This window comes from Odontesthes bonariensis, chromosome 8 (assembly GCF_027942865.1).
Source record: "Odontesthes bonariensis isolate fOdoBon6 chromosome 8, fOdoBon6.hap1, whole genome shotgun sequence".
Lineage (NCBI taxonomy): Eukaryota > Metazoa > Chordata > Actinopteri > Atheriniformes > Atherinopsidae > Odontesthes > Odontesthes bonariensis.
In genome coordinates, this window is record NC_134513.1 from 8311175 (window position 1) to 8434794 (window position 123620).

At 41.5% G+C, this 123620-nt stretch overlaps 2 protein-coding genes across 10 annotated transcripts; both read right to left on the reverse strand.

Moving 5' to 3' along the window:
• Positions 1 to 3883: 3883 nt before the first annotated feature.
• pawr (PRKC, apoptosis, WT1, regulator) lies at positions 3884 to 64758 on the reverse strand. The gene is made up of 7 exons (XM_075471535.1): positions 64649 to 64758; positions 63718 to 64379; positions 27339 to 27467; positions 19811 to 19845; positions 13390 to 13516; positions 10054 to 10158; positions 3884 to 5114 (listed from the first exon to the last, which is right to left on the reverse strand). The coding sequence occupies exons 2-7, from the start codon at positions 64255 to 64257 to the stop codon at positions 5028 to 5030; spliced, it is 1023 nt and encodes a 340-aa protein (XP_075327650.1). The 5' UTR covers positions 64258 to 64379; positions 64649 to 64758; the 3' UTR covers positions 3884 to 5027.
• A 10340-nt stretch (positions 64759 to 75098) lies between these two features.
• ppp1r12a (protein phosphatase 1, regulatory subunit 12A) lies at positions 75099 to 120751 on the reverse strand. 9 transcript variants are annotated; one of them, XM_075471537.1, is made up of 28 exons: positions 120406 to 120751; positions 100314 to 100444; positions 97896 to 98014; positions 94326 to 94485; positions 93598 to 93742; positions 93441 to 93515; positions 93223 to 93314; positions 92957 to 93114; positions 92771 to 92862; positions 91435 to 91542; positions 90245 to 90469; positions 89956 to 90047; positions 89590 to 89703; positions 88657 to 88809; positions 87670 to 87834; positions 86898 to 87077; positions 85920 to 86010; positions 85313 to 85492; positions 85020 to 85188; positions 84171 to 84292; positions 83973 to 84038; positions 82487 to 82503; positions 82261 to 82378; positions 82085 to 82189; positions 81954 to 82001; positions 80863 to 80913; positions 79121 to 79371; positions 76963 to 77051 (listed from the first exon to the last, which is right to left on the reverse strand). In XM_075471537.1, exons 1-27 carry the CDS (start codon positions 120640 to 120642, stop codon positions 79234 to 79236), a joined length of 3351 nt encoding a protein of 1116 aa, XP_075327652.1. In that variant the 5' UTR covers positions 120643 to 120751; the 3' UTR covers positions 76963 to 77051; positions 79121 to 79233. The 9 variants fall into 9 exon arrangements, with proteins under 9 accessions (XP_075327653.1, XP_075327658.1, XP_075327660.1 ...); XM_075471536.1 differs by having other exon boundaries at positions 92741 to 92862; XM_075471538.1 differs by lacking the exon at positions 79121 to 79371 and having other exon boundaries at positions 75099 to 77051; positions 92741 to 92862; positions 120406 to 120750.
• Positions 120752 to 123620: the final 2869 nt, after the last annotated feature.

Genomic DNA, 123620 nt, shown 5'->3' on the forward strand with positions numbered 1-123620 from the left:
GCTCGAGGATCGAACAGTCAATGGCACTGAAGTCAGAATGTAATGTCTCCAGCTTTTATGGGGGTACCACAATGTGGAGCAGCACTACATTTGTAGTACATTTATGTGAAAGTCAAAACGGTTGTATTTTCTTCTCAGTGTGATGGTTCTGTGTGGATGTGACTGGACAACCCAGACACTGTCACCCCCCCCCTTTTTTTTTTCTCTTTTTTTTTTTTTTTTAAAGAAAACCATTGATCGGGATACACATATCGTATCCCGTTGCTATGGCAACCCCTCTTGGCCAGGAAGACATCTCTTGAGCAGATGACTTAATTCCCAAAGGAGAAGCAGGGCTACTCGAGCCTGTCATCCTCAGCCTCTGCTGCAAGGCGGCTGACCGCTGAACCAACGACGAGTGTGTGCAGACAGCATCCACCAGAAGCCTAAATGCTCATCAGCCTAAAGTCTGTGCATGTATTACGCAGCATTAAATTCCACCACATGCAAATCATGCATCATCATCAGTGCTCTTTTGGAATGACCACTGTTTACCTCATCCAGAAGGTGGTTACTAAAACTAATAGTTTTTTTTTTTTTAGATTTTACTCATTCCAAGACGGAAAAACTTCTCCACTGAAACTTCACTGCAAGAGACTTTGGCTGTCCAAGTAAGCGCCAGGCAGGTGATGCATGTTAAAATGGAAAAATAAGAAGTCAGTCTGTTTTCTAAGAAGGATCCGCCACACTTGCCCAAGGACGGAAAAGACTTGCTGATATCAGAAGCAAAGCAGCCCCCCTCTGACGGCCATACGTGTGAAGAAAGGCATTAAGCATTAGGATTATGCACAACACTTGACTTGTTCTCATTGTTTTCAAGACACAATGAAATATTCTTTTCTCAAATATATAATGTATGAAACCCCATTAAAACTGGTTTTCTTTAATATTTCTATGTGCATCAGAGGATGAGAGAGAACACTTATCAAGTTTTTCTGATCCTGTTATTAAACTGCATGGGTTTTGGAAAGCTTTTCAGATGGCAACTTAAATCTTCCATCCATCCATTTTCTATACCCGCTTAATCCGTCGGTCGGGTCACGGGGGCGCTGGAGCCTATCCCAGCGGTCGCCAGTCCATCACATGGCCCCACTTAAATCTTAATCTTCTAATTTGATATTTATTACCTCATATTCACTATCTACATTTAATAAGATACTATTAGAAGTAGAAACTATTAGTGTACTATAAGAGTAGAACAACTATTCTTTTCTCAGTGCAAGTTAAAAAAAAGTTGGGAAGCATTATTAAATGTTAATAAGAACAAATCCCTTTGCTTGGTTGGAAACAGTATGAAGTACAAATCAGCAAAGACATCAAAAAAAAAAGATAAAAGACAAAAAAAAAAAATGTTTTGTCATCATTTTCAGGGTTTCAGGCAGCACAGCACCCAAAGCAAGTAGTCTGTGGGAGAAATATCTGTCAGGACTCAGGAACAGTTCTGAAAACCGTTGTCAGTGAACACATCTCAGTGCATCATCCACAAGTGAAAGTTAAAACTCTGCCAGACAAAGAAACCAGAAACCAGAAACATTGCCTCCTTCTCTGGGACTGGGCATGTTAAAAATGAAGTGAGCTGAAATGGAAATCCCTCATGTGGTCTGATGAATCAGGTCTTGGATAAAGATACTGTTGGCTGCCACCCAAATGACATCTTTTTCAGTGAAGGTTGTGCCTATTTCAGCAAGACCAACTGCATTCAGCAAATATTCCAGCAAACTAAAGCCACTGTAAAAGGTGCGCAGCATTTGTCCATTTCTTGGATCTCCAACAATTAAAAGAGCAAAATAAAAACATCAGGAGCAATATTCTGTTTCTGCCTCGCAAGCTGAATGAAGCCGTTTGGTAAATGCCACACATTTGGACCATCGTTAGTCGATTCCTTTCTGTTTGTGAATTCTAAATATCCCATTGACTTTTCACTGAGCATTTCGACAAAGGGAAGCTCCACATGCGGTCCAGCTATTCAGGAAAGTGCATGTGAGGCATCTGAATTGAATTATTTTAGTGTTCCTGCTCCAACATGCCATCTGCACAGAGCAGCCAGTCAGGTGGCGCGACAACTTGAAATGTTCCCGGAGTGTATGGAGAGACATTAGATTAGCAAAGAAGGTGATCATTTCACCAGGGACAGCTCAATCTAAATACTGGCTCTAAAGCGTCACCTTAGACATCACTTAGTTTGGAGATAGTGAGGTATAAAACGGTGCATGGGTGGCCATTAGTGGTTTTCAGGCAGCTGAATGAGAAAATGGGCTGCTGTGATAAAGCCGAGCGGTCGAAATAGGGGAGAGGAAATTACCAAAAATATATCCAGTATCTTTCTATCCATCTGTTCTCACTCTCTTTGGCATCCTAACCCGTTCCATCCTCAGAGCGAATGAGGAGCGCTTCCTTGCACCAGGGACCCGGTAGATTGGAGAGATTGGCCAAAGAACCAAGAGCATGAAACCAACTGATAATGAAATGTGGCCGGGTATCTTCAAGAACAAGATAAGCCTCGCTTCTCATCTCTGTGCCGACTATCAGCTTTTCAGGATCTAATGTGCTTTGAGGAAGAGGACACGTCTATTCAGAGCAATGCGTGCGCTACAAACACACCCTAATGCATGCAGAATCATCATTAGAAGCTATTACATGCCACATTATGATTTACAATACGTTTTTGAATACGCCAGAAGCTTTTTTTCCCCTTCCTTTAGAGCATTGCATGACAAAGAATGAGACAAGAATGCCAGGCAGAGCTATTAATGAAAAGATATATGGTTATCTACTTTTACCCCTCTGAGAAAAATGCTCAGTCAAAATTGTTTCATATCCTGTCCTCTTTACAATCACAAATACTGCCAACAAGCTATCTGAAAGTGTCCACTTGGAGTTTTGGACCGCTCCTCTTCTGTGACAGTGTCCAACGCCTCTGTTTGCTCCATCTGTTTGCCAAAAGCGCTCTTTATTGCCCAGGTGGGCTTCTGCAAATGGGTGGCAGAGCTTTCCTCTACATTCTTTGAAGAAGTGAAACCCTCCCTTGTTGGTGTCCAAGAAAAGAAAAAAAAAAGGCTTTGAGATGTTGGTATCAGGACAGCTGAAATTCATCCAGATGGCCATAGAAGTGATCCAAAGATGCTTTTTTGACTTAATGCAACAATATTCTTCCAGGCACAGGAGTCACTTTTGGCTTCTTATGATGTCCTTAAACCACATAACACCGTTCACTCCTTCTTGCCACTGTATACCTCAAAATGGTGCCGATGCAGACGCGTTTTCTCGTTGAGCTTCAAAACTCCACCATAAAATTTACTGACAAAACTATTTCACACGCAGCAAAACCTGGAATTACTGAGCAATGGTAAAACCGAAAGGATCGTGATGCCGTCTGAACTGTAGCGGAGGTTTGATGGGGCAGCAGAGAACAGAACGACAGCAACAAACATTAGGCTGATATGAATGGTCTGTGTCCTCTGCAACTTTCCATAAAAATGCTAATAGGGATTACGGAGGGAGCCTGAAGCCCTTTCTACCCGCTGAAAGAGGCCATTATCAGTAAATTTAGCGAACATTAGTCCGATATAAATTCGTCCCTCCTCACTCTGTCACTGGGTGAGAATTACAGTTGGATGATGGGTTGTGTGGTGTAGATGGAGGTTTCACGTCCCAGCTGCAGTGAGGTTAGTGATTGACATGTTGAATTCTCATCAGCGGTGTGTGTGTGTGTGTGTGAGAGAGCTACGAGGAGAAACTACCCCCCCCACCCCTCCATGCCTCCACCACCATCACATTGCATTACCGACTCAGTGGCATGGTATCGTCACATCAAATTAGTCTTAATGAACACAAGCGAGTCGACTGAGGAGAGAGATAATCAAACTTTTATTAAATGACTTGATCTTCTGTACATGCATAATGTAATGGAAAGAGAGATAGGTCAGTGTCTGCAAGGGGCTGATCTTTACCCCCCAAAATATGTGAAGGCACGACTGACCAACAAAAGATTATCTGCCACAGTGAAGGAGCTCAACGAGCAACTTCTCCCTGTGATAAAATGATATGAATACAGACGGAGAAACGCTGCAACCACCCAAGCCTGTTCCCTTCAGTAAACAAGAAACGCATTTATAATAGTATATTCCTTCAGTTCATTTGGTTATTATACAAGAAAATGCAGTTCTGTAGCCGTCTTCATGCATTTTAGTTGCTTTACAGAGGTGAACATCTATCAGATAACTTGTAAATATCCCTAAGCATTTCATCGATGACAGGAACTCACAATCTTGCTCTAGAAATGGATAAAGCATATAATTCATTTAAGCTTTCTTTGTTGCTTTATTGTAGTAGCTCCCGCTGGATTAAAATGTACCAAGAAGTTATCAGAAGAAAGTGATCATTAATAAAGCACCAGGCTTTAACCATCGCAAAAAAAAAAAAAAATACAAAAAAAAAAGTCTCACGTGCATCGCATGGCACTATATCCCCACTTTGGCTGCTGATGCTGTAGCAGTAGTGGTGTTGAATTTGGTCCTCGATGGCAGAGATGATTCAGACATCGCAACACTGGAGCTCTTTTAAAGTTTGTGTGTGACTAAGTGTTTCGTGAAGGTTGGGAATGTCTACATTTGAGCCTTTAAACAAGTTTTCGTGTGCTCGGTCTTAACAGCACTTACATTCATTGTATCTATCTTTTTTTTAAGACTGTATCAGAACTGGGGGGAAAAATGAACAATCTAATTGAGCTATATACAATACATTTACATTAAATATGTATAAGATGACAGGCAATCCCCACCGCTAAGCTCCACTCTCACAACAAATGGAATATATGGGTTTTTTTCATTAAGGCTGTGGGCCTCTGAGGACGACCAGTTTAGAGTCTCACCTCCAACAAAGACACAGAATCTAACAGATAAAAGGCCACGCTGCTGGACTCGACCCCGAGCTGGATGTCAGGGGGAGGCTGGTGCCGCCACGTTGCGTCTGGGCCCCGCAGAGCAGTTCTACCTCGTCAGCTGGCCCACCACTTTCAGCAGAGTCTTGTTCTCCTGTTTGAGTTGCTCATTCTCATCTTCAATGTCATCCAGGTCCTGTGAAGAGGGCACAGCACACTGTGAGTTTGTACCTTCTGCCGCACATGAATATTCAACAGCTTGTACCTTCAGGGGGCCTGATCAGGTTTTTACTGTGTTTGTCTGAGAGTTAAAACAAGCATTACTTGCTGTCAGGTTTCCCCTTTCGGTCAGCTGGCCTAGAGAGCAACAAATTAGACATTAACAACATCAATTAGATGCAAATGAGAGTGGCTTCAAGTTGTCATAGTGCTGTCTCATCAAACTGACACTCCTCCACCCCATTTTCTGTGTCCTCCATCAGCTGTCGTGACTGTTGGGAAAGAGGTGAATGACTCTTGAAAAGTCACGCTAAAGAAGTCATACATTTAGCATGCTGCATGTCGTCTTTACTTCACAAAACAGCAAAGAAAAAAAAAAGGCGGATGCTTGACTTTCATGGGTTAGTTTTAAAGTGTCTGTAGGTTTAATCTCTGTTATGATGATGTGAAAACATCGTGAAAAAGTGTGAAGGGGTTGCTTGTAAAGAGGAGGTCCAGGTCCGCCAGAATATGCAGTCCTTGGTCTTAAGGAGCTAATTGGGGACACAATGTCAATCCAAGAAGAGGTTACCAACATACATGAATCGAAATGAACGAAAAATCCCAAATATTAGAGCCATGTGCGAAGCAATTTTAAGAGTTCAAAAATACTTGTTATTTTTTCCACCCCAACCGTTAACAGTCTTTGTAAAATAAAAGATGTCCGGCATCAATTCACCATCATCGTGTGAGCTATACAGTGAGGAAGGTTCATGGTGATAAACCTCTTCATCTGTGGCTTTGCACCTGGAGATCATCTTTACATCAGTTGGTGTGACCGAATGGAAGAACTTTGATTAATAACTTTCCCTGCAGTGTACTTCACTGTGTTTTACTTTATGCTTTTATGTTCTATGTAAATCACTCTGCATCACCAAGTTGTTGAGTGTGATTTTAAGAAATTCCCTTTTCCTTGTTTAGTATCTCCCTCAGTAAATGTTTTTTCCCCATTCATATATCCCAAAACAACAACTTTTATACATTTGAAAGGGTAATTTTAATTATATGACTTATTTCAAACACAAAAATTAACATTTGTGTGGGCTTCATAATTGTATCAAATTGAACGCTTAGATGTATTATGTTCTTGCTTTGTTTTTTTTAAAGTTATTTATTCCACACTTGTTTTTCACTTGAGCCACTTTTACTGGACCGGTGGCCTCAACTGCTCAGATATGCATTAAAAAAAATGAGATAAGAGAAGGAGGAGTTAGAATTAGCTGCATATGCTTAACAGAGAACTTTTTTACTTTCAACGAGTTATTGTTGAGCTCCTCAAAACTTCTAACTGTTGTTTTTTTCACTGCGCATACAGTTTGGACCCAACAATGACCACAGGAGACTTTTTAATCCTCTTTTGAAGACCCCGACATTTCTTTGAGGAATACAGAACTAAAAGGAGCATTTGCTGGATAGAGATGTTGTTCTGTATCTCCTGAACAGACAGATAAAGTTTTTCCTTTGACGTGTATCCCTCTTTATCATTGGATAGATGTTCTGATCTGCATTCATAACAAAGCTCTGCCAGATCGAACTTCTTTCTTAAAAGCTTATCTAGAGAGAGATGCACATCCACCAGCTGAGTTTTATCATTTCTTTCTCTTCCAAGTAAACTTCCACGTTGACTGAGGGTTCAATCTTCCTCTGCAGAGATACCGACTGGATCAGCTGTTATCTCCTGTTTGACCCTGCAGCAGAGACATTTCCGATGCCTCTCGCTGCGTCTTTACATGAAGCACTTTTGTTATGACCAGCCGCCCGTCCTTCCGATGCTATCAGAGCGATGCCCCCTGCAATATTGCGCCCTTTGTGTTTGCAGATGGGTTGTGTAGTGTCCATCATAACAACAAAGGCATCCAGATAATTGCCCAGCAACATCCAGTCGACTTGTTTTCTAAAAACGCTGTATTTGTTGGGTTTGATCCGTTTGGATTTGATTGGCTCCACAGGGGACAGCGAGGACCTATTCTCTCTGAATATTTCAGCCATGCCAGTCTTTTTTTTTTTTTTTTTACATATTTTCCCCCCTCCTTCCATATTTGCATTTAAAAATGCCCCAAAAAAAGATATGTCCTTCCGCCACCCACGAGTGATCCAGGAAACTGTGGCAAAGGCTGAAAGTTGACGAGAGATTGTTGACAGTCTGGGGTGAAAATGAATGAAGGTTTCAGAGGGTTCGGGGGAAGTTTCCCTCAGATCAGCGAATAAAAACACACGTCAGCCAACACGCGTGTGGCTCTATCGCACCGTAAGGAGGAAACAGGCCTCCAAACCATGAAGTCAGATGTAAAAACACACATGACCTCTGCCAGTGGGTTCATGACCGCATAGCTTAAGACAGGGTTACAAAACCTGTCAAAAGCTAATTATTGCAAGAGCAACACTTGCTGAAGTGGTTTTTATGATTTCCCAAAGGGGCGCCATAGACTTCTTCAGAAAGAAAGGAGATTTTTTCTTTTTTCTTTATTACACTCAATTATATCACTTCAGCTCCAGTATACCTCAGCTGAACCAATTCAGATATGCTCAAACAACCAAGCTTAGGCTTATTTTCCCAAATGAAATCTGTCCAGCTTCTAAAGCAGCAGGAAGTTGAAAGGTTCAAAGACTTTCTTCGTCTTCTGTGGCACAAGAAGACGACGGTGGGAGAAAAGCCTTTGTTATCGCTCTGATCATTCTGAGGCAGAACTGGGTTTGCAAAAGTTTACGTTCAGCACGATCACGATAATGCAGCTTAAACAAAAAGTGCAGCGATTCGACTCTGATCAAAGAAACACAGATTGTAGTTTTCTTGGTCCAGTTCAGAATATCAAAGGGCTAACCTGCCAATTCAGCTTCTACAATTTTTATTTTAATGCTAAATGCAGCTGAGCATGTTTCATGATAAACATTTCCAATAAATAATCGCCAATAAATTTTCTTCAAAAACTGCTCCGGGTTACAGGCCCTTCGCTGTGCTGTTGTAAAAAGGATCGCAGCTTTGAGAGCAAAGAAATTTTTTTGTTTTACTTCCCTTTTTTTGAAAGTTTACATTAAATTTACATCACGCTGCCTGCTCTGCTAGTCCTGGACCTCTGAGCCACGCCCGCTCATCAGTTAGTGAAGAGACTGCGTATGTGCAGCAACCACTTTCCATCAGGGTTTTAATATGACGAGGGAAATATGAAAATCTTCTTTTTCCCCCCCCATTTGTTTTTTTCATTTAGCAGTAGCTAACGCTAACTGCTTGGCTAATGAAGATGACGCACACCAACGTCTAAGATGTTTTTGCCGTTACTTTTTGAAGGATTAAAATTATTGCTACACCCATACTTTGTTCACTGAAGCTTTCTAGTTGAACGGTTATGCTCTGTAATACAGACAACCCCCAGCTGTGAGGATCACACCTGTTCTCTCCTTACTCTTGTAGCTACATTGAACGTTGTGATCCGCTCTCAGTGTATTAACGCCGCTTTTTTGGGATGTTTCCGATAAAGTTGTAGGTCTCCAAGTACAAATTATTTCATGACATCTCGGGCATGATCCATTACTGTTGATGAGATTGAGCAAACACACATCTGGGGGTTTAATACAGTGGAAAAGATCATTCATTCATTCAATATTCCCTCTGTCTTAAAGTCCGGGGTTAATCAAGGGTGCAGCTGTATCTGTGCGCAAGATGCATTTACTTCAGAACTAATATTCCCTGAGCCTTACCTGCGAGCCACCAGTCAAGAGCTGCTCAAGCTGAAAATCAGTTGATCGACTGGAACACTCTACTCAAAAATCCCACTTTCCTAACAAAATAAACAGCCACGTCATGATGAATATTTTTATGTTCAGATTACATATATGTCCAAATGATGAAATGGAGAACTGAGGTCACACAGATGAATCGCATTTTGGCCGGGTGTCTTGTCATGCAAAGATATTTGTCCAGGTAATTTATTGTGACAAGCAAGAAGTCTTTATTATGAAGAAGGCAGTAAGAGATCAAGTCTGACCTTTAGCACTACTACCAGGCCTGTAATCAACACAGCATCAACAGTTTACATTGGAAAGAACCCCACCAATTGTGCAGATGTGGCAGAAGGCTTCAAAATCCAGTCATAATAACTCATTGTTTAATACCTACATGTAAAAAGGTGGAAACACTCGAGGGTGACCTTTCGAGTACCGCGTTGAAACATGTTCATTCGCTACAGATGAAAACATTTGCCTGATTGGGGATTCATTTAATAACAAAGATTCAAATGTGTCCTGCTGTGTACAGTGAACTTCTAAACCACCTTTTCCAGGGGAAGTCCAGCTGTGAAATGAAGTCTTTGTTCTAAACGGTGGCTGATTGTAATCTCTGCCTTCCACCACATTTAACCTAACAATACCACACTGATTGGGTGAAGCTGGCAAGCTTGTAATTTGGTGATCATTTAGTTTGGCCCCTGGCTGTACTTTACTGAATATGAAATGGCACAGTAAGGTTTGAAAGTTGGAATTTTTTGGGCTGTGTGTTTCTAAAGGCCAAACTATTGGACTATTGTTTGACTTGCACCTCAGTCTCCATACTGCTTTCATAGTCACAGGTCATTTTTCTAACTGCTGAAGGACTGCAGATCTTTACAGTTTCCTGACGACAAGAAGCCCGGAATAGTTCATTTTCTTGTGCATTCTTTTATATATGAATTCTAATATCACAATTAATGTGGCTGCACTGTTTTAATCTCAAATTACAAAACAACAAATCCTCATGCACTGCAAGAAAATGTAAACCTATTATACACCCCAGTAAAATGCCAGATGAGGATTTACAACCCCCACAAGCCACCCACGCACGCAAACACAAAGAAACGCTCAAAATATCCGACATCGGAGCAGAAAATAATGGATGCTTCACTCACTCTGTTCAACAAGTCGATTTCCTCTTTCAGCTTCCCGATGAGATCGTCTTTGTCCTGGTGAGCCTTCAGCAACCGGGCGTTCTCCTGACGCTCCCTGGCCAGCTCCTAAAACACATGGAAGGAAAGCTCACGTCACCGGGAAACAGAAGCAGTGCTCGACTGCGTTTAGTTTTACAAACACAAAACACCAAAGGAGTCTTCTGTACTTAGCACAGGTATACAACTAAGAAACTGGAGAACTGCTGCCTGAAAGGAAAAACTCAGCCTTTATACACATTAATAAATGAGCATTTAGGTCTTGTAATTTGCAGTGACATTGGGTATTAGTTTAACCACCTGATTAAGATGCCTCTTAAATGATTGAGTGACGGAAAAGCCTAAATCAATATTTAATGTGACTGCTATCTGAGGTACAGATTATCAAGTTACTTGGCAGGTAACTGAAAGACTGAAATCAGTCAAGTTTGATCTGGAATTAATTTCTTTCCGATTCTCTTTTCGCATGATGCCGTTCACCTTTTATTAGTTTATGAAATATTTGAAGCCTAAAGAGTCCCAACCAATCACCATGCTGGACCTCAAGGATGTTGTTGGGATTGAATGCATCTATAATCTTTAAGCAAATGACAGCTGAGTCCCAAACAACTCAATACAGTCTCATCTGACCGCAGAATTGAAGACTGAAGGACTTCTTCTTTGCCCAGATGAGCTTTTGTGTGCCTGTCTTGTAATGAAATCATCCTTGGTTTACAGCAAGCTCTGTGCAGTGTCCAGCGGAGCGTCTGCTCTGATTCATCAGGATGGCCTTGGTGGGAATTTTCAGAGATGAAGACGACAAAAAGATTCTGGGGGGGGGCATTAGGCACTCAGCAGAAAAACCTGGCCTTTGATCTTCAAACAAAAAAGATCCCAAAAGCAAATTGACAAAAAAAAATTGAAAACGTGGCATGTGACTGAATAATTCTGGGCATAGCTGTATGTTGTTTCATACAAATTGCCACGCCGACTCTGGGATTTAAAGTTTAAAGAGGAGCTACAGGAAAGAGTATCAGCCTGCTGGAACCAGAACCCAGACCCAGATAAAACGGACAGTAGATGGAAGCAAGAAAAAGAATTCCTCTGCCTGTAACCATATCACCTCTAAATGTAACCGGTCCATCGGCTACCGGGCGCTTGCGGCTCTGCATCAGTTGGTCACAGGGGATAAATTTTTTGAAAACGAGGCAGTTTAGATAAAGTTTGTCATTTCCATTTTCAAACCCACAATATTAAATCTACCCAGAATGCTAGCAAACCAAAAGTTAATGTCCCCTTCATGCAGCACTTTTGTGCATCTTTCAGACTGTACTTAAAAGCTAGTGTGTTACTGTCTGCTCCTCCCACGGCCTGAGGGAGATAAATGGATATTGTTCCTCACTGAGGGACCGAACCACACTGTGCATGTTACACACACATTAGATTAATATGCACACATCTTCAAATTGCTGTTTTTATGATGGAAATGAAGATCAGACCGGGATTTTCATTCCCAAGCTCAATTTTCTTTCCGTTGCAGGTAAGCCTGAAATTGTTTACATAGTAACCGATTGTGCAGGTACAAAGCGAGATATAATGATTTGGTATATAAATCTGCTTTACAGAAAAACCTTATAAATCCCAGCTTTTAATGGGAGATAACTGCAGCTTTGAATTATTACTGAATCTCTCTCTGGAGGACACCTGAACAGACATCTTGCTCCTCTTAAACCAACACAGAACTGACAGCAAAGCCTTTATTCTAAATGGATAAACATGTCTCTTCTCTTCTGACCTGGCTCCAACTCAAGATTACTTGAGTTTTGAAAGCAGGCGTCTCTGTAAGACATGCGCAACTATAACAAACAACATGCACTTGTTGTGAGGGCTTTCAGCTATGTCTGAGGACTTAAAAGTGCATGTCTGACTGTGAGAGAAACAGCCTGCACAAAAGTAAGAGCGTGAAATATTGTTTCAAAAGCATTTCTGCTCATTTCACCTGGAGAAACACCTCACGCTGAAGTCAGGTAGGTCACAGAATTACTTACTTTAAAAACCCTTTCACGAAAGCCACCCCAAGTGACATTTGATTCTGAGTCGAGCTTCTGCAGTGGGAGCAGAGAGGAGTGGAGTGTCTGATAGGAGCGGTGTTGAAGGAAAAGACATATTTGCACTGTTAAAGGTCATCTCTTCAACATCATATAGGAGAATTTCTGTCAGGACAAAGCTGCAGTTTTCAGATGGAAAATCCGAACTTTGGCAGCTGCACAAAGGACTCAAATTGGAAATTCATCCGAACAAAGCTCTTTTTATTGTGGCTCTAAGTTGAAAATCTAGTGCGAGTCACAGTGCACTGAAACATTGATAGGATTTGATTGTTACAGGAGATGTCAACCGAACAGCTCTTCAATTTGAGATTTCGAACGATCTGTGGGAGAGATACAGGGAGGAAAACTTACGAAAGTCGTGCTTAGGATTTGCTCTCACATGCTGGTTTTCCCTGCCCAGTCTTCAAGATGTAAATGACACCCTGGAGATGAGTTACGGGCTCATTAGAAGAAGAAATCGTGCTCGTTTAGTCCTGATCAAGAAAGCAGAAACCACCGCAGGCACTGAGGTGAGATCCTAAATATTGTTACTGAATATCTTTATTTAGGATTTTGCATTTTTACACTAAAAATAAAAGGATACGTTTCTTTTAATTGCCAGTTACAAAAACTAAGCAGTTTGAGGTAAAGTTAAAATTCAGAAAAATTTTCAATTTCCCCAAAAAGCTTTGTCTTTTTTAATGAGACGGAAAACTAACAGACCTTTTGAGTTTAGAAGCACGGGGGCATCTGGACTCAATCTTTACTGTATACCTTAAGAGTCCTTGCTATGGGCTTGATTCAGGGATAGTCTCTAATGTCTGTTGTACAGCTTTTCCGTACCTCTCCAAGAAATATCTGTAGTATTCCTATTAAGGTCTGACGCCTACTTAAAAAAAACCAAAGAAGCATTGGTTAAAATTCACAAACTCCGTGGACCACAGTGATACAGTCACCAGATGTTCAGTAAATATCACGTCTGTTTGACAGGGAAAGATCGGAGATCTCTAAAGAACAACAGGCGCTGACCTTCTCTCAGCAGGAAGGAAATTAACCTGCCGACATGTGCGTGCTGCGGCTCATCTTTAGCATGAGCGCGCCCAGTCTCAAAGCAGATGCCTATGTTTACTCCCCTTTCTGTCGAAAAGCAGAACAGAAATCTGTCCGGGGTACCCGTGTTTTAAGGTCGACGTTTGCCTCGATGAGGTGATTGACAGCTGCTCGGTCTACCTACCCTCTCCAGCTCCTCCAGCCTCTTCTCCAGACTTCCAGGCCCTGCAGCTCCTCCATCTCTGCCGTGACGGTTGTGTCGCTGTCTGTTGTTCCCGCCAACTTCCTCCTCAGACCCCTGTCCTACAGAGCTGCAACAACAAAAAAAAACCCATACCTTTAAGTTTTAAACTTTGGTAACATGCCAGTAACTTGCTTTTTATGTGAACACAACCAGCCAATGATGCCATCGCTGAAGATTTCTGCTTTGAACCTATAGAGCTCCGCCTACGGTCTCAGAAAGGTTACACAGCTGGTATGTTCCATGTAGAACGTTGGGAGGAACAAACGTAATTAAATCAGGAGCTGGCAAGCTACGGGAGAAATGAGCGCAATCTTGGAGAAGCTATTTGGTGTATTTTGCTCTTGTTGCCGCAAAATAGATGGCAGACCTGAAATGTTCCGGTTATGGCTGCGATAATCAGAAATCAGATTCTGTAAGGCTGCACGTCTCACTTCAAGATGTTAAAATACAACAGACGTGGATTAAGTTCATGTGAAGACATTGTGTCCCATCAAAAGCACCAAAGAGGACACCTGTTTTGCAAATGAGACCCTAAAACACCTCGGGTTAGCCACTAAACTAATTCTAAAGCCAGGAGTACCAGAAGGCATGTTGGTTTATTTCTTCTCTTTTATGTGTTTTCTCTCTGTTCTGCTCTCAAGCAGCGAGTCTCTCGGTACACTTGGCTGTGTGTATGGACTGTTGACCTCCGGGACAGCGGTCACTAATAAAGAGACCCAAGAGAGACTGTATGGTGCATCGGCGTCTTGCCAAAAGTTAAGTGAGTACCAGCGGGCGCTCTATGAAAAGACTGTGAATCTTGCACTTTGAGAGTGAGTTGGCAACCCTGATCATTGGGTCTCGGTTGTTTTTCCAGAGTTGGAGGAGACTTCGGAGAACTGTTGGAGAGCTGAGATGTGGGTTGGACCAGATTCCCATTCCACTAAATGATGAAAAAGTCCTACCCCAAGGCCATTTCAATGTCATTTCGCAAAAACCTTCAAATAAACGGTGTTTAGGAGCATTAGATGAGTTTTTAGGAGATTAATACTGCTTTGAGGGACTATAAAACTCTTAATTACAACTTATTTATAAATTTTTATAAAGAGTGAAATTTGTGTTTCATTTTGTCTCCTCAAAATTGTCCAGTAGTGTATTCACGCCGAGGCTGTTTGAAGGTATGAATCACGGACACATTATTAAACTTCAATAGGATGACACATCCATCATCAAAAGAACAGGTGGGAATATCTTCTGCGCATTTGCCCTTTCAATTAGGCATGCATTATTAACACTCCTCTGCCTTTTCTTCCTCTAATGGAGAAGAGGCCGACAAGGATTTGCAACTTTGGTGCAAAAAGGATTCTGATTAAGAAACAATTTACATATTACAACTTCAAATAGGCCCCGGAATGGCAGTGGCAAGTGTGTGTCACTGTTCTTAAGAAACAGTTGCCGAGAGAAGAAAATGGATTCAAAGGTTTTGGAGCGCTGCTCGAGTAGAACATTAACCTTATCTCCTTTTCACTTTTCACTCACTGTGCATAGACTGTGGTGGCTGGAAAAGAATATTCATGTGCAATTTATTTTCTTACGGACCTTATTCTAACAATTATCAACGCTGAAACAGGGACAAATTGCTATCTCTGCACCCCACGACTGCAACAACTCCCCCCTCGCTGATAGGAGCAAACTGTGACAGGTTTATAAAATCTCCCCGCATGAGAATCAAATTACTGGGGAGTCTGCGGGCTTCACTGGGCTGTCTGAAGGGGCTGTTGGCATATTTCTTCAGCTGAAACAGACAGGAAAGCTGCTGGCAAGACAAAGAACAAATATAACTCCTTTATTCCATCTGCACTCTCCTCAAAATGTGCCAGATATGATGTCCCCATTATCAGAAGACTATACAAAGAACTTTTAACTGGGGGTGTGGAGGCAGCGGTGGGAGAGGTGTCGATGTAAACTGTCACAACAGAGAAAACTGGTTCTTTTTCTCTTCTTTTCTAATTTTAAACATTAATTAAACATACGAAAAATAATAACTCTAAAACTCACTGTCTGACTTAAGACGTCAGCATATAATGCCATCAACTACTGATGTGTTATTTTTCATTTAATTTAAGAATATAGAAACTTAATTAAAAATACAGCATATTTAGGAAATAAGAGTAAGTCATTTTCTTTCTTTCTTTCTTTTCCTGTGAAATTTTTTCAAAGGTTTGATGTGGAATGTGCCCAATGGGAAAAGCTACACAGAGAAGGATTTAGTTACATCTGCAAGTAGAAAATTCTTAGGAACTGAGTGAAACGAGTGTCAGCCATGTAAGAGCTCCTGAACCCTCCAAACACAAACATTGCTTATATGCTTCCTTTCTTATCTCCTTTAGCACAGGATACACTGAATACACTGTTGCCAATACTAGTTGGAGGGGGGGAAAGACACTATAAATTATACTAGCAAGACACGGGACAAGAATAAACACAATATTAACATTTACTGAAAAAAAAAACAGAATGATAGACAGCAGCAGAGTTAGCTTTATTGCTACCATCAGTGAGCAATAACTGATTAAGTGTCTTGTTCTGTCGTGTGATTTGTTTGGCCGACGTGTGTTCATCACATATCACATATCATAGTATACAAGAAAATATGCAGTCTTCTTCTTGTTATGCCCTGTAACATTAACCAATTTTCATATAAATTGGTGGCTTCTGAAGGTGTTTTTGTCAACCACTAAGTATGACAACATATTCACATGTATAGTTGTGCATGTGCGGGGCTCAGGCAGTGGCATTACAACTCACAACTGTAGAGGGAGCCAAAGAGCCAGAAAAATTGCCAATTTCTCCAGTGATGCTATGCATTAATTTGCAGTGTTTTTATCATTAATGTCCAGTAATTCCCATCCAGTAATCCAGTGATAGCCAAAGAGTTTCCTAATGTGTGAGTCTAATGTCAATGTGCTTAAATCTAGGAGAAATATTTTTAACAGCTAAACACATAAGCAGATTGTTTTTCAAATATGTCTAGCTGTCCATTTTCATATCGCCCAACTAAAAGCAGCATGGCTTTGTTTTTGTAAAGACCGACTAAAGCTACAAGTTTGTGGCAAAATCTAAATTTGTTACTCTTTTTTTTCCCAGTAAGGCTACTGTGCTTTGTCTCACACACACACACACACACACACACACACACACACACACACACGTAGAGGTTGCATTGTTCTGTACAATGACATTTACAGGGCCAACAGCTTATTTTGCTTTGTTCTTTTTAGCCAAACGTATCAGCAGCCATTTCTTTTGATCAAGAGGGAGTCCTTGGAATGCTCTCCTTGGTGCTCACCTAGACCAAGACAAAGTGCATTTCATCTTCTCTCTAGTTGTGACTTTTCAAGGCAGAGTTTCTTTTATCAGCATGAGCACAAAGTGCACTGGTCGTGCACACACACACACACACGTGTATACATTACAAAGTTTAAAGCAAATGCATTATTTGGAAATCCAAACACAAAAGCTCGTCTACATGCGTGCATGTCATCTTTTCAAGACGTCCCTGATCGCACCCAGAGACACAACCAACACACACAAGAGGACCAGGATGCACAGCGGGTGCTGAAGTCAAGCCCAAACATCCATGGCCTTGAGACTAAATATCACACTGTGGCCCATTAGCACCCCGCAGAGTGAGGTCTGGGGGAAGAGACGGGCTAAGCCAATCACACACTCGCAGGAGCCTCTGCAGGAGGGAGGGGGAAGCACAAACAGGAGAGCCAGTAACAGCAGCAGCCATAGGTAACAGCATCTCTCCGCAAACTCAAGCGCTGATGCAGGACTCAACTCCATGCCAAACCACAAAATACTAAACTATCTGATTTACAGCCTTTCTGGCCTTGAAACATAATATTACTCAAAACAGAAACATCTTTCCACTCAGAGCCGCTAGATTGAAGACGCAGTTGCTTCTCTGCCATCTCAAATGCTGCTGTGCTTTTAAGCCTTCTCAACAGGCAGGGGTGTGCTTTGGTTGTCAACACTACAATCTCTCCAGCCCCCTGAGCTGGCAAAGATGAGCTGCTTTTATAGTTTTCATTTTTCTTCTCGAAATGTAGAAGGAACTTTCAAAATAGAACATCCAGAATGAACAGCAGATGTGCCTCCGTTTATGAATAATGTTGACACTTGAAAGCTTTTTTTTTTTTTTTTTTTCCCCCTCGGAAAGTCCTCACATGCTGAGACGTCTCTTTTTGCAGTCTGCGAAGGTGTTGATAAGTCCCACATAAAAACATTAGTTAGTGGTAGATCAAGCATTTTTATGACCTGCAGCTGTTGTCACCTAATGATACATGTGATAAAAAACAAGTCAATAATATACAAAGTTGATCTATCAACTGATATATAAGAGAGCTGGGATCTGATTCAAAGAATTAAAGTTGTCAGAAATGCCATTGAAGCTACTTTTGTGTCATAATTGCAATTTATTCTGTTTTTTTTTCTCCAGACAAAATAAACAGCTGAATTAAAACCCTCCATATTCTTTTTTGCCAGAGGTTGTATTATGGCAGAGGGTAAGGTGGTATTACCTTGCAAGGCAGGGGGCTTTAGGAGAGATTCATGAGATCACAATCAGGAGAAAGTCCATTTTCCCAGGCTCAAAGCTATATAGGCGTGTGGTCCAAGCACACACATTTGGTTGAACTGCCATCCTATACTGGCAGTTGTGGGTGGATTTTAGGTGTGAAGACAGTCTGTAAATGGCTCCACTCATGGGACATCTTTAATCTGGACGGAGTTTAGACAGATGATGGTAGACAGATTCATCTAATTAACTGCTACTGTAAGTATTGCCTGTATTTCTGGATGTGAACCTCCCAATTGGTCTGTATAACATTAGTGTCAGGATGAGGGCAGCAGTGAGCAGAGGGAATTCAGTTGTTCATAAGCCAAGCAGGGAAGGAAAAAAGAAATTACATTTACTTGTGAGTTTTTATCAAAATGTCAAAACAGCTTCCTTTCATTTTAGTACTGTATGCTTACTTTGAGGTATTTTCATTTGCAGCCATTACAATTTTCACTTTCACATATAAAACCATTGTTTTATTTGTTAATGCCCAATCACCAAAAAAGGTGAACCGAAATTAAAAATGTGACAGACATGTTGCCCAGTCAACAACCGTAAAGTTTAAAAAAAAAATGTCACCATGTTGAAGAATATAGATCATTGTTTTAAACTCATTTTTTTTAATGGATGTTTGTTCATTTATTCTACCTTTACTTCAGAACAGTTTCACTCTTTACGCTGCTGAAGCTTCCAGACAATAATAAATCATCCCAACTGCTTAGTATTTGCTAAAATGTTAAATATTCAAGAGGAATTTGCTGAGATATTAATTCATAGGTTGGAATATAAGAGTTGCAGAACATATAGAAAATCAAGGTCACTAATTCCTGATAAAAAGTCAATTTTTTTTTCAGTTATTTTCATTGTTTTTTCACAGGTGGAGAAATAAAAGTTTCTCCAACATCTTAAGAAAATCCTCAGATTTTCAGGCAGACGCATTCCAACACTTTTTGCAACAATGCAAAAGCTTTGGCTCAGTTCTGAAAAGATCGTCAGTCAGACTGCGACGTGTACTGTTGCTCTTTCGGCCATCTTGTGCTGCTAAGCCCACCTGGCAGGCTATCTGTTGCAGAAGTGCAGAGTGTCCAAGTGTAGCAAGGCCAGCTGATGAGGGCAGCAGCCACAATTAGAAGGACAGATGAGTGTCAGCTGGTGAACCACGCTTGGGGTGGACCACAACTGCTCACTTTGGACGCAAAGTAAGTTAAACCAATACATGCTATACGTATATTAAGGTAAAAGCAATTCACTAATATGAAGTGTAAATGTTTTTTAGTTGTGTTTTAACCACAATGTTGTCTTTGATAAAAGCTAACACAGTCTGCTGAAAGACTAAATAAGCATCGACTTTTTATCAAATGCAAGAGCAAACCTGACCATGCTGACCCACTCATTTTCGACTCAAAATCTTTCAAAGCAAGTCATTCGCTTTCAACACTCCCTGCCAGCCCCAGCGGGGAAGAGATGGCCTCAGCAAAGTGTCAAAGGTCCAGATGGTGTCCTGTCAACTACTGCTGAAAACACCCATCATCCTCCTTGAACCATAACAGCCAAAAAAAACTGCTATACAGAAGGAAAAAAACAACAATGTGTCATCAAGGAAAAAAAAAGGGCTCTCAGATAATTTCAGAGGAAATCTGCCTTGTATCAAATAACTCAAGGTGCTGCTTCTATTCATTTCCCTGACACATTACTGGTGATGCAGAGGCAGACAAATGATGTCCACACAGCCTTAAAAAACAGAAAAGGCAGTCTCACCTTTTGTGGCGGCCACTTTCAGCTCTTGGGGTCTCCTAGAAAAAAAGGAAAGGAAAAAGTTATAGCTGAATTGCATCGACAATGCTTTAAGATACTGTTGTGATTTAATAAAAACAGTAGACGTGTTGTGTTCATCTCCCTTAGGTTATGCTGGTTCACCATAAGGGGAAAAAAAAAATCCATGTACGGCATATGAGAAATGTATCAGGAGCAGCATTCATAGAAAGCCTCTGGGTTGTGTATGAAAGTTCAGGAATCACAGCTGCTGAGCTGATACAGATGGGTTTTGTTGCCTTTAATAGTCCACCAGGAGCTCTGTAGCCCCAAGTTGTAAAAGGCAATCTTGTTTTGCAACATGGTGGTTGATGTTTTTCCTATTATTTTCATTTCTAATCTAAAAGTTGTTCAGATCTATACAGCGGTTGATGCTCCAGTATAAATCGCTATTGGTAAACAATCCCTGTCACAGGGTCTGTGAGACGAATATGCGTCTCTTCTTCCCTTAGGTCTTGTGCAGGGAGGGATCTCGGCTTTGATTGAAGAGCCATGACACTGCTTGAGTCTGTCAGTTCGCAGCCTCTCCGTCTCATTGACATGCCATCCGTTACCTGCAGGTGAAATCCTGATCTTCATCTCTTAGATTTACAAGAATGAAGGACAGTAGGAGGGCACTCTGGAGGAAAAGAAGGCCTTAAAGTAAATAATGCCACCTCAAAGGAACGGGCCTCATTCATGTGACAGCTGGAATTAAGAGTGATCTGATCATTTTCTGTGGCAGAACTCGCTGTTGATCTTCCCCGACAAACAGGAATCTGAGCTCAGGCAGGCAGATGGTGCTCCTTTACGGGGGTACTGTCCTCCAAGTGCAACCTGTGAAGTGTTGTGCACATTAAAAATCTGACTGTGGAGCTGGTTTACAGAGATTTTTAAGACTGTGGAATTCAAAAGGTCAGTTCCTCATATCCCTGCTGCAACTAGAAAGGACCTTTGTTTATAAGTATTCTCTCAATGGTTTTGTTGAACATAGTATTGCTTTTTTTTGTGTGTTCAAATCTGAGAACTTGATATCAGAATAACTCATTTTATAAATCTACAAAAACATCTAGTAGACCAACAGAAAAACATTCACTCAATCAAAAAGATGTAAGCACAAATAAAGAAAAAATGCTGTCTAAATGTAAATGAGTGTTGACTCCATTCCAGCCACATAGTGGTACATCTTCAGGAAACCAATAGATTCTTTGAACATACAACTGACTTAGAAACCCCCTCTGCTGGAGTGAACCTGAGTATGTCCACAGGCAGCATCCAGAATTCTGCTATACTATACTATAGTATAGCAGAATAACAATAATATAACAGTACAGTACTATACTGCTTATATATTCTTTCAAAACCTACCTGTGAGGCAATGAAATGGTAGTTTATCCTATAAAAATACATGCTTGTCTTTAAAATTACAGACGACAGTTGCACAAAGAAAGTTCTTTTTCCAAAGATTTCTATCAGATTTAGCTAAAATCACATTAACTAAACTAAACAGCCATTCCTTTCAGGTCTTTACTGAACTTACACAGTGGAGGGGGCTTTTAACAGGCTGGAGAAGGTGGATTTCAGTTTTTATGTCTTCACAAAAAACTACCAGAAGAAGCATGCTTCTCTCTATCAATACAGGAATTCAAATCTTACCAACTGAGTCTAGTTCTTTAAAAAAAAAAAACTGTTTGGTGTGAACCATGCTGATAAGAACTTTGACAGGATCTTGGAAGAAGCTCTGTAGAGATGCACAGAGCTGGATAAGGATCATGGGGCATTTGAAAAATTGCTTGACTGTTGCAGCTTCCCTGGATTTGGGTGTAAAGCAAAGATCGAGATAAAAATCAAAAGCACAACATGCAGTCCTGAGAGAGGTTAAAAAAAATTCCGAGGCTAACGGCAAAACACCCGCAGGGACATCTACATTTATAAGACACGTCTCAAGTTTGTAAAAACAAACTGGATGTTCCACAATAAATCTGGGACAATATTCTGCAGATAGGTGAGATAAGAGCTGAACGTTTTAGCAAAAATATTCACGCTACACTTAGAGGAAGACAGGCAATGAACAGCAACAGTAAATCCTCATCCTAGCTCTGTAAAATGATGGAGGGAGCCTCGTGGTTTGGGACTGCTTTGCTATCTCAGGGCTTGAACAAAAGGATGGACCACGCTACTGAGCCTGTCTGTGACAGTTTGTTCCAGGGTGTTGGTTTTATGGACTTTGAGCAGGCTTAAGATCATGTTCCCCGAGGGAATCTGTAGGGGGTGTACCAGTCACTGGGACATTAGGTCCCGGCATAACCCAAGCATGAGCTTTGTCCGCATCCTCGGTACAAAGACGATGAGAGTAGGATTCCACCAGACATGCCCCTCATCACCGATCCTGTTTGTGGTGTTAATGGACAGGATCGGAAGGTGTAGTTCGCAGCAGAGTGAGAAGTGGCCAGGATGAAATTCAGCCCCTTCAAATCCAAAGCTGCGGTTCTCAACCGAAAAAAAGAGTGGTGTCATCCCTTTGGGTCAGGGATGAATGTCTGCCCTCGGCGGAAGGGTTTCAGTATCTCGGGTTCACAAGGGACTGCAAGCTGGAGCAAGAGATGGACAGATGGATTGAGGAAGTTGGTCCATCTTCATTCAAACCCTCACCTATGATCAAGGATTTGGGTAGAGACCGAAAGAATGAGATTGTGGATACAAGCGGCTGAAATGGGTTTCTTACGGGGCGTGGCTGGGCTCAGCCTTAGAGACAAGGTGAGGAGCTTAAGCATCCAGGGGGAGCTCAAAGTAGAGCCGTTACTTCTCTGCATTGAAAGGAGTCAGCTGAGTGGTTTGGGCATATGATTAGGATGCCTCCTGGTGACCTACCTTTGTAGGTTTTTCAGGCATGTCTAACTGATAAGAGGCCCGGAAGCAGACCCAGAACACACTGGAGAACACCTAGGGATTCCCCAAGAGGAGCTGGAGAGTGTTGGTGGGGAGAGGGATGTGTGGGTTTCCCCTCCAGGAATTTTTGCATCCATGACCCGATCTCTGATAAGCAGAAGGAAATGGATGGGTGGATGAAAATTGAATGATGGATAAAAGTTTCAATTTACAGCCTTAACCCCGTTTAGAAAGTTTGGTTTGACCTGAACATGGTGTTTCATTCAAAAAATATTAATCAACTGAAATATTTTTGAAAGGAGGAATGCTCCATTTCTCCTCCTCCTCCCCATGGGAGTCTCATAAGGAGCGACAACAAATGGCCGACTGGCTGTTATTATGCAAGAGAGGGTTCTCATGGCTACTTAATCAATGATTTTACTCACTTTTCCAGCCTGGATTGCGAATATTTACTCATTGTGTTCAGTAAAGTAATGGAAAATCAAAGTTTTGGTCTGTTAGTTTAGTCGCATTGTGGTGAGAAAGATCAGACACATTTTACGACTAGTGAATAAATCCTGGAAATTCCAAAGGTTTCACAAACTTTTTCTTGCAACTGTACATGTGCTGGTGATTATGTGTTCCAACCTATTTTGGTACTGAATATACACTAAGAATTAAATAACAGGCTTTGGACAAAAGCCCTTTATCTATATTACAAACTCCATTCAAATGTCTTCCTTGGACATTTATGGCCTGCTATGGTATATATTTTGTGCTTGACAGCTGATTAAATTAAAAAGTCCCTAAAGGTTTGCCATCTTTGCCTGTCGAGAGGCCATTCTTTGTCATTCCATCCAGTTGCCACACAGCAAAGCGCTCAGACTCGTGATAAAGATCACAATTTTACTGGAGGCATTCAATAACTTCATAAGGGAAATGCTCAAATAAGATGCACGCCTGGCATTTTAAATCCACAAAGCACAAAGGCTTCCAGGTGAGCAGATAATTCCAGGATCCTGAGAAGCAAAAGCCAGTAATGTGCATGTTGAAATAAAAACATTTGCTTTTTTTTTCTGCCATTTATTTATGGTATCTAAATGCTTGGCATGATCATTTTAGGCTGAAATTGTGCCCATAGTGCTTTACTGCTTCATTTTTTGACTATATGCTTTTAGTACATTTTATCAAGGTGCTAACCAGCCATAGCAGTCTGAGTGTTTGATGCTTGCTCAAGTAAAAGATGTCAAAATGCCAAGCTGAGACAAGCTGAAAGAAAAAAGAACACGGCAAAGTCATATAAATCTCTTGCCTTTATTCTTACTGGTGCAGATATCTTGGTGCTTTTGAAAATAAAAACATTAAGGATACTTGATCTGCACCAACATCCTTTTCTTATGTTTTTCTATACAAGTAGTCATGTTTCGTGTTTTGTCTCGTTTCTCATTAACAAGCTATCTTTTGTTCCTGTTAAATAGAACATTGGTGTGGTTTTATTGGCTCATATATCTGTAATCCTCAAAATCCTGAATCAACATAGGTGTGAATGTCGTCAAATATTGTTCCAGGAAGCAAAATGACCTGCTTGCACAACAGCTGCTGCTCCTGCAGGAAATGTCATGCGGCGGGTAGTGTGCCTCCCCTTGTTGTACAGACAAGATGCTCTGCATCAGCACCGCGTTTGGACTGAAAGGCGATAATTAAAAATGCAGATGAGGCTTGTTAAAAAGCGCTGGATTTAGATATCTAGCAGCTTATCGTATCCAGGTGAGAGTGAGACAGACAGGGAGCTGGCGCCACAATAAAAGCAGATGATCCCAAGGAATGTTCCATACGGTTCTGGCTGCTGGGTCCCTGAAACAGGTTTCCCTGTAGCACTTGCATACCAGAGGGAGGTAAGCCATAATAACCAGGACCACATGCCTGAGGAGGGCTATCACAGCGCCTGCCCTTCTAAGATACAAATAAAGAACAGTTTGTCCATGTTCTAATCATAGAAGACTAAACTGACAAATCTTGGAAGAGTTGGAAAAGAATAAGGTGTCACTTCTAAATTTGAAGCATTTGATAAAGTATTTCAAACTCTATTATCTTAGATGGAGTAGCCAGCATGTCTGCAGCAGCTAACGCTAAAAGAATAAAAGCTTGTTTTACTTGGAAAATGCTCTGAGATCTGAAGAGCTGGTTGAAAGCCTCACAACTCCAAAGGAGGCTGAACTGAGCTTCTTTAGGATATCTTTTTGTTCAAATATCTTCATACCAGCAAGGAAGACGAGGGTATAAATCAGGATGAACATGCCAGGGCAATTTCTCATCTCCAACGTGATAAATGGGGCAGGATAAGGATGGCTAATTTTTTCTACAAGCTCTGTCTCAACAGATGTCTGACTGACAGCTTTGTAGCAGATCCACAGCCAAATTGTATCTGTTGCTTATGAGCAGGGTGGCTGAAAACTCCACCAGAATAGAAAGAACAGTTTTGTGTGAGTGACAGTGAGATATCTAATGGCAAGACCCTGCATAGCCACATCTGCTCTGTGTTAAAGCTGATATTCAGGTGGTAAGATTAGATTCAGAGAACATATTCTGTTTCAGATGATGGACTGAAGATCTCTCCTCTACTAAACCAGATGTGTGGCAAAGCCGCATAAAGCCAATTCGACTGAACTGTTTGTTTACATGCACTCCATGTAAATAGTTGAATCTGGAGTTGAATTTAGATTTTTTTTTTTCCTCAATCAGAGCCACATCTCTGCAGGTGCTGTCACAATCTTCCCGTTAGTGTGGTGCTTGTGTACATATTTCATACACAAGTCTTCACTTGGTGTAAACAGCCTGAGACAGTTCCAGCCCAAAACAAAAATAAGCCTGCTGATGCATTACAGTCAATCCATCTGGAGCACAACTCCCAGCAACGACCACGAGAGTTGTCCCGCTGTGCCAGAGTCATTGGATTTTTTTATTTCTTTGAAATAAATACATTTTCGTGTCAGTCGATTTTTTTTCTTTTTCTTTTTTTTAAAGACAAAAATACAAACACACTGGGTTTTTCTGTCGGCGTTACACAGCTGGATGCTTTCCGAATCCTGTCTGTGCTCAATTAGAAGTCACCAAGTGTGCATTTGCAGCCCTCTGCTATCACATGCACTGCTTTGTGGAATATGAGGCACCGCTCCGGTCGAAAAAGAAAGACTCCAGTTCCAGGCATTTTATTTTTGTCGTGATTTGGCAGAGAAGCAGTGATTCACAGGCCAACTTCGTTGTGTTCACAAAACAGAAAAACTATTTTGACATTTGATGCAGCAACACAATCAACAGAAAGTTTAGAGAGGGGCCACGAAAGACAGAAAAGATTATAGAGTTTTCAAGTAACGGTTCTACAACCAGAAGATTAACTGTTGACAAGTGAGGGTGTCAGAATTGGGAATAAAAGGAGCACCCACGAAAGTCTTTCCAACCAGGGATGAGTCATGGCTCGCCGCAAAGAATGTTGATCTTTCACAACATTTACATAGCATTATATTGTGAAAATATTCAGGGAGTGTGGGGAAATTTCTCATGTATAAAGACTAGTCACCACTGCTGGACGTCCCTCGGGTTGCTCTGCATGACAGACCCTCACGCCACAGTGATCAGTAGAGCTATCTGGGCTCAGGACTACCTTGGAAAATCATTTTCCATGGGCATAATTAGCTACCGCATCCAGAAATGCAGAAGCATATACTGGAACTTTGGAGAGGCATTCGCTACCATCAAGACCACATCTCTTCCCAGGAGGTCGGTGGTTATTTCAGCAGGACAATGCCAGATCTCAGTCTGTTCGCGTTCCAACAGCGTGGCTTCACAGGAACAGTGTGTGCTAGACTGGCCTGCCCACAGTCCCGATCTATCGGCTGTTAAAATGTAAAAACGTATAGTGCATTTCAAGGGGGAGACTCAGAAATCACAGACTATTGAGCAGCTGAATCTGGTATTCATTGAAGAAAGGACACATATTTCTCTGAAAAGATAGTGTTAGTAAAATGTGTATCCTTTGCTCTCAAACAAATATTTTAATAAGAAAGCATTGTGATGTAATGCTAGATCGGACATGCCTCTATCCAAAACTTTCCCCGAGTCTTTTGCTTGTATCAAATTCTAGTTTTGTTTTGTTTTTTTAATACAATGAAGTTGGACGGTGAAAAATGTACTTCTGTTGACTTGTATCAAACAACGGTTCCAAACAAATGAACAAATTACAGACTGAAGTTTCTGCTCTTTAGTAGCTTTTTGTGGAAATGGGATTTGTATCTAAGAAGAAGTGGAAAGCACATTGCTGCTGTGGATAAACCTTTTGGTATGCGTGACGTTCTGTGAGCAAAGAAGGCAATAACTATTTCAGTTTCAGCACGATTTAGGGACTTTTTTTTTTTAGCTTTTGACTTGAGTCCTAAGTGATGATGAAATGCTGAGACACCTTTGTGTTTTGCATCACTGCGGCTTCTCACTCAAACTCAGCCTCTGGGTTCTCTTGGTGTCTCCCTGTGCAACAGTGCCTCTGTTTGGCAGCAATGATGCAGCTATCTGTGCAACGTTGTGCCCAAACAGACGGTGAAAAAACACATTCTTACTAAGAAAAACTTCTTACCATTACGTAGCCAGTGGCTGGGTCAGCTGTCATGGCCTCATTCTGGAAGGTATTGGCCTGAACCAGTTCCTCTTCCCCTTTTCTGTCATGCTTCTCTCCTGTGTCATCATCATCCAGCTCATCCAGGCTCTGACAGAAGATAGTGAGAAATAAATTAGGGAAAAGAGAAGCAAAGATAATTTGGTCTGCAGGGTGGAAAGACTGTGTTCAAACAACGTGATAACAAGGAACAAAGTTTCATGAGACACTATGTTTAGGCAGGAAATTAGAGTGCACTTCTTCCAAACTTATAACATCAGAGCAGTGGATTCCCACGACCTATAATCAGCAGTGTCTCTGTGCCCATGGAGTGATTTTTAACAGATATTGTGTCAATTTTTTAATGAAATGCTGCCTGAAGGCTTCAAGATGGCTACTGTTTAGTGCTGGTTTTAAACTGTGTCCCCTGCAAACAAAGACTTCAACAGAATCCTAAAAAATGGTCACATGGACTGTAGGTGATGAACTTAGAACTTTAAAATGAGAAACATAACTCTTGAGAGGTGTGGACATTTCTCAATTCTAAAATGGATCTGGATGCAGATGTGAACTCTTCAACATTAATGCAGCGATGGAACGTAATCAAGAATTTAAAGCCTAAGAAAGTTAGAGTACAGGATTAGTAAATGGTGATTTTCCAGCGTCAGCAGGCCATAAAAACTAGCTGCAGCAGAAGTGGAAACACAAAGCTCCAACATGGGTGAAATAGAGGCAAATATGAAATATGCAAAATCTTAAATTCAATACATTATTAATCCCAAAGGGAAATGATATTGTTGCAGTGGTAATTAAAAATCTACGGCAGATTATCTCCTGGCACAATCTTTATAAAAGGAAATCGAGATGCATCTTGTGTAGCGAGGGGAGCAGTGACAGGCAAGTTCATTTCCACAATTACAACAATTTTTGACCTTCAGCAGAACGCGACTAAGGCCGTCTCTTAATCCTCACAAGACATGATCACATTCACTTCCTGGTGTCCCTGAGGAGCTGTTTCTCCAACATTAACCCAACACCAGATGGACTCTGGTATGGCAACAGGAAAACAGTCTGTGCAAGGGCCTTTCACCTCCTGGGGACAGTCGGGGGGGAATTTTGACCAGTGGAATGTCCCTTGAAAACACAATAAAAGACACGAATAAACATGCAAAGAGCAAACATCCCTTTGACCGAGGAGAAGGGAGTTAGCTTTCATCATTCGGGAAGAGATCTTAGACATAGCCAGGAAAACCCTCACCCTCATTTATCTAGAAATGTGTGTGTGACCCAGGCTTCCTATTTGCATTACTTTACAAAGTTTCTGGGTTCATCTGTTAGAAGGATGGATGGTTGGATGGTGACGAGAGCCAGAGATCTGGCCAAACTCTCAGAGGGCCACAATGCAAACCGGGCTTTCCTGTTTCGCGCTGCAGGGCAACAAAAGATGCCCGCTCGACAGAGCCTTCGTTGGTAAAAATAGCCTTACAAGGGTAACAAGGAATGCAGTCATTTGCAAGGCCTTTCCTGCCAAACGGTTTATCAGTTGTCCTTGGGGGAATATGCCTTTTTTTTCTTTCCAACTCTCACTCAAAGATTAATGTTTCCACTCTCTCCGCCACTTCAGATCACTCTTCATCTCTCACATGTGAGGTGGGCAAGTCCTGCAATAAACACTCACTTGTTTATCACACAGCTTTTGATTTCCTTCAAGAGCGCTGTTCTTGAATTGGATTGCACTTACTAACTACTCTGGACTTTTATCCAAATCTTTGGGTTTTTTTTTTAGAGCGACTTAAATGCTTCTAACATCCAGACCTTACAATATGTGGGAAATAAGAGGTTTTGGGGTTCCCAAAAATAAACACATTAAACAGAAGTCTGCCTGTGTCAACACAGAGTGAATTGTGACTAACCGCTCTGCTATGTACGAACTTCCCTCAAATGTGGAATTGGGAATCTCAAAGTTTGTTTTGGAAAAAAACACGAAGCCCATTTTGTTCTCTAGTATTACAAACTGCATTGCGTTTCCATCTAATCCAAATAAAGGGAAGGGGATCTGTGTGCATCCATATAAGGAATGTTTCTGCTCCCAACTTCACCAAAACGTGTGGATTTTTCCAGCCAGCTTCTCCACGAGCAGCTCCAACAAGCTGTGAAGGTGCAGAGGGATGAAAGTGCAATAGTTTGACTTTCAAAGCCCTAAGCCCTGCGCTCACTTTTCAGCACTGCAAATGCTCACAAAATAAGAATAACTACACAAGTGAAAAATCTATATCAGCATAAACGGTGTCAGAACTCATTGCGTATAGCAGGTAATCTTGGCGCGATGTATTACTTACATATTCTAAATTGACTTCATGTACTTTTACTGAAACAAATGATGTCATCTGGTTTCTATTTATCTATATGAGTAGTGATTTTGCAACAGGGTGAAAGTTAAATCTTGGGAAAAGCTAAGACAAGATCCAGATGAAGAGTGCAGACATGTGTGGCCCCTTTCCCCAAAAATGGTCATTTTTAAGGTCTCTCTACTCTAAATCTTAATCATATTTGGAAAGCTGGGTGCGCAGCATGTTGCCCAGCTGTGACTAATTATGCATGAAGAAAGCACTTTTTATACAACCCTGGAGCACCAGATAAATTCCTGCATTGTCGAATTACGTAACCATCCTTGGAAATTATGTAACATAAATTTCTTGCTAGGATGATAAGGCCCGCCAAGTCAAAGACATTAAAACTTATTTCCTGTTTACAACGGGACAAACCATCGGGGCTTCACAAGAGAGTTTACTTCAGCAAAACACTGCGACGGCCCCAATCCCCACGTCTGTCACTCTGCACATGAAAAATTAAAGAAGCTCCATCTGGAGCAGAACTTCACGGTCTGCTGGAATGTCTGTTGTGGTTGGAAAGTCTCTTTGAGGAGGAAAAAATGATCAGTCATCAATTCTATTTCTGTGCAGTCCGGCAGGCTGTGCGCTGTACGTAGATGCTCTGGCATTGGACTTTAAAATGACGAAGAAATTAACGCTGGCAGATCAGGTGATAGCTGATGAGCTGCCAATTACTGAACACTTTCTCTTAAAATGATCTCCAAGTATTGAACAAAGACGTATAAAAAACTGAATAAAAAAATATATATATTTAATTACAAAATAGTACCATGAAGTGGTATATCGTATTGTTACTGCTTGTATGAAAACACTCACAGCCACAGCGGCATCCAAGGCAACCGCTGTTGCAGCTATGCAAACACAAAATACCAATGGACAAAGCGGATATCCTCTATTCATCTTTGGTACAGAAATTTCCATATGTTTCTACATTAAAATCCGGTAAAATGTGCTTCTTTACTTTGCTGTCTTGTGATTCGTGAAAAAAACATTACTCATTCAGCCAGTCAAACAAAAGTAAATGTCTTTAAAAATAGGGGTTAATATCTAAAGCCTGGGGGTAAATATGATCAAAATCAATATCATATCAACACACGTTTTAATCTATATATGTGTAATAATAATAATAATCCTTATCTATCTTAATTAAAGCTAATTTATAGCTGCTAAATTAGACATTAAACACCTGTAAATGACTCTCCATAGTGATAATTTATTCATGATATGATTTCTTTGACAGAAAATATCAAGTATTGCATTGCAGCGCTATAACGAACCCGACACTGACGGTTAAGTTGGTTGTAAAAGCGTTTAAATGTTGATTTAATAAAAAAAAACATCACCCTGTTCTAATATAAATCCAATTTTCCATACATGCTGTTTTGTCACCCTGCCAGTGCTCCATCCACTTGCTTCTCAGATTCATCCCTAAACAATCAAAAGGGCACCTCCGCTGGAGGTGCACTCATACAGAGGAATTAATGACTTGTTTGAATTAATCACCCGTCACTCGCCACAGCACAGAGACTTCATTAAGATGATCTATTACAGAAGAGAGAAGTGTTGTGCCCGCTCTTTTTTTAATCATGGCTGCCAGTCAACCAAGGTAACAGCAGAGACACGAACAGCCCTGTGCACAGGTATGGCAGAGATCAAAGAGAGGACATCCACCCCGGAGCTGCTGGCTGATTAATGTGACACTAACAACAGCTAAGGTCAGCGCCAGAGTTATGCCAACTCTGAGAAAGACTGACACATTATTTGACAATCTTAAAAAAAGGTGTGAAAGGTGTGAGTGGACACAAAATATAAGATTCAATTTTTTACCCAAAACACACATCATCCAGCCTCTAACCAAAAAAAATTGTATTCTTTGATCAAAAGAAACAAGTCTGAGATGAAAAGAGCTTTTAACTTCAGCATTCAAGGATGGTCTGAGAGTCTCTGAGCAGACCTGGAATTTGCTTGACCTTTATCCAACCAGCAGCGTCTTTAGAGATCAAAACTCTTTTTCAGGGCAAGGCAAAAACGGCAAGATAATTATGCCACACAGACCATCACGTTGCAAACATTCACAGACGACCACAGCATAAGAAAAAGATGAGAAGGCGATAAAGGTGAAAACCAAGGATGCAATTTTTAAAGATTGACCATCACATCAGTTAGGATTAATAAGAACTGGCATACCCAGAAGGCTTGCTTTTTCGTTTGATTCAAGTCATAAAAATCACACACCAGGATTTTTCGTGGGGGCGTTTTTGGGGACAGAGAAGAGTCAAAAAAGCGTATGAGACATTCTCAAGAATCAAAGCTTGAACTGACCTCAAAGACCGGGGTTGCTCTCTTTAAAATGGTCTGTTTATCAAGTGAAATCCTTGCACTTTTTGGCTTTGAACTTGAAGTTTCCGTGACCCTCACATCCACTCCAAGTCAGACTATAGTTTTTCTTAATCAAGAGTAAACCAGACCTCAAAGCAAATTCCCCTCACATGGGGGGTACAGCAAACAAAAAGGTTTCAGCAAACAAACAACAGGAGTCTCTGGCAGTGACTGTTGACCCAGAGAGCAGCATCAGCATTCCTCTGAATGTGTCAGACTGAACCAAAGGCCTGAGGGCAGGCCAGCTGGGCTCGCTCGGGCTCGGCAGAGATCTTTAACTGTCTGCAAGAGCTTTAAAGCATCTGTGGGAAACAGCTCTCTGTGTGCCTGTAGGTTTGCCAAACTTGTTCTGTGGTCTAATAATCTCAACCATAGGCCGGAGCGAAGCAGCGGCGGCTTCAACTGAACCTGGAAGGAGTCTGAGTGATTCTGTGCATGTTTGCAGGCGAGTATTTGCAGCTTCTCTTGTTACCCTGTATAAATGGGACTTAACACCCTAAAACCACAGACCTCCACTGACAACCACACAGCCTCTGCTAAGCTCTCTACTCTGTGACGTCAAACTCGACAAAAAGTCTCCCAATAGAGCTCAATCTAAAAAACTCGACTCCACGGCGAAGTCAGATGTCGTCACTCAAGCGGAAAGAAGCTATACAGATTAAATAAGTCTCTCTTGCTGAAATACAACATTATCAAAGGCCTGAAAAAGCTGCATCTATTTAAGGAGAGAAAGTACCCTGAATATCTACATAATGTGCTAGAGAGGCATTTTATGTAAACCATTGCTCATGCAGTCGCAGCATCTTCGAATAGGCAGCCGGATGAAAGAAAACTTGCTGCCATAACCACCGATAAGGCTGCCAACATTACTACTGCAATCTGATCCCTGCAGTGGTTGCAGTTTTCCTGGTTGAGACACAACTGAAACGTGTCAACAACACAGTGCAGCAGTAAAGCCAAAAACACTCTGCTGTGAAGGCAAAGCCTCCTTTTTTTTTTAACAACTAGCACATTCTGCCGCACTCTAAATAGTGAATAGGAGCCCTCTTGCATATACCAACTGTGTAGGTTTTACTTTCATCAATAAAACACGTGATGGAGGCATCACACATGATCAAGTTGTCCTTTAAAGCAGAACTTGGTAACCTTGAGGAAGAAGCAGGTCCTTCTCCATCACTCTCTGCTGTGCTTCAGCTCTGCCTCCAAAGTTCCGCCCCACTGAAGAGGCTGCCATGCACCAACAGGGAGGTAACCATGTGGACACGCCATTTTTACCCTCACGCACGGTGTCGTGTGCAAAAACTAACGTGACAAAAGGTGCGCTTTGGAGGCGTTTTGGCTGGTCACGCCAAAACAAACCGTTGCTGCTCAAAGTGTGGGTTTGTAAAAACAGAAGGAGCGACAGGGAAGAGTGTGCAAGCACGTCAGTCTCTGCAAGCATCTGCACGACTCATCAAAGCCTGAGAGAGTTCAGTCATTGTAAATGCAACAAAAACATACACCACAGCTTCGCAATGTTGACAGGAAAATGTTCACTGTGAGAAAGAGCCTTTCTTTAAATTACATCAGAAAAGCAAAGCAACAAAAACTGACCTGTTCTCAGGGTCTTCACATGCCCTCTATAGCCACCGTGGCACCGCACTTCCACTTGTATTACAACATAGAGAAGTGTATGAGGTTAGCTGATGATCTCAAATAAGCCTTCTCTGCTTTGAACAGGCTTACTGCAGCTCCACGCTGCAGCTCTGACCGTCAGCAGACCAGAACAGCCCTCTGACTGTGACCACTCTGCATGCACAAACTTACAGGATTTAAGAGCGGCAGTAGTTTACCAAGCTTTTATCAACACTGCTGCCACTGTAGGAACTCAGTCAATAAGTGTCAATCCAGCGCATCACTATAAATCTGAAAAACAGACATATTTAGCCTTTAAATGTCTGGCGCAAAACAATTACCAGAAAGCATTAATAAATACAGCATTTGTGTTGCTTTCTTGGTAAGCATTTAGCCGATGTCTGAATGTATGTGTAACAGATTTGCACGAACTGCATTATTGCCAGAATTAGTGGATTCAAAACAAGCCCTCAAGTCTTAGTTATGTAGCCAAAACTCCTCAGGAAAATATAACCAAAATGAAAGTCTGAATAGTGGGGAAGAAAAACTCACATGCACTCAGACAAAAGAAAAAAAGATTTGATGCAGGAGTGCATGTGAGTCAGATCTCTGTTGTTTCATAAACCTGACTTCTTTTGCTTGTGTGCTCCGTGTCCTCCAGGTATAAACATGATCATCCCAGGGAATAGAAAGCAGACATGCCCTGCTGTGTAGGAGGTTTTCTATCTTTTCCGTGGCTTACACAACCCTCTAACTCATTGACCTGCATCTGCATAGAAGAGAATACATTAAGACCAACAGGTTTGCAACACTTTGCTGTGTTTTAGTTTAGAAATTGTTTATGCTGTGGGTCCTGCCCTTCATTGCTTTCCAGTTTGGCATCGAAATCCATTAGCTGGGAGTAGAAGCTTGAGTTGTGCAATCCATCACAATGAACATGTGGTCCAAATTCACTCTACTTAAGTCATACTAATGTCAGATAGCCCACAGCTGACTTTTAAAATGATCAGCACTTACTTATTACCACAACTAGAAATAAATGAAGACAGATAATATTGATCGAGTAAGTCGAGCAGGAGTCTGCCAGTTAAAATATATAATCTATAGTATTGGATGGAATGATTCAGTCGAATGATATGGAATGATATCAGCACAGACACTCACCCTCTTAATACATGAGATTGGCAAAACAACTGCTTTCTCTTTCTTGAAAGAGTGGAGATTGTTTTACCATCTGTATGTTCCGACCACAGACCAGAGTGGCTGTGACTCGAGCCACAGCCACTGAGAGGCTGGCTGTGACGGCAGCTGGAGCGTTTATTCCTGCCATCCAGTTGCTGCAAACCAGCAGTAATAACGGGGTTACACGCCTTCCGTGTACCGTACTGGGGCCGCAGGAGGAAGTGGCCCCGTGTTTTGTTTAACCCCTAATCTTGTGTTTGCCCTGGTGCTGGCATGTGCAATTCTTCCTTCCTCTGCCAATGCTTTTTGAACAATCTGCACAAAGCATAAACATGTCCGTTTTACCAAAGCTGCAGCAAGACAGGGGTTGGTTGGTTGTTTTTAATCACAAATCTCACAAGATCCCCCAAAAATCTTACAAAGGAGGAACAGAGGAGGTAAAGGAGGACAGGACAACATGAGTCGACCACATCAAACATCCTGCCGTCTTTACTTAGCCGTCTTTACAAGATCCCACGTTTTTCTGCTTGTACACGCTTTAACTTTTTCTTGTAAAATCTTACAGGAAAATAACCTTAGGGTGACAACCAATCGTGTTTGGCTGGGGAGTTCTCTCCCCTCATTTTCAGCTGTCCAAAACAGAAACATTATGACAGATAATCTTTTAAACGTCTGGTATTTTGAAACACAGAATTGTTATCCTAGCTTAAAATGCAGTTATATATTTCAAAAAAAAATTTTTTTAAAGTAGAACAGCCACAAAATACTTATCAGAGTGTGTATACTATACATCTGAAAGCAAGCATATGTGCCATAGGAGGGATAAACAGGAAGAATATCTTGTACCTCTCTTAGACTTAGTAACAGGGCTATTTTAATCAGAGCAGTACAATGTGACCCCTGACCTCAAACTATGGTTGACAGCCTCTACTTCTCCTTGGAATGTCTCCTAGGTATCTCAAGGCATTGAGTGCCCATGCCTGTTCCACTATACAAATGGGTTGTATGACATCTGCTATCCAAAGCAATTGTTTTATTTTACCAACAAATCCACTTGAGTGCTCTACCTTGCAACCTGGCATGGGCTGAATTTGTCCATTTGGCAAAAGAGAAACTGAAGAATTGTGTTATCACAAAGAGATGAGACACTCTCTGCCACAGCGAAGCCCCGACACTCGAGGAGCAGAAATCTGCCTCTGCATTGAAACGGTTTATCTTATGAGAACAAGGTGGTCGGGGAGACAAATGCCATTCAGTCCTTGCTTTCTCTCTGCGAGGCCATCATGTTTCTTGGCTACTGATGCTGGGTTTTCTTGGCTCGGGGCTCGCGCTCATTCAGAGCTCTAACAACTCTGGGACTAATCGGGTTTCATAGACCTATCAAAAGAACCACAGACATGCTGGGCCGGAGTAAAGCCAGGTCTGATGCTTCCAGAAAGCCACAATTGTGACAGCAGGACCCACAGAGCAAATGGCTCTTCACATATTTTCGAACTGCAGGACGATCCCACTGCAAAGCTCCTTCCAGGACAAAGAGGGGAGACAAAAGGATTTTTTTTTTTAACAAAGCAAAACGATACAAAATGCAAACCATGTTCAGGGTTTATTTCTTTTTTTTAGTGGGTTGAGAAAATGTGTTTTTTGCCTTTAATGATGCCCTTTTCTTAATATTTAAATGCTTGGTCTGTCCATGTTTCACATAGAAAAGGATAATCAATATCATATCAATATTTGAACACCAGCCGCACTATATATATTATCTGTACTGTATTTATTATTACAGTTTCAGATGAACCAGACAAAGAATGAATCAAACCCTAAACCCCCGCAGATATTCAACTGTGTGAGACACTAAACTCTAAGAGAACTAATAAGACAACAAGACGCTGCGAGTCGGCCTGACCTTCAGCTGGTGTGTATACGTGTGTGTATCTGTGGGGGAGTTTGACTGCTGCTGGTCAGCAGGAGAGCAGTAGCAGCCTGACGGCACCTGATGGCAGTGCTAAACCGTCCTGTTTCCTGACCCACACCTGCACTAAACACCTGGCAATAAAAGGTTTTGTGGCTGTACTACATCTCCTGGCAAACACAGCTGCTGCCATCATGGAGCCTTGCTGTCTCTGGACTCTCAGAGAGGGTTTGACTTTAAACTAAAGTTACCTCAAATGATGTTTGGGATTTCTTAAGTTGCTGGTTTTTCTGTCCAACTTTAAGTTTTGTTGTTACTTTCTCCTCTTTTTACAGGATAGCATGTCTCTGCCACACAACATTAGACCAAAAGTAACCGTGTGGAGCAAAATGATGAGATATTGTGGGGTAAAAAGAGCAGGAATTAGGGTGTAACTTGGCAACTGTGTTCTTGTGTCTATTAAAGTAATCATTTCTAAGCTTGTGTTTAGTATTTTGGAGTCATTTGTCACATCAATCTTAACTCTTAGAGCAGACTTTCAAGTACAACATTTGGAAACCATTTGAAACTAATTTCAAGGCAAAATTCCTATAGTAATATACACTTGAACCAGAAGGGAATTTGGCCTCTTTCAAAACAGAAGCAGGGGAAATTTAGCATTCAATCAAATACAGCACAAACACATCGCTGCATGCTAAAGATGCCAGAGCACTGGGTATTGTTGTTTACTCACATTCTTGATCTAGTCATTAGTAAAGAATGGCCTGGAAAGCAAAGATTTCCTTCTGAGACTGTTTGCTTTCTGTCGTTTTAAAGGGTTCGGCCTGTTAGTGAGGCATTTCTGAGCCTAAATCACAGCCTAATTAAGTAGATAATGTCTTGAAAAAACAAAACAAGTACCTCTGGAAACCAGCATACCCTGGAGCTTCAGAACAGGTCACCATTCAATTATTTGAGACAGAGAGTCTTTTAAAAATCCAATGTAGCTGCAGTATTAGGCTGCTTTACAGGAGATAAAATGCCGTCTTTGTCTTGTTCGTTCTGGATCATTCTGGATTTCCCACTACGCGTGTTTCCTTCTTCAAGATAAAGAAGAAAGGCTCACTTTATAATTTGTGGTCAGTACATAGACAATTCATTTTTGACTGAAAGATAACACAAACATGAGGTGTCTTTCACTTATTTTCCTCAATTTTTTTAACTGCAGAGAAGATAAAGATGTTCCAATTTATTTGGATTTTGTTAATAAACCTTTTGACAAAAAAGGTCATCTTAATTTGTTTCGACCATGCAAGATATTTGCTGCTCTTATGTACGGTAAGAGTAAATATATATCCACATCTAACTATTTCAAATCCTCCATATTTGTGGATGTTTGCAAACCAAAAGCAGATTTTATGATACTCTCAACTGCAATGAATGTCTCTGTTCTGCCTGAATCTGTTCAGAATAGTAAAATGTATTAGTGTTCAGTCTTTTTAATTGGTTACCATCAGCTTTTAAATGGTTATGCACATGTTATTACCGGTGGCAGGAAAAAACGCCAAGTACAAAGTCCAGCTTAAGAACTCTTATCTGTGAGTTTGAGGGTTTATTATTAGACAATAAGATGCCAAATAAAGGGCAACAACAACTTTTTATTTTAACCAGACTCTAGAAAAAGATTCAAATATAATTAAATGTAGAGCTGCAATGGATGTTGCTGTATTAAGGCTGGCGTTGAGCAAGATTTAACTCATCTCTGGTAAGATATGCCCAAAGGAGAGAAGCTCCGAGCCTATGCCAAATCTAAAATCTGCTTGATATTAAATGGCAAGAAATACGTTCATTGTAACATGCCAAAAATAAAGTACCTAATAATATCAGGTCCTCTGCTCCCATTTGGGCCTCATATTGCATGACAACCTGCGTGGTTGAACCCATATGTGGAATTCACAGTGGAGCCCATAGAAGCAGCTCCTCCAAACAAACAGCAGACAGAGCAGCATCTACCTACCGCACAGCACAGCAGGAGAGGGGCCTCTGGGACTACTGTAGCTATGATTGACACGGCTTAGAAAGAACAACAATGAGCAGAACACACAGGGAACACTGCTATTTAAAGTCCACGTCTGCCAACCTATGCTCCATGCAATACTAGAGAGGGACCATTCCAGATGAACGAGGACTAAGCTGGATAGCTGGTACACAAAAAAAAAAATACTCATGATCAAAATAAAAAAAGGATGACATGGTGAGTGTTCTTAAGTATTTGAATCTGACAGCTCAAAGCTGTACATAAACCATGTTAAGAGCCCAAAGGACAGGCGAAAACAACACATTCCCAAACCATTTGGTACCATTTAAGACCAAAGGTATGCATTGTCTTTCTTGCCTTTGATAATTACAGACTGCTCAAAGGCTTGACACAATAAAATTGGGGTGTTAACATGAGCTAAGGGCAGATGCCCTGTGGATGAAGTCTGACTTGGAAAAAAGAGACAAAAAACCAGATGGGAGTCCACAGATGTGGTGTAATTAGATGGGATGTTGCTGATCCTGTAGGAAAACTATTGAAACCATAAAAAAACAAATACGTTTTCTTTTTTTTTATGTAGTGTTGGCATTAATGACAGAAAGTAGGAGGTAATAAAACTTTGCATGATAAACTATTCGAGGAAAATATGAATCCTTGTTGCAAACGTTCTCTTATTCGAATCTATGCAAGTGTTTGCAGGCAGCAAGTTATTTGACCACCTGCACTTTAAAAACTACACGTTGTATTTGTAGTTTCCAGGTTGCTGATCCTGGCGGCTAAAATGATCAGAAAGTGAAGTAAGAACCGTAAGGTGCGGTACATGTACTTGTGTTTTAGTTGGTAGTTGCTTGAAATAAAACATTTTCACTCAGCTTCAGCGCATCACAACCGAAATTCTTGCATTTATGTATTTCAGAGGAGGCATACGGCCTCAACGAAGAAAAGTCATTCTGAGACAATACAATAAATTGTAAAATCGGATTTTAAAGAATATTTGACAGCAGAAAAATGGACTTTATGTTGCATTGATTCAAGATGAGTTTGCGCCCATCCTTCCACCATTATCAACACCACTGTCATTGAAACAATTCTCCATGTGAGCCCTTGTTACATGCCAGGCATGTATGTGTGAGTGTGTGCGTTGTGTCTGTGTCTCTCCCCCCTCCCCTGTGTCTTTTAGGTGCTTACAGCAGAAATGCTGTTCACCTGTGCAAGCAGGCTCGGCTGCTCATTGGCTCTCTACCTCCCCAGCTGGCCTATGGTGACAAGGGAGAGGCCTTAAAATGGAGGACATCCCAGACCTTTGGTCCCTTTTTGGTCTTTGCTTGTGCTTGTTGCTGTCCTCATCTGGCTAAGTAGTGTCTCTGACTCTTAATTTGGACTGTGTGTGGTGGGAGGTTTTGGGTCTAGGTAAGTTGGGGTACCCTTTACATTTGTTCATGCACGTAGGTGAAAATTGTTATCTCACTAGGTTTATTGGTTGTGCCACTCCTGTAATGTTTTGAAATGTTCTTTTGCTAGAGAAGCCAGTTAGCCATTTTGTTTGCACTTTATTTTCTTCAGAGGTAGTTAAGGTAGGCCTCCTTTTGTTATATTAATTTAATTTGTTTTGGCACAATCTCTTTATCCCATCCTCCCCCACTTCAGTGTGTCTTTTTGTTTTAATAAACCACGTTGTTCACTTTCACTGAGACTTGTTTGATTTAATTGGTTGTGGTGTTATTGTCTGCTGACTGGGTCACCAAGTGGACGTAACAGCCCTGCAAATGCACAGCCATACCAATGAATAGTTGTAATGTTGTTGAGGCCACACAGACGCCATAAATAGCCCACAAAGCAAAACGGCGTAATAAAAATCATGAACTGCGGCCACTCAGCCCCGGATGCTCTGGGGCAGGTTCAGGCCCAGGAATGCGCATAGTCAAAACGAGTCATAAGCACATAGTTTTGAAGTTCAAAAACTTCTCTGATGTTGCTTTAAAGGTTAAATACACAATATTTTTAACCTTATTTCAGCGTCTGACAATTATTTAATATGTGAAGATATAGCGGTGTTGCTAATTTTACCAGATAACGCAGTCCCTCTACCTTGAGGGCCGTTGTTCTGTGCTGCGGCAGCCCGTCTGTCAGGGTTTGCATGTCAGTGCATTCAAGGCTAGAACTTTGTTCTCAATGGCGAGCTTATGAGCTCATATTAAAACCCTGTTGAGCTCAGTTATGTCTCTGCAGGGCCAAGTAATCAGGATTTGGCAACAACAGTTCCATAATGTCAACTGCCTTCTTCTTCCCCATTAAGAAAAAAAACCCAAAAACATTTTCTTTACACAACAAAGTCCAGTCCAGAAAATCGACCAAGTTACTTGAATTCAAGTCTAAGTGAAGCAGGTAAATACACTCTGACAGCTCAATAACCCACACTAAGAACCACAGGACTGTGACTAAATTCATTTGAGCTGGAAATAATGATCTGCATTGCAAAAAAAAAAAAAAAAAAAAAAAAAAAAAAGCTCCTCAATAGCAATGGTGCATCTGAGTTTTGGGAAGAAAAGGTGTGTGGAAAAGAGCCCAACAGTAAGCAGAGAGCCAGGTTCTAATATCAGAGGAATTTCAATGAACTGTGAGTTGATCCCCAAAGCCACGCCAGTGGGACATTCATCAAGTTTCTGTGAGTTTGCTTTGGCAGGTTACACCTCATTCTCTCCAGAGTCAGCTCTTCTCCAGCAGATAGATGAGTAGCAGACACTTAGGAAAACAACCTTTTTTCCTTTTCTGTGCCACTGCTGAACATGAAAATGACATCTGGCGGAATGATTAAATCTGTGTGGCCGCTGACCGCGCCGGCCAAACCAGATTTGCTATCCCATTGCACATGTCCGTGTAAGTACAGTAAAATATAAAGGGCTGCTTCCAGGCCAAGGCACAAATTCAAACCTCAGCGATAGTGTTGACTTTGCAATGTTCGCAGAGTACGAGATTAATTTGACAAGAAAGGCAGCTGGTTCCTGAACAGAACCCGTGTTCAGTAAGGGAGATGTTATCTAAGACCTCACAATAAACAAACTTGGGACACAGTCTCATTTCACTGGCAGGTACAGTCTTATCTGCCTTCTACAGGCACAAAAACAAGACAACAGAGATAAAAGCAGAAAAGATGAGAGTGAGTTACTAGTCTGGCGCAGTGGTGGGTTTGCACCGCATGCCTACCAGCAGGCAGAGGACAAACAGAGGTTGTTTCAGATATAAGCACAAGATGCAAATGCTGCCGCCTCTTCTTCCCTGGACTGCATTTAGAATGTTCTGATACATAAAAGGCTCAATAAAATGTTTTCTGAGATGACACAGATGGAGTTTTATTTGACAGAAAATCAACTCCCATAAAAGAAGTGTCTCTGTACCAAGCTAAGAATCAATGTTAATTATATAGTAACGCAATATTTTTGGGATTACGCTCCAGCTGGATTCATAGTGTTATTCAAACTTTTTCTTTTTTAGAATCATGTCGTATTTATTGTTATTTGCTTTAACCTCTCAGCAGCTCATGTCTCCTCCCCCTCCATGGACCTCTCATGGAAATGTGTAGTCTGTCCCCTTACTGTTTTCATTATAAATTCAATGTAGGGAATACCTGAAAGCTCGTAAATAATAAACAGGGGGATTTGATGAAGGCAGAAAAGTAATGCATGTGTGCGGGCTAAAGCAGCCTATGGCTGTGTAATTTCCACTGGAGGTAGCAATGTTCTGCCTCTGCTGCATGCCAGCAGCCCTCTCCCTTTCTCCACACCGATTACATCCTTCCCGGCACAAATGGGGTCAAAAAAAGGGCCCTTATCTTTTGGGGGCAGAGGCCTTGCTTTTCCATTCAGGGTAACTTTGCATATGCCCTCCTTCCTCATCCCCCAAGTGAAAAGAACAGAGTAAGGAAAACGCTTGCTACCATCTGGTCTCCTCAAGGCAAACTCTCTGGAGCAATCCTCACAATAATTTAAACTATAAAGCAGTGTTTAAGTGGAATTCCCTGTGGACAAACTACATATCTAGCATACGTACGATTAATATAAGAAAATAAAATCTGATATTATTTTAAATAATTTACTTTCCAATGAGGATTCCAACCCAACAGGTTTGAGGAGTTCTAAACAAAGTGATCTGATGGGTGTTCCCCCGCAGCAAAGCACATAATGAAAGTAAACACAAAGACTTTCCCAGAGTCATTCTGACATTATCTTTTGCACTGTTTACACAAGCAGAAATAGGTAGCTGCTCATTTCGGTTTTCTACTTCTAAGTATTGATGGTCACTTCCTGAGGGTTATTATAAGCTTTGTTGTCACAGATATTTTCTACATCAAACATCAACCCGTGAGCGAAACTACATTCTGTTGCAGTAATGCTCAGGATAAGGAAATAACGGAACCAAAATGGGATGTAAGATGACATTATATGACATTAATAAAGGTTAAAAGTTTGAAGACGGTCAACAATTACTGTTTTACATATTTTATTTTACTGTCGTCGTCTTTCTCATCATTTGGTGCTATATAAGCTTGGCAAGGCTTGGTGGGTTAAATATGGTTTTATGAGCTTTTCTAAACTGTACTTTGCCTGCCAATGCTGTATGTGCTTCCATGCTGTATTACATAATTACACATGTGGTTTTATATATTTATAAAGGCTGTAAAAAGACTGATTAAATTTGCCTTGCAAGAGGCAGTGATGGCAGGGTTTGCATGGAAGACAGAGGGCAGTTGTACTAACAGTGTTAAATAACTGTGAACCCTTCCCTGTCCACTTCTTGGCTGGACCCACCGTTGTAAACAGCTAATATTCCTTTGGTAAAACTGGTGTCAAACAGTTAACTCTTTGATAGTGTTTTTATTGGACTCTTTTTATAAATTTAGACAACATAAAATTCAACCCCCTTTGGGCCCATTTGATAAACCAACTCTAGCACTTTGAAATACATTCAGCCGTGTGTTCATGTTATGGAGTCGTAGTCGGAGAGTGTTTAAAGCTGCTGTATTCTTAATAAAGATTTACTTATCTTAAAACTTTTAAACGTGACATCAACTTCACATTCCCTTTTGTAAAGTCCATGGCTAAGATAAAAAGAGTTTTTTTACCGCTGTAGCAGAACGACTCGTGTTTTTTCTTGTCCTAGTCCTACCTATTTTTAATAGGTCTTATTTATCTTATTAAATATCTTTTTCTGTCTATAAAAGTGCTACTCAAATAGAAATACCAGCTCCTTATGTCAGAAATCTGTCACTGTGCAGGTGTGTGGTTTTTATTTGCATTACTCAATGTCTTGGATGGAGGACAGAGAACCATTTGACTTTTGAACAACTAATATAACAACTGTGTGTTTTTTTTTTTTTAGAAAGATCTTGTAACAGCGCTGTGGGAACTCCATGAAAATCATCTACTTTGGCTGCACCTGTTTCCACTGCACTCCTTAGCAATTCCATTAAAGGACAAGACCGTTTTTTTGACATTGGGCCCTTGATTTCACATTATAACATGATGTTCTACTCACCCCTGCTTGTTGTTGGTAATTTGGAGCTGTTCCGAAGATATTCGAGAGGCGTCTGGCTGCTCTCTTGAGATATTCGGCCATGAAACGGTTTCCTATGGGCAACGTTATACAGGCACAAACTATGCTGTTTATAATTTATTAATTACTGTACACTAGCACTGATAACGTGGAGGTGCGTCGCTTACTTAAAAAAAATCCGGGTTACTGTAATTTTTAATTTTTGTCGTAAAGTGGGTGTTACTGACGTCATCATCGTGCTACTACCACAGACAGCCCACAGACAAACACACACAGTATTTAAACCAGTACACTCATTGTTTGACCTCTCACAATATTGAAACAAGAGGTTTATATGCAAAAATTGTAAAAAGTGCTCCTTAAAAACTGACTGATGGAAATAACTAAAGACATGAAAAATCAGACGCCACTATGCACTTACATAAACAACAATGAAATCACGCTGATTGTCTTCACTACTTCTTTGTATAATTTGAAATGAAAACAAAACTGAAAAAAAGCAAATGTACGTGTTACTTGTCAACAACTACTGTATGTTTAGGCAGAAATTCATCTTAATTCGATGCCATGATGAGCATCTTGTTAGCATCCATGCTGTGCTAAAGAAGCCCTGACCACTTACCTTGCATCAACCCAAAATGGGATTTTATTTGAAGCCTGACCTAAAGATGCTAATATGGTCTGAAAGTTAAAGTAAAAGCTGGCAGCTTAAAGGCTCTGTGAACCATAAGAACAATCAAATTAAACTACTTTTGATCTGCATTTATTTGTATTTAATATTAGACGAGCTAATTGAGTGTATTGAGCCAGAGATTAAGTAAAAGTGAATATTCAGTTACCCAACACTGTCTACGCTGTAATCTAATACATCTTGTCCAACTGCTGAAAAGATAACAGCAAAGCGGACCCAGTGCAACATGACTTTGATTATAACGTGGGACGCTCAGTAGCTTTCAGTTTGCTTTAACTCTTAAAACAATCCAAGAACTGAAGGTTGTGAAGTGCTGCAGTTATAGACGACAACAGAAAGCAAATTAAGACATTAAGGCGGAAGTTAAGGAGGAAATGAGTGAAGCAGCTGTTTGAACAATCAACCTTGCTATATTAAATGAGATTCAGCTCAGAAGGCCACTGACTGAGTGATCAAACTGCATGAGTCCCTCATTTCACAATATCTGGAAAAAACAAAACTCTCAGAGTTTTGAGAAGTAGAGAAAAACAAAGACAAACAGCCCAATCTGGCCCAATCAGGTGCGAAAACACAGTGCAATTACTTCCCACACAATGCTGGTATCAAGTCTCTAAGAGTGTCAAAAACTGGAATGAATTTGCAACCTATTGTCAACAGCAACGTTGTTATCAGTAGTCTATAAATCAAGCTGGAAGTGACAGCCAGTGCCAAATCTTTGAGCTTCCAACTTTGCCAGTGGGGTGATACTTCACTTTGCATATAGAGCACAAATCATGACTTTCATGTCAAATTTAGCTAAACTTATCATGTAAATATTTACAACAAAAAAACTTGAGAATCAGAGAAGAAGGTAAATACATTTGCATTATTAATAGCAGTAATTCCTCCAGACATAAGAGGAAGTAAAAGTAAGGTAAAAAAAAAAAAAAAAAAACAATGTACAAGTTAAATGAATAAGCAAAGGGATCATGTCCTTATAGAAAAGTATGGAAAACAAAACCACCATCATAAACTTGTTGCAAGAACAGCAATAATTGAATTTAACTAATGCTCTTTTAGCCAGAAATTGTGAAATTTCACAGTGCCTCATTGATCTTCCACCTGCTTTCTGCTGTCAATTGTTCATTAGAAAATAATCAGCAAAAAACACAAGAGGGAAATAAGGTAGGCCTGATGAGCAATGCGCTCTGCTGCAGGCAAAACTATCAAACCATGCGGAGCCTGAAATCTACGTTTGCAAAGTTGGACTAAACCAGATCTGCAGCATAGTTTTACAGCAGGAAAGCAGAACACAGCATGTTCTGGGAAACAAAAGTTCAATGCTTCAGCTTAAAATAAATCTCTGTGCCGTGTCATCTATGCAGCTCCTGTGCAGATGGTTTTTGGCTAATCTAACTGGAGTTTATTGTCCCACAAATGTTGTAGGGAAACACACCAGGGATTTGCAAAATACATCCTTCTGTTTACATGTTGCAAGAGGGCAGATTTTAGGATGTTTTGCAAAATATAGGAACACGAGGTATCATTCTCTGTGGAACAGTTCATCCTGAATTACTGACTGTCTCAACATTCCCATCATAGCAAGCGCAGATGACAAGATAGAGAGGTTGTAAGGGGGGGGGGGGGGGTCAACTCTTCCTGGAAGACTAAACAGTTCTCCTTCCGCTTGCAACTTTCTAGCTTTACGTCACTTAGTGTTGGGAAAAACAGGAATGTCTGAAACCTTTGTGGTTCTCTGTCGCTAACTGAAGACAAAAGACGGTTGGTGAGGGCAGGGCAGCTGAGCTGCATGATTAGTGCATTCCTCACCAATCCACCCCACCCGGTGCAACAGTGCACACACAGAGAGTGGATGAGCTCAGAGCAGCACTGAAATTTCCCTTCTTCATTCCCTTCAAACTCTCTTTACTGATTCAATGCTTCACTGCATTCCTGTATTTACATATAAATAAGAGAGATTGTGGAAAGTTACCGCTGCCTGCCCTCCCTCTGCAAGCCTACATGTCTTCTTTTTCCTCACAAAGTTGACAGAATAGAAAAAACACTAAATTTGCCAAGAGCTATTAGAGCTCAGGAGCTTCCTTTAACCTGGATAAGGAAAGAGGAAAGATGGCTGTTCTTGAAGATTGTCAGTCATAAATGCTGCTTTGGGACATACAGGTGTGTCATAGCAGAGGGTGATAAGATGGTAGTTTTTTTTAAATACAGGTTTGTGTATCGACTTGTCACTTTCCATTGTTGAAAAGCATAAATTAGGACTGCCCCCTCAGCAAAAAGATATGTTCTATTTTCTGTGTTGTAGCAGGACTTCCTGCATGTTCATTCTGCTCCTCACTTTCCTTTAAAAATAGTCCTCAGAGAGGATCACCCCAGAAATTTGCAATAAACTCTGTGGGGTTTTCAGAAAGAGGCCTGAGGGTCTACGGTGAGAATCACAGTCCGTCCCCTGAGCAAAGCGCTGTTTGTTATTCATGAAAATGCTGGCTCTCCTCGTGAGAGTCTGGGAAAATTATGGGTTGGACAAATGATCTGGTTCTTTCTCTCGGACAGAAATTGCTGCCTCAATCCACAGTTCTTCCACGACCCGGCGCCCTGCTGCGGCTTATCTTGCCCAGCAGAGTTAAGCGACACAAGAAGAGGGATGGATTTGTGGGAGGAGGAGGGTAAAGCAAGAGACTCGGTGGGAGAAATAGTTCAGTATTTCAACAATGGACATCCTTGGAATAAGCCCAACTGCTCATCACGGAATGAGGCAGGGGGGTTTGCAAGGAGGAAGACAAAGAGTGCTAAGCAAATGAATGTCCATTCAGGCATGTCCTGGAGCCAAACACAACCTCACGAGCCTAAAATTAATTGCAAAACAGATCTGCAATCCCAAATGACAATATGTCACACTCCAGTTTAAAAAGCATAAGCCAATGCCACCTTAGTGACACAGAGTTATTCTGTCACAGAGCCTGCCACTGACTGGAACTTCTTAATTTCTCAAGACTAAAGCTCTTTATCTGTTCTTTGAAGTGTCACTTGAGGAGGGAAGGGCAGTTCTGACGTTTAAAGAGAAAGAGAGCGGCAGAGCTTTGCATACAAATGAGGAAACCAGCAGCAAAACACAGCAAGATTAATGGAAAGCACCTCAGTCTAGACAGCACACAGCAGGTCTGTGCATTAAGACATATCAGTGTTTGTGACTCCTGCTGGAAATAACAACCCAGATTCAAAATCTACAGATAGAAACCTGCAAATTCGTCCTGACCACGAAATCGAAAATTGCCTTTCTGATGAACAACTGCGGGAGTGCTTCTCCTGGCTCTTCTATAAGGACATCTTACATATCAGTATTTGCAATGTATTATTAAACAACAGTTATCCATCATAAATTATTCCTCACTGGGGCAGCCAAGATTTATAGGACAGTCCTCATGACATTCAGAGATTCACAACAGGGATACGTGCTGTGTAAGTTCCTGCTGTTTCATTCTCCTCCCTACTGCATGCAAGGACATGTTGATTTCCAACTTCAGTTTTTCTCTTCGACAATAGCCAGCCTCCTGTTAATCCTGATCGAGTGGAAAGAGAGAAAACTCCTGTGAGAGTTGACGAGGACACTGACAAAAATGTTACTCATCTTACTCAGCCGCACAATTCAAAGATAAGTCTGCGGCTTACCTGGGAACTGTTCATTACTTGAGGCTGTATCGCCCAAATAATCACTCTAAATGTTCACGACTGTGCCACAAGTCCCAGAGGAACTGGACTTCAGAAGCAGTACGCTCTCATGTTAACACTTCCTGTTTAAAGAATGTTTCCTGTCAACTCAGACACAATAAAAACTGATATATTAATTACTATTGGGGATTAGATTTGTGCAAATCCCTTCCTATTCAGTGTAGTTTATGTGCAAAGCACACAGAGCACTCCATCTTCATGGTAAGTGAACAGAAAAAGGGAGAGATACTAGTTTTAAAAACACACAGAGGTCAGTCTAATGGAGCATTCAGAATGGATAAACTTGAGTTTTAAGAGTTTGAAACCAAATTAAAAGCTTCTTGGTGAAGGGAGAACCCCAACACCAACAATGTTGGTGATGAGGTGTTTTTGTAGGTGAGGGCTGTGTTGTGGAGTCCACCTAGCTGTTCTTGCCATGTAACACAATCCTCAGATATACAGTATCGGAAACCGTTAAAGCATGTTTTGCATTCCAGCAGAGGAGAAGCAGGACCATTGTGTACAGAGACCATTGTGTTTGACCGCTGGCAGACACCAAACCAGACCATGAGTCATGCTATGCAGAGTCTGAACTCCCCATCAGCAGCTCACAGCACAGGCTGGGAAAGGTTATTGCCTGCTCACCAAGCAGCCTTTGAATCCGGTCAGCATTCGAGGCTGGTTTATCTTTACGATTGAACAGCATGACTGAGGAAATGCGTGAGCCTGGAGATGAAAACCTGGTTTACAGTTCCAAAGATTGCAGAGTGTAAATACTGTCCCTGTCAAGATCGTGCTACTGTGAAACAGAAAGGAATACTGCAGACTGGCAAATTCAATTTCACACAAGCTGCATCAGATAGGTGGTCTCTTCCAGAGATAGAAATGATTTAGCTGTGAGGTTGTAACCGTTTTCTGCTCGACAGCAACCAGAATAAAGATGGGGCACTTCGTTAAACGATAGTTACCTCCCGCACAAGGTTGTTTTATTCTGTACCCGCCCGGTAAGTTCTGAAAATGAAATTCTAAAAAAGGGAGAAAGTGGCGGTGAAAAATATTACCTTCAACAGCCAGAGAGAAACAAAAAAAACTCTGGTGATAGATGCTTTATACCAAATAATACGAGAAAAAGGAATATACACTGCATGCCCACACCCTTGTTACATGATGTAATCAAGATGTGCAATATCATTAAAAATTAAACAATTCTTCATTGACTAAATCTGTCAAAACTGCCCTAAACAAATCACCTCCAAGTTGTACAATTATGTCAATCACCTAATCCTGTTCTCTTATTTCTAAATAACCAAAATGGAGCCATTATATTATACCCCCTCAAACTAAATCCTTAATTAAAGGCTGTGGAGTGTGTTGGCAGCCTGACGTGGCACCATATGAAGAACTTCCTGCTGTCTGGATTCAATTAGAAAGAGGTTTCAAGAACTGCGCTGCCAAGCGCTACATTTGTCAAAAATGCATCTCCTAAAAGTGTGAAAACGTGTAACTGTGACACCCTTTTGCATCCAGGAATACCCTGAAAAGAAAACACCCAGGGGAACATGCAACACTCTGTCCTCTTGATAATATTGAAGCAACAACAGTTTGCACTTGATTGTGTGACCTTTCAGGCTGACACGAGGAAGATAAATCCAGCCCCGTGGTCAGATAGAGCTGGTGACACGCACCCATTCATCGTGCCCAGGACAGCTCCACATTTGGCTCCTGAACCGAAGGTGAAACAAACCAGAGGCCACACACACACAGCAGCTATACCTCATGCTTACTTATGCGTTTGAAGCCTGAAGTTGGTAGATGCAAACAATTGGCTGTGGATGCATGCAGGCTCAAGGACAGATTTACTAATGAGCTGCTTGAGGAGATGGCAGGGGCCAGCAGGGTTTTTTATTTGAATTGGATAAGGAGAGGAAAATGGAAAAAAAAGAAAATAAATCATTTGCAAGCGCAGGCCAAATACCAGAGAGAGATGAAATATGGAAGGAGAGGGAGCAGACAAAAATACAAACAAGGAGCTGGTGGAAGAAGAGAGGAATTCACAACATACTGTAGAAAGTCAACCGGGGCAGCTTGTGATGAAAATCCAATCAGTCACGCTGAGCCGAGCAGTTTCATTGGCTATGAATCTTTTAGAAGGCTGTCAGCGCCACAAGCAAAGGTTAATACCGACAGAGGAGAGAGGGCTACAAGACACCACCACCCTTAAAAATTACCACTCCGCTTTGCTTTCTTTGTACATTAAGGCATGACTGAAATGCATCTGTGCGTTCAACTTTCACTCAACGCTGTGATACGGCCACACAGCAACAGGTAGAAACCATTAGACACAGCATTATTTATGTGAACGCGCAAGAGAGAGACTGTTAAAAAAAGCACTTCTGAGGAACAAAAATGTAAAGAGCGTGACACAACATGTCACTTAGCTGTGATCAGCTCAGTGGGCAGTTTACAACGCAGAGCATGGAGGATACAAAATGAAAGGGTGAGGGAACAGACCCAGAGGAAACAAACAGAGGAAATGACACACTCTCTGCACACTTTACTGAGAACCCTGCAAGAAGTCGTTCTCCTCAAATGCAATGAAAGTCCTACTGCGTCACCTCGTTTTGCTCACTGTGAGCAAACCAGATACTCTTCAAAGTTGTTAAGATGCTGCACCTCAACAATGCAAGGGAAAGAGTTTTTTTCAAACATTTAAATATTCCCAAGTCTTCAAATAATCAAGACCAGGCTAATGTGAGATAGTCAGGTCAGGGGTAAACACAGGTCAAAGCTCCTGCCCTGCGTTGTGAGCATCCTTTCTGACCGTGACGGGCATCTTTAGGCCATCACAACAGATACAGCAGGTGTTTTTACAAACCACATGAAAACAGACACATCTATTATCTCTTATCAGTCTTGTCTGTTTGCATGCCTAAACGCCCGAGTTGGTTTATAAACAGGTTATGCACTGAATTCCTCCTGACGACGTGGTGACAATGAGACTCAGACAAAGGCTTTTTAAAGGCAAACCGAGGCTCTTGTGAGCCATGCTGTTTCCATGCTGCCATTTTGTAAAGAGGGCGGAAAGACCGCAAAGTGACACAAATATTATTTCTTTGTTGTTTCTTGTTCTTTGTTGACAGAAGGAAGGCAACTTCAGGTTCAACTTCAGGTTGTCAGTGTCATGAAGCTAGTTCACGTCTTACCAGGATGTATCACCATGGCAACCTACCTTGCTCAAGGGCAGATTAGCTTCAAGATGAGAGTCAATCGATTCAAATTTGAACAAAACTTTGAGGCATGGACTGTTTCTGTTTGTCTGGCGGTGTTGTCCTTCCACTTCAAAGGACGGACCACCAGTCCAATCAGCGACGATTCATGCCAAATCACACTCTCGCTTTTTTTCAGAAATTTATGGAGGTGTATCAAATCGTATCGAATCAATGGCTGAATATCGTGTATCGTATCATATCATGAAATTTGTGTATCACTACAGCCCTAGTCTATACAGAAACATCAACATGAAATGATTCATGAGAACAACAATTTAAAATAAAATAAGTTCTGAAACCGTCAACAAACCTTCAAGATCTGGATGCAAAGGGTCTCGGTCAGAGAGCTACCAAAAAAAGCCAATGAATTCATTTGTGGAGATGGAACATCACTCCACCTATCACGCCTTTATAGTAGAGTGACAAAACAGAAGCACTTTACTTTCAAGTTCATTCATGTCCTCTGATGGCAGCACACTCGTCTCCATTTCAAGCCCAGTGGCCTAGTTGTGTTAAACAAATTACTTTTGGAAAACCCTTAAAATTCTTACTAAAAAAGTAAGAAACTGGGATGAAAAAACAGTTCATTTCCAGGGTGGTACAGTATAAAATCACTACCCTGAAGAGGGCACTTGCTTGGTAAACAACTGTATACACAAGTGTTCAAACACAGACGAGCTCGGGCTTTAAGGCATGATAGCAGGTAGGCCCTTCTTTGTTGTGGAAAAAGGCTTAAAGATCAAGGCTTCGTGCGTTTGGCAGTTTAAACCCACATATTTATTCAGTTTCAAAGGTTCAACTGCATTCCTGGGCTGTTTGACTGAACTGTGTTTCCAATACTGTGTCCCTTTGAAGTGTGACTTTCTGTGGCCTTTAAGTGCAATTTCTAAAACAGCCATGGGAGAAAATCTCTCTCATATTCAGGGAGAAGAAAATTAAATCAATCCACTGATGTAGAAATATTTTCACTTCATCCTAAATTACCACATAAATCCTGTTTTATGCCAGCAAAATCTTATTTATTTTCACTCAAGGGCAACACGTGTGCCAAGAGGAACACGGTTCATTATTAAGAAGTGGGCTTTTAGCAGTCGTGTTTGTTAAAATTAAGTTTGTTCTCTCCGTGGTAAGAAATGAGAAGTGAACTTGCCAAAGAAAACACCGGCGAGACTGAAAAACAGCCAACATTCCTCCGTTTGAGACTTTAACTTTCCCCCTCTTAACTGAAACAGGAAGGCATTATGTTTGTTCATCAGTTGTCCGGGGATGCTGAAGTTCTATGTGTAGAACGAGCCTGCCCAGCAAGTCACAGCCATGTCGGTCACGAGAACAGTCTGAGCGAGTTTAATGGTGACATAACACAAAGGCAGAGCATTAAACCTGTTAGACTGCGGACAGAATCAGCCTGTCGATGTGCAGTCATTCATACGCGCATCACTGAGGCTCATTATCCCTCGTGCCATAAAACGGCAGAGTGAGCAGAGCTGTGAATGTGCCTGCGACAAACATAGAACCCTCTGGTTGAGTGGCAAACAGAACCAATCTAACTTTGATCAGATTGCAAAGTATTTTAGAAATAAAATGGCATCTTAGACGTAACTGGCCAGATTTGGACTTTTAAGAGGTTAATCTTTGGATTGCTGATACCTTTTGACAACAACGGCACTTAATTTGATAAAGCTGCTGTTGACAACTGCGCTTTGTTTTTAAGTCATAACGCCAATGACTGTTCTGTCAGGAAGCAGGTACAATCTTCTGGGGAAAGTGTGTTACAAAGGATGCACAAAGCGTAGTTTGGCAGATTAATATTGAGGACACAAGGCCCAGCGCCTGGGAAGGAGCTGTGACGAAGAGGAAGAGCAAGTCAGGCTACGAACTTAAGCTAAAGACGAGTACAACAAGTCCGCAATTACTTCCCCTTTTTCTGGGCACCCCCCCGCACAACAGATGAACCTGTTAAAAGTGAATTGAATAGCGGCTGTGTTTTCTTCTGAGCAAAAATTTTGCTCAATACCAGCTGCCAGTTGTGAAATTTTCAACTGCATTGGACTAAAGTAGACTCTGTGCATTTGGGTTTGTGACAGCCTACCAGTATTTTGTATTATTTTTTTTACCAGTATACTTTAACCTTCGATATTGGCCTAGATTTTGTAAATTTATTTGTTGAAGTGGCGTTTGGTGTGGGAAACAAATGTGTCTCTCATTGTATCGACATCCTTTTAAAGATGTCATCATATTGCACACCTTTCCATACCATTCCAACAACATCTGTATTGTTCTTAGTAAGGATTAGGCACTGACCTCATGACAAACGTCTACATTTCCTAGGATTGCTGAGTCTGTCTTTGACGTGCTTACAGGTGGTCAAGCAGTGGCACAATTCAAACTTTCTCCATAATAAGCACCACATTTGATCTTGTTATATGTTAGCAATGCTAGAACAAGCGAGGCTATACTATAAATTATTTCTAAGAAATGGAAGTAACCACTTTGACCATAGCCCATTAGGACCTGAAGCCCAATTTATGCTACAAGCTTTTAAGCCCAATTTTCAGACAAATTACACAGATCTGAAGCAAATCAGTGGCTCAGTCAACGGTCCTCAATTGCTACATGTGAACATTCTACAAACCTGATTTGAGAGGCTCGAGGAGAGGTGTCTTTGATGTTTCCAGAGTGCAATATGATGAAAGACTCAAGAGAGAAATCCCGTGGACAGAAACTGCTACGTTCTCTTAAATAAGGAGGTGAGCAAAACAGTAAGGAGCTAATGGTCTGCCTGACAACTGGAACTGCTTGATAAAGTAGGGGGTTAAGTCAGGTGAAATTTATTTTAGTTGAACATCAACCATATAGTTTGAACACAGTAGTGCTTCAAAAGATTAATGCAGATCTAATGCATTCAAATTGTAATTCTAATGCAGATTCTAAAAAAGTTGGAAACAAAGGAAACTGCTTTCATTGTAATATACTAACTTTGCCTTCGTAATTTTCAAATTTCTCGAAAAATAATACAAGATCTAATAGGTTGAGCTCACTCGTTGCCATGCTGGTCTTTTTGTGGCAAATGAACCATATTTGAACAAGAAGGCAAAATTGGAGAGTGATTCCTGAAACCTGATAGGACAAAAATGTATTTCTGTGAGGCCTAATATCTATCAAACGACATCCACGGGTTGGGAATGTAATCATTTGCATCATAATGACTTATGGGAAAAGTTTTTCTGAGCCTGATGTTTTGAAGCTAGCCCCTAGTTGTCAGAAGTAGTATTGCACAGTAGTAGTTCTCACCCAGATAAAAGGTGAGTTTTTAATGCCAATTAATTCTCCTCTTGCATAAAGTTAAGTGCAATATGCAAGACAGGGATTAAACTGTTTCTCATTTAAGAAAAAAAAAAAAAAAAAGGATTTTTCTTTGTAAAACAATTTGATTTCTTTCACCGATTAAGAGCACAATCATACAAAAACGGGGAAACACAGGCATACCAAATGTGAAGCAGACTCTAAAATACATGAGTGGGAAAAAGGAGACTGAGGTCTCCAAGTAATTCTACTTTAATGAAGATAAAAAGACAAGCTCCCAAATGCCTAATCATGCCGAGTGGCCTGATTAGGGCTGACTCACAGATTCCCCGCAGTCGCCAGCAAACACACAGGAATGTCCGACAAATAGGGTACACATTGCAGACGCACAAAAACCACTACACTAACCCACTCCTCCAATCCCGGACAACGGTAGACCGCCTGCGGTGTGAGTGTCTTGTGTGTCTGCGTACCCAGCAGCAAAGACCAGAATAATCCAAGACAACTACACAACAGGAGGAGACTTATTTCCAAAAGAAGGAAGCATGAAACCGATTATCGCTTATCTCTGCATGCCTCCCAAAAATCTACGGGGATTAAAATCCCACGCAGTTCATTTCTTTATGCTGCTCCCACAACACATGGCAAATCGTGTTTATGCTCTCAATGTAAATGCTGGTAATGACGGAGAAAAAAGGAGATATGGACAAAGTTCAAGTAAAAAGGCGCAAAATTACAGAGGCCGGCTGAACTGACTTGAACTTTCAAGGCAAACAATTCCCTGAACGGAGGGTGAGATGAGGACGAGGCAGTTCACTCTGACATTGTTTCACGCTCACAGAGAAAACAGTGGATTTAGTCAAATATTTACACGGCTTATGTTGAAAACTCGTTTTACAACATTTAGGGAACGCAAATTCCAAAGGATCAATCGTTTTTTTGCTCCATTTAGAGGCTCATTTTAGAATTTCTAGATGGAATGAATACAACAGTTCATTGTTGCCAGATGTTTTCATCTCGACATGAGCACACTCGTAGGTTAAATATTAACCATAAGGAGAGCAATCGTGTCAATCAGGCAGTAGCAGGGACGTGCGTATTGTCCCAAAGGCCAGCGGCTTCCCGGTCAGGAAACAGCCATTAAAAACAGCTGGGTGTCAGTGCCAAGGCCGACCGTATTACCCTGAGCTGGGGATTTTGTGATAAACTCTTTACTCCCGAGCCATATTAAGAAGTAGTCATGCAGGCTAAGTCTCACTTATTCACAAGATGTGCACATTCCTGCGCGATCCACGCAGGGGGGCATTTTGTTCCTCAGTAATAATCTACAGTCTGCCCCACAAAGTTCCCAAACACACATAACTACAGAGCAGTGACCTGGATGAGACACACTTTGAACTTTGTATGCAAAGAACACACACAAAAAGAGTAGGAATGTTCTGGGTGCAAAAAGCATCCCAGGGCACGTTAAAATGAAAGAAAACAAGTTAAATACAAGTCCAATTTATCAAATATAGTCTAATTTAAACCAAATATGATCCGATGGGATACAGTTTATTATCATTCAATCATCAGGCTCAAAATCATCTGATTCTGCAGCAGCTCTGTGAAGTCTCTGGAAGCCAAGGTTGAGTTTAGGATGAGAAAACTAAAATGTATTTGTATTTGCATGAGGCCACGTTACACAACGATAGATTAGAGAAAGCCAGTTTCCACATCAGCTTATATGTGAGGCTTTTTCAAGATGAATTCCAACATGTGCAGCAGTCAGTGAGAGTCCACATGCACTACAACTAGTGACCGCAGACTGAGTATACTGCAAGGCCACTAACGACAAATGAGCTTTGACCGACCTCCGATTCAACAGGTGGCGCAATAACAAACAAAGGCTCAGCAGACCGAGACTGTAAAGGGGATTTGCCACCATCAACCATCGCAGTGTTAAACCCTTGAGTAATTAATGCGCAGAGAAATCTCTATCCAAAGTATGTCACCAAAAAATAAGGCCAGAACTCGACGCGATTTTTCATTTCCTGGCAGTTTAATAAGAAACATCCAAAACCAAACTGTACAACAAAAGAGTACCGATGTACTCAGAAAACAACACCAATGTTAACAGCAGCTAGTTTCTGACATTTCCCACTCACAGCTTCTTCATCTCTGATCTGTTGATTGTATGGTATCTGACAGCGTAATGAGAGCTCACCTCGTCAGGGGTGATATTAAAGGGAACAAGCGTTTACTTTATGTAAACGTCCCACAGACTGAACCAAACCACGTGCCACAGTCCATTACAAGGCTGCTGTGTGTTTTATGAGGCGCTGAAAGACCCCCAGGTGCCTGTGTGGAAATGGGTCGAGAGGCAAAGACTTCATCTCAGGAGCAGAAGCGCTGGGCTTTCTCCTTTCCTTCAAAAATCCCCTGAAATTTCCCAAAGCATTCAGCATTCAGTTCTGAAGTATTTTTTCTTCCATGAAAGTGGATTTCATTCAAGCACGTGTTTCATTAAAGAGCTCCGTCATTCCTGTTGTTCAACAAAGTCAAACGGAGAAAACAAAACAGCCCCATCTCAATAGCTTCTTGCTTACCTAAGCCCATGACAAAATCCCTGAAGTATTTACTGTGATGATGACGTGACCTTGTTTGGAGAAGGTTTGAACGCTCCGCCCCATGTAAATTCACCTACTTACTTCCAGAAGTGCATTGTTTTTCCCCACAGAGTTGCAGGCATTCAGCACAATGCTGCAGGGAAAAACAAACACGTTTAAAGGCCGTAAGCGCGCGTCTACGTTCAGATCGGCCACTAAAAATATCCGTTCCAACTGGAAGAGGCCCCCGAAGAGGCAGAGGAGCAAATAAAAAAGCTACAGCCAATAAAACAGCAGCGAGGAATGAAATCATAAAAGTTTAATCACACCCAATGAGCTATAATAATCTAATGTGAATGTTTGTGTGTCGCCACATAATCTAATAATACAGTTCTTCCATCTTCTTTAAGCGCCAACATCTGGCCAGAACTCGAACGGTTTTATGTTCTCCAATGTGAATATTTTCATTTTATCCTCGTCGTACATTAAAGTAAAGCAGGTGTTTTTGGGACATCCTGTCCCTACTTATGAATTGGGAATACATTTTCAGAATATTTCCATTTGTAAAGTCAGATTATTCTTTCATTTAAATTTATAGTGGCAGATCTACGAGCGGAACAGGTCGTGCAGTCGTTAGTGGGACAAACTCATCCATTTGATCAAATCGTGCATTCACCGCTGCTGCTTTGAGCTTTGGAAACCAAGCTCTGCTCTCAGCGTGGCCCCTCTCCGAACATCCAGCTCCACCCTTCACTGAACGTCAGCGCAAAACAAAACGGACCTGAAACGTTTCGGACACCAACGAGGCCGAGGCGTTTGAATCGGTGTCAGCGCGGCGTGTCTTTATGAGAGCAGATCGGTGAAGAATATTCTGAACCGACTCTATTCTGGACTCTGGACTGATGCAGAGTTAATGTGGAATGTCATGAGTCATAGAGATTAATTCAGCCTGTAACTGTTCATAGTTTAATGGAACAAAAAGGCCAAATAAACTTTGAAACTCTGATCCATGTCACACTGTTTCAGCTTTCAGCTGTGGCTGATGTGTGTTCTATCACAACGTTTACTCATTTACACCAAAATGAGCTCATACAGCATGTGTGGGGTTTTCAGACAGAAGCACACTGTCATGGATTCAGCTGGAATCATGCTCAGTTAGCATGCAGTGGCATTATAATATCTCCAGTTGCGTTTGTGAACGCTATCAATAGAGCGAACTTCATCATCCCTGTTTTCAACGGAATTTATGGGCATCTTTGCAACTACATTCACAAACATGGCTGAGAGTTTTGATATGGCCAGCTGGTATTTATACTGGCGTGAATAAAGTCAACTGGTGATATGAAAGCATCCGTTTGCGTGGAACAAACACAGTGATGTGTCTACACAAACTGTCTCCCAATAACACAGGCCACACCAGAAATTCAGACTACACCATCAGTTCAATAGAGTTTATCTATATTGTGCCAACTATTGACCAAAGTTATCTAAAGGCTCTACACAGAGACACTGGAGGGAGGCTCAAATATTAATTAGAAGAGTTGTCAAAAGACAGGATTACTTTACAGATTCAAAAAAATGGAAACTGCATCCCATTTGCTTGTTTATAACGGTTAAGTGAAGCTGTGGAGGTTTATCTGTCCGTCTCCACCCTTCCTCCAAAATAAGAAATCTATTTAAGTGTTAACGTTTATGTTGTACATCTACACAGTTTGTCAGATTTTGTGTTTTTATTGACAAATCAGCAAGCGTTGGGGGTTTCTTTCACAAGAATGATACCAGTAAGACATGTTGATGTTTTTATTTTTCCAAGTACGCTGCAGAAATGTTGAGTGAGGTCGCAGCGCCCGACCCAACAGTGAGGCTGCGGAGCTGAAGTATGGAACACAGCCCGTCCAAACAACCCTCTGGTTTCACAAAGGCCTGGGTTAAACAAGCACTCCTCTTGTCCTCCATATCCTCCTATCACCAGAGTGCTAACTCCCCGAGCAGTCGGCTCAGTATTGCACGTTAAACCTATTGACCTCCTCGTCCGAGCTGCAGACAAATAGCTGCGAGGTGCTGGCAGGCTCCACGCTCCCCTGCAGCAGCAGCAGCCTCTGTGGGGCAGATTCCACAATCTACACCAGACAAAGTTCACACTCCTGGGTTGAGGCGTCGAACCACAACCTCATAACTCTCAGAGCTCATAAAAGGGAACACAACAAGTGACATGATTCACCGCATGTGGCCTGACCGACGGGAAACGTGCTCACATCACGACCCGAAGCATTACCAGAGGAGAGAATTCAGCTCTCCGCACACACGCTCTCTCCAGTTTGCACATTCCTGTGTTGCTTAAGCACGTTGCTGGCAGGTCAAAGGTCAGCCTCAGCTACAATGCCCTCCACTCTGAGGAGGTGAGCAGGGCGGGAGAAAGGAGACACCCTCCTGAATTGCAGGTTTTTTTGGTGATTGAAGCCGTGCAGAAGCGTCCTTTCTCCAGTAAAGTAGGCAGCTTTTATCGAGCCATTATGGCTTCAACGGGAAGAAGATTGGGTTCCCTGGATGCTACAAATCCCGCTCAACAGCTATTATACTGCACAGAACCAGCAGGGAGATAATCCCAGGCATCTCTATTCACACCTGTCCACTCATATTCACATCACAAAAGGGGTTTGTATGAGGGACTCTTCATTTGCATAGTTTTGGTTCTTCTTGCGAGCAGCAGTGGGAGAAAGGAAATGTTTAACTAAAGGAATATGGATCTGCTGCACCACCAGTTGTTTTGGGTTTTTTCTTGTTGATGTCTGATTTTTAAGTGGGTTTCGAAAACTTGGGCTGTCATTGTCATTCTGGTCTAAACTTTTTGAGCTGGGAGCTTTTTTCTTCTGTTTCTCCAGGCTTATATGGTTGTAAATTGAAGATGTTTGGTCATTTCTGAAGTGCCTCTGGGCAGCGTGTTGAGTGTTAAAAACGATCTTTTGGGAAAAAGTTGGAAGGTATTACAACATACAACTGAGGGTTAATCATAGGATGGGCCTTTCAGAATTCTTATGCCCAGGGGCCTCCTCATCTCGTTGCCGGTTCATAATTAAGGCTTTTGAGTGAAGAAGCAGCAGAATGAAGATATCGGTTTGGGCTGAGGGAAACAATTGAACTGTTATTAACTTCTTGATTTTTGATCAAGCGTGATGGAAATATTGTATATTCCTCCAACATAGCTTTTAGTGCCTTTATGTGACTGTCAACTATAAATTGTTGCTCTATAAACAGGGATTTTAATCAACTGCCGAAGTCCCCACTTGTGTAATTTATCCTCAATATCCCGTGTCGAATAGTTTTAAGTGTTATGGATCGTTCGAGAGAGAAAAGAGCAAAAAAGAGAGAGAGAAAGAATATACAAATGGTCAAATTAGCCGCTATGGATTTCATGAAAGGATGTTGATGCTTGAGATCGGTATCAGGGTCACCGAGTACAACTCAACTCCGATGCCACCCCGACACGTCTGCTATGCGGAAAAATTTCAAAGTGGGAAGTAAGAGTTAGTCAAAAAGCAACTTAAAAGGTCCCATTTGATACAATCAATTCGGTAAGATAGCTCAAGTGTGAAAACCTGGCTGAACAGCGACTTCACCCTGCTAATGCGGGCTCTGACGAAGCAACACACTCTGAAGGAAACTTTGAATAGAAAAGTGTCTGTGAGACAGTGATAAGGCAAATAACTACCTTCAGACAGACATATCCTTTCTTGAAGCGTTTAGTGTACTCAAGCAGCAATTTTCGGCCTTGTCTTAGTTGGTTAGAGAGATCAAATAACACAATTATGAGCACCATGTTAGCATCGAGGGATCAAGCTAAATTGAAGGGGGCATCTTATTCGTGGCTTTGTCTGAGTTAAGGTCCACTCTTTCACTAACATGACTAACAAATCAGTTTCCAGGGCAAAATGAATCAAGATGTCCCTCCTTTTATGACCAACACAGGCTTGTCACAGCATTAGAGATCAGTTGAAATGTCCAAAATAAGGAGATATCTCACGGGAAAAGTATTTTGTATGTGAAATAAATACTTTAATCTCAACCTAGTCGGGGTTTTTTTGTATGTTAAAGAATGTAAACATGTTCTAATTGACACCTAGAATGAAATCGTAAACCTTTTCATGTTTAGCTGGCAGCACACATAGCAGAAACAGATAGTGGCACCCAGGATACTCCTAAAATGTGCTCACATTCAGGATAGGATGGGAGAATTTACACATTAAAATCACACAGAAAGGGCACAAACTTAGAGGAACAAGTCATAAAACATAGCCAGACCACCAGCTCATCAGATTACCCCCGTCAATTGCAGTCCACTCCCCCACTTTACTACATAATCAGCTGCCTATGGGCTCCATCTGACATGTCTGGCACAGGCCAGAGTCCTGAAGCCCGGCATAACGGCCTGGCTTGTGACCAGTTTCCAAACAGCTTTGCTCGACACTGCTGAGCACCTAATAACAGGATGTGGAGCACCAACTGACAAGCTGGTCAAACTCCAAGTTGTGCTGCCCTGGGGGAACGCAGTCCTGGGTGGCTATCAAAATGGGGAATCAAGGGGAAATGGGAAACGGTGTGGTTATGAACCACTTCTGCAGGCATCCCACTCCCATCACCTTAATGAAAAAAACATGTATTCCCACCATTTCTGTGTAATTTGAGTGTTTGTGTGTATGAGAGTACACAGTCACAGAAGTGGCCCTCACCGGGCTGACTGGCACAGCTTCGTATCACAGTTCCTGCATATGTCTGAACCACAGGAATCAGGCAGGAGTGTGACACGATTTCAATCCAACAACAATGAATGTTCAGCACCGCCTTCAGACACACACCAGCCGACAACTCCCCTCCCCGAAAAGCTGCTTTCATTTCTCTTGCCACAGAGGGCCGATTAAACTAGACACACGTATGAGAGGAATTTGGAGACTTTTGGCAAAACAAGCTTCTTTTTTTTTTTTCCTTTCGCTTTAAATCATCTCTGGGAGAGCAGCACACACTGACCGCAGGCGATAGCCTTCGTGAGTCGGGACACTTTTTCAAAATCATCCCACAATGTTGAAGACAGACAAAGAATGTTAATCAAGAGAAATTAAGCCCAATTACAGCAGAGCAAACCCCAGTTTCCTCATATGACACCACAGCGATGTTTTAAGAGGCCAAACTTTTGGATATAATCTGTCACCAAAGATAACCTTTGACTTGGCCTGTCCAACTCCTCTTACGGACCTTTACTTATCTGTGCAACCTTAGATTTGATTAAAAGCCGGTTAGTGCAGCAACACCATAAAAAAGGGAGACTCTTTTTTAACTTTCCCGTCCCCTACATGATATGCAAATATGGCAGCTGTGTTATGGGATTAATGGACTGATACTTTGGGCAACAAATTAAATAATACAAGCAACTCAAATGTCATAATGGAATAGGAATTTGTGCTGAAGAACTGCCACTGCAAACCTCAGACAAATGTCTTAACTCTCTCCATTAAACCCATTCTAGGTATTTAGTCAAAAAATAACAAATGGCAGCTTCACTCAAGAACATAAATGTACATTTTGGCCTTAAAAGTTCTACATTATTAACATGTGGCAGAGGTTAAAGTTTTAAGCACAAACAATCACCTTACCTCCTGACATGGAACTCAAGAGGAAACTTTTATGGTTTTTCTTTTCTTTTTTTTTCTTTGCAGGGGATTCACTTGGTGTCCCAACATCACATGAAACACGAGCAGGACTCACTCACCTCATTGGACGGTATGCTGACAACACCTGTAGATCTCCTCTTTTCCCTTAACTTCCTCTTCTCAATCTGTCCTTTCCCCTTTCTGGCACTGGGGCCAGTGCTCTTCTTCTCCTTCCCCTTGCTGGGTGATGGACTCTCCTTGTCACTGTCATTGCAAGACATTTGAGTGGAGTCCGGAGAAGCGCACTGAGTCTTCTCTGACTGAGGCGGGGCCTTCTTCAGGTTGCTCGCCGGGGTGGTTGCGGGTGCGACAGGGTGGTGCGCTTCCTCCTCCGGTCTCTTTAGAGCACTACCGGAGGAGGACCGTGCCAACGAGTAGGAGGAGGGGTGGCAGTTGCCTGCAGAGGCGCTTCGGTCTGGGCTGTTGGTGAGGTCGATGCCCGGAGGAGCGGAGTGGCGGCTGTTGCTGCCGGCACTCAGTGGAGTGCCAGTCGCTGCGGCAATGTCCCCGAGCATTTTGGCTCTCATTTTCTCCCGTTTTGCCTTCCATTCCTCCAGAAAGTCTGTGGTGGCGTTTGGCTTAAATCCGCCTGTAGCCATGATCCTTTTCCTCGCGCGCCAAACTAGTGAAAGTTGACCTTAAAGTTGAAGTTGATACGAAGTTTTCAGCTCTCAGCTATCGTCCTAATGGCACCACATTCCTCAAGTGATTAACCGAGGAGCTGTTGACAGGTAGAGGGGAAATAAAAGTTAGCCTCACCACAAACAAAACTGTAAAGTGTCTTTTAAGACTCACTCTAGAAATCAACAAAGAGTATTTTGCCTCGCGCAGTGCAAATGTCCCCTAAATTTCTTGAAAATGTCATGTTTGCTGCCAGCTTAAAAGCGTTGCACGTCTTTGGGTTATCTCTAACCATTTCCCTACAAAAAAAAAGAAACTCAAAACGAGCCAAAGTTGACGAAAAAGTTGTGAATTGTGACGGTAACTCACCTGCGAGGAGCGTTTCAGACGCCAAACTGCTCTTCTCGGTCCGACCAGGTGTGACGGAGCTCCGCTCGGATGAATGACGCTGGTCTGGAGCGCTGGGTGCCGCTGTGCTCGCTCTGCCCTCTGGATACACGAGGAAGGCCGAGAACACACGAGCGCTCCCGATTGAAGCCGAAGTGAAGACTGAGCTCTCCGTGGACATAAACACTGCCATAGTCCTTTAAGTACTCCCTCTGGGACCCGAGGCAGATCGTTTATGGCTCTTTGTAAAGATATTTACGATGCTTTACGTTCCCTTTGAGTAATTCCCTTCGAGATAAGTATAAATAAATCATTCAATGCTGTTGCTCTTTTGAAGATCACATTTTCATCATTATAAATTTGGAATTTCATAGCTCTTTAATTGATTTACAACTCATACAACTCAACCTGTGAGGCGGTTCTCAAGCACAAGTGCAACCCAAAGCTCTTTACAGAGCATGGATTTTACTCCAAATTTAGTGTGTTTTCAAGGTTTCCTTTTTAACTTTCTCCCATGATTTCTTTTCATTTTTATTCCTATCATTTTGTTGTGTTGCGTAAATGACCTTTTACAATTTTAAAATGCAATTATAAGGACAAGTTATTGTCACTGACAATAACACTGAATGTGGAGGAACTTATTTCTAGCTTTTGAAGGAAACTCGTGATTAATTTAACATTTCGTGGGTCATAAATGATAAAAGCAACAGTGACAAGTTGTTCACAGCCCAGGTTGGGGTGGGATAGGTATGATGTCCTAAAATGAGCAGCACAGCAATAATCTTTCCATGTGAATCTCTTTGAAATGACTATTTCTGCCTTTACAATAAAAAAAACTTTTCTTTTGCTAGTTCAAGTTCAGAAGCTTCAGAGCTTAAAAACTGGATTTTAGCAGTAAGTTTAGAGGTTTAACTTTATCCATCATCCAGAAGTACATGGCGATAAAAGCCTCTGTACACCTCCACAGCTGTTACTTACATCAAAAGCACAATGTCACTGATTTCTTGACGTCAATGGCTCTTTGATAATAGCGCAGTTGGAGTTCAACATTTCTACAGAAAAGAGTTAGTCAGTCATTGTGTTCTCCCACACAGATCCAACAGACGCCCTCAGGCAGTGGAGAACTCATCCAACCAGCTCCAATCGGAGGAGTACTGCCTGCATCACCCTGTTGTTTGCATATGTTCCCAGAAAAAGAGTAGGGTGTGGATACAGAAAGGTGTATTTCATTTGAATTACCCTATGATTGATAAGAGGTGTTAACTAGGTGTTGAAATCACTTGCACAACAACAAAAAACCAGTCCTTTAAATGTTGACATGAGTCCAAAATGTTCATCGATGACACGCTTGCGAGGCACAAATGCATTTCCCAGCACTGTTTCAAACAGCAGCAGGAGGTTTATTTGTTAGTGCTGGAATAGATTTTCTATCCACGAATAAAGAGTTAAGATGGTCAGTGGTTCAAACTTATTGTCTCACCAAAGAATTCATCTGAAGGCAAGGGTAAAATGTAAAAAAAAAATCACAACAACCTGTTTAATTGATACATTGTTCAAATGCAGCATCTTATATGTTGCAACTGAGAAATACGAGTTTCAAAGAGCTTTCACAAGCTTGGACAGCAGCATGTTTATCGCTGCTTCTTAAAGACAACTACTTAAAGACACTGACGCCAAAAAAGTTGATAATTTTCTTCTGCTCTTTGGCTCCCCTTTCAGTTGTGGCATGTAACATAATTGTCATAAAAAACAAATCTCCATGTGAGCCCTACACATAAATTATTGTCATGTTGAAGAGGCGACAAAGACACCATCCAACCCCCCTGGACCATTGCAACACCTTGATTCTTTTCTTCTTCAGACATTCTGCTGTAGATCTGCTGCTGTGTTTGGGATCGTTGCCCTGTTGATGACCCAGTTACAGCCGAGCTTTAGCTGTCGGACAGATGGCCTCACATTTGATTCCAGAATACTTTGGTATCCAGAGGAGTTCATGGTGGACTCAATGACTGCAAGGTGCCCAAGTCCTGTGGCTGCAGAACCAGCCCACATCATCAGCCCTCGACCACCGTGTTTATCAGTTGGTATGAGGTGTTTGTGCTAATATGCTGTGTTTAGTTTCTCCAAACGTGCTGCTGTGCATTATGACCAAACATCTCCTCTTTGGTCTCATCTGTCCAAAGGACATTGTTCCAGAAGTCTTGAGGTTTGTCCAAATGAAGGTTTGCAAACCTAAGCTGAGCTGCCAGGCTGTTTTTACAGAGAAGAGGCTTTTGCCTGCAGCCCTGCCAGTGTTTTTGTAATTGTACTGTCACAAATTTGAACATCTATCATGCTAAGAGAGGCCTGTAGAGTCTGAGATTTTTTGCAGTTTTTCTGAGCATTGTCAGTCTGACTTTTGGTGAACATCCACGCCTTCAAAAATTGACAGCTGTCTTAAATGTTTTCCACTTGTGAATAATCTCTCTCACTGTAGAATGATGGACTGCCGACTGTTTGGAAATGACCATATAAACCCTTCCCAGATTGATGCGCAGCAACAATTGCTTCTCTAAGATCATTGCTGAAGTCTTTCCTCCTTGGCACTGTAACACACACCTGAATGTTCCAGACCAGCAAACTGCCAAAACATCTGCTTTTACACTTGCTGATGATCAATAATCAAGAGCATTCGATTAGCAGCACCTGGCAGATACTTACCCTCTTATTTATTTCCTATGGGAGTAGTAAAGGTGTACTTAGTTTTTCACACACTGACTCTACATTTTGGCTTTGTTTTCGTTGTTTTTTGTTGAATAAATAATGCCACGGTGTAATATCTCATGTGTTTTTGTTCATCTGAGGTTTTTTTTATGTCCTGACGAGTTAAACTTTAGAAATGACAGAAGGTGCGCTTTATTCAACGGCAGTCGTGTGCTGATGGGAAGATCTTTAGTGATAACTCAACATGGCATTCCAGGGATGTTCAGTCCCCCTCCATTCTGGCATAACCAGAGTACACACTGTCAGAAATCTAATTTCATGCTAGGATAGCAGTCCTATAACTAGCCGTGCTGAGGGGCATGAACCATTACGTGGGTAGATTTGTGTGTGTGCAGTTGATCACTGATACCCACATGTAGATTCATCTGAAAAGAAGCTTTTTTAAAAAAAAATGTTAATGGAGTAATGTTTCTTTTGTTTTTTTTAGTCATACACCCCTCCACATCCCACTCGTGAGTGGGAGGCCAGACCTTCACCTATCATCCTTGTGTGTGCCAACCCTGTTACAGATAATGAAAAAACCTGGGTGGAGCAAGGGAGTGAGGCGCCTTTCCTAAAAATAAACCCTGATCTATGGACTCAGGTCACACAGCTGCATATTTAGCATATTTCTGTCTGCCGTGAGGGAGACAAATGGACAAGAGTGCAAAGAGGTTGTTGTTGAGTGTTTCCTTCCATACGGCTTCTGTCCTTTTTTTTTTTTTACTAAGCCACAGCAATCCATTGCAGGGAAAAGCATGCTCAGACTCCGAATTGATTCAGTATTTCATTTTTTCTAAGTGCCTTACAAACAATTTGAAAGCTTTATATGTGCTTTTCAATAAACTGCCATATCACGTATTTAGTAACTCATAACATGCTGCCAGAAAAGAGGGAAAATTAAGCAAGTAAAATACAAGTAACCAGATATTTATATCAGATATAACACTGCTTAATGGCCACTCTTGCGTTTATGCATTTTCATTTATTTAGCAGTAATGTTTCAGTCAGAAGCTATTAGTTTGGTAACTTTTCAGCGAGGAGTCTACATTGAGTTCACTCCCCCATGACATTGTTTATCCTGTAAGGAGGCGTTCAAGAAATGAAAAACCTCCCAGATGTTGCTTTTGTACAGAAAGCCCGCACTGAATCGGGCTTCTGCACAGGAGATGAATGTTCTCATCCGATGTTGGCTCACATGTGTGCTGCTGTAATAAAGCCACCGCTAAAGATTCCTTCACCGACACAAAAACAGTACCACTAAAAGCTATGAAGCGTTTCATTCTTAGTAATTAGGATAAGAAATGTGAGCAGGTCAAATGCTTTGCTCAAGAGCATTTTGGAGAGATTAGTTCATATTCATCTTGCACAGCCTGTTTCCTCTCAGATGATCCTGGATTGGAAGTGTTGAACCACCTGTTACAGTCTTGCTGCGGTTTAATCCTCCAAGTGCAGGATTGAGTCAGCAGGGCTTCGTACCGAGCTCTGCGGTCAGCAGCAGGAAGGAAGTGGAACTCTGGGACAAACAGGGAGTTTTAGGAGACACACTCCCCACTAAATACTGGCAAAATACCGCAATGAGGCAATTAAGATACTTTTAATCAAGCCAACTTGCAATTCATTTGAGGAAACGTGGGCGAGTTTGGAGATAAGTTGGTCAAAATTTCTGTGTGAATAACTAAACAAGAAAAAAATGTCCTAATTTCCAAGAAGCCAAAAGCTGAAGATGAACGCTCGTCTCATATTTCAAATAAGACCATTTTTAGTCTTCAAAGGAAAGGAGACAAAACACATTTATTGACAGAAACATGTTATTTTCAAGTTTTATATTAGTACTGCAATAACATTGTGATCATTCTGAAAGCTTTTGGCCATGTAAGGATAACCAGAACAGTCCCAAAAAGCCTGTAATAAAACTGGCCCTGGTGACCCTCTGAGTAGCAGTTAGGCAGTTTTAGTTCCTACTTCGGGAGTGCAAAATGTTTCTGTGAGGCCAAGTTGAACTGACAGCTCTTTTAAGGTCCATTCACAGATTTTTGGATATGCTGTAAATCAGTGGATTACGACGGCCAAGGCAAAATCTTTAGCGAACACCTATGAAGGTCGCCTTTTGTGGATTTTGAGGCGTGTTAATGATTCTGTTGCAGAAGCCATCTTTTGGATATTTCAAGTTATTTGACTGAATCGATTCTTTTATCTGCAGGTAAAATGTTTTATTATCATCATCAACCCACTGCTGTGCTTAACAGATGAGGAAACTTATCAGGCAAACACAGACCTCAACAGTGCACCAGGTTCGTTTGCTTCTAAGACAGAATTTTATGGTGAGAACACAGAAGCATTTTCCTCCGATGACTCGTGGTTATCATTGTTTTTTTCTGATGTTGCTGCACAGCACATTACAAACGCCTCTCCCGAGTGTGCTAAATCTACTTCTTGTTGCTTCGTTACTTTAAAAACTGAGAAAACAGCTTCCTAAAAATGCTTTTCTGTTCTCTTTAGGCATCCACCGCAGGTGCTTTGAGGACTGGCCTTCCCCCATGATGACTGGTAACGAGCCATAGTCAAAACAAGCCGATCTGAGGCTTTGGCCACAATGATCTCAAAGCTCATTGTGCTCTTTTTTTACTTTTTTCATTCTAAAGTAAAAAGAGTTTTATCCTAAACAGTAACTGATATTTTAGTAGCAAATAGTTCTGCCAGCCAATGCGTCTTCAGAAACAGGAAAATATTCTCAAGCACAAAAGGAATACTTTTCAGTGTATCTGAAAAACGGTATTCATTGTATAAAAGTTGTATTTGTTACTTCAAAAGCAGACAGATACATGCAGCTGAGTTAAAAAGTAGAAGTAGAAGTGTCTCTAACTTGCACTCGGGTACATTCCACCGCAGCCAATATGCAAGTTAGCTGCTTTCTCCTTTCACTATCCATTATGGAATGAGTAGTTGCTGCACCAAAAGCCCATTCCAGTCCTCCTCTTTGTCCCGGAGTTCCTGTCCTCTGTTCCTTTGTCAAGTTCACAGCTCCCCCCCCGGTGCCATGTGAGGTAGGCACGTGCGGCGGTGGTGGTGGTGGTGGGGCGGGGGGGGTCGACATGCCAACCTTCCCTTCTCATTCTCTGTCGTTGAGACAGAACCATACACAGCAGAAGTGTCCTTAAATCTTCTCTGTGCTAAATGAAATCCTTTATTTGAATTAAATCTTATTTTTAAATTCAAACAGAAGAATCAGTTGTTCTTCATTTTGTGCCGACTGATGGTTATTTTCCAAGTTATCTTTTTTCTTTTTTATCATCACTTTGGTTAATTGTTTGACATCTAAGCTCATGCAAAAGGCCCCTCCATCTCTCTTTCCCACAACGTTGTAAATGATGCAGCATGTGGTTTAGAACTGGTCTGCACAAATACTAAAAAGGCCTTCCAAATCAAATCAAATCAAATTTATCTATATAGCACATTTCTTGTACAAAGGTTTAGGAGCTGCCTTTCCACATCAGCTTTAACCTGTTGTGTGTTCACAGACAATGATTTCTGGAAATTTCTCTACAATTTGCAGATGCACTGTTTTGCATCTAGATGTAAAAAAATTTTACATCTACATATCTGCATTTAAATAGTTACTGTATGTGACAAATAATTTGTAAACCACTGAATAAATATGTCACTGGTTTCAGCTTCTAATCAATGAATCAGGTTTCTGGGTATAATCCCTTTAATGTTCCGGCAGTACAGGATATTCAGTTTCCTGCAGATGCAGCCAAACAGTGAGAGGCGTCTCAATATCCTGTTTTCTGCATGCACTCACCACTGCCTCAGATCGCATTTTTCCAACTGGGCGTGTTTATCTTCGTTTCACCGACAGGCTCGAGCTGTCGCTTTATCCGGATGCCTCCATTTGTCATTGTTTGTCATCGGAGAGAAACCCTGCTGCCGCTTGTGGTCGAAGCAGAGGGGTTTTGCTCATCCAGTGTGTCTAAGTCCAGTGTTTAAGATCGCAGGCGGGGAAGAGGTTTGCTCGGTTTGCTGTGCTTTAACACAAGAGAGAAGATCAGACCAAATAAAATGAGCAGAAGATGAGTGCAAGTGCGTCTGTGTGTGTGAGAGCTGCTGCCGAGGTCTAATTCCATCTTGATGGAGGATTTCCAACCTAGAAAAGCATCTTATAGTGGAGCTAGTGTCAGGAGTCAAAGAGACAGACTGACAGAAAGTGAGAATTTCTTTTTTTTTTTTTTTAATAGATGAGATTATTGTGGCTCTTGGAGTTCTACTGATGTAAAGTCTTACAAACTTCAAGCGCCTAATGCCATCTAATGCAAGTGTTTTATTCCATTTATTTCACATTATTAATTTCCTTCAATTTAAAATCTAACGGTCATGTTGCCGATGTTCACAACGGAAAAGATCGTGAGTGTGCGAATCAAAAAATGACTTTTAAAGAGTTCAAAAGTCTGATTTAACAGTTTTCTCAGCATTACCAAACATTACTGGAAAATATGCAGAATTAGGACCTGGATGATGTCAGAAATAATGGGAGAAATGTCAGTTAAATGATAAGAGTTAGCCTTATTTCATAATAAAAAATGTTTTTAGACCCCCCGCATGCCCCCCTTTATAAGAACCTTATAATAATGTTTTTCAATAGAAGAGAAAAGGAGAAGATTGTCTGTTGCTTTTAACTGGTTGTACTACTTCCCCTCCAGCTGACAGGGGCAACATTTTTTATTTAATCCCCTGAGGGTCTCAGCCCCCCCGTCTTTAAGCCCTGGAGACGTCCCTGGTCAGGCCTGCACCGTCCAACGTTAAAGCATCGCTTTCATGTGAATCCCGCGTTACATACAGAGAAATTGGTTGCACTGATGTTCGAAGCTATGAAGGTTGGCATTGAAGTGTAGTTTAGATATAGAGAATGTGAACTTTACGCCACACATGGTCTGTTTGGACACCATATTGGAATCTTGCTCCTCTCAGGCTGACGTTTGTATCTACAGACCACGAACTCTAACTTCAGGATCGTTTTTAAACTCAATCTGTAGGATCGGCCTCTAAAATCACGTCTTGGTCAATTCCTAATCCTGAAAACCTAAGATTCAACAAATCTATCCACTGCAAGTGAAAAAGAGTTTCAGTATCAGCTTTACTTCTTTACTTTTTTTCCACTACACATCATCACTGAATGGATTTGGGAGTATTACTTGGAGAATCTTTTACTTTAATAAGTTTTTTTTGTGGTCAGATTTTGGAAGAGATCAGATTCCAACACGATACCAACCTGTTTATCAGTTTATTCAGTAACTCCTGGTGAGGTCTGTCTTACTTCTTCTTTTTTCCTCTCTTCTCCTTCTCCTCTCAAACTGGCTTTGACCGTTTTCAGCCAAACAAAGCAAAATCTAACCAGGCATTGACCATAAACAAAGGGAATGAGAGAACATTCCTCACAAGATGGCAGTAACGTCCCGGTATACAACACAGAGCGATGCGTCTCCACCTTCTCTGTTGCACAAAGAGATGGAGGGTGTGAGACAGATGCAGTTTGGATTGTGCAGAGAACTACTACGGCAGTAAATTTACGCTCAGCATTAAGTTAAATGCAACATTTAAACATCTCCTTTTACACTAATAATTACACAATCTTATTAATCTTATCCAGCCTATCTTACATAATGTATGATGTAATGTGGACACATGGGATCCTGATCAGTTCCTACAGCAGCTCTCTTCTGATGAATCACTGCCAGGATACAGCCAACACTTTGCCTCCAGCAGCCGCATAACCAGAAATATGATTTGTGGTAAATGGAAAAAGGCCTCAACACGAACAACACAAGCATGGTCTCATCAATCTTAACTGAAGTATCTATTTCAGGATTGGATGTAAAACCAGAAAATTGCAGCTGATGAGTCACAACGATACTTTCGGGTTCTCGTGCTACGATTGCTGCCAAGTGTTTGTGGCTTGAAGTGAACAGCCACGAGTATCACCATATCATGCTTGCACATGTCTTGTGTTCTCCTCTTAGCCTTTCAAGCAGGAAACCTTCATGAAAAGGAAGCATGACCAAGGAAGCATGTCAATGCCACAGACAAGACACAAACCAGACTCCTTCACCAGGGGCTGAGGCAATGGAAAATGCAGAAGCATGACACTTTTGCATGACTCTCTGTAATTACAGCAGATACGACTGTTTACCCTCAAAGCTTTATCTCTCCATCACAGAGCCGAGCAGGCCGCACTCTGTCAGCTGCTGAAGACGCAGCATGCCGCAGCACAGACCTGGAGCAGAGGTGGCTCCACCATCACCGTTATAAATCACGACCGCATTTACTAATAGGAAGTGGCAGCAGATGCTCCCCAAAGTTTAAGCCCCTCATGGTTGGTGTGTGCGTGCTGTTGAAGCCTGCTCTGCACTTTATGTACTTCAGATATGCCGTCACGGGCCTGTTTACAATAAAGAGCCGTGAAGCAGGGCTGATGTAGAATTTCATGTCTGGAGTCAGTGTGGCAATATATTCACGTCAAAGGCATGAAATAAAAAAAGAAAAAAAAAAGAAACGGCATGATATATGCTCCAGGAGACAAAGTCACCTCCAGTACAGTCAGAGGCGCACCTGACAAGATTGTAAGGCTGTGCGCCATCTACTGGTATGATGGAGCACAGCAGCCGCTCATGATGCTCAGCCGAGTCCACGGATGGATGAGGCTTTGGAAGACGCAGAATAACGTATACAAACACAGAATGCAATGATACAACGATGTATTCCCAAATATTAAAGTCAAAGTAGTCGTAAGTTATTTTTAAATTTTGAATCCGATAGAAGCAGAATTCATAAGAAATGTTGGTAAAGGGGGAATTGCTTACTGCTGTGTTGCACCAGCTCGCTCTTTAAAAACAGTCCGACACTGTTAACCACAGTTTGGCGCTTTGGCCGCCACCTTGATGGCTGCCCAAGTTGTTCCAAAAACACAGATGTGAGAGATGCTCTTATGCCGTTCCCATCATGGGCGCACGGCTTCTGAACAGGGCGCCGATGATAAGTTGGGTGGGGTCTCTTCTCTTTAACCAAGACGACACAGTGTCAGTGCCTTCCATAAAGGATTGGAAATGATTGCTCGAACTGCAGGGCAGTCTCCCACTGAGGCGGCGTTTCTGAATGTGTTTCTCTTTGCATTTGTAGTTTTAACTTGCATCAAAAGAGAAAGAAGTGGAGTCGGCAAAAAAGATGCCTTTATATAAGAGCTTTTCTTAATTCAATAACTCTTTTTTATGCTTTTTATGTCAGATCGTCTGGTAGATCATCACTGCTGCATTTACTGGCTACTGAGATTTTATTATTGCACACTTATCTGTTTGGAACACATAAATATCATCATTTGTAGATGCGGCAAAGCTGTTCTCACAGTTTACCGCCCACCATGTTACTGACCTGTAGCCAATTAACCCCCAATTGGTTAAGCAACGTCCAAGCAGATGTTTTTAAGTATCACACAACCCCGAGTCGTCAGTTCATCATGTTTCAAGTTTTATGAAACACATTTAGTGGCATCAAATTAAAAAAGGATGATCCAATTTCTCCATCTGAATATTTTTTGTGTCTGAAAAACACCATCGTTGGTACAAAACCATCGTTGGTAATCAAAAACATTTTATCCACCGAAACAAAAAAAAGAAGAAAAATAAAGAGGCGTGGGACCTTTACAATGTACAAGTTTATTTTTAATGAACTCTTCAGTGGTTGGTAGTCACAGCACAGCTTGCATGTATTAAGCCACACACCTATTTTACAAGATGATGGGAAAAATAAAGGAAAAAAAAACAAAACAAAACAAAAGAAAAAAGGTCTAAACCAGAGTAGATGGCCGTCGGTCCATCCGCAGTAACTTTTCTTTAACTTCTTTCACTAAAACATCCTTAAAAGGCCACTGAAATGCATAAAATGTCAGATGAATAGAATATTTGATGGTGGCGCTTTCTTTTTTTTTTTTTTTTTTTTTGCTTTGACCCAACATCAAGACTCCTCACATGGCATCGACAGTGCATGTAGACATTGTTTGTAGAAAGGACTGGGTTAGCAATACCTAAGATATTCTTCGTTTTTTTCTGTTTTTCCCTTTTCTTCTTTTTTTTTCTCTTTTTTTTTTAGTGACAACACCTCAGCTACAACACTACAGCTTTAAACAAAAAAAAAAAAAAAAAAAAAAAAGAACAGCACTCTTCCAAGGTACTGAATACAATGAAAGTGAAATGTAGTGAAGCGATTACTTATTTATCTTTTAAATCTCACAATTACGTGAACACTTATTTTAAATTGGAAAAAAAAGAAGAAAAAGCACTGAACACTGCCAGCCTTCCCGTGTAAGAGAGACACTGCTGTGTTGTATCCAATATTTTTAGACTATAAAAAGGAAAAAAAAAAAATTAAAACACACCTGTTTGTCCTCTGAAATTTGTATACTTTTAATAGTAACAGGCGGGAACCATAAACGCATGCCATGTGCTGGTCTCAAACAAATACATACAGGTATATACAGCGTCACTCAGTACCTGCTAAAACAAAGTGAGAAACACAGACTATAAACTGGCTACGAACTTAAGAAAAAGCAAAAAAAAAAAAAAAAAAAAAAAAAGGGCAAAAAGAGGGGAGGAGAGAGCAATGGAAGCAGTGGAAGAGTGAAAAATCCTACTTGTGATGGACTCATTAAAGCATTTTTTTTTTTTAAAGAAAGAAAGAAATGCATATTGCACATAGTGAAAGCTTAAATTCCACCAGGTCCGCCTCGTTTCGCTAGAGCGAGAATTCAAAATTTTTCCCTCTTGGAGGAAGACGCACAGAGGTACAAAAACAGGGGAGAGGTTTGGGCGAGTGTGTGTGTGTGTGTGTGTGTGTGTGTGTGTGTGCGTTTGTGATCTGCGTATGTGGGGGACAACAACAACAAAAAACGGGATAAATTAGGGGAGCCAGTGGCCATGTGGAGCTGATATCAGGTAGAAGTGGCGCTTTAATAAGAGAAGCGGGAGTGAAGGAGGGAACTGCACAGCACACAACACGTACACAAGAAGAGGAAACAAAAATACATACATCAAATAAGAGAGATTGTGGCACAAATAAAATCAGGTGTTGGATAATATCTGTTCCTCAGTGATAGCCGAGAGAGAGATCAATGCAAGTGTTTATTCTTTTTCTCTTTATGTACAACTAAGGCTTATTGGTTAAATAGTTTTCAGGCTTCCCCACCCACAATGCTCTTACATGCTGATCACACAACCCCTTCTCCTTTTTGCTCTGTAAACTCAGCGGTTCTTATCAGGACAGCAGCCACACGATCACAAGGATTACAGTCGAAGGAAGTGGAGCGGGGTGGATGGATGGATGGCTAGGTGCTGCAGTGGTGGAGGAGCAAAAAACGGGTGAGAAGAGTTGGGAGGAGGAAAAAGAAAAAGAAAAGAGTCTTGTCTCTGATGTCTGTTGCAATTAATATCTAAATGTGCAATTCCATTAGTCACTGCCATGGGGGGCTAGCGGGTGCAGAAGACGGGGCGGGAGGGGGGCGGGGTCTGTTCTACTTGGAAAGCTTGCTAATAACTCGAATGAGTGCTCCATTCTCGTCCTTTAGTCTCTGGTTGTCTGCTTTCAAGTCTGGGAGCATCTGAAAGGGAATAAAAGGAACAGAGGGAAGGGAGGAGGAGACAGAGAGAGAAGGCTTAGACGAGTCTCGACACACACATGTTGTTCAAACCAATCACGCCCGTTTCACAAACTTGTTAATTGCAGCCTGTGTAAGCAGTCTCGGGAGTCACACGGCCTCGCTCGTGTTTTGGTCGTCTTTTTTATTTTATTTTGTGCAACTTAAAAAAATAATAATAATTTTTTTTATAGATATATATCACATCTTTGATCCAAGTCAAGATAGGAAAGAAAAAGCGGGCACATCACAGGCCGAAGTGCCTGACAAAGCCATGCAGGACCTGAGCGGCTGCTCACCAGCAGCCAGATAATACACACAAATGAGACCAAAAGTCCAGGTTTTCTCTTTTTTCTTTGATCTACTGCAGATCGAGTCACGATCGCAGGACTGGCCAGTGTCAGGAGATTATGCTCTTAGAGTTTGGACATGCTTGATGAGTAAAAATCTGTTTTGAAAATACTGTTTAACATGAAAGTCTTAAACAGAAATGATATAGACAGGAAGGTTAATTAGATTATGTCAATTATGTGACAAGATTCTTTCTTATTTGATGACATCAGCTGGACGTCATATCATATCTCTCAAAGTATATCTATATTCATTTCTGACCCCAAGATCCCACCAGGCACAGACCTTTCGCTTCTTCAGCATCTGTACGATCTACACTCTAAGTGAGGTGTTCTGTGCGTCTAACCCTTAATACGGCTGTTCATTTTCCAGGACCACATTTATGTAGGCGGGACACTAACTGTCAAAGCGAAACCATCCGCGACTTCTGACAAGTCTTTGTGAAAGGATACAACACAGCAATAAAGGAAAGGGGGTGATTGCCGAACTTATTCTGAGATTTTACAGAATACATTAATAAAAGGATATCTAATCTACTTTTTAAATGTTAACTGAACCACTTGGATCCCTTAAATTTAGTTGTCACAGTACAATGAAAGTTCGAGAGGTCTTGAAATATAATTTCTACTTGTAAGAATGTGACTGTGGTTGAATTAAATGTTAAAGCTGCCTGCTGGTGTGTCGAAGCATCCTTGGGGAAGAAGTGGAACCCCACACTGTCTCCTAAGAAAGTCGCTTCAGACTAAAGCGTCTGCTAAATGAGCGTCCGGTCATTCAGCACCCAGTCAAATCCTGGGGTTACAGACAGGAATATAGGCAAAAATAATCGATTTTGGAAGGCTTTAGTGAGCTACTTTCATGTATTATGCCACCAGAACTTACACATAGCTAACACATCTCTACTAAAAGCATAATGACATACAGAGACATGTCTAAGTCTACAAGATGACTGCCGATGGCAAGGATGGAAAACATGTTCAATACTGAGAATCTCTGAGATCTCAGTCCACTTAGACTTTGTTATTGATAACAAAGGAACTCACTACAATTCTGAAAGTGATGGAACATTTACATTGCACTTTATACTGGAGGAGCAAGGGACAAAACCAGTGTCCGCACTAACTTGTCCGTGCATGCAGTCGTCTTGGATATTTGCTTAAGTCATCTGTAGAAATTTGACAAGTACAGGGAGTGGTAGGGAGATGGGTTCAGTCTCTGGAAATCTAGGCCAAAGGAAACTTTTGCCAGAGGAAGCCACTTCATGCAAAGAAGCCAGAACAAGCCAAACTGAACAACTGAGCTCCCTCTGAGGAAAGCGTCAAACTAGAATCTACAAAGAGGACACTTTCCTTTACAGTGCTTTGTGCATTTAATACTTCAGGTCTAGCAAACATCTAGAGTCCTATCTCCCTTAAATACTTACGTGGGCTTTGTTTCAAACCATTCTTCGCAGAGTAATTCATCTTAGATATTTAGGAAGCCATTTTGGCACTCTTGACAGGTGTGAAAAGCACCTTAGAGTTCTGTACTGTAAAAGGAGAGTGTCCTGTTGAAAAAAACAATTAAAAAAAAAAAAAAAAAAACACCCTCCCCAATATGAAAACCAAAAGCTCTGGGGAGGCAGACGGGGACAGAAAGGGGAGTTCACAAAACCAGTCATGGTTGGGCGGCTGGACACCTGCCTGTCTACGGGTGCGGGGCAGAGCGCAAATGGAGCATGAGAAGAATAGGGTTGGGAAGGGGGGAAGTGAGAAGAAAGAAGAGGAAGAGGTGGTGGTGGACAGATGGATGTGGCTTAGAGGTCGACGGTGGGCAGCTGGCTGCAGGCCGACTGCGAAAGCTTTGCCACCACACGGGCCAGGGCCCGATTCTCAGCCTGCAGCCGCTCCTTAACCTGCCGCAGGGCCTGAACCTGCTTTACCTGGGGGAGGTTCTGCAGGGGGGGGGGGGGGAGACATTAACCACAACAGAGGAACGGGGGTGGGAGGAGAGAGAGAGTGGCAGAAGAGGAAAAAAGAAAGAAATGTGTTTTGAAGAGACAAACAAAGGGAGAAAGGATTCATGAAAGACAGGACAATATGAATCAATAGAGAAGAAGGGCCGGGAGAAGGAAAGGGGGAGGGGGGAGGGGGGGGACAGAAAAGGAAGACTGTTAGAAAATGGGACAGATCTGGAGACCGAAGGAATGACTAAAAGCTTTCCGGTTCAGCATGATGCTTGTAGATAGAATGGAAAAGTGACACTGATAACATCAGCCAGCTGCCTACGACCTAAAAATAAACACACGTCGTTATCACAGTGATGGAACAACACATGCTTACGAGGAGTTCAATGGATTTCTCCCCACCTTTTCCCCCACTGAATCAATTTTCCATAACATGTGCACTTAATTGACAATCTCAATACTAGAGCTGCAATGCTGATGGTCAAGGATAGCGATAGCTGACCTGAGAAGTATCCCGAACAGCAGAAACTATTTAGAAGTACATATTTGCTGATAGAAAAAGTGTAAGATGGGGTAGTATGGGAGGAGGAAATGTTTACTTACAATATTGCCAACCTTGAGGATGTCAATAAATTTAGCAACTTTTCACATCCTAAAGTAGACTAGCAAACCTGAGCTATTCTCTGTGGAAGACACGCAAAATGGCGGACCTTGCATTTATCATAACGATCGGAATGTATGGAAACTACAGATTTTGAGGCAGCTGGTTCGACAGCGTTGCAAATGTTGACTAAACAGTAAGTGGCAGAGATCAGAAGGTGCGGCACGGCAGCTGAGAGGAAAAATACAGACATTCAGTCGCTTCCAACTCATTCTGAAACAACTAAAATAGGACCATGATCTGGCTGCACGGAGCTTATAGCTCTACTTTAAGATCTGAGCAAAATTAGCGTCGCCATTAAAATATATCTCAGCCGATCAAATCCAAACCGAGACTTTAAGAAGCTGAAACCAGTTGCAGCACCCAGCCAAAGTCACAAAGCTTGTATTTTGGGCAACATTGTGTTCTTTACAGAAGTTTTGGTCGTATTTTTGTGCAAAATAATTTGTTTAATTGTGGATTGTGGAAGCTACGTGTTCTCTATCAACCATACTTCAGAAACAGACATGAGGCGAATGCATAGTATGTCAACAAAAATTTGATCTTAATACAACAGTGGTCCTGATTTTCATCGGGTCTTTGAGACATCTGAGAAAGCTTTCAAGTTACCTGGAGTAATGGCATAACTAAAAAGAAGGCCTGGGTTGTAATAAACTCATCTATTATTACTCACCACTTCCATAAAACCAAAAATGAGTAATTCACATTTACTAAATAAGGGTACACTTAATAGGAAACTGTATCTTATGATGAGAAATATAGTGCAGTCTTTCTGAGTGTGTGTGTGTGTGTGTGTGTGTGTGTGTATGTGTTGGTACCTTAAGTTCCTCCTCCATCTCAGAAATCTTTCTTTCTAGAGCTCTTTTTTCCTGTTGGGCAGAGAGAAGCCGGTTACCGTTGAACTTAAACGAGTCGGAGAAAACAATCCGAAGAGCACACTTCAGTGCAGGCTTTACACTCAACATTAAGGAGGAGTGGAGGATGGTGAGGGGGTCGTGACAGCAAACACTTCATCACACACGTCTTGTGAGGCGTCTACAAGCAACAGCCAGTTCAGATCTACATCGTTAGCGATGTATGCTCGACTTACATTTAACGGGAGGGGGGGTGAGTCAAGGAATGTAGATGTTTAGAGGTTGTTTTGGGAGGCAAGTTAATGAAGTGATTTGAGGGAGAATGTCTTTTTTAACCAAAGAATGGTATATATCTTTTTTTTCCTTTTTTTTTTTAAATCATAAAAGGCTTTCAATAAGAAGTGACACAAGGATGATGATTAAAAAAAAATAAAAAATAGTGCATGAAGTTCACAAATCGTCAGGTTAAGCTGTCATAACGACACAGCTGCGGCTAAAGACGCCAGCATCATTACTGAATGAGTGAAAAAAAAAAAAAAAAGCATGAAACACACGTGCACGGATTCTTTTAGCAGCAATTTAACAACCTACATTCAACTCCCTGCACAAAACGAGATAAACACACTTTCACACTGAGCAATAAAATAAGCAGTCTGGAGAGGTTGTGACCACACGCTGCCTCTGAGGTTCAGAACACAAGTGGAAGAGAAAAGGTGGCAGTGTTTTGGGTGGCGTGGAGGGAGGGCGTCCCTTTGACCCCCGCTACAACGGCATGAGTGATACGACAGCCAGCAGCAAAGAGGAAACCGTTATATAAAAACTCAATAAGATCATACCATCACTCAGATGATATTGGGGCCTGCTTGTTACCTTCAGACATAAACCCATTGGCAGTGTTACTATGACGTTTAAAAGCAGGACCAATTCAATCAAGATAACTGACAGAAACACTTCTAACGTCTGTAATTAGTATGAAACACACTTATGAGAGTTATCAGTTCGTTGTGTTATCTAACAGAGAAGTGATGGAGTTGCTAAACGAGTTCTGTCATTACCCTTTTCTCCATCTCGAGCTGTGATCGGTCAGCGTAGCGCTCCTGCCTCTGCAGTCAAACAAACATATTGGAACACATAAGAAGCCACAATCATCTCATCGTGACGGGAGCAGATTGTGAGCTCAACGTACCTGCGTGGCCTTCTCCAGTTGTAGCTTCAAGTCTGCCAGCTCCAGGTCTGTGTCGCGTAACTGGGCCTTCAGCTTCTCGTTCTCAGCTAAAATCTGCTCGTAGAGCTGAGGAGGACCATCCAACAGTCAGAAGGTGTTCAAAAGAATGAAGAAAAGAGGATAAAGGAAACGAGTACCTTCTTGTAGTCAGTGGTGTCGTCTCTATCCAGTCGGCTTGAGTACGGCCTTCGACTCTCACCGTAGCTACGGCTAAAAAGAGCGTCGTTGCGATCTAAAGATGAAGTGCTCTCATTCCTGCATCAGTGAAGACAGGCACGTCGATATAAGCATGTGTTTTAGCAACATAGAGACATGTAACATGAAAAACAATAAGGGATACGGTAAGAAAAGGGTGAAACTTACCTAGACAATCTGTCGCTCTGTAAGGAGAAGAAAGAAAGAAAGGAAATATTCATTTATATAGAAAAAAAAAAACGTGTTCCTATAAACGTTCTAATCTAATTCGTCTTTACACATAAGGAGTGGGGGGAATTTTATATAGCTGCAGATTCAGCCTAAGCCTAAATTATACACAAACATGAACAGAACTGAATAGAAGGAAGAACTCAACTGCGATCCACCTCAAATTACAACCTCTCTGGTTTCATACCCGTCCTGCACTCTGATGCAGACAGCCTCCTACAAACTGTTCTACATGCAAATGCACAAACAGTAATCCCTCAGTCCACCTGCCAGCTTGTGCCTCCAGGCCCAGTTTGCCTGCAGGCCAGCTGTGCTTGTGCACAATAACAACCCTGAGAATGGAGCCAGACATCAGATAGGCAGGTCAGGATGGAGGGCTGGTCTTCCAGCTATTCTGAAATTACAGTCTCCTTCCTGAGGCGGACAGAGGGCAGAGACACAACAATGCTAAAATCTGAGATGAGATCCAGAGACAACCTCAAGGAGTCAGCGGTCAGATACGTAGTCAGCTGCGCACTATTAGATAGTCCTTTTTTTAACATTTTTTTTTATTTATTTGATTCTTAAAAACTACTTAATATGTCATCTACCAATCATGAAGTGTTCATACAGTTGCCTGGAGTAACATTTAGGCTCATGTAAATAAGAGAACTGGAAGTGACCTCAGAAGATTTCCTGTGTGCTTTTGGATCTACATCCAGATAATTGCGTGCTTCCTGTTTAGTGCCTTGTTGCTGCTCCACCCTTTATGCTGACCCACTAGAAATGACGGCTAGCAGCTGGTGTGTCTTTTCCTCGTCTCCCTGATGATTGGACTCAAGTAACAACTGCCTGCTCTCTCTGTTATATTCCAAGCGACACTCCCATCCAAACAGGAAGTTCACCCAGCAGGCAATATTTTCACAATGCTGCCCAATTCATTTCATAGCCTCATAGCTTAATTTGCAAAAAAGAAAGCCCAAAAAGAGTTCAAAAGTGTTTTTGTTCCAACAATCCTCTTCAAATGTCAAATAATATGTGCGATTTGAAAACACAGAGGCAGACTTCCTTTCCTTTTTGTGCCCGCATGTTTTGAAAAGCCACTGATCTGTGGCCAAGCGTGCATTTGGTTTGCAAGGTCACGTCAGCGGCAGACAATCACGGGAAGATGGAAACGGGTACACAATGAAAATTCAAAGGCTGCGCACAGTGAGAAGCAAAGATACGTGGGATGAGAGGAAATCATAGGTGCAGAGGGCAACATAAGATGAGACACGAGGAAGGACCAGAATAGAGAATAAACGCATGAGGGAGAGAATCCAACGGAAGTTGCGATGTCAGAGAAGGGCAACAATAAGAACAGTGTGATTTTGTTTAATGGTTGAAAAGCTCCTATTGAAGTCCGTTTTCTCTACTTTCTGCCCTGTGTGTGCGATAGCTACGTTACCTGTGGCTCTCCCCTGGTGCTGCCCTCCTCCGAATCAGACTGCTGGTCAGGGTCATTTTCATCACTCTGGAGTTTTAAAAAAAAAAAAAAAAAAAAAAAAAAGATAAAACAGTGAAGACCCCTTTTGGCTGATCACAGCAGAACACCTGGAGCTGTACAGGTTTTATGAGCCTCAGAAAGGCCGTGCAAGTCTCTTACATCTTGAGTCCAGAAGGACACCCCAGTGGAGCGTCTCTTCTCGCGGGGCCGCCTGCGATCCCGTATGGAGCGGGGCTGAGACTTGTCTTCTCCCTCCTTCTCCTCCTCCTTCCTGTCCGTTTCTGTCCATTGAGAAGGAGGCCAAAAACTACTTTACCGACACATCCAAATGCTACCATGTTAACAGAGACAAACTGTCATATTAAAACAGGATCTGCCGTCTCCGGGTTGTGGAACACTTATCAGCTTATTATTATTATTTCACATCTCGTTCACAATCTCAATAACAAACGTCTGACCCCAACCACTTCCCTGAGCTATGAAAAACTTCAACCCTTTTTTTTGTGGGCATAAACAGTGTGCAAATACCCAAATAATCCGATCAAGAATTCAAGTTTGGGTGAAACAAGGGACACGCATGACACAATCATGAAAAGTTGACTTGGCTAAAGTCAAAGACAGAAAAAGAAAGAAAAAACAAGTCCTTAAGACGGAACAAAGCGTTCAGTGTTTTCTTTAGCTGAACGGAATAAATCGGCTTTCCACTTTCCCAGGGAAACGTCACGGATTTATGCGTAAATTAAAGAGGTAGTTCATTTAAAAGGCAACCCAATCCCTGTTCCGTCTCAGTGCTCTTAATAAGAATGTGGCAGTTTGCCCATGTGAACGTGGACCAGAGGAGAAAGAATTCAGCATCAGGCAGGACTCGGCACTCATGTAGCAACATACTGTGGCCACATGGCTTTACATCACATTTTATATCAGAGGCAGGCATCTTTCTAAGAGCTCCAGATAACTGTAAACATGTGTTGAGCGATTAAACTTCTCAGGAGGGAGAGAGACGCTGACCTTTTTCAGTATCTCTGGAGGAGCGGCTGTAAGAGGAAGTGATCCCCGTCAGACTGTTAGGCCTGTTGAGGGAACTGGAGGACAATGTGGTGCTTGAGTAGGGAGCTGTGGAGGCAGTGCTGACTGTGGAAATGGCGGAGGTGGAAGAGGAGGATGAAGGCCGGAAACGCTGCAGCGGAGAAAGTAAGCGAGAAAAATCAAAGAGGGGTAAGAGGGGCAAGAGAGTCAAAAACCGAAGCTGTAAATTAGTGTGATATGTCTTAGAAGAGTTATTACAAAGACGAGAAAGGCACCTCTTCGAAGCTGCGGTACTTAGATCGGTAATCGTCCTCCTTTGTCTCCGTCTCCTTCCTTTCCTCTTGCTTCTCCTTGTCCTGCTTCTCCTTCTCCTCCTTCTCCTCCTCACGGGTCTTCGGGGGACGACTCCTGCCGATTGTTTTCTCCGCCTCTTGCAAGTCGGTCAGAGTCACGCCCTGGAAGAAGGAAGCAGATTTCTCTTTTGAAACCACAACGCTACGACCCTCATTTTCTAAACCCGTTGAGTTTCATTACAATTTCTGAAACCCAGCGACGCAGTGAACACACTGGAACAAGTGTCAGCCTGTAAAATGATCAACTCTTTGCACAGGTGTAGAAGCAAAGTACTGACTGCATACATAAAAAACCTATACCGTCTCAACAAGGATGAAAACAGTCTGCAGCTATAAAACGACAAAGTAAACCAGAAAAAGGTGCAGGCCATCTTCTATATGCATCCTCTTTTAATGACATAGAAATCCACTATTTCAATCTTTTTGTTTCCTTCTTCTGATAAAGACTGTAAAAAAGGTTTGGATTATTTGGCTCATGCACGGGGACAGATTATAAATAACTCTAGTGGCAGCATGTGGTTTAACAGACCTGTGTGGACCTCCTCGACTGTCGAGCCTGTCTGGATCGAGCCTTCCTCTGAGACTCCGACTCCTCGTCTCGCACTGGCGTCAGATATGACCTGACAAAGGCAGACAAGCACACACAAGTAAACAAACAATTCTATTGCAAAGTATAAAGCAATTTCTGTAAATGACGCAACTCAAAATTCAGATGCATCCTTTTCGTATCCTGATTGCAGCTGATAAGATTCCAAGATTGAACTTACTTCCGTTTAGTTTCTTGTATCATTTTGCTAATGTGTGCCTTGTCAATAATACACATGAGAGGCAAGCTTCCCTGCTAAAGGGAATAAAGGACAAACTTTTCTAAAACAAACAGACCACCTTTAAGTTACAGTGATAAAACAGGAGTCCAATCAGTGAGTTTAACCTTAAATTACAACAGTTTCAATGTCAAAAGGCAATGCATTTTGGGGGAAAAGAAACAGAGAGAAAATACTCTCAGTCTGGAGCATGCCTCTGTTGGTCATACAGAAATATGAACTCATTCGATGCAGAACAGAGCTCGGCCTTGAGCAAAATGCACTGCTTCTGCCCACCTTCCATAAAAGGAGACGTTGCTGGAGCAGTCCAGGCTCTAAAAAAGCCCTTCCCCACTGCCGCTGTGACAGGTGGCTTATTTCAACACTGCTACAGGAAGACATACACTCGACCCCACTTAAAACACATGTGCATATACATGCTTTCTCCTTCTAAGTTTGCACAGAGCAGAAGATCCCAAACACATTCATCTGGATTATTATTCATCTGACGGTTGCCATTCGCTTACATTTTGAAGCTGCTAAAAAGCGCATGCTTGGCTGCAAATGTTCAAGAAATCTCAGCTGAAAACTAAAGTTAACCAAGTCTGAAACAGGTGGAACCCAATCAGACTCGCAGAACAAACTACTGACATGTAAGAAATCGAATGCATTCATTATGGAGTAAAAAGGTGCGTCTGTGTTACCTGCGTCGCTCAGAGCCAGTGACGGTGACGGTGCCAGTGGTGGTGGTAGTGGTAGATATGGCGGTGGTGGTAGTGGTAGATGCGGGGGTGGTGATAGAGCCAGTGTTTATAGTGGGGATTACTGCAGCAGACTCTTTCTCCTTCTCCTTTTCCCTCTCTGCACTCTCCTCTGACCAGTACCTGTTAATACATCCACATTTTACTGAAACTCAGCCTGGCAGATTCCACTCTAACTGTCTTTAGAAAAAAATTCCCTTTATGGTAGTTTGCCTGCACGATATTGCCAAGTAGACATCTCTTTTACCAGTTGATAATAGACAAAAATGCCTCATGAAGGGCTGCGTAATAATGTCTCCTGATTTTCCATTCACACCTCACAGTTGTCAAACAGGTCAGTGGAGTAAACTGTGGCTCCGTACTGTTGTGGCCCTCAACAATATGTCAGTGTTTGTCCCTGGAATTGGTTACTGGAGCTGTAGGATTTCAATTCTAACAAAATGAAAAGCTCCCAAACATAACTGGGTGCTCAAGAAATATTTCCTCTCCAGTATTGTATCTGCATTTAACTGAAATATGGACAGGAAGACAAAAAGTACAAAAAAAATAAACAAACAAACAAAAAACAGTTTCAGATTAATAGATAAAGTGATAGAAACCCAATGGACAGAAGGCAGTCTTGGACCGGATGAATGACTTCTTTCCAGAAGCCTAATGTGTGGATTAAAGTCTACAAGCAACATTCTGCCCCAAGTGTGGAAAAAAAAATATATACCTGCTGGTGAGACTGGTGGAGCCAGTTCGAGTGGAGGAGGAGCCCAGGCTGGAGAACAGGCCGCGATGGCCCGTGGGAGAGGTAACAGATGAGGAGGTGGTGGTGGTCATGGAGGGGGAGGAGGTTGAAGAACTTAAGTCCTCGTGTCTCCTGCCAAAAGAACCGCTGTTGGCAAGAAAAGTCACCAGTAAGACTGGGATTTCAGTCAGAAGGTCCCACGACGGTTTCTTGTGCAAGCTGTTAACTCTGCCCCCCAAAACTAACATTTATCATCATTTAATCTTTTTTGGGCACAAAATAATTTTGCTGGGCCATGTAAGCACTGAAGTCATAGGTTGGCAAAGACTTTGAGAGGCTAAAAGTCTTTGTGAAATAACTTTTTTATGTCAGTTTATAATAGTTTTTTGGTTGCATTTGTGTGAAAGAATTTGCACACTCAAAGAGTATAAAGCAAGGACTGAATGTCCTTCAAAATGTTCATTTTATTTCTTATGATGCATTTTTGCTTGGCATTAAATGATAAGTGGCAAAAATCATCTGTATTCACTATTAGCTCAAGAACTTTTGGTATCGGCCCAGAATTTCACAATCAATGCATCCCTACTTTATGTTTAAATGCTAAATATGGTTATTAATGGCTGCCAGCAACATTGTTTTCATACTTGAATAGGCCAGATGTGTAGCAAACCTCAATAGGCATGTTATCATACTCACTGAGAAGAAAATAATAGCCAGTTCTGTGAAAATTATACTAAACATTCTTTCATTCATTAAGATTTTGGACAAAGTGATAACCCTAAACTTAATAAAACTTCATCAATCAGATGGATGTAAACAGGCAAGTCTTCCAATAATAATTTAAATATCACATAAAACCAGGTAGGGGAAAAAATAACTGAAAAACACACACACTGCAGCAGAGCAGAGATGCAGACTGAAAGGACGGGTGGGTGTAGAGACGGTGGCGCCTCACTGAGGCTGGTGTACCTGCGGTAAATGCTGTAAGACTGGTAGTGCGAGGAGGGTGGCTGCCAGGGTTTAGTATTACAGGTGTTAGGGTCCAAGCTGGAGGTTGACGAAGACTTGGCTGGCACGTCCCGCGTGCTGCCACTCCGCCCTAGCGCTAGCGTATGGGAGGTGCTGGCGTGTTGGCAGGCAGGTGGGCAAGAGAGGCATGTCAGCGGTGAGAGCGTGCACACACAAACAGATATAAAGTACAGGAAACGTACACATTACAGACTATTAAGCTCTGACACACTGTTGTTGCATTCATGGCACATGGGTGGAGCTAAAAATGAAGAGTTATTTTGGCTTTTGCTGATTGCAATAACCTACTCCAGGTGTGCCATTCTTTTCAAATGTTTCAAATTTCCTAAAATAGATTCAAGGCTCTTAGTTGGCAACATCAAAAGTTAGGAACCTGGAGAGATACAAGAAACAACAACATCCCAAACGGCTTTTATAATGTGAAACTAGGGTGTTTTCATTAGGCTCATGGCCAGCATTTCTCCCATATGATATGAATGCAGTGCAGGTCCACGTCTTGGTTTTGTGCCACGAATGTGATTTATCTGACAGCATTTAGGCTCGTTAAAATAACCGAGCGATGCATTTCTCAGCACAGCAACCTGACAGGACAGGTACAGTCATGCAACAGACTCTATGGCACAGAGGCATTGGGCTGATTTGCATGGCTTTCTATATCTGCCTACGTTTGGAAGCAAGTACAAACATATCTAACGGGACAAATCAAATGTCCCACAGGTGACTTGACAAAAATCACTATCATTGATATCCAAGTAGAGTTTAGATCCAAAGCTATGCAAGCCAACCTCGTAATGGAGCTGCACGTCCCATCTGATTGAACAGAGATGAGGCATGAAACTTTGGCAAAGATTTATATTGCAGCCTGAGGCTAACCTGCGCTGGTAGCTGGAGGTTCGGTTGGTGGATGCGCTTCCTTCACTGTTCTTCAGGTCGTCGTCCCAGCGTCGTCGGGTGTAAGAGCCGCTACGTATCAGAGCAGTAGAGTCCCTGGAGATCCACAAGCTAGAATAGTATCCCATGCTTCCAGTAACAGATACTGATACTAGAAGTGTACCCGTTTCTGTTCTATTATATGTCTACATAAAGCATTCAAGCACAACATTTCAATTGTTGCTAAAGGCAACGCACACCATGCAGAGCATCGGGGCTTTTTGCCTGCAGCACGCAGCAGTGAGCAACAGGAGCTACTCATGCCAGTGCATGTCTGCACAGAGACACTATTTGGCTCCAGGGGTTCACCTGTTTTCCTTCTCGTCTATGTCTGAAGTACTGGCCAGTCTCCTGGGTATGGTTGGGGCCACATAGGCGAGCCGAGTTCCTCTGTCTTTTTCCTGTAAGGAGCAAAAAAAATAAAAAAAATAAAAAACAGGCTCATGTTAGTAACTACTAATAATAATTACTGAAGAGCGGTTGTTGAGCATCACTACATGAATAATCTACTTCATGTGCTGTAAAAATATCTGATGGCAATTTAGTTTGAACTTTTAATCCCACAGAATGAAGGACAATGAAGTACATCATTGCTGACCTTCTCTTTTTCCTTGTTGTCAAGGGACGAGGAGAGACGAGGGCTTGAGGCAGAGCGCATCACCCCTGTGGTGTCCTTCTCCCTCTGAGCTTCCTTGGTGGCTGTGATTTCTGCGAGTGCCCCATAGCTGCCCGTCTTCCTCAAACCCAAACGCCACGACGCCGGAGACTCATCCTTCCTCTCCTCCTCCACTTTAGTTGAGACCCTTCCAGCAGGCTGCACAACCTGAATAGGAGGTTAGGGCAGTGACTTTGAAAACATGGAATTATCCATTTTTTTGAGTTTGACCTTGTTAACTGGGATTTTTAGTCATCTTGGTAAGTAGCACAAACGTCAGTAAGGTCAAAAACTATTTGGATTAATCCAGAAGGGCTGTGGTCAAAACCTAGAAAAGACCATTTACGAGGAAGAACATGCCAGCTCAGATATGTACGCTCTAGATTCAAACTCCAAAAATACACAACTGTACCCGACTCAGCTAAGAGCTCCAAATAATGTTCCCGAGTACATGCTATTCTCAATGATCCTCAAGAATGATTAATTCAACCTGTGTGGGGTGCGAGGTCCAAATTGGTTTGTGTTGTTTTGTATTTTTTTTTGGGGGGGGGTGTCTGATCACAGATTTTAAAAAAAACAACCAGAAAACGACAAGCAACTGAAAACACAGATGTCACACAGACACAATGTGAAAATAAGATTAGCAGTGCATTTGTTGAAGTAAAAACAGCGCCATGTAATGTGGATGAGTGTCGGGGAGGCTCAATCACGAATGTTGGGTTTTTCCACTGGGGTGGTCATCTGTGCTGTGCCGGATAAAACCACGATAAGTTGAACTGTGGTTTTCTACTGAACCACACAGACTGATTTGGCAGAACTACCAATTAAGCTCTGTTCATTTTGCAAGTTGGTTCAAATTTCACAAGTGAAGCATCCTTCTGCTTCACCAGAGTAAGGCAAATGTTGAGTTTACCTTAACAGACACTAAAGTAAACAGAAATCCTCTGCAGAAAGGCTGCCATCATCACGGTTCAGTGTGGCATGGAGCACTACAGCAGGCAAAGCCAGTCAAGTGGAAAAACCCTGCATCACCTATAATCAGGTACGGGTGGTTAGGGGAGATTGGAGTGCTTTGTCAGTGCACAAGTGCATGAGGGATGAGAGAACAACTCTGGTGCACACCAATGCCTCACCATAGGTTTTTTGGGCACAAGAGAAATGCCAGTTTTGCGCAAACCTTGACGCCACAATGCAGGACAGCCTGGCTCCGCCAAAGGCATGAGAGGAGTAATATAATCAAACTAAAGCCAACCAAGACAAGAGCCCGGGATGAGAAAGATGCAAAGAGGGAGGTCGGGCAGGGAGGAAGACAGAAAGGTTGAAACAGAAAAAGGCAGAATAAGACAGAAGCAGCAGCAAAAGAAAAAACACTTAATGGGCCAGGACAGGCCTTTCAAAGCCTAGTCACACCACGCAGTGCCAAACTAGCGACACCATCAATATTTTCAGTTGAGTAAGTAACAGATCCAACAGGGCATTTAAAAAAAATATTGCCCATTCATTAGAAGTTGCTGTGGTGTGTAAGCACCAGGCTTCAAATAAGGTTTGGAAGTTTATTGCAAGAAAAGAAGCAGAAAAAATAAATAAATAAATAAATAAATAATATCCAGAAAGTCTTGTGTACAGACAGACTAGTGGGTGCAATTTAATAATCACAATCGAGAATGTCAGGGAAATCTTCCACTTTGAGATTAAAAATTCTAATTGGAGATTTAAAAATAATTGAAGGTGGTGTCTGGATTACAGACTTAACAGAATAAGAGTCGGGGCTTTGTGTCATCCCGATTTTCTTATGGAAAACGTTTCCTTCTACAAGGAGTTTATGACCGTTCAAAACATTTTCTGGAGATTCTATTAGTCACACAGGAGGTCACATTGGCTTATATTTTCAGCAAGTGGAATGAGAGAAGAAGACATGCTCTTGGAAAAATTTGCCATGCTCGCTTTGGTTAAATGCTTTTACGCCAGCAGAGGGCAGCAGAGCCAAAAGTGGGACACGACTAACACCTTTATTCCAAACAGCCACCCCAATCTACAGCTCTATACGCTTCACCCGCACAGTATCTCGACGGTCTTAGTAAATCATTAACAACTTCTAGAATAATTCCACGAACGATCCAAACTATGTAGGCCAGTGGCATGTTTGTTAAACACCACTGATGATTAGTTTTAACTCTCATTCTCAAGGCCTCTGCGACATCGGTTAGCGGCACCATGAAGAGCAAATCAAAACCAGGAACAACTATATGTGTGATGGTCTTGAAAATGAACTCTTAACTTGAACTCTTTATGTTAACCCCAACTATCTTCAGTCAGCTTTGAAATGAACATAGCTTACTAGGGGAAGAGCAAGTAACAAGATTTTCACCCATTTCTGTCGTGTGCCAAAACCATGTCTCAGTGGATCAAATGTGTCATGGCTTCATGTAAGACTCGTACCTTTTTAATAGGTGAAGTAGGAGTCGTCACCTGGTTAGTTGGGCTAGCTGGTGATGACACGCCGACGGTGGTTGGAGTGGCCGTAGTGCTGTTGCTTACCGCTACCGAGGGCTTGTTCTTGTCTAAAGGAGTTGAAACAAAAGAGTTGTCAAAAAAAGGCAACTTGCAGGGTAATTTTAGAGCATTTGCAAGGCTAAAATAAGATGGACACAGTACCTGCTTCAGTCTCAGACTCGGAGTCTTCTTCCTCCTCTTCTTCACTGGAGCAGCTCGATTCATCCTTCTTCCCCTCCTCCTCTTCATCCACTTTCTCAGGTTCTAAGGTCTCAATGCGTGGAGCACTCTTTTCCGGCTCCAGAAGTAGCGTTTCTTTGCTGAAACGCACACAAGCACAAAATATGAGGCCTTCGCTGTAGGGTGTTGGATAACAACGGGAAACTAATTCCGCAAAATGTTTTGATTGTTTCTCTCCAATCGCTTACCTTTTCAGTGGTTTCAGCGATTGGTTGTTATCCCCCGTGGTTGTTGTTTCAATCAAAGGAGATTTCTTAACATCTTTCTTCTCACTCATCAGCTGGAAGAAAGAAAACAGCAGGAGACTTAGAATCCTGGACAGGCGATGGAATCAGATTGTCCAAGTTCGTAAAGTCGCTTTGAGCAGATCCAACAGATTTTCCAATCGGCAGTCACACTGACTCACCAGATTTTGTTTCTTTTGTAGTTCTTCCAAGTATCCCAGAACATCTTCATCTGCCACATCAAAAGCAGTTTGGCCCTGAGGGGAAAGAAATACAAACAAAGTTATGGACTGCACAGCACACTTACCGACATATTTCCTCATAACTTCAGCTGCTCACCATCTTATTAATGAGGTCCATGTCACACAGGTTTTCCACCAGTATCCTACATGCCTCCTCTTTGCCCCAGTGTGATGCTGCATGTAGAGGAGTCCAGCCATCATAGTCTTTAACATTTACATCATACCCTGCTTGGATTAAAAGCCTGCACAATGAGAGATTTGGAAAAGGGGGAGGGAGAAAACAAAAATAGTTTTCGTGTGAATTAGCAAATGTGGTTCCCGGATTGGATTCTGTCAACTAATCTTTTAAGGTGCCGCCAGGGTCCAGGCTTTTAAAATTGCGTCAGGATTTGCAACCCCAGGTCAGATTAACAAAATATAGTCTTTCCAGAGATATTACTGAGAGATAATCCTTAAGTTTTAGTCCTCCCTTAGCAAAGCTGGATGTCAAATTTCAAAACCTTCAATTATAAGGCAATGCAGCTCATAATATGGGGGAAAATATTAAATTCCCCAATGTGTGTATGGTAGTTGTGCAAAACTTCACAGGTCTTTGAGGCATCTATGCTAGCAGAGTGTGCTGGCTGGCTTCCTAGACCAGATGTACAGGCTACTGCAAACTGTAACAATCCACAGAGACAATGCTGCAAAAAGCAAGATGACGAGATGCAGAGACCACGATAAGACAGGCTTTCTGTCACAACAAGCTATAAATGTGTTGGTCATTACACATGTTGCAGCTATTCTTCATTGTGTAAACTAACAGTGAAATCAACCCCGGCTTACTTTAAAACCTCTACGTATCCTTTTGCAGCAGCGACGTGAAGCGCCGTTCCACCAGATTTTGTATGCCGGGTATCTTGGATCTGGCCGCTATTGAGCCATTGCCGGGCATCCCTCAGCATGACCCGCTCCTCTTCTTTTCGGGCTGCCTCAATATCTACCCCTGGTGAGACAGAGAAGACCGACACTGTCAAACTTCCACGCAGGAATGACCCGCAGCTTGGGGGCAAGCTTTCGGCTGAAACACTGAAGTCAGAGGAAAAAGAAGCGCAACCATCAAAACTTATTTTTGAGATTTACTTATGTTACAGTTAAAAAAAGTCTCTAGGGTTCACAGAAGAGAGAAAGTAAAATATTTAAATCCAGAGAACCATAACATTGTCCAAAGCCAGACTTTGGAATTACCCGTTTTAAAAAGTTTCTACAGAGGACAAATAGGCATAACTTTATCATGGCTCCATCTATTAACACTAGGGTGTTGTCAAGCAATTGTTTTCCATAGGGGAGGCGTTTGGTGCCAATATTCTGTCAATTTAACAAAACAATAGTGGCTGTAAACACATGCTGCTCAGCTGGTTAAGTGGGTCAGTATGTCAGTGCTATATGATGCATGCAGGGCAGCAGTGAAAACAGGCTTGCATTGTCCTGTGGACACCTGGCTGGAACACATGACCGTGTAAAAACTTTCTGCTTCACAATTCACTGACGTTTCAGCTGAGCGTTAGCAGCGCTGAACTCCAGAATATAAACAACAATCCAAACAGTTTGCTGGGATAAGAGCCACATTTCAGCTGATCTTATACCTTTTTGTTACAGTCGCATTAAACCAACAAAAGGGCAACTAGGTCTGAAAATGGGTCTGTTCACATTAAATATCATTTAATACATTAAATATGTGAAAAACAACCCAAACACACACACAAGCTTGAACTAGACTAGTTTAAGACTTTACATGCTGCTCATTAAGAAACCTAATGAACTAAAGTCTAAAAAAAACTGAAACTAAATCAGGAAAATTTCCTCAGTGTCTGACTTTATGTGTGATCGTGGGATTTCAAGTGCAAGTTCAAACTATGTGTTTTTGGGACAGATAATGGACCATCGTATCAACACACCCCAGATAATGCAGTTCGGAGTCGAACTATTCCTGCCAGTGTACATTCACAATTGGACTCAAACCTGGGTGCTTTGTGCACATCACCATCACCAGGCTTCGATCCGGAAGAAATAGAAGAAGCCCGGAACAGAGAGTACACAAAGGAGTTGAGGCATCTCATTTGTCAAACAAACCATACAGCAAACTTATGCTTCAACGTGGTGCAAATTTGCTGCCAACCAAACTGTAAACTGTTTGGGTCCATGATATATCGGGTGAAACGGAAACATAGAAATTCGAACAAGTTGAAAGGGGGCACATCACCACTTAGCACGGTGGAGTCAAACATTCTTTGATACAGTTTATTCAATTCAGTGATGCAGCAACGTCTTCCAGGAGGTAACTGTCCTGTGTTTAATATACTGCTTTATAGTTGATACAACTGACAATATGCCATAATTCAAGCTAAATTCACAACAACATTACAGAAAAGACAGCAAAGTATACATTACTATAAATGTACAGAGTCGCTCTAAAATTCATTAGAGTTGGCCAGGTAGAGCAAGATCCCATGATCACTTGGGAAGTAGCCTACACTGCGTCTATAAAAAGCTGCGAGTCTAATGGCCTCTAAGTAGCACCACAGAACAAGAGCAAAGTGGGAAGAGCTGGCAGCAGTTCAAAGCAGAGTTTTTAAAAGAGGGGAGCACATCTCCCACCCTGACATTGGGAAAATACAAAAAAATCTAGCAGCTACATAAGAAATATTATCAAAAGTCTATGCCGAGGCAAATATTAACAACTTTGGAGGTAAGGGGACTTAGGTTTTATCGTTTTGGAAAGTCAAAAGAGAGAGCTAGAAAAATAGGTTGTTTTAAGCCTCAGAGAAAGCTGCTGGCAGTGCAGTTCAAATTATTCTCCTCTCAGCAACACCTTACCCAATACCAACAGAATGCTAAAAATCACTCTGAGGCAGCCCACCTCCAGTCCAACACAAGGACAGAAGCAGCTTTTATGCAGCATCTGTCAGAGAAGATGGGGCTCTCCAGTCATTTCACAGAATCAGAACTGAGGAGAGGATATAGAACCTGCCCCTGCAAATGGGAAACCATGGACACTTGCTAACAAATTTCACACCATAACTGCCGTGTCTTTGAGAGGAGCGAATGAAATTACAAACATACAGAAGCGTTACACAACAGCCAATTGCATAATGCTGCTTGCTAGCTTTAGCAAAAAAAAAAACTGAGCTGTGGATTGTCAGCAGCAGCCCTGAGGCCAGGATGACCACAGATTCACTCTGCAGTGGAGCAGATCTTTCAATTTTACAATTCCGTACCAATAAATAAAAATTTGAAGAACCACCCAGTAACCCGGCTCGCTAAAGTCTGTGAACACAGGTAATGTGGAGTGACATTAGCTCTTTGCATCAGTTGGTGGTGGATGTTTAAAGGAGGCAGCGTGAGGATGAACCAGGGAGAGCATCTAACAGGCATCGCCAAATCAAAGCTGACAGCTGCCGTTGGTCGACATGCCTGAGGTCTGGGTGGGTGCACTTCTCACCACCATTACATAATAACAGCAAAGGAGCATGACACGCAAAAAGCACTCTGGATGGAATAATTACTGGATGCCATATGCTTTTAAACACTTGGACCTTGATTTGAAAGTTCAGAGATTGACGGTTTAGAAGCAGGCTTTTTTTTTTGCCATATAATATTGCTTGAGGTACGACGGTTTAACGCGACGCATACACTTGTAATCAGTCTAAGCCAGTGCAGTTGTAATCATGTGTTACAAGGGGACTAACAGACTGGATACTGTACAGGAGGAAGAATGTACAGCTTGAAGAAGGGAACGCAAAACCGGCTTCAAAGAAGGCCAAGCCACGCAACATTTAGGAGCAGATATGAGCAGAGGAGCACCCCTCTGGCCTGGGGCCAGCTAACACGTCTGAGCGTGGCCTCTTGCCATGAGGGAGGGCCGTTCATCAAGATTGCCCCGGCCAAAAATAGTAAGACCCAGGGTCTTACTTTAGAATCCTCACATGAGAGCTGACAACACAGCTGCATAACTATTCTATATTATGTAAGGTTTCATCAAGCAAAGGAAAAACAGCAGGTGACAAGACGCACCACGAGAATTGAGTTCCTCATTCCCCATGCATGCAAAAACAAAAAACACAAGCTGGGACTCATCCAGCAAGCCATCAAGATCACGACCACAGAATTGATTTATAGTTATCATAGGATTAATTCAGATCGAAACATTTTACAGTGTGCTGGTGACAAACTGAAGCTCTTCCACAAAGCAATCAAAAACCCCAAATCAATTAATCAACAAGTCTCCACTTCTTTTTAACATCTTTTTAACAAAAACCGATGCACAAGAATTGATTTTCATGGAAGAATTTGGTAGATGAGGGAGAGGGATTAGCACGCAGCGGGCTCTAGTTAAAGATGTTTGGAATACTGTACCTTGTCGGTTGATCTCATTTTGCAGAAGCTCCTCCATGGCCTCCTCTTCAGCGATGTCCATAGGCGTCTCCCCCTCGCTGTTCACAACTCCAACACTGGCTCCCTGGCTGATGAGATACCTGAAGAAAAGGAATAAATAAATAAATAAATAAATACAGAAATCACTCAGACAGGTGTCAGCATATGTTTGAAAACATTTTTCAAAATGTTTCTGGAGGAGAAACTATTCTTTGGGGAAAATCCAGCAGATTCCTGCATTTTTTAGGTCGGTTTGAGGTTAAACTGTAGCAGAGTAACAGGGTGAAAGGCAAACTAGATAAAGGCAAACATAACTTCCTTAGACAGATAAAGAAACCGTTGCAAGACATGGGCTGTATAAAGCTGCAGTTAACTAGTGAAAACACTAGCTGACACCGATGTATCTTCTATTTTGTCACTTTGTCCCAACAAATTCATATCATATGCATAATTAACACGGATTAAATTAGTTCAAATGACTAAGGTGCATAATTATCCATTTTCACAGAAACTCACTGATGTCTTGCAGCAAATTTGAACCATTCAGCATCTTGAGTTCAGCTGCTTCCAATTAAAGTTGTGGTGAGACTCAGGCCCTTCTCATTAGACCAACAAACCACTTGAAACACACTTTGTGTTTTTGACTTCCACCCAAATGGCAACTGACGGACTACAATTACATCTCAACGTTTCGTATCTTTTTGATTGGACTTTCTATTCTGCCTATTTTAGGTTGGTTCAGCTAGGTTTGATAGCTTTGTGGTGTGCAGTCCCACTGTGGGATTCTTACCCAACCCTGCAATTAGATGGCTGTGGTGACACCGGGGGCAAACAGATACAGCCCTGCTTGGCAGTTCCCGCTATTGTGAATGAAAATGCTGGGATTGAAACTGGTCTACTGAGAATTCACCGCCTACATCAGGTTTGCTGAGTTTCTCACTATGACATTATGTCTCCATTAGTCATCCATATTAGTGCAGCCACTTGACCTTTTCACTCAAAATGCCACAACAACAAACTTCTTGTTTTCTGTTCAAGTTGCCCTGTGCTGGAGCCGCGTTCATGAGGCCAACTCAACTCAGGCTTAACAACACATATGTCAAATGTACGACTTATTTTCATATCAATACTGCTCACAAAGACTATTACACCGCAGGTTTACGTTCTCTTCTGCTAGTTACATTTATTGGGAGGGGAAAGAAGGGGAAAAAAAAAAAAAGCCAGGTTCCTGAAATGTAACACACAAGTAAAAGAGGTCAAGGAACACTTAATATGCTGAACAATGAGTATAACTGAGCTCTTTTACCCCGTTTAAATATCCTGATAACATCTCTGTGTTGTGTTTATACCCCATGAGCCATGTTCTTCCCTGACAAAAGGCTAAAAGCAAAAAAATACTTGAGTGCATCTGCAGATATAGTGAATGACCCCAATCTCTCTATATCACATTACATCACACCAGTACTGTGTATGCGTGACCAGATGGGCTGCCTGTATAAGTGTGACAACAACGGTCCAAAACCTTCTGTGGAGGCTTCTACGATTCTAGCAAAATAGGTGAAATTTTAAGTTAAAAAAAAAAAAAAAGAAGCCACAATTGGCAGCCAGTGAAGGTGATGTTTAATTCAGAAATGAGTCAAAACAATGTTGTTGTTTTTTGTTTTGGTTTTTGTTAATAGTGAAAGGGAAAACCAGTCCAACAAGCACATGCTGTGTTCACCAATCCAAATTAGCATGAGACTACAATACCACCATGCAGTGTTAAGCGTGATAGTTGAAACATTAGGGCATTTTGAGGGCCAATAATGCCAGCAGCTACACAAGGACAGAGTTCACTAATTGGGCGTGTAAATGGGCAGAGGTCAGCCAAGGCAGCACATTAGTTTGAGGCTACGGTCGAACAGTTTAAAACAAGAATCTCGCGTGCTTTTTCCTCAAGGTTTAAACAACCTCATGCGCTATGAAAAAGATAAGAGGGTAAATTAAATGGGGGTTAGGAAAAGACGAATGCTGCGCAAACGTAAATGACATGGGTCAGTGGTGGTGAAATTACATTTTGTGGAGGGCAGACAACAAATGGCACATCTTATATATTTTGTGCTGTTTTTATGTTATTTCATTCAACCAGATAAAACATACTTACTAAAGTTAAAAACATTTATAATAAAAAAAAATACAGCGACATTACTGGCCTCACTGATCGAATATTTTCTTGCAATTTTTAGAGTAAAAGGTTCTCTGATGAGTGGGGCAGTTAGTCAAATGTCTTAGAAGACGTTACTCTAGAAACAACAGGATATGCGGATGAGTTCGCAAAAAACAAACCTGATGGAACCGATACGGTTGCTTAGAAACCGAGAGAAAAAAAAAGAAAGAAAGAAACTGCTCAAAAATACTTACTCAGCTATGTCTAGGTATCCACAGGATGCTGCGGCGTGGAGGGGGATCCAGCCCTCGTTGTCAGGCTGGTTGACGCTGGCTCCATGCTCCACCAGGAAAGTCACCATGTCAACATTGTCATCTATGCATGCCTGAAAGAGAGAAGACAGAGAGGAGAGTAAGAACACAACGTGTCCAGTGTGTCTACGAGTGATTATCCGTCAGTGCACGAGCATACATGCACACATGCATGTGAGCTTATGTCAGTGGGAAAGAGCATTATAGTCTGTCTGATAAATTGCTATGTGTGTCCCAAACTGTTTAAGACAGCCCAAGCATTCCCAAAATGCCTGCACATAGCGGGGGTGCTTTAAATACTGTACAGTGCAACACTGCTGATTGGGCCATTGGAGCGCTGTGTTTATGTGCTTTATGCAACAAGTAGTAGTATCTAAAGAGCTCCACAAAACCTGCAGTTACTTAAAAGATCAGCTCTGCACATCAGCCTGACATTTCACATGATAAATCAAACCACTGACACGACCAAACACAAAACCTTTTCCTTTCCAAGCATCTCATCTTCTTCGCCTAATCAACCCTAATCATTATTTTCTTGTGCTGGCGACAAGCGACAATATTGCGCAGCACACTAGAAAACCACACAGTGTGTTTGAAAATGATCAATGTATCCTTGAATGACAACAAACAAGATCAGAATTACATTTGGGGGCGGGGGGGCCCCCGACTTCTCTGGGATTCATTGATTCTATCATGGAAGCAACGGATGCTAATCATAGATCAGTATAACTTCCTTAAAAGTGGCGATACAGGCATGTCACCATTAGTTAATCGTCCCATCACAATTATTTGAGCTGGCTGCAATATTTTTGTTTTAGGTCAATAGATGAATGAAACTTTCAAACATTATATTCTAAATATCAAGGATTCCACCCAATTTGCTCATCTTCATAGCAGAAAGTCTCATCTGCCCAGCACATCATCTTTGTTCACAAAGACTAGGCAGGCAGACATAATTTGTTTATATGCTTCATGTTTTATTGCCATGGATGCCCTTTCATAGGGTGTACTGTGTACTTTTACACAGCTTGCAGGCTCTTATAGCGGGGAAAAAGTTTGCCGTTTAACCCATACTTTGTATGGCGACCTAAAATTTCTTGATAGTGACAAGCAAAAGCAAAAATGCTGTTGAACCATTTTCTGACACCCTGAGCAAACCAAACTGCATGACTGATTGCAGAGAAGACAAAAGATACTAGGAGAAAGAAACCCAAAAGGTGACACTATGAGAAAAAGAAAAAGGACTACAAAGGAAAGACGTAAATCCCTAAAACTGTTTGTATCGTACGGCAATTTTTTTTTTTTTATTAAAATCAAGAAAAGCACTGCCATGCAATATCTCCAGCAATCAAAAATATACCTCGGCTAAATGTTAAGGTGTGTATAATCAAGATAGCTGACAGACATTTAGATTTGTAAAGCAGCTTTATTTACCCATGTGGCTGTGAAGGGAGAATGTTGTCAACATGCAAAACAAAGAAAGAGGGGGGAGCCAGCAGGGCACTTTTCATTAAATACAAACAAAGGCCTTAAAGCTAATAGGCCATCTCATGTCAAAGACACACAAGGTGCCCTGCAAGGCAATGGTCCAAAACTAAGCGCTAGAGTTTTAGAAAAAGAATTAGTGTATATGCAGCTAAGTGCCCTACTCTTAAGAAATTAATAACTGTGGAAACAAGGCTCCACTGGCAGCCATTATAGTAAATATTCAGGATAAACAGAGAAATAACTGTCATTTAGTAATAATAACAAAAAACTTTTTCCCTTAACATCTCAAACCCATAATTGAACACAGTGCACAGACCGTCTCCCTCTCTTCTGGGGTTGCTATGACAACAAAAGCGTCAACAAGGGAAACAGATACACATGAACACACAGCGGCCTCCTGTTCAGGGCACACGACTATCTGGCTGGAATCCTTGTCCAAATTTGGGCCGTTTACAGCACTAGAGCTGCAGAGTGCCTGCAAAGGCCTCACTGAGCTTATCTGACAGGCTATGTGTATTTATGTATGATATGGTTCGGTTGTATGTGGGTGTTCAGGCCCTTTGATGGAGCTTCTTAGGTTGCTGATGGACTTTGACAGACCAGGTTTGTCCGACTTCGTTAGAGGACGGACAACATCTACAGCTCTAATCACAAGTGAAATGTCACCATTATGGGTGCGAGTTTAATGTGGCTACCCTGGTAGCGTGTGCTTCCCATTCAGGTCCACAGTTTGGTCATTTCAACTGTCAACAAATGGGGTTCATGCCTTTCAACAATTCAAGTATCATTTGATGTTTTTCCCCAGTAGATTCATTGAATGTGAATATTGTTTATAACTGTTATCATTCTTATAAGTTTCCATTGGAGGTGGAAAGTTTCACACTCTTTGTTTGCATCCATGTGTTGCCATTTCAATTGTATGTCATCCAGAGAATCATCGTGATACAGTCTGCTCCTTAGTGGGATTTGAAAAGAAGCCCCCCCCGCTCTCCCTGTGTATTCTTAAATTAGCAGCATCTCAGCAAAAAAGTTGCTCTGAAACGCACCTCAACATTGCTCCTCCAGCCAGGATGCACAATGTATGCGTGTTTAAGAGGATATAAGGTTAGCTTAATAGCCAATCAGAGCAATCTCAACAAATGGGAAAAAAGACAACGAAACAGAGGTTAATCTAGGCTACTGTAAGTCTTTACAGTTAGGTGCAACCTTAGTGTGTTATGGTCTTTACAAGCATCTGACTGAGTGGCAGTAAAAGCAGCTGAGCCGTCGTAATGTTCAGCATAGTCAGTCTGTGTGGGGATTCTTCTGACGTTTCTGAAATTGTCACCACTTTTTTCTTCCTCCATAGCCAACACAGCCGAGCACAAACAAATATGGTGGCTGTCTAAACAGATTCCCACTGGAAGGAAAATTAGAACAGTATGTTATTGTCTTTCTGCAAGTTAATACAACATCTCACACAACCGCAGATGTATGTACATTTGCAGCCAGATGGTCATCAGCTGAGGTCTTTGCTTTTCGGGGGGGGGGGGGGGGGGCATGGTCATTTCCCGTGTCAAGACCCTTTCATAAGTCATGTCTTTTTAAAACTGCTGTTAATCAAAATCAGAATCACTTTATTAATCCCTTGCGGGAAATTCCTTTGTTGCAGTGCTCTCATTACAGGAAAAAGAAAAGATTAATAAGAATAGGATAGGTAAAAAATAAAAATATCAATATGTACAAAAATACAATAAACAGTATTTACAATGCTACTCAGTAGCTAATTATTATGGTTATTGCACATGTCCGGGTTATTGCACATGGTGAAGTAATGAAATCTGAAATACCAACATCTAAATGCTCCCAATAACACTGTATGGCTTTGTCCAATAATGGAAACAAGCCCCTTAAGGTGAACTCAGTCATGTTGGTGACCACCCTTTTCAGTACGTCACGAGCTTCTCTCTGCCGACTCCTCCTAGCAGCTCCTGGGGCCCAACAAAAGTAAGCCCTTAATAGCTGTAATTTTCTGTGGTTGACAGGTGCCAGAGTTACAGTCTGCATCAACAGTGTGCTTACTATAGAAGCCAATGGGACAGAATAGGGGACAACAAGATTCAAGACTATGTGCCATGGCATTCTGTTTATGTCTTGAATATCACAGAATCTAAAAGGCCTCCGTTTGTGCCACTAATGGGGGAAAGCACACTCCCCTACATATAAGAGTGTACAGTAAAGAGCAGTACTGAATGGTGTCAACAAAGACCCATTTTGCATATGCCCCCATAGTGCAAATGAACTGACAAGGACAAAATATGTCCAAACACGTGAGATAGAGCGATTAATTCAAAAAGCATAGTAATAGGGGATTTTACTACTATTGAAGTTATATTAGGAAACATTGTGGCCTTAATCCCATCAAATATCACAGTCAACCCCCAAGTGACATTTAAGACCTCTGCTGTGCCTACAGAGAAGCATTCGGTCATGATGTGACTCACTCCCAAACAAATATCTAGCCATTTAAACCCGTTTGTCTGGGGTTCCTCAGAGGAGAGGAGAGGCAGCCTTGTCAAAGATAAAGTCAATAGGATGGACAGTTAACTGAAAACACAAAAAATAAAGGCCCTAGAAATATGACCTCCTTTGTGTAGGTAAGCATGAGGTTGTTGGCATGGTTTGGTTTGCTGTAATACTGCAGGATTGGCTTCTACTCCAAATTGCAATTATTTTCTAATTGACTAAAATGTACTGCATGTGTGTGATTTTAATTTATCCTGGGTCTAACAATAGCCGCTTTCGGACTGTAGGAACCTTTGGCAGTTCTAATAACCTTTTAATCCGCGGGGCCGTTTTCTCCCGTGCTCGGACATACAGGAACTCGGGGCTATCGCCCTCAGTTCCTATAACTATTTAGCTCCTTCTCCGAGGTCGGGTCTTTTCATGGTTCTATAGAACGCATCTGACGTAGGTGTGTGGTGGTCGGTAGCTACGCCCCATGTCATGCTGTCACGGCTGAAATGTTTCCTCATAGGACACGGACACAACCTGCGGGTGTTTAATAAGTTAAACTTACACTTTGTCTCCTTTGTCTGCAGCACTCTGCTCTCCTTTCTTCCTTCATGAAATGAAAAAGTTTCGTCTCCTGACTCTCTCTGTGAGCTCTTCCAGCCTCCATGTTAGACGCCTGATGTGATTGTCCATGATTAATATCACCATCATGCAGACCATGAACACAGTGGCCTCCCCGCTCTCCATATTAGCTTCTTTGTTGTGTTTTTCTTCTCTCCTTATTTTTACCGGGTTTTGCTTTGTTTCGTTTTGTTGTTGAATGTGGCGCTAAACGGCTAACACGTCACGCAGACGGCTGCGCGCGGCGCATCAGTCCCGACCTGGTCCCGACTCATGTGCGAATGCAGACTGAAACAGTTCCGCTGGGGAAGGACAGTTATCAGAACGAAATTCGAGTAGGACAGTTCTGATAGCTGCGTTCTTAGAACGATCTGTCCGAAAGCAGCTAATGTCATGCACATACTGAAAAGTTGTGAAAGCAATAAGTGGCAAAGCAATAAGCACCAAGCAGCCACAGCACATTGGATATTACTAAATGCATGTTGTCAGTTTGCGAGACGTAAACAACCAGCTGAGTTCTTGCTGCCGGTTCTGATAAAAGCTCCACTAAAGTGGAGGCCGGAGCTTCTCGGAAGCTGATGAAACAGCAAAAATAAAATTCACACAACATACTAATCAATGGATACAGGATGCTCCATTTGACTGGTCGATACAGTTTAACATGCACTGTGTGGCTTGTTTCTGAAAACAGTTCTGTCAATCCATTAGGGCTTTGCGGCACGTGGGTAGCAATGTAGCAAGAAAACAGTGAAAATCACTAATCTCTAATTGGATATTAATTCCAGATGGAAAATCTGAAAGGCTGTAAATGAGAGCCCAAGGTCAATTTGATGAAAATTCAATCTCCCGAAAATAGGCATTAAAATGGCTTAAAAGAAATGTTGGCAACATCAATATTCTCTAATGAGGGAGGAGGGGGGAACTAGGACACTTCAAAATTTCCTCAGGTTAATTTTGCCCCCCTTTACTGTGAAATGAAGAAGAAAAACAATGTGTAGCTATTTTATTGTTTAGTTTGCCATCTTCTGACTCCATAAAACAATTTCATCAAGCTACATTTCGCAGTGTGTCTGTATTTGAGAGGTAGGCTAATGTGTGATGAAGGAAGCAGTTAAGCAAACCTGTATTTATCCAGGAAAGAAATTATCCTCAGTGTTGACTTCTTGTACTGAGAAGAGGTTTCAAAAAAAGACAGCCACCAACAAATACCTCGCCAAGTTACACAAGCCTATGCATCAACCACTTTACCTACTCATAAGTTAAGTGCACCCATGTGGGGCTGATTAAAACCTCAGTCATGAGATTAACTTTAAACTTTTCCACAGCAGAAAAGATAAACATAGAGAAAATAAATGTTTTGGAGGAAAAAAATAAAATAAAATCAGGACGGGGACAGCAATGCAGTGTGCATCATAAGCTCCAAAAATAATATGGAGGAATTCAAGCCCTGCTCGTCACTGGGCCCGCAAACAAACTGAACAAGGACATTCTCGGACTGGGCCCAAATGTGCGCTCATGATGTGCATCTCCGAAAAAAGGCTGGTCTGTTGTCACAACAACAAAGCCAAAAAGAGAGCATGAGTTCAGACCTTTGTTGGGCTTTTGTAGGAAACATAAATAAATAGAGAAGACTTCATTTTAAAGCTCACTGGGGTTCCTTGGATAGAACCTGAAGGCATCGCTTTAAGCAAACCACTGTGAGGAAACATCAACAAATTAATGTTGAAAGGAGCATATCTTGAGGTGCCATCTTTCTTTTGAACCGTTACTGGCAAGACCGTTGGAATTATTCTCACGACCTTTAAAAATAGTACATCCGCTTCTATCATACCAATAGAAGGCCATACACACTGACGTTTACATTATTTTGAAATAGTGTGCTAAATGCTTCCTCAGTTAAAGACACATCTGCAAAAATCTCCAGCAGCAGTAAAGGGGTAAAGCTACTGTTGGTTTATTATCTAATGGGGCATCGTGATGAGAGCTCAAAGCTTAATTTAGCAGCACTCAACATCAAGGAGACACTTGGAGACCCCTCCCCTCCTTGCCTTCCTTGAGTAGCACCCTCAGATGGCCGACTCAAGCACACTGCAGAGAGCCGCAGTTGTGGCTTCTCTACAATTTATCGAAGAGTGGGAAGGAACCCGGTGTCACGTGGTTCCTGCCTGCTGCCATTTTATTCTCGAGAATGTCATTTAAGTTACAGGTCACAGCCATCTCTTTCTGCTCCCGAGAGTTAAACAATTGAAGGAAAATTAATTTTGCAGAACATTATGATTGTGAGTGAAGTTGACCTTATGATTACAAGATGTCCCAACTTAATTTTAGTGCAAAAATGTGTAAGCTGTAAGATGACCATTGACTTAACCTTTGGTTCTAGTCAGCATACACTTGAGTCATGGTTAATTTTTGTGCCATATATAATGTAACAAGGGCTATTTTTGAGACTGCCGGTGGCTGACATTCTCATTACTTTCATGAGAATGAGACCGGCGGACGGTCGGTATCTATTGATACCGATACCAGGGCTCTTTTAGTTTAACTAAAATATTACAATAAGATCATCCTTTCTTTAGTTCCACATAAAAAGAAGGGAAAAAATGTATATTGGCTAAAACAGTTATTGTACGGAATATCTGTTGCTGTTGGTGGTGATGCTGGTAGTATTGTGTAAGGTTATATGAGGGCGTAGTAAAGCGCACATGACTGTTAGTTATACACATATTTATGCACAGTTCGAGAAAGTTTAAAATAGATTGTATTCACAAACAGTTCTTATATTTATGGGGAAGCTGTGGGGAAAAAAAATCTTTAACAACAGAGAGCTAGAGTAACTAGGTTGGGATAAAAGCACCAAACAACAAGACATGTAAATAACCTTTAAATCATGGCATTTGAAGAGGGCAAAACCCACTTCAATGTACTACATGAAAAACACTCGACAGCACTACTCTGCGTATTTCTTTTTTAAACAGACATTATCCCCTCTATTTGTCAAGACAAGGCGGCATAGCCTCCCACAAACACTGAAACAATCAGTAAAGTCTAGGGTTATAATAACGTCTGCATCAACGACACCGCGAAATACAAAAGAAGAATATGGCTATGTTCACACTGCAGGCAAAAGTCGCCCAGAGCCGACTTTTTTCTTTTTCCTCTTTTGTCTGAACAGCACAAATCCGGCACAAAGATCCAGGCCCCTTTCATATGTGGTCCTAAATGGGATACATATCTAATGTTTTTCAAAGAGACCTCAGTCTGAACGATCATGTCGCATTTCATCCAACTTTTGCTTCATTTAAGTGAGACGGACATCTCGATTCTGTACCGGAGGAGGCGGAACGCAGCAAGATCAAACGTAAACAATGGACGAAACAAGCATGACAGATGGCCTTGAAGGAGCTCGTCAGTGGAAAGAAAGTGAGATTTTGGACTTCATAATAAATCCTCATCATTTTGTCGGCTCCTACTGCACAACAACCTCATAATTGATATACATACATACATACACAAAAGTATAAATGATACTGTGGATAACTGCGCAAAAAATTAGTTAACAATAATAACAACTTTTAAAACGCATCACTTTTAAAGAGCTCAGTTTTTCTGACAAAAAAAAACAAAAAAAATGGATGAAAGCTGCAAATGCAGAGGAAAACATTTGTTTTTGCAAAATATCTATGTTAGGTTAGTGTAGATAGGGCCTGAAAGACTTGCCTAAAGCTCATCTTGTGCTTTCTGGGAGACTTTTCAATTCTATTCCTACAGTCATGTAGGAGGAGGAAAACTCGTGTCATTTTCACAGCAAAAAGCTTCTAGTATCTAACAAGAAAGCATGAACACCATTTACTGTTTTCTGATGCATTACATGCACAAATTCAAGTATGAAAGAGGGTTGCCGACATTCAAAAATGGCGATTAGAACATCTACTGAGCCCTCAACATGTACAATAAAAGGTTAAAAACATAGGATTCACTTTGGCTCAAGATTGGAGATCAGCTTTCTCCCATATTAAGAAACAAGATGGACAACAAATAGCTTCTGCTGGAGCTCAGAACTGGCCTCTTACTTTACTCCACTCCCTCCCCCTCTCGTAGTACAACTTCTCTCCAGTAAGAAGCAAGGCACTGGTCTAGCATACCAGTGAAGAAATTCCCAGATAAGTAATACTCCTAGCCTTGGGGCTTTAGGCATCAGCGCTCTCGCCACTCCTCATGAGCTGCGTCATTGGCTCAGAGGCACACAGCCACTTCCACAAAAGGAATTCCTTCTTACCGCCTGCATGTAAGTTTGAGTGCATTATGTGTCTGCATTTGCATGAGTGTGTGTATGTGTTAGGTAAGATCAAAGTGCAATGCGAGCATTAAAAATTCAACTGAAACTAACACACAAGACATGCGAGACATGGCTAATATGATAACTAGTATAATTCTATTTTAACAAAGATTAGAGAATGACTGTTCGTGTGGTGAAATAGTGTACATCTGTAAGCATGTGTGCGTTTATGTACGAGACAAAGGGCTCACAATTCCTGTACAATTGGTAAGGTTTGGGAGGCCAGAGGGTATGAGGGGGAGGGTTGAAGTGCTGCAGGGCGACCAGCTGGGTCCCTCAACGAGATGAGCGCTGTTTGGAGCTGTAACTAGACTACAAACACTCACACATATATACACAGACACACACATACATACGTGAGCACACACAGCCTTTGCCTTCAGCACTCTAGCTGCTGCTGCTGCAGCTACCGAGGACGACCATATATGGCACTGGGATTCCCATGGAAAAAGAAGACCAGGATTGTGGAAGAGAGTGAAAAAAAAATGCCAGCAAGATTCTAACTGTATGTTTCACTTGGGCTTTCGCTCTGCAGCCAAAACAATAGCCATACTTGAGAGCCAAGTATGGTTCCAATGAGTGGTCGAAAGGCAAGGAGGGCACTGGTATTAATGGGCATAGAGGTTAGCTACCCACGAAGAGTAAAAACTTCAGCTAGTATTTGTATAACAGAACCCTTCAGCATCTAAACAGAAAACAGCTCAGTCAAAGGTCATCGGTGGTCAACTAAACAGGCACTGAACATTGATCACATCTTCCGCGTCACTCCTCACACCAATAAGCACATACCTAAGTGGTTAAATGGGCAGCACAGATGCTGCCCAAAAGGGTAACACTGTATGGCTGCTACACGGATACAGCCAATTCCGCAATGCACTGAACAATAAATAAAAATAAAAAGATGAGGTCAACAACAATACTGTAAGCGGGGATTAAATTTAGAAAGAAGGCTAACAGCATACAGACAAAATGAACACTTCACTCATATCTGTATGTCAAACTGGTTAGAAAGAGGAATTCCACACGCTGCATGTAAAAGATGAGTGCAGACTTGTTTGCCTGGTTTTTTCATGATATCATGGCGCAGCTGTATGGATACATACATGTGTGTGCATGCGTCTATACTATGCTGGTGTCCGTGATAGAAGCAGAAACAGGAGTGGAAGGAGCAGGCTCACTAGTGGAGCCTCAAAGAGGAAATGAGAAAAATAAACAGCCACTTCCTGTTCCTCTCTGGCCTGAAATCTCCAACACACAGACCCCTCCTACCATCACCACCTCAGTAAGGCAGATGAGCAACAAGGTCTGGGTCTAAAAGAACACTAAACACATCTCTTTTTTACCCCCTTTCTTTCAAAAACATATTTCCATACAGGTAACAGGAGACAACAATGAGGATACAGGAAGAATGCAATAAAATAAAAACCCAGGTATTTACTAAATCACTGATTAAAATTACTGGACAGCAGTTTTGATCATAAAATATATGGAATGTAACCGACATAATCTATAAAGCACCCCTTGGCCTCAATATCTATTGCAACAACCTAAATGGATTGTATTCTAATGAATTCTTTGTGCTCTACACAGAAGCCTGAGTGGTCTTGGTTCATTAATTATTCATTTTACAGTGTAATAACATCTCAGCTTGATTGGAATCAGTGACCTCACATTTATGCTCTATAAAACATGGAAATAAACCTTTTGTCAGATGGCACCACAATGACATCTAGTAAACCAAAAAGGTCTTACTGCACTCAGTGTTAATGTTAAAATTGCCAGATCTTTGTCATCTCTTGGACAAATCAAAAAGGTACCACTATTACTTACTAAAAACAATCGAATTCGATTGTGTAAAACTAGAGTTCAAGAGAGTTGAGCAAATTTAAGAATCCATCCATTGTCTAGAATCGCTGGTAAAATATAGTACAGACACTGGCAAAAAAATACTGGCATCGGCTCATCTTTCACCACCTTGAAGGTAATCTATTCATAATTGTTCACTTTGGAACATTTGGGATGCAGCAAGGTTTAAGATCACTCGAACATTTTGCCTCAGAAAAAAAAAAAAAAAAACAGATCTACTGTGAATCAACATCAGCTGCAACCTTGCATAAAGTATGATCTCTATTTGAGTCATAATCCCAAAGTACTTAAAGTGTCATAGTCCAGGCCCAACTACTGACAGTGCTATTTATCTGTAAGAAGAGCTTCGCCTGCATGTGCTTACCAGCAGCTATTGGTAACCATCACAGCAAAAAGCAGGTTCATTCAATCTGACGGCCACTCATAGATCAGCACTAATGAGATTTATTGGAAAAATCCTAAATATACTAATAGGCGCGTCAAAAAAAGCTAAAATGCAAAATTCTGAATTTACATCCTTCATTTGATGGCAAGTTTTATATTGGCCTGGAAGAAGGACGTAACAATGACCACTAACTTAGATTAAAAATGCGGAAATATTGTTTTCTGAGTCACTTGATTAAAAACACAAAGTTTAGTTTTATGGAAAAGGCCTATTGCCATTTTTGCTTGCGTTTCCTATTTTGAGAATAAAAGGAGAGACTGTAACCTCACCCTTCAATAGACAGCAAGTGGACACGTGTGCTCTCTCTTAATTGTACTCGCTGTTCCATAAGACAATAAGGAATTCATGGGCTCTGGGTCCAGGTGTTTGCAGTTCAAAAACAGCTCATAAAAAACACCCAGCGTGAGGCATGTGATTGCCGCCAAGCAGACAACGGCGTGATGGCTTCAAGAAGACCTGGCTTAAGCAGAAGACAGACACTATGTGCCACGGGGTAGGAAAAAACACCAAAAAAACTAAACAATGTGAAGTCATCCCACAAACATTTCACAGTAGGTCAATACTATGCAGCGCTCAAAAAGGCAAGGACAGTCAGAAAGGCAAGCGCTGGTCATTAATCTGTTAAGGCACCTCAAAAGATCCTGTCTAACACAAACGTCTCATCAGGCAATAAAGCCTACATGTTATTTATCATCAAGCTCTTAAACCATTCCACAATGCCATGAAAATATGTATCGCGGCATGGAGATAAATATCAAAGAAGCATACACTCTGTATGTTCCCATGACTAGTTTGGTCGAGGTACAGTCACAGATCTACTTGATCATTTAAAAGAAACCACCCTCCTTGTCCCACTACAAATGCACGAGAGTGGAATTGAGTCATTGATCACGACACTATGGGCCCTGAGAGAGAATGATCAAGACATTCTGTCAATTCCAAGTTTCTCTGAGGGCGTTCATCGTACATGGAAGTAAAGCCCAATTCACTGCTGTCTTGAAGGCGGTTTTCTCAGATGACGCTGTGGTTATAAAATCTGAATTTTATTAAATCCGAGTGGGAATCTGGAAATGCTTTCAGTGACCACAAGCCGACACACACAGTCTTAATGGGCTGATTTTCAGTCACAATTTCAGACACGTTTAGCTCCTTGACAAAAATAGCAGAAGAAGAAAAAAAAAAAAAGGGATTGAAAGCAGTATTAATACATACTTTTACATCACTGTTTTTATAAAAAAAAGATGGAACTTGGGAGCCTGTACAGAGCACCTAGGCTCATTTGAGTAGATGAGCACACACATGCAGAAGCGATTGATCCCCAGCTTTGAGAGCGACTTCGCTCCGACGAACATGTTTATGTATTTCTATTGACTTTTGGTCAAACTAACATAATAACAATAACACGTGCTTATAGACATCAAACCACAATAAGCAGCGAGGTTGGCGATATTTGTTTTGAGATCATTTCTCTAAATCAATCTACAGCAGAGCTGCCAGGCTTCACCAGTGCAAAAATTTGGCTTTACGCTTGTGTGTAAGGTTGAGGCATTCTGTGCAACATAAAATAAAAAAGGTGATGCCAATGTCTATAAATATGCTGTCTATCCAGCACTGGACATATATGTGGCAGCAGGTATACTCTATAGAGGAATTATAGGTTTGACCAGTTGAATCAGTTCTAAGCTGCAGCAATACAAATCAGAAATTCTTCACTGTAATCCTCATTATTCCAGATATTCTGGCAGGGATGTCTCCTACATTTTATCCCTGCTATGTGTTATCACAGTGGTGTCATAAACAGAGATGGAATACACAGGATCCATCCTGACTTCAATCACCTGCAGCATGCATGTTTTTATCTTTATATGTAGTCCACAGTACAGTTCTTTCAGTAAATGTCAAACGGTTTCATGAGCAATTTCAATGGATTAACTCCAGATAATAAGCCCAGGTCCAGACATTATCCAAAGTTATGTACTGAACAAAAGTTACTACAATGAAATGTACTATTCTAATGACCTCGAGACAACTCTTGCAAAACAGTTTGATTTACATTGTGACTTTCAATTTTCATGTCTTTTAATGTCAGACTTGTCATCTTGAGACAGTGTGCAAAGAAAAAAAATGTGAAATAAAAAAAACTTGTGTCACAATCAGTAATTGACCAGGCGTGCTACAAAAATGTTGGTGCGCAAACACCACGGGGACTTCCTGCTGTTGATTATGGGGTTGGGTTAGAGGTGGAATGAAACAGTGAGTAAGGCCAGCTTGACAAGGAGATAGCTGCCAATTATACACAGGTAAAAGATGCATGTTGTTGGCTCCATTTCTAAAATTAACACTCTCAGTCATCTAGCAGGTTGAACATACAATAGTACTACAATGATTCTCAAGACTGGAATCTAGCATAGTCTCTGGTGACCTTTAATTCTAGTTAGGAAGCGTGTCTCAGTTGTCTCATATCCGTGCATCTACAGTACAGTGGTGGTGATTAATAAGATGATAATAAGAATAAAAGCATTACTGGCAGGTGAGTAAAGGTCAGTTGATACTGAAACACCTTAATTAATGGCAAGTCACTGCAAACAAACCAGCTGTACTTGTAATGTTGCTACTAGCATTTAAGTTGCTCATGGGAAGGGTTGCAGTTCACTTTACCTCATTTCCAAGATGCAATAATACTACTTCTACTGTGCTCTAAGATTGCAAAGCTGTTTGAGAAACTGATTAAGTGGATGCATGTCAGCAACCTGAGGCTAAATGTAAATTTATGGAAAGAAAACATAAATATGGTAAGAAATCAAATGCAAACATATTTTATACTCTCAGCTGGTCCAGAATATTAGGCATAATAAAATGCCAACACCTGACAGATATTCATATTCAAGGAAAAAGGAGGCTTCAAAGGAGGACTGAGCAAGACAAAGAAAATATAGACTGTCGAGATTCCAGTCCATGAATTATTAAGTTACATCCAAATGTATTCAGAAACGCATGAGTGACTGTATTTACGCATCCAAGACGGCATTAAACAATAACATCAAAGCCTTGTGCAGTCTTTTTTTTTGTAAGAAAAGTGCTCTGAAAGCAAACCTCTAAAGTAGGTGATTATCTTGTAACAAGAATAACTGTAAAGCACTGTAAAGCCCGTTATTGGAGTAATTTACCACAAAAACAGTGGCATCTAATTAATTCAACAAACCAACATTCTGAAATGTAAGTGCTTTTATGACATTTAGACCCCCAAGCCAGCCATCTGTCATCTGGCTGATTGTGCATGAAATCAACAAGAAACACAGGTGATGAACATGGGAAGGTGCCCCCTCTACAAATCAAACGTTTTAGTTTTTAAATCTACCAGTCATCAGATTTGGGAGTTTCTATGCATTGAGCAAAAGTCCTGACTAATATATGTGGATTTATCTTTTCTTTGTAAGTTACTAACCTGAATATATCTACAGTGTGGGCTAACAAGACAGGTGAGAGCGTCAGGGAAGATCTCTTGACGCAGTGGCCATCTCATTAGTATCTTTTTGGCCATCTCAGCTAAAGGGCCTCTCCACATGAGATGGCGGGATTCCCCCCCCCCCCCCCCCTCAGGCAGTCAGACAGGAGGCTTGGGATTCGTAAGAGGATGCCACACTGCCTTTATCAGGACAGGGACATGTCAATGGCATTTTATTTTTATTTTTTTTGCTCCGCTCACTGGCCAACTGCAAGCCTCAGGCACAGCAGAGAATCTCTGGGCTGGAGCTGCGGTGAAATGCATGACAATTATGTAACGTATTAACATGACTGATCCTGGTCTGGATGAAAAGAAACACAGCCATCTCGTCATCTTCCACCACTTGTGCTGCAACTGTTCCATTACAAACTTGCAATGCTGATTCTCATTTCAAACTGTTGAGCACAGCCAAAGACTGACTCTGTACAGTGTGTTATGCAACTCCCACTCTGTCCATGCAAATCCACCGACACAAGTGACTAGCAACCTTCTGAGCCGTTGTCATGGAGACAGTGCAAGATAATGTTCATACACTTCAGGGGCATAATGAGGGTATGTAATGTCAACAGAGCACAGGCATTGTAAGGTCCAACTCTAACATATAAGGCTGAGCTGAGCCCTGCCACCCGAGTCCTTGGGATCAACAATGGCTATGAGTGCTCAAGAAAAGTTGAGGTGTAGGTCAGTGTGGAGATTTTACAGCAGAAAGTGACAAGCCCTGGTTACCTCCACTCTACTGGTGGAGCTCCGAGGGTAATACTGAGCTGGCCCTTGGCATTGTGAAGGAAAAGGCAGGCCAGAGAGAATGACCGAAGGGGAGGGGTTTAGGTGACAGCTGAGGAATGTCTTCTCTGCTCTCTCTTTGCTATGGTTTCCAGCAACCGTCATGTGAGGAATGCCCGAGCTAGGACGAGAGGAGTTGGCATGCTACCCTCAGAGACGAGTTTCGCGAATGGGAAAGTCTATCTGGAATCTCCACACACCAACTGGATCTCTTGCTCACTTGTACATCCTCTCCACAATCAACCTGCATCTGTGCAGTTTGTGTTTTGGTGAAATAACCTGCCTCGGTCAATCACATCACTTTCTTGAGACAACAATTCCTGGACATATTTACGTTTCCTTCAGTCAAAAGTCATTTCGAAACTTATAAGAGGTCTGTGACTCACTTGCAGACACAACCTCTTGTCTAACTGATACCAAAGCTGCAGTACAAAGCAAAGCTACAGACTGTGAGTCATACCCAAACTTAGTATCATCTCCTGAAACCCAGTTAGGAGAACTTATGGAGGAGGTATTAATAACCCTGCACCGGTCACCAGCAATGGGAGTGATATTGCTGCACCAAATGAGGACTGAGCCATCATGTCACAACATGGCACACTTTAAAACAAAGGCAGGGGTCAGTCACTCGGCTGAATAGTTATACTTTAAGATTTTGTCTTCAATCAATTTTAAAAAAGCGTGACGAAAGACATTTAGACAGGTAACCGGAGACTGTCTGTTCATTTCATCTTCGCTCCATCACAGAGAACCAACATCAGCTCAACCTGGGATTAGCGCAATCAATACAAATCGCCACATCAACCCTACAAAACTCCTCCTTAAAGGGGAACTCCGGGGCATTTGAAGCGTGTTTCCATTGCTAGAGGTTGTCAAATACTGCTAGTAGGACACAGAGAGGTCCAGATCTGTGCTCCCTGTGTGAAGATCGCTCTGTCCGCACAGCATGTCATGCGAGGCTAATACGTGGTGGCTAAGGGGCAAGCGCTAACCCTTCCACGTAAAACAACAACTTGCACACTGCAGAAACGTCACACCACTTTATAAACCATCCGACAATAAAGTCACAAGCCTTACCATCAAAACCATATGCATGGTTCTCACATTACTGGCATGGGGACGTTACAAAACAACTTTATAAACAGCATGTAACTCACCGGCTGGTTGTAGGCTCGCGCATGTGAAAGCCCAAAAGAGTCGATGGAGGATAATCCCATATACAAAACAATTATCTTCTCTAGAAAAACTACGTTCAAGTATTTAAAACATTACAACAATATTACTGGGCATGTATTGTTGTAATGTTTTAAATACTTGAACGCAGTTTTTCTAGAGAATATAATTGTTTTGTATATGGGATTATCCTCCATCGACTCTTTTGGGCTTTCACATGCGCGAGCCTACAACCAGCCGGTGAGTGAATTGCTGTTTATAAAGTTGTTTTGTAACGTCCCCATGCCAGTAATGTGAGAACCATGCATATGGTTTTGATGGTAAGGCGTGTGACTTTATTGTCAGATGGTTTATAAAGTGGTGTGACGTTTCTGCAGTGTGCAAGTTGTTGTTTTACGTGGAAGGGTTAGCGCTTGCCCCTTAGCCACCACGTATTAGCCTCGCATGACAGGGTGTGCGGACAGAGCGATCTTCACACAGGGAGCGCAGATACGCATCTCTCTGTGTCCTACTGGCAGTATTTGACAACCTCTAGCAATGGAAACACGCTTCAAATGCCCCGGAGTTCCGCTTTAAGACCCCAAAACCCCAGGATCACACACACTGGCATATATCACAAACACAAACAAAGACACTTAGAGTGGCCTCTTGTCTCCAGAGATGGTTCGATCGGGAGAGCAGCACTGCAAACTCTTTCTTCATTCTAGCTCATCCCTGGACATAGGCCCCAAAAAAGGCAACGTTTCTCACCCAATGAGTTTGCACAGGGGAGCCTTTTGTAATTGCATGTTTTAGCCATATTATACCACAGCAAATACAACGATGTCAGGCTAAACCTATTAATCTATCGCAGAAAACCTGCTCTCCAAATATAAAATCAGTGAATTATTGTTCACACATGTGGACAATGAGCAATGGTGACATTGCTGCTTATTTTTAACACCATTACATATTTAATGTGAATTCTCCTGTTCATCCTTCGGTCATTCACGAGCAAAGCAAGCAGAATAAGAAACAATCCTTGCTTTTGTCAAAGTGAACGGAAAATGCTCTTATCCACCGGCAATAATCAGAACTTTGTTTTCTTCAAAACGACGTACCTAATTGCAACATCCGGGGCATAAAAATATAACTGCTCAATTCTAAGGGTATTAAAAACTGAAAAAAAAAAAAAAAAGATTCAGTTTCACAAGTTGTGTTAACTTATTACACATGTATATTGCATCCCTAGGAGAAAGTGTCAATATACTCACTAATTCCAATTAACCCTTTCCAAACCCAGAATGGGCCAATTTAAAGTTTTAACCCCTCATCTATCATAAACAACTGGATCTAACAGGGTTCCACAAAGCTTGTAAATAGGACATTTTGCCCTGTTTGGTTTGAAATGGCCTCATACATAAAAGTTGCCATTTTCAGAGGGGGCTGTAAAGTAATGTGCAACTTTGTTCTAGATTTCTGTAAAGTCGTTTACAATAATTAGTAGCTGCAGGATGTGGATTTTCTGGAGTTACTTATCATTAGTAGTTTCTTACTTGCTCTGCATGTCTCCCGTCTCTCTCAATACTATTTATTGGTTCTTCTCCACCAGGCCACTATGCCCCGTGCACACAGGGTTCAGAGACAAAAAGGTGAGACCAACATGGTGTCTTTAGCCACTGTGCTGAGAACCAAGTGGAAATAATACAGAAAGAAAAAGAGGGTGAGGAGGAAGTGATTTAAAGGATTGGATTCAAACTCAGGTGGGGGAGTCTTTTAAAGACAGTGAAAGTGTGAAAACAAGAACATCAAGCAGGTGTTGTCCATCATGCCATCACTGATAAAAGAAACACGGTTCCGCTCCTCAACGAGGTTTACATTAACTGAAATGGTCAGTCAAACACCATTTATTTGAGTTTTGCCTTTTCTGATATAATATTTTTGATCGAAGATAGACAGATAGATCGATAGATAGATCTGAGCCTCACTGGCTTAAATGAGGTTATCAAAATACAGCACCACAAACTGCAACCGTAAAAATTAACACACACGGTTTAAACAACAACTCACCGGATTTTTCAAGAAGAACTGAACTACATCAGCTTCATGTAGTTGGGATTTATTACAGGACTGGTGTTTTAAGCCGCATTACTTTTACATTAATAATAATCTGTCTATCAGTGTACATATAAATAGAGAGAGTCTGCACCTAAGCAATAAGGCAGACTGGGTTGCCTGTTCTGGGGATTCAAACTTCAAGTCGTTTGTTTTGGGCAAATTTTTCTCAATATGCTAACACAAGAAGCACAGAAGCTAGTCAACGTAGCAACCGTAGTTAGCGGGCGAATAGTTAGCTTCTCACGGCTGACTTTTCGGCAATAAGACAAACAATCAAGATATGTTTCTGGTTCAGTCGAAGCTAAACACAGAAATTCATTTTTTAAATGTCGAGGCCGTGTGGTATCGCTGACGTAGTTTCTTAGGCCAGCTAGTGAATGAATTAACCTAAGCTAAACCACCAAACAGCTAACAGTTATCGTAGCATGCTAATGTAATGTTAGCCTACAACATTTAATACGTTATCACAGTAAACACAACGTACTAAATACTGATGTAGATCAGTGGGAATGTGAAATAAAAATGACAACAATTCAGTTATAACATTAGCTTGTGATAGAATGACCTAAACACTAGGTAGCTTCTGCTTTCTCTCCAGAGAGTAGCCTCAGTCACTGCTGAGCCGAGGATTTATCAACAAAAACGACTTTTACTGCTAGCCAGGTAGTAGCCGTCCACTGCTGTAACCAAGTGTCCTGAAATCTAGCCTCTTTCAATGACAGCATCTACTCCTGAAAAAGACTAGTTTATAAAGCCCTCTGAACCATTCTGTACAATTATTCTTGACAAGATAAACATTAAAGACTCTAATTAGTAAAACTAATTCGCAAAATAAAAATGACAACGTTTGAATCTAAATTGCAGTAGTACAGCAATTAGACTGCACCCAGACGCTGAGAAATATAGGCTCAGGCTAGTTATCGAGTCAAAAAAGTGGTCAGCCGGGAAAGCGGAGCGTTAAACTTAGTTGCTTATTCACAGTTGAATTCCGTAAACTGTGTACAGACTGTTTACAAGATAATCGAGGTCAGACACAAGACAGTGGGTTCATCCCTTCTCTGCGTCGAAAATACAAGTCTGCTAGGTAAGTAAACAACGCGATGAGAATGGCTTCCATTTGACAGGTGTTCCATAGCAAGCAGTCGCTAGCAGTAAACCAATATTTGTGTCTAATGGTACCAACTCTTCAGATGACTGACATTAATACCAAAGACAAGCAAGCACAAACCTGGTGGAGAGCGGTGAGACCGTCTACATTGGCGTAGTTGATGTCAGCGCCCCGGTCAAGCATACGGAGCACCTCCTCAGTATCGCCGCTTGAGCAAGCGGCCAGAAACACGGCGCCATCATCGAACTTCACCTTCGTCTTCTTCTTTTTCAGAATAGGAAGCTCCTGGTCCGTTTCCGAGCCCAGCCATCGCTTTAACTGTTCATTCCTCTTCTGCTTGGCGTCCGCCATCTTCATCCCCCTCCTGTCTCGGGCTTCTTATCTTTCTCCGAGTGAGGATATACTTTATAGTGCCACTATCCCACAGCGGACTGGGGCGTGGGAAGGGAGGGCTAGAGAGGAAAGGGGAACTGAACGAAGGAGGGCGTCTGGATTGTTTTCCATAACCTCGCGAGAACTGGAGTCCAGGAGCTGCAGTATAACGTCATCATCAGCAGATATGAGGGCAGCGAGCAAGGTAATCTACGGTGGCCTTGAGGTACAAAATAGGACAACAAAACATAAAGCACGTTAACATTTCCTAAACATTTCAGAAAACCCAATAGCAGATCCAAAAACACAACTGAATTTCACATAGCTCATTCAAATTAGAAAGCACAACACCATTTTACAAAACAAATATTTTAGAAAACACATTTCATTTCGTATTCTTAGTTTTCTTTTCTGAAACTTTGTTGTGGGGTTTCTCGCATGTGTGTGAACGCTGAAAGCAAATGAAACAACAGTACTTTAAAATGAGAACATTCTCAGTGCTCACATAATGTGACCAAATACACACCTTTACATATATTACATGTTTTACATCATCTCAACTCGGTCTCATAATGTATAGAATATTGTTTTGTACTGTTAGATAAGTACACGTCTGAGTCAATGTGTAAGACTACATTTGATGTTATTAGAATACAAAACATCTGTACATTTATTGTAAGAGTACAAAAAGTAATGTACAAAAAGCTTGACAAAAATGCATCACGATGTCAAGGTTATTTGTTTCTTAAGATTTTTTAACAATTCTCTCTGACTTTGCTTGGTTTTGCAAGCTGTGCTTTGTCAAAGAGTTGTTTCAGCAAACAGCTGTTAATCAAATAGGAAATATCTTCCACAAAAATATATTATACTGCCTGCAAATTCATTTTCAACTTTACATTGTCATGGGACTTTTTAGTTTTTATTGTTGGTCTTAATCACGTTTAAACCAAATCACTGTGCTGTGTGCATATAACCTGTAATGTTCCTAAGTGCCTTCAAATATCGGTAGCCTACATGATCCTTAAAGAAATTAGGAAGCTATACTAAAAAAAAGGAAAAATCAATAACAAAACAACACAACAAAATAGACTACAAGATAGTTTTATTTTTTCATGACAGTGCACACTTTCACTTATCTGCATGAACCCAAACAGTAACCCTCTGCCAATCTAGGAAACTCCTTCTTTTGGAGAGAAATATATATATGTCAAAAGTTTATTTTTATAGGCTGAATTACAGCACATTCATCCATTTTATACACCCACTTAATCCAACTGTAGGGTCAGAGTGGGGCTGGATCTTATCCCAGCCATCATCAGGAAAGAGGCAGGGTACACCCTGGACAGGTCACCAGTCCACACACACTCCAAGGGACAATTTAGAGACACCAATTAACCTGTCATGCATGCTTTTTGGACACATACACAGGGAGAACATGCAAACTCCACTCAGAAAGGCTGCAGCTTGGAATTGAACCTGGAATCCTCTTGCTGTGAGGCAACGGTGCTAACCACTGTTCCACCAGCCCACAGCCCATTCATTCTCGATTTATATTCACACTCATGAACAGCGAAAATCAATAGTTATGAATAGCAACTGACAAACCAAACACAACCCACATGTCTGTGTTAGAAATAATTAATTTTTCATTTGTTCTATGTCTCATTGTGTACACTGAGAAGTATTTCTCTTCATTTAAGAACTTTATAATGTTCTATTATTATGAGAGGTGATTCAAACTTTTTTATAGAGGTGACATTTGACTTTCTTTTTCAGGAAATCAAAGGAATGTAAACTGAAATAAACCCATGCAAACAAACTTTTAATGAGGAAATATTTCCCTTTTCCCCCTTTCTTCCACACATGAACACATTAATGAAGTGGCTCTTCCAACTATGTTGTATGCAACATGTTTAGTTTCCATCTAATAAAAACACACAGTGTTCACAGAGGGAAAATAAAATCTGTCTCACCACAGAGTACCTGCGATGATTTGATGGGTAACAGATGAAGTGCTAGGAATGTCTAGTGGACTGAAGCACCAAGGTGGTCCAGCTCAACCTGGAGTTAAAAACAAGGTGGTCAGGCACAAAGTGTTTTTTGTTCATTTTTTTTCATTTTGGCACCACCATCTGTTATTGTTGGCAGGAAACCATGTGTACTTGGCAGGGGGTGCGGTATTACGTCTCACGTGCAAGTTTTGAACATGAACTATGTAGCTACTCCAGTTTTTTACTCTAAAGTACCATTATATGATACTGAGATGATAGTGGTGTTATTTTTCTGTTTCAAGACATTTTACAAGTGACTATGCTAGAATAGATGCCACCCACCTACTGAATTTGAAGCTGACATCCTGAATAACAAGCTGTTCAAGCAAAATAATGATCCAAAACATTTATACAAGTGTGGCCATGAGCCATTATGTGAAGTCACGCTACCCTATTTTCTCATTTGAGAACTGTACTTCATGTCACTGACACTAAATGTCGAGGGATTGAGCAGAGTTGAGCAGAGTTGCAGCAGAGTTGAGGTTAAAATGCAGACAGGAGCAGCTCAGCTGATATTTGTGCTTAATATTAAAGAGATGTTATGGGAAATTGCGTTGGTTCTACTGAGTCATAGGGAGGTGGAACACCAACAGCATAAGTGTCAGCAAGCTGTTGGCCCAAGGCTCCAGTGTAATGATATCAGGACGATATGAGAGAAAAATGATGTGCACACTGCTGTTTGGCAGGGAGAGTTGACCTTAAAGTGACTGACAAAGAATAGTGAGCAATGTGTGGTGAGTTTAGGACCGGAGAGTGTTAGTCCTTGCAGAACAGACTGCAACATATTAAGATTAGTTTTCAATTTTGACATTCTCCATCAGCTTGTGAATAATGCAATCTGAATAGATCCAAAAATTCCATATCTTACTCTCATGGAGAAAAAAAACCCCAAAACACAACAAATAGGCTAGA

What these genes read in the sequence shown, in the direction of transcription:
- ppp1r12a (XM_075471536.1), bottom strand. Translation starts at nt 120,642, where the DNA reads ATGAAGATGGCGGACGCCAAGCAGAAGAGGAATGAACAGTTAAAGCGA. An exon ending in GGATACGTAGAGGTTTTAAA is followed by an intron (nt 93,743 to 94,325) that starts GTAAGCCGGGGT and finishes CTCATTGTGCAG; the next exon opens with GCTTTTAATCCAAGCAGGGT. An exon ending in TCTTACAGCATTTACCGCAG is followed by an intron (nt 87,835 to 88,656) that starts GTACACCAGCCT and finishes TCTTGCCAACAG; the next exon opens with CGGTTCTTTTGGCAGGAGAC.
- pawr (XM_075471535.1), bottom strand. Translation starts at nt 64,257, where the DNA reads ATGGCTACAGGCGGATTTAAGCCAAACGCCACCACAGACTTTCTGGAG. An exon ending in TCAGCATACCGTCCAATGAG is followed by an intron (nt 27,468 to 63,717) that starts GTGAGTGAGTCC and finishes ATCTTCTGTCAG; the next exon opens with AGCCTGGATGAGCTGGATGA. An exon ending in AAATCGACTTGTTGAACAGA is followed by an intron (nt 5,115 to 10,053) that starts GTGAGTGAAGCA and finishes CCCTCTTCACAG; the next exon opens with GACCTGGATGACATTGAAGA.